The sequence below is a fragment of the Sciurus carolinensis genome, chromosome X (genome assembly GCF_902686445.1).
Source record: "Sciurus carolinensis chromosome X, mSciCar1.2, whole genome shotgun sequence".
Classification (NCBI taxonomy): domain Eukaryota; kingdom Metazoa; phylum Chordata; class Mammalia; order Rodentia; family Sciuridae; genus Sciurus; species Sciurus carolinensis.
Window position 1 is genome coordinate 91,344,915 of NC_062232.1, and position 144,179 is coordinate 91,489,093.

General features: G+C 35.6%; 1 protein-coding gene and 1 non-coding gene across 4 annotated transcripts; both read right to left on the minus strand.

The window, feature by feature from the left end:
- Positions 1–1,952: 1,952 nt before the first annotated feature.
- On the minus strand, positions 1,953–116,040 carry Ammecr1 (AMMECR nuclear protein 1). 3 transcript variants are annotated; one of them, XM_047536969.1, is made up of 7 exons: positions 115,845–115,920; positions 115,523–115,770; positions 57,319–57,429; positions 24,670–24,784; positions 10,173–10,263; positions 8,693–8,789; positions 1,953–6,406 (listed from the first exon to the last, which is right to left on the minus strand). In XM_047536969.1, exons 2-7 carry the CDS (start codon positions 115,624–115,626, stop codon positions 6,292–6,294), a joined length of 633 nt encoding a protein of 210 aa, XP_047392925.1. In that variant the 5' UTR covers positions 115,627–115,770; positions 115,845–115,920; the 3' UTR covers positions 1,953–6,291. The 3 variants fall into 3 exon arrangements, with proteins under 3 accessions (XP_047392925.1, XP_047392923.1, XP_047392924.1); XM_047536967.1 differs by having other exon boundaries at positions 115,523–116,040; XM_047536968.1 differs by lacking the exon at positions 57,319–57,429 and having other exon boundaries at positions 115,523–116,030.
- Trnav-cac (transfer RNA valine (anticodon CAC)) lies at positions 91,336–91,409 on the minus strand. The gene has a single exon. It is a non-coding gene; the product is annotated as a tRNA-Val (tRNA).
- Positions 116,041–144,179: the final 28,139 nt, after the last annotated feature.

Sequence of the window (144,179 nt, forward strand, 5' to 3'; positions counted from 1 at the left end):
AGGGCACTTAACCACTGAGCTTCATTCCCAGCCCTTTTTTAATATTTCATTTAGAGACAGGGTCTTACTGAGTTACCTAGTGCCTTACTAAGTTGCTGAGGCTGGTTTTGAACTTGTGATCCTCCTGCCTCAGCCTCCCTAGCCACTGGGCATGTGCCATCGCACAAAGTTGTAATTAAGTTTGGGGGATCAGAAGGTAAACTCGCTTCTGAACTGTGCTTGGACCTAAGGAAATTCCCTCCATTTCTTGAAAGCTTTCTTTCATCAGGCTTGGGGTCTGAACATGAGATCATGCCATGAGACTGCAAGTATCAAGGAAGCCCTTTTAATGTCGCAGCGGAAAACAAAAACGTGCAGCGCTTGCCTCAGCAGCATTCTCCCATTCAGTTTTTCCTCTTGAAGGTGAAAAGCCTCAGCCAACAGATGAGAAGCTATCAGCGTTTAACCAACCTAAACCCATACTTGTCTCAGCTCATGCAGAAAGTGGGAAGAGCCATTGGGAGTGGGCTGTCCTGGCTGGTGGCTCTGAACTAGGTGCGATTTCCCCACAGCACTTTCCCTGGCTCATGCTGATAGGATCCCATGGATATGACACTATTTTCCACCAACAGAAAGGAACTGCCTCATGCCACATGCTGTGCTTGCCCTCTGAAGCGGTAGAGCTATTTAAAAGGTGTCCAGTGAGGCATAAAATCTAAAGAGAAAATGCAGAAACTCTGGCACGAATTTAGGTAGATGAAGTGATTAATGAAGCTGAAATCTGTCTGGATCATTGAGAGAACCTCTAATACTATATCCTCGATGTGACCACTAATACATGTATTTTATTATATAAATATGTATTTTTATATAAATACATATTTATATATATAAAAGAATGTCGTGGCCTATTTCATTCCACCTGAACCTATTAATATCATCTAAATCGTTTAAAAAAATCTTATGTCCCATTAGACACAGCGATGAAAACAAATAGACCCTGAGCAGATGGCTGCCTTAGTGGAGAACTATTCAAACCCACAATAGTCCTCGAGGAGCTGAGACGGCTGATTTTAGCAACCACGATTGAGAAGTACGTCATAAAATTGACATGGTACCATGGGTTCAGGGCAATGCAACAGGAAATTTGTCTTGCCTATATTCAACTAGCAACTAACCCTGGAATGTGCACAATGAAAGTGGGACAGCAAATGATTTAGAGAGAGCCAGAGGTATTTCAACAATGTCCACAGAGAAAGACAGGGCAGCAGCTGCCTGAAGTGGCACCCCAAGAGCTTCCATTCTGGATGCAGGCTCTTCTCTGGCCCTTGAAAGCCAGTTGTGCTACCCCCGACTCAGGCATTTCCCCCAGGCGGAAGTTGGAGGTACCAATGTGGAACGTGAAAAGTAACTGGTATATTAAGTTTACGTGTGCTGTGCCCAGTGTGGGTGGCCACAAGTTGGGCATTTTCAGAGTCTGTCCTGTACTCAGAAAATGACCTGGACCTCCCTGATGGCAGAGGAAAGGGTTCCCACCTCATCAGGTGGTTTTCACGGGCAGCCCCGCCACTGTCTGCAACTAGCTCACAAAGGGCAAACGCCCAATAACCACTGACTGATTTGGAAGATATCCGGATCAGGCTTAAGCACAGCTAAGCTCCCACCGGAATTCAAGTCTTATGCTTGCCTCAGATCTGTGGCCAGGTTAGATTGTCCAAATAAAGGTTAATCTGCATCACCAAGGCAGGATTCAGGGCTAGGCAAAAGGATGACATCTGCAAATCAGACAGTAGGGAGCAGCTGCAGGCACGTAAGATGGCCCGTGCGCTATTTCAAACTTAATCAATATCAGTTCCCAACTGTATTATTTCAGGGTCTTCAGCTGTGAACCTTTGAGTGAGAAGTATTTCTGAGACCAAGATCCTATGGTGAGTCAGGTTAAATAAATAAACAACAAATGACAGCTTGGTTTTAACATTTTATTGGGTAAATGATTTTAAAGGTAATAACAATAGTGTCAAAATTACTACAATATCTTTCCACAGCCATACCTTACAGACCCACGTAAACCTTCTTGTATTTTTTCCTTTTGCTCATTTTTGATATTTTAAAGCCATACTTGTCATATAAAATGCCCATTTCCAATAGTTTCTTCAAACTATTAAGCAATTAAATGTGGAAGGAAGGAGGACCTAGTTATACTGGAAGGGGTTTCAGGTAATCTGTGATGTCTTACTGTAATCCAAAAACAGGTTACTAAGAAAGAAGGAAAAGAAGAGCTACTCCAGGTAGCTTTTTGCTCATTACAAGTCTCACCATTGCATCACCAAGAACTCTTTATGCTGGTGACCGATTCAAAGTAATTTGGGGGAACATATAAAACACTAAAATAACTTAGAAACTAGATCCAAATATTTCAAAAGTAATCAACTTTGATATACAAAAGCAGTCAGAGGTGGTTACAAAAGTTTATTTTCTCAGTGCGTCTATGTACCAGCGCAGTTACTGGGTCCAGAGCAAAATAAAAGGTTCATTTTCTTCTGAAACAGTAATAAAAAAACAAGGAAAACATATCTTTGTATATAAAGGATCAATGCTGGTCTTAAGAATAATGTAATCAGAAACCCTTAAAATTGAGAGGCACACAAAGGGTTTCTGCTTTTAAAAAATAAAAGGAAAGTCACCAGTTTATTTAAATGGAGGAGGTGCTCACACCCCTCAAATAAACTTAATTCAGTTTAACATCACTAGCAAAAATCACTTAGAAACTGTACAAAAATAAAAAAGTTAACACATTTAATCCTGCAAGGTTTTTGTAAGGACTGGAAGGCAGGCTTTTGGAGCAGCATTTGGGCATGGCTGGGGGCTTCTTTGGTTTGATCTAACACACATAAGAGATGGAACCTATTCCAGATGACAGTTTCAAATTTCCTGCACAAGACAAGAAAAGAGGCCAGTATACAAACTTCCGGTGTGCCGGGCATTGGGACTGTATGCACTGGACCGAAAATCGTAAAACTGCTTCAAAGTGGGGTGGGGGACAGAGAGCAAGCCTTGCACTTCCTCCATCAACTTCACCGACCTCTCACAGTAGGGGCGCCTAGAGAGGGGAGTAGCACGTTCTTGTGCAGTCAGAAGGCCACTTGAGGGGTGGGGGGACAAGTGTTCTTTACGAATCTGGTACCTGGCTGACCCTGTTTAAGAACAAGAAAACCCTTCCAGAAATGGAAGCCTTTTGCTACATACCAAAGTAAAATACATACTGTTTTTCCAAGAGGAACCCCCCCATGTGTTTGAAAACAGAAAACTGAAATTGAACTAATTAACATTTAAAAGGGGCTATGTAAACTTTGTGCTACTCAAATGAAGTTCAAGTATTACTTCAGAGCTGTTTAAAGATCACTGAACTTGTACAATATTCTGGTGATAAGAGTGCAGTTCACATTTGTGTTTCTGAACAAATAAACCACAACTGGCTAGAACACAACCTGTGCAATTAGAATCTTCGTCTGAGTTAAACACATGCTACATATTTCGACAAGTTCAAAGTTAATTCAAACCACATATTTAACAGCTTGGTAATATTAACGACAAAGGTGAAAGGGTCTAGCGTTTGTTTCTTCGAAGCACACCATTAAAGTTTGTATAACACCCTTTATACTACAAAATCTTTTAGTCAACACCTACTTAGGAGACAAAAATGCACTGTTCATCAACTTGAATACAAAAGGAGACAAAACTATCCTTTTCCCCCAAGCCATGGTGGGAAATATTGCTGACCTCGTCCTTTGAAGCCTGCAGGATGGTTATTTCTTCAGTATAACATTATTACACTGGTAAGAAAATCTGTATAACATCTGCATATATCAAGGATTTTAAAAAATCTGATATGATTTTAGAGTCCGCATGACCAGTCACGTGACCTGCTCAAGATTGATTAGCACCGTTAAATACATAAACACACATATGTATGCATGTATGTGTCAGTATATGTATACACACACACATATATGTATGTAATAGATCTTTTCTTTAAAAAAACTTCTAACCATAAGCTCCACCCAGGACGAGAAGCCTGTTGAACTGATGAGATGATGGATAAGGATGGATTTCACAACAATATTGGTCTATTCTGTCTCTCTTCAGTTTGTTTCATTTACCTTTTTTTTTTTTTTTTTTTGCAGCAGACAATATCATTCAACTTGTGCTCAGTTTCCCTATAAGGGTAAGAAAGTTTCCATCAGGTAGCCACGTGTTTTTATAATGAAAGACTAATCTACTCCAAAATGCTTCCAAGTACAAATGACAGGATTCCAAATCCCTTTCTACAGCCCAACAGCTAACTTTTTCTGACTAATCTCTGAGTTCTATACAACTGGCTACCAAGATTGCATTTCAGGCTAACAATTGGCTTCTGAGTTTAAGGCATCACAACTGAAAATGGTTATTTCAACAATGGATGCTGTGGATGAAGGAATACCAACAAATTTCTAAGAACTCTCATTAAACCTAAAGCGGTGTGCTTTGCCCCAGTGGCAAGCAGAAGGAATTCAGCCAATTACACAATTTTCACGAACTAGAAAAGAATTTTAGAATTCAGAACTAGCAGTCCGTCACTTGTCACAAGCAAGTACATGTATAAGCTATATCCTTTTGATATTCAGTGACATTTCTTAGTTTTAGAATATATATTCTGCAGCATACTTTTATTCATCACTTGATATATTGATTTCCTGTTTGAAAAAACTATATATTTTCCCCAATATATATACTTATATATATATCTATATATACTACCATCAAATGAAGGTCATCTTTCTCCAGAATCATGTGTAATTTTTCCTGGGGATATATGTATGGACCTCCTATTGACATCCGTAAGTTCTCTTTGTATGAATCAGGGGAAGTCTGGCCCTGCAAATGAGCCAGGCTCTAACTACAGCCTATCTGAATGCCAACTCCATCTTTGTATGTATAACATAGCATCTTAGCAACATATTAAAAGTGTTTCTATCAAAAGTATGTAGTGCAGAAAGAGATTCAAGCTATTTTATAGTATCTTCAGTATTGTCTCCATGACAGACACACCATATGTGAAATGGCATATATGAACTTTTCTTTCACTAGATTATCTTTACCATATCTTCAGATGGTAGCTAAAATTGTCTCTGGCCAATTATGACTTATTGAAACCTAAAGCTAACAAATTTAAATTAATACAAAATAGACAAATGTCTTTTTGGTTATTTGCTCAAAATAAATTTTTTTTCAGCTAAAAAAATACTCCAGAGTAAGGAATTTGTCTAATCTGTTGTTTCACATATAGAAACAATAAAATTTTACAAGAATATTTCTCTAAATTGCCTTTTTTCTAACCCCTCTTGATACCACTTAATTATATTCTTCTCAAAGGCACTAAATTCTGCATCTGTTCTCTTCCTAATATTTGCTGCTCTTCAAAATGATTTCTGTAGCCTATTTGAAAGATAGTTTGCACTTTCTTAAAACAGTGTTTTAATTTGTAAATTGGTTCTATAAAAAGTGATGAGGCAGTCTCTCCTAAGTATGATAACCAGCACAGTAGGCAGAAATGGTTTGTCTTTGTGACAAGCCCTATCATGGACCCGTGAATGTTCACTATTAGAACTAAAGTTTTTTCTATTTTAACCATGGGAAAAACATATTCTAGTGAAGACTCAAATACTAAGCTCTCATAGCAAAGTGAAATTTAGGCAAATCCAACAGTAATATATGAATACCTGAATTTGACATGAATTACTTCCAAACTCAGCTATCAGAAATAACTATCTTATTGAGGAAAATTAAAGACAAGTCTAAATAAAACCCTTACAAACTGCACAATTTCTTCCATCCACAGTTGAAAGAAGGAAGGAAGGAAGGAAGATAGGAAGGGAGGGAGGGAGGGAGGGAGGAAGGAAGGAAGGAAGGAAGGAAGGAAGGAAGGAAGGAAGGAAGGAAAGGAAGAAGCAGAGAACACAGGAAGGACAGAAACCTGATTGAGGAAGCAAAGCGAAGTTCTATCTAATATTGTAAGAAAAGAAAACCCCAAAAGTTATATATGCTGCAAAAAAATCAATGATCTAAAATAACAAAACAGGATCTTCTTAACAAATGCCACTTTCCTACCCGTTACCATGATGATCTTAATTGACGATGTCGAAGCTTCACCATGGCAACGGAAACTATCATCATAAAATGGTACAGTAAAAGAGATAGCTAGACCAAGAAGGCGCAGGGTCTCCTGGGAAGAGCTCTGCAGAGAGGCCCAGTGACTGGCTGTGCGGCTCAGTGTCAGGAATAATGGTTGTATGGTGGAAGGGGATGCCCAATGCCATTTTGGAAGTGATGATGCTGGCGATGAGCAAGGTATTCAGCGTAACTCAAGGTCATCTTTTCACTACGGTACCTGAAAGAAAGTCAGGGAAGAGAAAAGTTAACATGAAGTGATATGCCATTGCCAGAGAGAGGAAGGTCCTAAGATAACTTTAGAAATCAGGAACCAGAGGTCTAGAGAGAACAAGTGACTTGTACAAGGACATGCGGCTAGTAAGCAAAGCTGAGATCAGAACACAGGAATTTTCAAAGTCTGAGTCTAGTGCTCTTTCCACTCCACTCCTCCTTGCTTAAATTTTTCAAGAAATTTTATTGCCCCTTGAGCTTTTATTGCCCCCTGGTTTGCTAACAGGAAGGAATAAGGAAAGGCCAACCTTTTACTATTTTATATGGATCACATTCACTTGACGGCTTTCCTTCAGAGATCTTCCATCGCTCCTTCTTTTACCATTCCTTTCTCTGTCTACACATCTACTTAGGTCTTGCCATTAACTGACAGTTTTTCCTAATGCTGGTACCAGAACCTTCTCTTTCCCATGCCGAGCTTCTACAAAAGAGACATGTGGTTTCTGCCTTCAGTCCCTTTCTCCATTAGTCCACAGCCCAGTGCTCCCTGGCTTCTCTTCCATGGAAACAACTGTCTGAAGGTTATCCTTAGTTCTGTTTGACCATTCCAATGCGACACCCCTTGCCCTCTCCTTCCGAAGCTCTCCAGTCCCACTGGTTCTATACCTCCACATGCCCCTGGTTCTCCCTCTGCTTCTTATTTCTGAGCATTCCTCCTACCTGCGCCTTGTAGGATTTTCTAGTTTCTATCCTTAGTTCTTTTGACTCTATATTTTGCCCCCCTCAGTGAATCCAATCCTTAGAGCTTCAACCATGACCTTTTGCGCAGATGATCATAAAGTATCAGCCCTAGTCTTGAGCTCTACACATGTACATTTTCAGTGACCTACTAGAGGTTTCAGGATAGATATCACAGGAAGTACTTCAAATTCAGAACTGACACAAAAACCTAACTGTCTTCCTGTGGTCCCTATGCTCCACAGGATGACTTTGGTCCCTTTTATGTAGATTGAAGTTTGACTTCTTTACTTCTAAATGGTGACTAAACCCTTTCGTTTCTTGCACTATATATTCATATTTGTCCCTGTCTTTCTTCCCATACCACTGCCATGGCTCTAGTTAAAGGGCCCCCACTGCACTTCTACAGATTCTTAGATTCTAGCAGTGCTTCCTAGCTCATTTTCCTGTTTCTAATTCCAATCTTACACTTCCCCAAGGCCATCTGTTTGAAACCCTACAAGGGCTAATTGCCTCTAGAATCAGATCCAAACTTCTTAGTCTAGAATGTTAGATCCTCCATCATCTGACTTAACTTACCTTCTGGGCCATATTTTCCCCTAATGACTACCTTCTTTATGTGCACTGAAAGACCAGTCAAATCCAACAGTCACATTCCTCAGAACTTACTTTGCACTTTGCCTCCTATGTGCCTTGACTTAAAAAGTCTTCAGGGGATCCCTTTCCTCTCTTATTTTCTACCTGTCAAATATTCTACCCATTCCTTAAGCCCAGCCCTAAATTTACCTCCTCTTTGAAACCTTCTATTCCCTCCCCATCCCCTCCTGGAATTCCTCTTTCCTTACTTTATGATCTCTCATTCATCCATCATATTCTGCTTTATAGTAATTACTTCTGTACATGCCTTACTAGTCTCAATTGTGAATGCAGGGAGAGCAGAGATGGAGGCATTTTCAAATTTGTAACTGCTTACAGCTGAGAATGGTCCATTTTTAGACTAGAGGCATTCAATACAGTTCTCTGGCATTAAAATAAATGGAAACAGCAACCCATTTTCCTAAAATGTTTGATATTTTCCTTTTAAAATAAGTATCCCTGTTATTCCATGCCGAAATTCATTTAGCATTCAAGTTTAGCTCAATTGTGTTTTTCAACAAGCCTTCACGGTAGACTTTTATCATTGCCAAAATTCTAAGGTTAAATTCAAATTTGAGGACTGCTTATCAGAATCCTGGGGTTCTGCTAGGCAATGTCAAAAGCTAGCCAATATCTAATTCTGACACTTTCTCCAATAAAGTCTCAGAGGGCTTACTCATACACAGCCAGGGTAATCAGAGAGAGCTAAAGGTGGGAAGGATGGGCTCATACATCACACAGGCTCTACTGCCAAGCAGAGTTCCATTGTATTCACCCTCAGTATAGCCCTGCCATTCATTTCCACTGTTTCAGAAAAGAGAAGCAAGTATAAGTTAGAGAGACCAAGGAAATCAAAGGGTTATAGGCTTATGCATCAAAATGTACTGGTTAGCCTTGTGCTAGAAAATGCCTTCTGTACCTGGTCAGTTTTATGGTTTTCCTGAATTCGTTAGTAATCGGAGCTTTGTATCCTCCTTTCCTCAGTAAGGAGTCTATGGTCTGAATGTGGTCCCATCCTGTGAAGAGTTGACCAGATAAAATACTGGTTAAGTACATGTAATAAGCACCTTTGGTTAAATACAAAACGACTTTGTTGATGTTAGCTATCACTGTCACCAAAAGTCATCAACTCCTTTGGTTCTAAAAACAATCATACAGAAGAGCTAAGATTTCACCCTATACAAAGGCAGGTTCATCACCACACACCTTAAATTCTAGCTGTCCATGACTAACAACATTGGCTTCATTATCTCAACTATATTCGAAGGCATGGAGTCTAAGAGACTGGGAGAATCTGATCAGTTAGTTTCTGTTACAAACCATATCCATTGTATTCTCCAACAATGACATCTTCAAAAGAGAGGGAAAAGCCTACATTTCATTGTGCCAACTCAATAGTATGTAGGATTCCCATACTACCTCATGGTAGCTGTTGGTGTGAATGGTATCTCTAGAATCGATTATTTGTGTGCAGTATCCCAGGGAATATTTTTTGGTTCTGACATGGATGGTATGCTAATACCTGAGGCCCCGTCTCTATTTTGTAGCTTTACAGAGTCAATAATCCTGCAGGATGAAGACATTTTCTAAAGCAACCCAAATGAATCTTTAGAAAACTGCCTTAAAGACTAACTTTCTCGTTTGGTGGTTTAACTTCATTACATTTTGCTGTTATGTGTCTTACATTTATATGATCAAACCAAATTTAAATGCTTTCTGATTAAAAGAAAAGCTCAATAAGGTAAAAAGAAGAGATTAATTTCAAATAATATGAGAGTAGAATTTAGCAATGTCTAGAAAAAACAAATTACCACAAAGTTATGTTGTGTTGCAGTGCTGGTTCATAAAGATACATCCGTGAAATAAGACAATGTTGGTTAGGAAGTACAGACCCAGCATATAAAACATGAATGCTTTGTGTATTCATGATGCTTCCAATCTTAAGGGGAAACATACAATCTTAATATTAGCAGGATGAGTAATGGCAACCACCTAAGAATGAAACATTAGATTCTGGCAGTGACAATGAACTATGTGGCCATCAAACTAAAGGCTTGTTTATGCCACAAGGCTATTTACAGCACAACGGAATATAGGAAAAGAGTGTTTCAAATTAGTAGCAAAGTGTTGCCTAAATAATAACCAAATTTTATAAATCTTTGCTGTTTTGAAAAGTGTATATTTGAGTGTATGCTGTCAAACTTCAGTACAGAGATTTGGCTTAAGCGTAATTCACTGATTTGATACAGACATTGCAGTGGCAGTGATAGAAGAGTCGCTTCTTATAATTTGACACTGATCAATTATTGGGCATAACTGCAAGGTCAGATATCACATTTCAAGTTGTATATTTGTTTAAATTCTTCACCAGATTATATGAAATAAAGTACAATAATGACCTTGCTCCTTTGCAACCTCCGGTAGGTAGGTGGCGGTGCGTTTTGATCCTTTTTCATTGATGAATTCTATTCTAATGCCATGTACACCCACCTGAAAGAAATTGGCAGTTTTATTAGTACAGTCTTCTTCATAGAAACAGAAAGAAATGGTTATAATTTAATTTTCAAGAGAATGTTGTTCTTTTCTCTTTCCCTTGTTTTAAGAAGTGCATGTCAATTCTCTTTCCATAACTTTGACTTTGGATTTGAAGGCCGTTATGATGGCCATGGAGACTGAAAATATTAATTTGCACATGCCCAAAATGTAGTGGGCTATGCTATTCTTTTTGGAAAACTGGAACAACCATTCTGGGGATGTAGATAGAGTAAGAAGGTCGATGGCAATAATCCTGCTGCCATTCTCAAACTGTGACTCGTAACACTAAGGAACCAGACAAAAGGAACTGGACTTCAAGGAGATGACAAACCATCACCCTATTTTGCAGGTTCACTCACCACTTCAGGTTACATTCCCAAACTTCCTGTGTTGACTCCCTCCCAAACTGTCTAGTCCTTTTTGTGTATGTGTGGTGCTGGGGATTGAACCCAAAGCATTGCACATGCTAGGCAAGTACTCTACCACTGAACGACATTCCCCCAACCCTTTTTACTTTTATTTAACTTTGAGACAATGTCTCGCTAAGTTGCCAAGGCTGGCCTTGAACTTGTAATCCTCCCGCCTTAGCCTTGCAAGTAGCTGGGATTATAAGCATGTGCCACCATACACAGCTGTCCAGTCCTTGTGAAACCTTGATTTATATGTAGGCAAGCAAATACTGTCACAAAAGACGGAAAAAAAGTATGAAAACCAGATCATAATCACACAGTACCTTTCTGTTTAAAAGCAATAAAGATTTCAAATCATTTGTGAGCAAGGTATATTTGCCCAGTTTTTCTAGTATCCTAGCCTAACTTTTTAAAATGTCAAACAAACTTTTGGTGATGACCTAAAAAAGATAGTTTTCTAAGTAAGAGTGGGCTATTTCTTGCTAATGTTTTTTAAAAAGTAATGTGATTTTCCTTTGATTAGCATACAATCAAAAGAAAGCTGGCCTTTCCTCTCATATCTTACACAGAATAGTGTACACTAAAGAAAGAACAAAGTTCTTAACCTCTTTGTGAATATTGACAATAAAAATAAAATTTCAAAAGCGTAAACCATCCCATTTCATTCTTCCAAATCTGTGGATGAATCAAATCAATGTTTCCCAAGGTACTGGGGGAGAAGGAGACAGATGTAAAACCAGGTGAAAATTATCCCCCAGGATGGTGGTTTCTTGTCACAGCAGGTGAGTTAAGTCATAGACCTTAATCTTTCCATCTGTATGGAAGTAAAGATCTAGAAGAGGAAAAGGGGTCAATGAAAACCTCTTTTGCTGTTTCTTCCCTTAGCATGAAATTTTCTAATTTTTCAGAGAATAAAAAGTCCTCTGGGAAATGCATTTCGTTTGTTCCTCAGATCTCCACACATCTATCCATTACAACCTGTCAGATCTTCTAAGGAGTTTGTTTTTTATTAAAGCATATCTCTGTGGCTATTTCTTCTATCTATTTAATATCAACATTCTTATGAATCTCCTTCTACTAAAAATGCAACCAGGGCAGCTGTTTAAAAACTAACACAATAAGACCTCCCAGACCTTGTGGGAAATGACTGTGGACAGCTGAGAAGAAATATGAGTGCTTAGCTATCAGGCATTTCCAGGATAAAGGACATCTAGTAATCTCTCTGGTGCCTGACATAGCACAGAGGCAATGACAAATTTGCAACATTTTCTGTTTACTGACTTCCTGATCAGTGACTCTGAATTTTTTCCTTCAACAATATCAGATTCTTCATAATGTTTTTTTTTTAAAAATATACAGCATAAGTAATTTATGCTCCTTCATTCACTGAAGTGAATCTTGAATCTTTCATTCTATTTATCAAAAATCTGTCACGCTGAAATTGAAAAGAATTTTGGTGTTTATTAAGATGTCCAGTCAAAATTATGAGAGGAATGTTTATCTGTGAGATGAGTGTGTCAGACAAATTAATAATATTTAATTGGCATGGTGGGGGGGAAGAAGCTGAGAAGTTTATCAGAATATCAGGAGGTTTCATGCTTCAGCAAGTAGAGTTTGGAAAAAGAACAACTCCCCAGGTGATTTTTATCCTACTTGAATGAGGTGACCTCTAATAACCATCCTAGCTCTGACAAACTGGCTATGTGGCTATGTACTAGAGTGGGAGAAGTGATTTAGGCAAATGGGGAGTTGTGATTTGGACACATAAATCCTTTCTTCTTAGGAGTACAACCTGTGTATCAGAGATTTTTAAGCCTAGTAATTTAACAATTAAAAGAGTAATTTTTAAAAAGGAGTAATTTTGAACAATTTACTAATGGTATGCTATGTTCATTATATCTCAATAAAGGTGTTTATATGAGATTAAATCAAAATCTAAGGACATGTTGACCAAAATAAAAATTATTCTTGAGTAAGAGTGCTTTTAAAAAGTCAAAATTGATTTTAAAAAGTCAAAATTCTCCCATTTTGATTTCTTGTCACATTTACAACTTTTAGTTTTTGTTAGATTCCTATGATTTTGAACAATTGAAAGTCCCTGTAAATTGAAATGAAAATATAGTGATTTTAAAGTGACTCCTTTGTGAGAAATAACGTTTTCATAGGTCAAAAATATACTCCACAAAGCCAAAACCAGAGTGACTCATTTTTTTTTCAACCATCAGAATCAAGAGAAAAAACATTCTTAACTGGATCAAAAGCATAATAACTTTTTGTCACTTGTTGAGCAATAGCATTTTCTTTAGCCTCAGAATCACAGATGGTGCCAAATAGTCATACTGTACAATCAAAACAAGAGAGTGAAAAATGGCCTGCTGTGGAGAATGACCAACTCTGGCCAACCTCTGGAAATCGATGGTTTTTCAAATTAAGTCATCTCCACTGAAATGAGCATCAGAAATAGATTCCATATTGTTTCAGGGAGGCATCTGTCAGAGCAGCAACTACAAAATGTAATCTTCATGCATAATAATTGAATCCTTCCTTTACAGACTGGAGAATCCTACAGTCCAGCAGCAGCCCAGGAGGCAATGGCTATAGTCGGCAGTTATCAGCTGGATAAGAGATCAGCTGACTAGGGAACTGGGATTCCCAGATGCATACCTGCTATAAAATGCTATCACAGCAGCTTTCTAAGAATGGAGAAGGAGATAGCACTTGGGAAAATTATGTCACTAAACATGCCCTTAACTAATCCTACCATTGTCCAAAGTAGAGCCAGGTGGGCAAAAACTGGTTACTTGCAAATCTAAACTTATGGGAGTCTGCAGGTCATTTTCAAAATTATTAGAAAGTCTTAGGAAAAAAAATGCTTTCAAGGCCCATCAGCTGTGATAATATTCTTTTAATCAAGACTGTACTTTTGCTAAGCAGAGCTATAAATCAACTCTAATGGTAGTAAATTAAATGTAGGACTTATAGATAAGAGGATATGGAATTAAACAGAGCTGTATCTGTGTGTGCCGAGAGAACATTAAGACCAACCAGTTCAACAGATTCCTATTTCATGCTAAAAAAGAAAGCCATATTTATTCTGAAGCATTCCACAGCAAGTGATTTTTATTAATGCTATTATACAATCTTTTGTTTTTTAACATTGTTCAGAATGATTAAATATCAAGATTAATGTTAAGACCCTAAATATATCTTGATTATTCTGGAGTTGATTATCCAGTTTGGGGATTATATGTATCCCCAACTCCACCTGGCCTCAACCCATCCTCTTTCCTCTTGTCCATTTCTCTATCAGAGAGGATGTGGGAGAATAGAGATACACGCAAATTAATCAATTTTGCTACATAGTAAAAGGTTTGATAGGAGAAGAGATTATAAATAATGGCTAAAATGAAGCTTTGAGACTGTCTGCAGATTTCATTTATCCTCATTATCTGGCCTCTTGTTAGAAATGGGGCTTCACTTAAAACTATTATCCTCTAATGCAGTGACCCTCAACACAAGAACATTAAAAAAATAGCCCCCTCCCACCCCATTATAATGCCCAGTCTATATTATGTCCTTCACAATTGCATAGTCAAAGCTTAATACCTAATCTGTCTATAAGGTAAGTGTCAGTCCTGTGATCCACTGGCAGTGCTACAAATTCAGCAAGCCTATGATCTGAAGAGGGAGGAACAAGAACAATAAGAGCCATCTGGCTAAAAGCATGAATGTGTATAAACTGTACTCTAAGTTGAGTAGGCACCACAATTACCTCCACGGTCATGACCCTCAAAGCCAAACCTGCCTCTGATCACATTCTGACCAACCAACAGACCCAGTCTACTTTCTCAAGTGGCATCCTGTCTTAGTCAATGCCAAAGTCAGTCCCATTCATCCCCGTTTTCAAAACCAAATGATGGGTTTCCCTGAAAGAATAAGAATGTTGCCATGGCTCACTCTACTCATTTTTAATGAGTTCATCTTGAATAACATAAAAAATATCAGGAGGTCAAAGTACCAAAAGTTGTTTGACACACTTTTTGGACAAAATAATTTGGCAAAGCGTACTCTGTAATTAACAACACAGCCAGTTACTGGCCATTCACATAAGACTGACCTGCCAGGCTCAATGTGCCAATGCATGAATGAAAGGAGTATGCTTGGCATACACCCTAACCTGTTGAGGTTGGCATCATAGAAGATGTGCATGTGCTGTCACAAAATGATCCAGGGTACCACAGATAGAAACAAACATTGCATTGGGCAGTCTAAGCTTCTGAGCTAGAGTTTGGCATTTCATATATAGAGGAAAGAAATATACGTGCTATTGCCCTGAAAAACACAAAATTCCAGTGCAGCACATCTCCCCTTTATGCTCATCACTTCACAGTTCCTTTTGCCCCACCCTAGCTCAGCCTTGGGAAAATAGTGATTCTGCCCTTTCCTAGTGAACACAGATTCAACATGGGTAGAAAAAGCTCTTCAAACTTGGGTCTACTTCACATTTATACTCTTGAATAAAATCTTTAAGCAAGAAAATTTGAGATTTTAATCAGAGAGGCTGTTAAAGATTTGTACAGATTCTAATAAACCACTGGCCCTCCTAAACCTGACACTACCAAAAATTTTTTGGACTACAGAGTACCTAAGATCTGCCCATCAAATCATCACAGCCATGACTGCATCACTTCAATCCACCCACCAAGCTGAGAAGCTAGTCTGAAGTTCTACAGGTGCCCACCTGGTGAACATGATTCCTTCAGAACTGAACCAAGTTGTAAAATTTAAAGAGTGTTGATTCAATTCTGCTGTTTTTTGACTCAGTATCTTTGAATTCTAAACTGCAACCATGAATTATTTTTTAATCTGTTTATAAAACAGTGTGTAAGTGTTATAAGAAAAAATCTCTTCATAAAATTATAAGGGGAGAAATAAAGATGGCTTATAATCCCAGTGCTACCTAGAAAAAATTCTTAGTGACTTAAAAAATATATTTCTCCTGAACCAACTGAGATACCACCAAGAACTACATTTTAGGATTTTTTTTAATCCATTATCTGACCAGTTCCTATAGCTATCTTTGCTTTCAAATATCCTTTGAGAAGCTTTTAGAACAAATACTAGAAACAGAAATCAAAGAGGATAATTGATTGCAAAGCCATCACTTGGACACCAGTAACCTTTTAACATATTCTATTATGAAAACTCTGATTCATCATCTACCTCAGATGAAGGTTTTTTTTTTTTTCCCTCCCCTGGTTATTTTGTGAAAATAACTGCAAAGGTTTCCTTGACCAAAAAATAAATGTATGTTGTTCTCTAAAATTCCTGCAAATTAGTCACCTTTAGCTTAGAAATTAGTTCTGTCTCCATGGACAAGTTCTTGGCTTTTGCAGAGCTTACTAAAGGACTAATTAGTACCAATTTTGGTTCTTATAGGAGCTTTAGACATCTTGTCTATCAGGAACACAAGCCTGCCAATTTATTCACAATGGCTACTGAACAACAACCTGATAAGATTTATTTAACTAACAACTGACACACAGTTCTAAAATACCTGAACTACCTAATAATCACCCTCATGAACTTTAAAAGCATTAGTAAGATTTTAAATAAAGCAAGGTTAATGAAGAGGTGCTTTGAGAAGCTATGAAGCCAAACATGTTTATATATCATTTGCAATAAAAGAAACTGTTCTTACTCTAAGGTTTTGCAGAGAACAAGTGAAAACTCAGAGTATAATTAAGGGAAAAAACCAATTCTCTGTAATGATTAATTGTAATGAACATTCCATGAAAACTGAACATCCTGATGCTTCCTATGCAAAGTTCAGGCAACACAGGTGACCTTTAAATAAAAAGCCTCTTTTCATCAGAAGTTAAAAAAATACATTCCTACCATTTTATTTAAAAAAGGGAATGAGGAAGGGGGTAAATTTATATGTAAGAAAACCAAAGTTATGAAATTTTTTCAGAATCTAGAAATGTGAATTATTTTGTTCTCCAAAGGCTAGGGAGAATCATCTCTTGACAAACATACGCAATATGAAGTAATGTTTACCTGATAGAAAATTAAGAAAAATCATATTCAGGCTGGAACCATATATTGAGTATCTGACTCAAAATGATTCAGCTCAATCTACAAAAGAGTTCGTTCCTATAAAGTTATATGTGGGAGCTGGGTATGGTGGTGCACACCTCACAGTGATGCACACCTGTAATCCCAGAGACTGGAGCAGCTAAGGCAGGATGATCACAAGTTCTTGGCCAGTCTTGGCAATTTAGCAAGACCCTGACTCAAAAAAAGCGGCGGTGGGGAGTGCTGTGAGTGTAACTCAGTGGAAGAGCACCCCTTCCACTGTGCTCTTCTGGAGCACAATTCCCAGTACTACAAAAATGTTACATGTGCATTTATTACATGTGTATTTATATAAATGGATTAATCCTGAAGTTATAAGGAAGAAAATGAGACCCTAGTTAGTCCTTCTGCAAAGCAAAATATCTACTTGAAATGTGAATAATCCTTCCCTAACATATTTGCTTCATTTCAGTATATAATACTGACTTAAAACAAGGGATGATGCAGTAATAAAATAAAGGCATTAATGGCTTAGTGTAGTCTCCTTCCTTAAGAGAATTCTCTTGAAAAGAAATCTAGAATGTACAATTTTTAAAATGGATCATTTTCCACTTTTGTTGCCTATGTTTAGGTTGACGATGGCCATTTTAAAAGTTAGGGACCTCTTCTTATGACTTCTAAATGGCTACTGATGATTCAATCTCTGGATTTAAAATGAAACAGAAGCGATTTTTTAAAAAGGAGTCAGTCATAGACACATTCTGTGTCTAGAGAAACCTTTTCAGCTTCCTGGCAAAACTGAACTGAGGTTTGGAAAGGTCACAGAGCTAGGCAGTGATAGTCAGGAACAAAACCCAGGTTCCCTTATTCCCCAAATTCAGCACTTTTTATTAAATGCTGGGGTTACATACACATAGGGAAGCCCCATATGAAATAATAGATTATAATGGAACTGCTAGGGAAGGAGCAGCAAAAGAGTTTGTGTATTATAAGGAAAGAAACAGAAAAAAAATTCCCCCCACCAAAGAACACAGGAAAGCAGGAAGCGGAGGATGTTGGAAGCTACCCATTTCAAAGGGTACTAATAGCTAATGAAAACTTCTTTGCATTAAATCACCTTTTAAGAAGTTACATTATGCCAGGCACAGTGGTGCATGCCCGTTATTCCAGCAGCTCAGGAGGCTGAGGCAGGAGGATTTCAAGTTCCAGACCAGTCTCAGCAACTTATTAAGGCCCTAAGTAACTTGGAAAGACCCTGTTTCAAAATAAAATTATAAAAAAGAGGCTGGGATTTGACTCAGGGGTTAAGCACCCCTGGGTTCAATCCCTGTACCTCCCAAAAAGTTACATTAATTTTGTACAGCTTGCTTCTCCACCAGGCTTTTTATACACTCACTGGTTGATGCTCAGCAAATTCTTTCTAGTTGGCCAAGAAACATAAAGCATTCCTTTCCCAGTGCTCCAAAGCACTTGAAACAACATTTAGAGTGTCAAGATAAAGACTAAATTATCATAATGATAGTGAGATTTTACACAAAATTATCAAGGTCTCTGGGAAAATAAATGTGAAAAGCATTTTCTAGATGTATAAAAGCCCATGATTTTTAGTAAGGCGGGAATTTTAAAATAGAAGAGAAGCAAAACATGGTGTACCTCATAGTTGGGAAAATATAACCAAGGGAGGAAACAGAATGTATACAACTAGAAGTCATTTCACTTGCTGACTTTATGAGTCATGCTAACCATCTGTGTATGAATGGGAACTCTGTTTTCAGTGGTACATTAAGAGGAGCTAAAAAAAAAAAGTAAACCTTTTTGGGGAAGTGAGGGTGAATAGGAGAACATTAACTTCTAAAATATATGGGAGATAATGATGGTAGACAATTTGTTCATCTCATCTGTTTACTCTTATAAAGGCTGTTACAAAAACGTCCTATTATTTACTGCAACCAAGTACGTCAGAAATGGAGCTACAGTTGCTCAAGAGGAGTTCTTTAGAGGTCGCTTTTAAAGTGAAGTGCAGTTCTCTGAGCACCAGAAGTTCACAAGGCTCACATATAATGACACATGCTTTGGTACTTTAGGGACAGAAGACTAGGGACTCAGAGGTCTAGTTTTATAGTGCAGGGACAGATTTTGGCACCACAGAAAAATCATACTGGCCAGCCCCACCTGAATGGGTTGATTCCATGTAAATGTCACGTACTAAAGAGGAATCAACACACTACCTTAGGACAACAATGTATTGCCCAGGTGACAGCTGTGTAGACAAGTGATCCAGGCAGTTAGATACAAAAAAAATGTCTTCAGGATTGTGAAGATGTCATTAATGTATTGAAATACAATCTAATATTTACTTTAGAATACAGAAAACATTTCTTCTTCATGCCTTTCTTTAAATGATCTTGTCTCTAAAGCTCAGAAGTAAAAGATGCCTGATTACAATCTAGGAAATATTTTGACTTCTGTCAGCAAAGTGCTACATTAGCTTCCACAAAATCACTGGTAGCATACGTGCTATACAAGTTCTTCTACAAACAAAAAGCTTATTCGCTTATATCATCCTGAAAATGAGTGGCTATGAGATGACACACCTAGAATTACCCCTCAAGTCAAACTCTACCCATTGTAATGTCATTGGTTTAATAACCTTTCAGAGTTCTTAAAAGGAAACATGGTGCCCAAAGAGTTTAACTCTACAGTTCCAGGCTATTTGTTGTTTTGGAGGGCTCCAACATGCTGCATGAGCTTTTCTTTCTTTCTAAAGCACCATGTCTGCCAATCATTCTGTCATTCAGAGTTAAGATAATATTGTCAACTGAAGAGCTCAGAACAATGGTGATAAGTTTCTGTGTTCAAACATAAGGCAGAACATATTGGATTTCTCCCTAGGGGAGCAATTCTTCTCATTTCATAACCATTTTAGTCTTTCAGGTGGATATTCTAATTTATCAGTTAATGAATTCTTGCCCCAAATTACTCACTCTTCATCCTTCTCATACCTATCAGAGCAATAAGTAGATCATGATGTGGGTAATGATCAGTAATTCTTGGAAGAGTGAGGCCACTGCTCCAATTTACCTATAATTTATAGCCTTCTATGTGGAATTTTGTTTTTTTAATAACTATTCAGATTCTTTGAGAGACTATCTATAGACACTCATTTCAAATGTTATAATTATTACTTTGAGGAAATACAACATATGGAAGCATTGTTGATCATTCCAGAAAATTCAACATTGACTTGAAATTAATTATACTCATTTTTGAAACCATTTATCAAAATTTCTTACATTATAAGAGAAGGAACTAAAACAAACTCTAAGCTCTTATTTTACTACTAACTTTCTTTATAAAACTAGAGACATGTCACCAAAGGAGAGTTGAAATAGACTTCTTTAAAACCCCTGGATGAAAAAGACAGTAAGATGGTAGCCAGTCCTATGGCAGTCCATTTATTTCCTGATGATCTGGAAATTAGTTAGCTATTACCATCAGTCCCATTCCTCGTCCTCATAACCACAAGGATGTCTCTCATTAGCAAAGTTACCTACCTCTATGTTTTGGTACTTCTATACATTGCCCTTTTTGCTCTGATCTGTGCATTTTAATGAGGGATTCTACTGCTACAACACACTTCACCAATAGAGGTCAAATTTCAAACCAGAAAAGACCTATGTTAAAGGTTTCTGCTTATATAAAACATGTTCATTATCTAAATTTGACTTTAAAATTCTAAAATTTTCAAAATAATCTTTATTTCTGCCAGAGGTATAAACATACATAAAACTTTGCATTTCAGGTTAAAATTAAATACTTATGGAGAATATGATATTTTATTCTTGGAAGAAAAGTTGTACTTATTGGACAGTGTAAAATTTCTCAAAGTGAAGGTATACTTTCATAATATAGACTGACTTTTCACAAAGGAAATTCACACTATATATAATAAACATATATACAGATAAACAATAAGCAGAGATTTCCATCAATTTTCTTTTAAATGAATGAATATTAAATATGATCTCATAATCAAATATGCAGATTTACTGATACAAAGACACAGATAGAAAGAAATGTCACTGTCCCTTGGTATCTGTGGGGTTCTTGGTCTAGGACACTGCCTTCAAACCACTGTCCTAGGATGCTTAAGACCCTTATATAAAATGGTATAGCATTTCCATGTTACCAATATACATTCTCCCATTTTAAATCATCTCTAGATTACTTATAATACTTAGTACAATGCAATTAGCTGTTAAACTATATTGTCTAAGAAATAATGACAAGGAAAATATTTGATACAGATGAAATTTCTTTTCAAAATATTTTTGATCTCTGGTTGGTTGAATCCATGCATACAGAACCCACAGATATGGGGGTTCTGCCTGTATTTCAAAATATTAACAGTAGATATCACAGAATGGTATAATTGTGAATAACTTGCATTTCCTTATACTTTTTATTTTTTCTTCAATAAATTAAAATTACTATTATGGACAGTTGGTATATATATAATTTATTTTCCATGTTTTATTGTGGTAAAATATACAAAACAGAAAGCATACAATTCAGTGGCATTAACTGTATTCATAGCGTTGTGCAAAATTATCATTGTTTAATTCCAGGACTTTTTCATTACTCCAAATGGAAACCCTGTACCCATTAAGCAGTCACTTTCCATTTACCCCTCCCTCAAGCCCTGGCAACCACTAATCTGCTTTCTATCTCTTTGGATTGGCCCATTCTGGAGATTTCATATAAATGAAATCATACAGTAGGTGGTCTTTTGCATGTGGCTTCTTTCACTTAGCATAATGTTTTCAAGGTTCATTCATGCAGTAGCAGGCATTAGTATTTCTTTTTATAGTTGAGTAAGATTCAGTTGTATAGATATACCATACTCTATCTATTTGTTTATCTATTAATAAACATTTGGGTTGTTTCCACCTTCTGCCTATTGTGAACAGTGCTGCTTTGAACATTTGTGTACAGGTTTAAAGAATATATTAAATATACAAGACCTGTTTAAAGAATATATTAAATGTACAAGACCACTGGGCACCATGGCACATGCCTGTAATTCCAGTGGCTCAGGAGGCTGAGGCAGGAAGATTGAGAGTTCAAAGCCAGCCTCAGCAAAAGTGAGGTGCTAAGCAACTCAGTGAGACCCTATCTCTAAATAAAATACAAAATAGGGCTGGGGATGTGGCTCAGTGGTCGAGTGCCCCTGAGTTCAATCCCTAGTATCTAAAAAATTAAAAATAAAAGACCAAGCAGGAGCAATATAGAATCTTCTAGAAACTCAAGCTGGCAGATGGTGCCCAAAGAGGATATATTAAATATACAAAACCAAGAATATATTAAATATACAAGACCAAGCAGATTATATTAAACATACAAGACCATATATTAAATATACAACAATATATTAAATATACAAGAATATAGTAAATATATTAAATATACAAGACCAAGCAGAAGCAATATAGAATCTTCCAGAAACTCAAGCTGGCAGATAGTGCCCAAAGAGGATAAATAGTCCCTGAAAGAGCACACAGTTCTAATTCTTATGTGCTTTACTTCCTATCCTTTTAACATAAAACTGACACATCATGAACATAGAAGCCCAATATCATCAAGGTTAATCTTAGCTGTAAACAATTCTTGAAGTGGGCAAAAAATATGATGGTGTACTCTGAGCTTATCTGAACCTATTTAATAACCATTGGATTCTTCTGTTTTTTCTTCTCTTAAAACACATGCACACATTCATACAAAATACTTTCAATATGCATGCAAGAGCATGGGCCTTAACTATACTTCCAATTCAGTGGCTTCCAATAGGTACAGAAGTGTTTTTGTAGTGTGATCATCCCCTACATCATGGGCTTTTGCCTTTATGATCAGTCCCACCTCTACCACTGCATAGACTGTACCCTGCAATCTAGAAAGCAAAAATGAAATTCTGGCTATAGAAGAAGTGGCAGTCTGAAAACAGTAAAACAACCCTCTAAACTGTTAAATTAATAAAAGGGGGACACAATTTGGGACCACTTAAAAATGAACTACTAGGGCTGGGCACAGTGGTGCACACCTGTAATGCCAGAAGCTTGGGAGGCTGAGGCAGGAAGATCATGAGTTCAAAGCCAGCTTCAGCAATTTAGCAAGGTACTGAGCAACTCAGCGAGACCCTGTGTCTAAATAAAAAAAAAGGGCTGGGGATATGGCTCAGTGGTTAAGTGCCCTGGGTTGAAACCCCAGTACCCAAAATTAATAAAGGTGGGGGGCGAGGTACGGGGGGAGGAGATTGCGGGGGGAGAAGAAGAGGAGGGGAGAGAGAGAGAGTGAGTGTTATGGAGGAAGGGAAGGGCAGAGGGAGAGAGAATGAAAAGGAAAAGAGAGAGAGAACGAATGAACTGGGGAATATTTCTATATTATTGGTAAACTTCTCTTTAAGGAAAATCAAGTAGGAACAACAAACCTAAAAACACAATAAAGTAGGAAATTTTAATTATACAAAATACTTTATACATTCCAATTCTGTTAGGATTAATATTATAGAATTGTTTATTTCTTCCTTTTCCAAATTAATTTATTTCTTCCACAAAATTCTAAGATGCTTTCATATTCTGATAATGTTCCACAAAACCCAGAAGGAACTCTTCCCTCCCATTCTATGCAGAAAAGTTTTTTAAATAGGTTTGGAAAAACAACAATAATCTATATCACAGTTTGTTTTCAAATGAATAGCAAGAACTTTACATATGTCTTATCTGTACATGGAAAAAGTGAATCACGGTGAAAAAAATGGTCTGAAGTCTCACAAGAAATCAGAGTAAAGCCAGAAATAAAACTCAAGTCCAATTAACTGTGAAAACAGAGATTTGGCTACAAGGCAAAATATCACAGTTGCCATGGGGGATGGTTCTTCTAAAACAGTATTAGAATTAAAACGTGTTATATCATAATGATACAGTAATGCCATTTATGAGTGGTGTGAGAGAAAATGCTGTGTCTACTCCTGGATTTCCATTGTTTCATTCTGATAGCATTTATTCCTTCATACTTTTTATACACGTTTTCTCTCTACTGCTGGACTATAAGATGCTTTATGGTAGGGATCCAACTGTACCAATTTTGAACATGGAGCACAGTTCCTGGAACACACTAGGCATTCCATAATATGGGTGTATGTGTGTGCATGCAAAATTTCATAGACCTACACTCAATCATCTCCTCTCAACCACCAAAGCGAATTAGGGTGAGAATCTGTGAACTTCATTAACGAGTCAACCCAATGTACTGAAGAAGAATAAAAATATGATTGATACAGGGTTCTCTGATAATGCCAAAGCACAGAGATACTCTCAATATAACTGTAATATTATTTGTTGGTGTGTTTAGTGTGTGAATTGAGGTAGCCAAGAATGAATTTATATTATTTAATTCTAGTTAACCAAAGCTTTGTCACGATGAGCTGATTTCTCCAAGTGGTATCTTACCCTTAATGACTCCTGTTTTTTGCTTCTGTGACCACCTAATCACTTGGTAGCAGCTACACCAAAGTGCATTGGAATGGAAATAGAATGAGAAATAAATTCCATTCAGTCCTTCTTACTACTTATTAACAGCTTTTATGAGGTGCTCTGGTGAGGCAGAAGGACAAAAATGAAGACCAATTCAGTTTAGGGATTGTAACAACACATGGCACTTTGCCCTTTAAAAATTCCATTATTTCAAATCTCACTGTTGGATGGTGAGATTTATTTATCCATAAGAATAGGCCAAATGAAGTGTTTTCTGAGACTAATTTTTAACACTTATCAGGAGATACCTTCATTTCTCTTTTAAAAATTTCTATTAATCTTACCTCCCAGTCCAAATAATCACAGACATCTTCAAAGTTAGTGAGCAGAGACACCGAGCAGAAAAGCCGTGGCAGCTCATCCCTTGTCATTGGGGGAAAACGGCTATCTTTAAGGGCACTGTTGAAAACAAAGCAAATATTAAAGCAATCACTCAATAAGAAATCTCCTAATTTCAAATACAATCATTTGAAAAAGGTAAGAGATTAAAAAGAATCAGTGAAATATCAAAGGTACCAACAACCTTTAGAAGTCATCAATTTTTCATTAACTAGATTGTTTGTCAGCCAATCCTGTGACCACTTTCATTGTAAAGAGATGTTCAATTAAATTTCCAGTGCAGCCATTTCTTGATATCCTTTTGTGTTACTTGTAGACTCTTAGAAAGTTCTATTTTTTCTTTTGAGAAGAATAAAAACCAGACTAATGGAAGTTTGTTGGAAGACCTCCGGCTCTAGTGTTAATGCAAGTAAAAATAAATAAAAAAAAGTGTACAAAAAGTAATATGTCTGTGTGTATAATCATCATATTGTATACAATGAAATAGCTTATACTAGTTTGGTCAGATACCATAGAATTGGTCAGAGTTCAAAACATAAAATTTTCATTTTCTTTAAGCAAAAAACAAAACAAAACAAAAATAATCATGCAAGTTATAGACTAAAAACATAAAATTTCATGCCCCTTATAAAGTATAACTCAAGATATGACTCAAAAATTTTTGAAAATACAGTAAACAAGGCTAATCTGGAAAATAAAATAACAATTAGGAGACCATTAATCCTATTCAATCAATTTCTAAGTATACTGACTCTGATTGGATTCATTAATCAAGTACAGTATATTATAGTGCTAAGTTATGGAAAGATCCCACTGTAAAGAACAAAAAATTTATAAGACTATAATTCTTCCTGCATCCTACAATAGAACAGACAGATAGAGAGATAGATAGACAGACAGACATAGAGTACATAGATGGATTACACACAATGTGGGGTCCTTGTATTTTTATAAGAAACTATTTCCTGATCAAGAAAAATAAGCATACCTCTGATTGTCCATAAAATTAATGTCACTACTAGCATTCAAGCCATTCTTCTTCAAATGTCCCATATAGAAGCCAGGCTTAGAAAGTGTTTTCACAGATTAATCTTTAGAGGCCACAAACTTAGATGCTACCACCTCTTTGGGTCATAACAAAGTTCTATGGCCTCTGAAAATTATTTATTTCCCTTTTCAGCGATTTTCTCATTACTAAATTTTCCTCTTTTTTTTTCCATTTTCATCCCTTCCTTTGTATTCTGAAACTCACCCATTGTGTTTGTATTTTCAATGAATTTTGGTGCTGATTCTATCTTGTATACAAAAGAAAATGATTTTAGGAAGATATAGAGACATTATGTATTTGTAAAGTATAAATGTTTTTCCTATTCAAGAAGCCAAGATTAACCAAGAAAACCAGGAAATTGTGAAAACTCCTATTCTAAAATCAGCACTTCAATATTTTATAATTTAACAACATAGATTTCCTGAGGTTTGGCTTCTTTTATTATCCTGCTGGCAAATAAAGTTTTTAAAAATACTTTTAAGTTCTCATTCAAGGCCAAGATAAAGACATCTATGTGTATATAACCAACTCCCCTACAAACACATACTGGAGAGAAATTCTAATATATAATTTAGAAGAATCTCATGCATTGAAAAGGCCAATCACACTTTTTGTTTTCCTATTAAAAAGAAAAAAAGTCTTGTACATTAGAATAATATGAAATGTAATTTTTAGAGTTATAGATTTTTATTATGATAAAATATACATAAAATTTAACATTTTAACCATTTTGAAATATACAGTTCCAAAGATTAAGTACATTCCAACATAACTATCACCACCATCCATCTCCAGAACTTTTTAATCTTCCTCAACTGAAACTCTATCCATTAAATACTAACTCCTCTTGGGTGTGGTGGCACACAACTGTCATCCTAGCAATTCAGGAGGCTGAGACAGAAGTATCACAAGTTTGAGACCAGCCTCAGCAAATTAGTGAGGCCCTGTCTCAAAATAAAAAATAAAAAGAACTGGGGATGTAGATCAGTGGTAGAGCAATGCTGATCAATCTTGGTTCAATTCCTAATACCAACAACTAAAAATAAACACTAATTCCCCTTCCCTGCTTTCCTCAGTCCCTAGCATAAAACAATTTAAATACACTTTTATAATTTCAAATACTTACAGTGATAAATCACTAATGTTTTTATATCTAAGTCTTATTGACATGTAAGAAAATTAATGTACACAATTCAATGGCAAAATTTTTAGTGTATTCAGAGTTGTACAAGAAAAACCACTATTCATGATTAGAATATTTCATTACCTCAAAAAGAAATTCCCTTTCCCATTAGCAGCCACTGCTCATTCCCCAACCCACAGTCCTGGGAAAGAATCTACTTTGTTTTTATGGATTTGCCTACTCCAGACATTTTATATAAGTGAATCCTACAGTAATATTGCCTTGATGTCTGGCTTCTTTCATTTAGCATAATGTTTCTGAGGTTTCACCCATGTTGTAGCATGTATCACTACTTTATCCTTTGTATTTATTAATAATACTCCATTGCATGGAGATACCATATATTGTTATCCATTCACAGATGGATGGCCATTTAGACTGTTTCCACTTTTTGGCTATTATGAATAATGCTGTTGCAAACATTTGCACAGAAGTTTCAGTGAGGACATATGTTTTCATTTCTCTTGTGTAAATATCTAGGAGTGGAATTACTGGTTAAAAAGGTAATTCTATCTTTAACTTTTTGAGGAACCAACAAATAATTTCCTATAATGGCTGCATGGTGCAATATTTCCATCAGCAATGTATGAGCATTCCAATTTCTCTACATTCTCAGGAAGGTTTAGTATTGTCTGCCTTATTTATTATCATGCTAGACCTCTTAGATCTAGCTCTAACTTTTTTATTAAAACAATACTCATTACAAAGTAGCCATACAGTTAATTTTAACATTTCTTTGAGGCAAACTGCCATTTTGTTACTCTATTTCTTAAGCAAACCAATGAAAGGTTAATTTTAGATTGGTGCAAGTCAACCTATTTCTAATCAATGAAGATTTCAAGTACCTAACATGTAACAGAATCAGGGTAACAAGCTTTTCTCATGATATGGAGTCTTGTTGCTCAATCCTACGAGGCTTCAAAAAAGTATTTAGACTAACGAATAAGGGAGAAAATAATAGCATAGTTAATGGGAGAAAATGACAATGATTCTTCACTATACGAAGATTCAATATAGTGACTTCAAAGCTCAGAAACAGCAGAGGAACATTAGTTGTAATAGTCTGATTTTAGATGAACATTCAAACAAGACTTGATTCTTGGAATTTTCATCCAACTCTAAGTAACTTTTCGTTAAACTCACAATCGTAGAAAAATTCCAAGGGTAGGAAGCCCTAAGTGTCTCTAAATGCAAATTCCTAGGGAACCAAACTAGCAATGAAAGCCTAGCAAGGATTTAAGGGATTATAAAATGATGAAAATGCAGCTGGAGACTGACCTCTGAGCTGCCAGGCTTGTGTGGATAGTTGATAAACAAGAGGATTCAGCTTTCCCCAACCAAGCTCTTTTTAGTATATAGAACATGTAATGTTAAAGCTGAACCCAGGATACTGTAATTCCGAGTTAGTAGTGACTTGTTTGAGGTGACCCAGCTAAATTAATAACAGAGGTAGGGGATATATTCCAGATCTTCTAATTGAAGTTCAAAATTCTTTCAAGTATCCATACTTTAGTTTTCACCTCTGAGTGGATTATTTTTCTAAATTTTAAAATTAAATGCTTGCCTTAATTGGCAATTCAGATCTTATAACTGCAGTGTTTTTGCCTAAAGATGATAAATAATAATTCAGTGGCATTCGTTAGTAGCCAGTAGGTAAATGGAGCTTGACTTCCTGTCTATTAGAAATCTTCATGATAAAAAGGGGTTTTTAAATATTAATACTGTCCATGGAAAGCATTTTATACCAAAGTAGTATCTGCCAATTTAAATTCTAGCAGTCTAAGGAACTGTCAAGAGGATCCTGTAGTAAATTCATATGAAATTCTCTATAGTAGATAGGAAGTCATTTCCTAAATGTTTAAATTTTACAAGGAAAAAAAAAATAAAACAAAACACTTATATACAAAACTAGCTGGCTGCTCCATCACCCATATGATAGATGGGTGAAGATTTTAAACAACAATTTAGTTCACATATCAAATTCAAATATATTCAATTCAAATTGGCACCTTCCCAAGAATACACTTCACCTAATTGAGAAGCAGCAATAACATCTGTCAAAGTTAATATCTAATGTTAAATAGCACTCTAATGAAAATGAACATTTTAAGAAAAGAAATTAAGAATTTAGCCATCAAAGAATCAAAGGGTTTGTGACAGTGTGTGGAAAATACACTAAAAAGAAAAAAAACTAGCTGAAAAGGGGCCAAACCTCAGCTATTACAAGGCTCATCATAAATAATGTATGATGCAACAGAAATGATTTAAGTGAATCTGTATAGCCATTCATTCATTTGTTCAATCATTTTCTAAAACTTGATGACCTTAATCGGTTAACCAGTGGAAAGTTACCGAACTCAGAGGGACTTCATATTATATGTAATCATTTTTTTCAGGAAAAGGAAGTAATTAAAACCAAAATTAAAAATCACTGTTTAGACAGTCAAAGTAAAGCAAATGAAGCATGCCTCACTCTAAAAGTAAAGTTTCTTCATGAGGGATTTCAATCATCAGGAAATCTCATGTACTGCCATTCGCCATTAGAGCATGTGGAACAGTATAAACACATGACATGTTTGAACCTCAGAAGTTCAGAATAGTAGAATCCTGAGAAATTATAAATAAGGTTTTATTGTTTTGGGTTTTTTCTTGTTTTTTTTTTTTCTGGTATCAAGGATTAAACTGGGCACTTAAGCACTGAGCCATATCCCCAGTCCTTTTTATTTTTTGAGACAAGGTCTTACTGATTTGTTTAGGGCCTTGCTAAATTACTGTGGTTGGCCTTGAACGTGCAATCATCCTGCCTCAGCCTCCTGAGACACTGGGATTACAGGTGTGCACCACCATACCCAGCTACATAACTCTTTTACTCATTAAGTTGCAATATTGGCTTCCAAAAACTCAAGAAATAAGAGATAAAAAACAAAATGCAAAAATGTAAATAATCACCAAACTAAAGGGTAGAGAGGAACAATAAAAGACACAATTATGTTTAGAGGAAAAGGAAAATAGGATGTGAACCTTATTTTGGTGAGGACTGTGACTCCAAAGAAAATTTTCACTTACAAGCCATATGTTCAGTGTTACTTAATTGGGAGATGTTTTTCCCTTTCCAGTTATAAATACAACCCACTTGCTGCTCAACGAAAATTAATGTCTATTAATTTTAAGATATATGTATATTTAATGTGACAAGAGTAATTCATGAGGAATAGAGAAAAGAACTAAGGGATAGGACAAAGTGAAGACAAGGTAGAAAGAAAGGAAAGGAAAAATAGACAAAGAAAAAAGATGGGGATAAGACAAAAGGAAGAAGTAGAAAAAGGAAGTGGGAGGCAAAGAAAGTACAAAAAGAGAAGGACCCCTAGAAAGGGCTCAAATAGAGACAAGCACAAAGGAACAAAGAGAGAAAGCAAGGAAGGAATAATGGGAGGATAAGAGGGAGAGGGAGATAAAGGGCAATAGGTTCAGTACATTTTTCTATTATTTGCCTCCTATGAGATTCACTTAGCCTTTAAGGGTGTTATCACCTACTGCCCTCTGATTAGTCTACAGTTCTTGAATTGTTCAAGTCTTGAATTCTTAAAAGCCTCTACTCTCTATGAGACACTCATAGCTGCCCATCAGGAGGAAAAATGCCCTCTGGGCTTCAAGCTGTGATGACCAGAGTGGTATCATCAGAATCTGCCTCCTAGGCCACAAGTTCCTCCCCTCTAAATTAAAGGAATTGGCTGTGAATTTGATTTAGTGGAGCAGAACTAAAACTGGAAAATATAAGACACATAAAGAGACAGATGGCTAAATGTGTATATGGCAAATATTCCTCATTTCCTTCCACATAATGCTTTCTCTGTGGAGTTTCTGGATTTACTCTATTCTTTTTTTAGAAATGAACTACTAGAACCCATGTTTGCTTTAATTATTTTTCAGATGAAAATCCTTTAAAATATATTCTGCCAGAGTATAATGATCATAATTTAATTTTTTCTTTATGACTCAAGTTCATCTTTAAAACTCAATATGATTTTGAGTCATTCATTACTATATGTGATAAGAACAGTACTCTCATGGTGTTGGAAAGAAAAAATGTGTGGGTTTGGAAAATAGATTATAGCACGGCCACTAACAATTTCCATCTTGGGAAATCTGAAAATGTGAGATTGTTTCTACCTTCAAGAAATTATAACACAAAAATAACCTCACATATACTTTCAAGTTTTCCAGGCATTTCATCCTTGTGTTCTCTAAGTTAGAATACTATAAAACTTAATGAATTACCTCTTAAACGGAATTGAAATTGAGAAAACTCATCTACAAGTATTATTTCCCTAATGGCCATTAAAAGCATGTCTCTCAGGTATAAAAACAGCTCCCTGTGACTTAATGTCAATAATAGTACCTAAAAGTGAAAAATTAATCATTAATACATAAGCACTTTTCACAGTTCTATAGAACCTAGCACAGCAGAATGATCAAAAGCTTGGGTCAAACATATTTATAGTTGGATCCTCGCTCCATTGCATACTAGTTGTGTGACATTTGGGCAAGTCTTAACCTGTGCCAGCCTCCATTTCCTCATTTATAAAGTGGAGATAATAACAGTACCTAATCCATTGTGCTACTGTGACAATAAAAGAATAATAAGCTGCAAAAGTCAACAGGATAGAGTAAATTAAGAAACTCCACAGAGAGAGCACATTGTTTTTTTGCTATTATTATTTGGTTTTTACTTCATTACAAACTTTTTGAGCACCAATATAACATTCCAAAACTTTTGGCTTTTGGAGCATTTCAGATTTTGGATTTTAGAATAGGTATGCCCAAGTCTATGCAAAAATTTCAAAATCTGAAAATTTACAAAATTTAAAATATTTGTGGTCCTAAACATTTCAGATAAGAGATATTCAATATGTAGTAAGGTGAACACTAAATAATAAATGGATATGTATAAAACACTAAAGTCATAAATAATAGGAATGATGAGAGGAATGATTAGATTAGCTCCTGTTTTGGAAAGGAGCTATTAGCTTACTGGTAACTGACCCAGAATTGCAGGTAAATTTTACATAAATGAAATGTATACATGTTTGTTCCCAGAAACAAATCTATTTCATCAAATAAGGTGTGCCTTCATAAAGATTTTCCTTTGTTCACAGGAATACATTCGTATGTTGTTTTGAAACATTTTCTTAGTTTTCCTGAACTAGATTTTTAAAATCTCTAGGGTAGGGATTGGTTTTATACTTCTGTGCAATGAATTTTTATCAAGAAATGAAGTTTCCTAAATTCCGTTCAATTTATCTTCGATGGGTTTAAATATATTATTATCTATCATCCTATTTACAATAAACTCATTAGGCAAAATATAAAATAAATATATTTTAGAAACCAAAACAAAAAACTCTGTAAGAAACAGGCACACAATAAGAGATGAGAGACTCCAAAGGCAGCAACTGCCTTCCTCATCTAAACCAGTTGTCTCCAAACTACTTTGCGCATTCTTATCAGTAAAGAAAGTTTGAGCACACATCCCCATTTTGTGCACTTATGAAGGTCTATCATTAGCTAACATATCAAAGCTCAATGTATATATACTCAGAGGAAGCTTTGTTCTTAAATATAGCAGGTACAAACATCAAATAATGTACTTGATAATTTCTTGTTTGGGGGCTGACATCTTTTCAGGTATGATTATTTTTGGTTTTATTTTACAACTTCACCCACTAACTTACAAGGTAGGAGAAATGTCAGCTACTTCCACCATTTTCTTGCCCTTACCTTGTGCTTGCATTATTACTATTACCATGAACCCATTTTTCCTTTGCAGGAATCTTCTTAAACTACTTGTCCATTCTTCATAGGTTAGTTTATCTAACTTTAGATAACCTATTAGTAATGGTCATATGGTTTAAGAAGATTCACCCAAAGACACTACAGGGTGAACATAATACTAAGAACTATGAATCTACTTAACCAAGCAAATGTATACGGAACTACACTGCAGAATGCCGAAAGTGAATGAATGACTATTGTGCCATTCCCAAACCCCATCAATTGGTGGATCGCATGCCTTCCTCAGAGTCCCTCATTTAGAGTATGTGATAGTGATCCTCACATGGAGTAAATTAAAGTACCAGGGTCAATCCAAGTGGTAAATATTAGTAGATTTTAAATAGTTTCTTATATTTCAGATAAAACTGTCCTAAATAGAATTTCTAATATTTTCTTTGCTCCCCACAATAGCTCACCTGAGTGCCTTCCTCTTGGGAGACTGCTAATCTAAAGCTCCTAGTCAAGCTCTAGAAGTCTGGTCCTAATACACTTGGATATGACACCATGAGCAAAAACAATTTTAAATAACAAAGAGCCAGTATCTGTTGAACACTTACTGTGAACCAGGTGTTATATGTGCATCATCTTATTTAGTCCTAAAAATAATCCCATTTTGTAGATAAAGATATTGAGGTTCAATGATCTTCCGTAAGATTAAGCAATTTAACAAAGGTCAAAAATATGTAAAAGAGCTGATGTTTGAACTCAGCACTGCCTGCCTCTAAAGCCCATTCTTGTTTCACAGAATCGCTTCCAGAATGTCAGTAAAACAGCACAAGCAATCAGTTTTAAGGATCCTCTGCTACATGTTTTCTTTCATGGAGTTTAACTGAAAGCTTCAGGTACAAGTGTGAGGAGATTCCGAAACTGTCTAACATAAAAGATATTTTTTTTAGTGAAAGTGCCAGCTTGTTTTTGTTCTCCTCTTCCTTCTCCATTTCGATCTTGGTGATTCAGAGCTGCTGCCATTGAAAAAACATCTGTTTTATCTAAATTTAATAAGCTCTATTAGTGGGATACTAAGCCTTCCCCTATTCTGAAGGCTTTCCACAATTTGAAATTTAATCTGTTGGAAGTCATAATACAGTTACCAATGTACCAGAATTTGGTCATATCTAGGCTGGTGGGCCTGTTTCTGATTTTAAACTTTGCTTTTCCAACTTGAATGAATAAGTTGTCTCAGGCTCATCATAAAAGTCATGTAATTTTTTCCCTTCTCTCCTTCCATGATAAGCAAATGTATAAACTGAGCTCTTTGCAAAACATATATTGTCACTCTAACTTATATGCCATGTTAGGGTGGTTGGGCCTTACCTACTGGTTTTCTATCTTTTCTAAAACTATTGCTACTCCTAGATGGTATGTGTCTGCTGCAAGGTAGTTTGCTTCTTTGTGTGTGTTGTCCATATTTTTACAAATATCACTGACATGGGAACTAAAGGTAACTAAGGGAAAGACAGAAGTCACAATTCATGATGAGGTACAAAGTAAACTTACCAACTCTATCATATTGAGGAAGAGAGAGAAGGAACCCAACCCTCCCTATTACTTCACTGCAATGGTTTTTGACTTTTTTTTTTAATTCTTTTTCCTCACTTCCAATTCTAAATGTTGTCCTTCTTTCTTTTCTCTTTCTACCTTAGTAAGTTAAGGAAGAAAGAACAGTAAAATGTCAAAAGAAAGACATGAATGAAAAAGATTTGGGGTGCAAGAAGAGAAGACATGATCACTAAGACAAAGGCATACGGTGGTCTCCTTGCACTGTTATTCAGGACGATTCCAACAAGTCAGCCTGTGAGGCAGCTCCATGTTCTCACACTCTACCACTGGGTCAAGATGAACCTTTCCCTTTTGTACAGTTTGTCATATTTTATTTCAACCTTTGGGGAATAGAAGTGGTAATGATGACGGAGAAAAGTATTTGATCCAGAACCTATTTCTTTCTAGGGTTTTTAGGATAACTCTTCCAAGCAGAAGGGGGATTGGAAGAAAAATAGAGTGCCTCAGCCCCACAGCCTAGCTGCTTCACCAATGAATATCAAGCAAGGTTTATTCAATCAGTTCCTTGACCTGTGTACTTTTTTAAAAAAATATTTTATTTAGTTGTTGAAACAATACCTTCATTTATTTAATTTTATGTGATGCTGAGGATTCAACCCAGTGCCTCACATATGGTAGGCAAGTGCTCTGCCACTGAGCTATATAGCCCCTGCCCCAATCTTTGTACTCTTAAATGGTATATTTCACTAGAATATGTACAACTGTGCATCTGTTTTTAAGGGCTCTGTAGTTTTTATTAATATTAGGTTTTAGAGGTACTGGGTATTGAACCCAGGGGCACTCTACCACTGAGTTACATGCCCAGTCCTTTTTCATTTTTTACTTTGAGATAGGGTCTTGCCAAGGCTAGCCTTGTGATCTTCCCACCTTAGCCTTCCAGGTAACTGGTATTAAAGTGTGTGCCACTGCACCTGACTAAACCCTCTTATAATTTGACTCACATTCATTTAAAAGGAGCTATTTCAATTTTTATCCCTATACAATGTCTTTGGGGCAAAGTATCTTTTAACCACTCATATCATCTTCATTTTACCTAATACTTCACAGAGTTTCCAAAGTACTTTCACATCTTTTATCTTAGCTGAATCATAAGACAACCCAATAAAGTAAACAAATCTAACATTACATCATATTAGACACCATAATAGGTATCCTCCAAGAACAAGGCCCCTTCAGTTATGGGGTAAGTGCTTAGAGATCAACTGATCTGCACCCTTCATTTGACATTTAACATGGTATGTCCACAAAGTCACAAAAGTACTTAATCACAGTTGGGACCACATGCTACATTTCCTTATTTCCCTTGTTCCCTCATTCACTGATCTTTTCATTATTCTTTCACAAATTTCTTGAGCAGCTCCATCCTAATTCAATAACACTCCGGAGCGGAAGTTCAAGAAGCAAAGAAGAAAATGATGCCAAGGACACAAGGGAATTTCTAGAACAATAAAACAGTGAGCTGCTCAGCATAACTCAACAGTGTCAGGCACCTAGCACTTGTCAGTATGCTAAAGTCAAACAGAACCTAGAAACTGAGCAGATTAGGGTAGGGGAGAAGCAAACTACAAACACTGCATGTGGAAAATGCAGTGTTAACATTTGTCCCCCATTTTGCATTTCTCATACATGCCCTTCTTATCTCACATCATTCTTACATACTCCTAGTAGGGGGATTGCTCTCCTTTTCTTCTCATTTTCCATTTCCCTTCCTCTTCTTACTCTATAGTCCATCCATTCCATCCCATCATTCCTCCTTAGCCGTTGAACTACATAAATGATCATTCAATAGAAAAGTTACTTTTGTGTGTGTGTGTGTGCTGGGGATTGAACCCAGGGGCACTTTACGACTGAACTACATCTCTAGCCCTTTTTTTAAAATTATTTTTTATTTTGAGAGAGACTCACTAAGTTGTTTAGGGTCTTGCTGAGGCTGACCTCAAACATGCAATCCTCCTTCTTCAGCCTCCCAAGTGGCTGGGATTACAGGCATGTGCCACCAAAATTCACACGTTTTAAAAATAAGGGTATTAAATTTTTTAAATAAAACTTCAACAACTAGAAAACCTGTCCCTACTTAAAAGACATGGTGTGTTCTGGTTTTATGTACATAAATATGTCAAAACTATAAACTGGTTGGGACAAAACAACCTTAGTGCTCATTTTCAAGTCAATAACATGATGCCAGATGCCATGTGCAGATTCAGTGCAGGAGAGATATGTAGTTCTTGATGTACTGCTAAAGCTCTCAGACTTTAACCCAATCTACTTCCCAATCTCGCAGCTTGGAACAAATTTTACTTTACTTCTTTTAACAAATATGCTTAAAATAAGCCTGAGAAACAGAAAAAGACACTTACCTCTTCATCTCTTATTCACTCAAGTCTTAAGAAACCTAATTTTTAAAGGCAAAGACAATTTTGCCTGTATAGTTTCCCACTCTATTGCCATTAAAAATTACTTAATTCTCTCAATGAAAAGGTTCAAGTTTGGTTCCATTAGACCAGGACATGGGATAATAAACTATGTTGGAAAAACTTCATGATATGCTGCTGAAATAATAGCTATTGCTAATTCTGTACTATGGTACATATTAGGGAAACCACAATAGATACTGAAAAGAAACAGCATAATTTGAGGATGAAAATGATGCAAGGAATAAAAGCCATGCAATTTGCATTACAGTCATGTGACAATAGCTCTATTTCATGTAGCAGAAAAAGTAAGTGGCAGTCCTGATGATTAATAATAGAAGGGAATATCCATAGATATAAGTGAATTATTTACTGAGTGTCTGCTATTTGCCAAGCACAAGTATATATCCAGGGACATATGATGTTCGATTTGAGCTCCTCAGAACACCTTGCTTCATGGAAGTTTTACTACACCGTAATAACATAACTAATGTTCACACGAGCTACTCCAAGCACTTCATGACAAGTTCAGATCTTATAAAGTAAGTCACATTTCAAAGGTTAAAACAAAACCAAAAAAGGGCAAGATGTCTAAACTCACAAGACCTTACTTCTTAAATTTTATGGATATTAGCCTATCTATAGAAAATCTACCAGGCTAAGTAAAATCTTATAGGAACCCAAATTAAAACCTAACTTTTGATTATTTATACCCATGTACATGTTGTATGTGTAGCTCATTAGACCATAAGTCCAATGAGTATGGTGACTGCTCTCTATTGTGTACCTAACACCTAACATAAGTCAATATTTAGTAAGTATATATTTAATAAATATTCAATGAATGAAAGGACATGGGAAGGTAAGTCTCAGTCTCATGTTTAATAAACATTTATTGGTAATATAATAAGCATTTAGAGAACTTACCAGTTGTACTTTATTAAATGGTCAATGTTCCCTTATATGCTTTTATTCTTATAGTCTATGAATATCTTTCATTCATCAGCTTAAAAACTGTTCCACTAAAGTGTATCTTCCTCTGTTTATATCTATTAAATGTTGTTCATTCAGAAGGCAGTAACTGGTCTTTTTAGTTAGATTACTGTGCATTCACAGTGCAGCAGATTGACAATATTTTTCTATCTAAAACTCATAGAATTAGGTAATAAATAGATAATAGTCTTCCATGATAGAGTCTCAGAGTTGCTTTGATCTCACAAGCCTTTTTCCCCTGAGGAAAACACTGATGCTTTGCATCCTGAAGGAGCCCAATGCCTTTTTATGTTTGTACTGTTATTATTACTATTTTGTTGTATCTTAAAACATACAGGGGTTCATATTACCAGCCTATTTTTGTGATTTTCACACTTTCTTACAAAGGGACATCTTACAAGCTGGATGAATCATAAAACATCAAGAGCTGCAATAGAAAAAAGAAGTATAAGGTAACAGTTGTGCTAACTGATCATGGGCCTAAAGGAAATCAGGCATTAGTTCAGAAATAAAAAATCCTTTCAAAACATCCCATGGCTACTTCCTGTTCTCTGTGAGATTTCAGGTTAGTAAGCACCCAAGGGGGGAAGGAAACTTGTTGAAAATCAAGACTCTGAAGCCGTAAGAACTCTCTAGTGGGAGAGGCTGACTCTGACGAAGATGGGTGGGAGTGGTGCACATCTGGCAGGGCTGTCAGAATGTTTGTCAAATTATAACTTACCAGGCTGACGGGGGTTAAAGCATTAGTATACACCAGCACACATTCTCTCATTCACGTTAGACTCTAAAATTCCAAGGTCTGGTTTGCTTTTGACAAGAAATGATATTGGTTTAGAATGCTTCTCAGAGCCTGCTCCACAAATCTGAGAGACCGGGGTATAGCACTTCATTTTCCTTTACCCCTGCCATGTCCTCTCCCTCCCATCATGTAACTATAAACCACTTCTTAAACTTTGGTAAATAACATTAAGGAAACTGAGTGAATATTTTCTGTGGACTTGACTTTCCTGGAAATAATTACAGATGATGGAAAATAATTTTTTGTAACAGAATAAAACTTCACTAATTTGAGCTTCACTATTCCAAAATTTGGGCTAATTCAAACAAACCTAGAATGAAGGTTTCCCTTAGCAAGTCTGGAAAAGAAGGATCTGTTAAACAAATCAACTTTGCAATTAAGGTTTAAGAGAAGTATAGGACTTGCTTAAACACAACAAATTACTTTCTAGAATTTAGAATTATCTATCCACTATAACATCATAATTATAAATCTTTTCATGTCCATTAAGAAGCAGGTCTTTGGAGGATTTCTCCTTGATAACACTGGGTCCATTTTGAGTTATCTATGGTCATTAAACCAAGCAAAACTATTTTTAAAGAAATATTTCACTCATCCTTATTCATTATACTGGATGTCCTGCAATTTAAATTTTAAATTTGACAGCTTTTACTTTCCACTTTGGTGTTGTTGGCTACTTGTCTACAGTGACAAAAACCTCTAAATTTAAGTCTTATGGTAAGGTCACTAATAACTGCAACAGACACAGCTCAAGTCCCTTGACTAAGTTTGATTCCTTACTTACTGTATCATTTAAGGAAGTTATAATACATCTAGCCATAAAATAAGGGAAAGAGGGAAAAAGTCTTATAACCCTGAGGTTGTAGATCTACACACTGAAACAAATCAAATGAAAAACAATAGTATCAAATAAAATCCTTTGCAAGTCTATAAGTTAAGTACTAAATATCTAGTCATTATGAAATAAATATCAAATCAAAGTCCAACCAAATAGCATCATTGTCCAAAGGAAGCATTCCTGGAGGCTGTTACTCCTCACACATGCACACTGGCTCTCATTTCAATAGCACAGGGCAGTCCTCCAGCTCTCTACAACCATTCCCTCTACAAGTATGGCTCACTGCCTCCTCAGCTTAGTTATTACCTTGTCACAAAGCTAGGTCTGGTCATTCTAATTATATTGTAGACTTCTCGGTTTGTATAGGTTTCTCTTAAGCACAAGACTTACCAAACTAGCACATCATGGTGCTCTACTAATTTTGCTTGGTTTAAGATAATTAGACTCCTTTTCATATACAAAATTGTAAATCTGAGCAATAAGATAAAAAATGGTTCCAAAATTTCTTGTTTCTATGGAAACCTTGAAAATACCAGAACCACCAAATGTGTTTACTTAAGAAAACTTGGGACAGTAAAATTGATAGGTATCCTTTGGAAGGCCTATACAGGAATACTGAATAAAATAATCATAGGCCAATGTTCCAACAAAAGTGAAATGCTAGCCAGTAAATTTATTTATAGGGGAAAAAATCTTCCAAAATGGTTTTGGGCAACACAATCACAAAAAAGTCTCATCTCTTTTAAAATGTCTCTTTTATGAACTGGGTTAATCATCTGTGTCACTTCTGTATGGTGAGTGTAAACAAAGAGGAAAAAGGGCCCACAGTTCAAAAATCATCTACAATTGGATACCATAAGTATGTGACTCTTTAAATGAGAATTTTCCCTTTTAAATTATGCTTGGCTTAGGCAAATATTTAAGATAGTCAGCAAACACAGGCACAAACCAGCTGCTGGGCAGAATGAGGAAGTTCAGAGTTGTTCCAGTTAGGGAGTGTTTTTCTGTGAAATATAAAAGTCATAATCCATACTCTGTATAAAACTAAAATAAGCATCGACTACTAATTTTCTACATAAATATTAAGAAATAAATGTAGTTATAAAATGATTTGGATACTTGTCTAAAGTTGTCTATATACTCAATACTAGATCATTACAATATATTTGCATTAAAATAAGTACTTATATAATTTGTTATTTAAAATGTTTATTTTTGATCATGTAAATACAGTGGCAATTGCCATGTCATTTACACTAAATTTCAGGGTTTGTCTTTCCTTTAAAAAGTATAAATCAACATCTGTACCTAAGGAACAATCTAAATTGCGTTTATGGTACTAGCTGTTCATTTCCACTGCATTATATGAAAGTGCTCAAAACTTAGTGACCCCAGCTGATTGCTGGAAATGTAATTTTCTTTGTTAATGTAAATTACTACAATGGGGGCTGGATTCTTTGACTCCAGGAAATCCTCCCATATCTATCCCCAGCAGCTTTGAGAGTCTAGGCAAGTCAAAAAAATCAAGGTGTCACAGGGCATTTCTCCACACACTACCAGAGGACACTTCAGAGAGAATTACACCCAGTCTGAGTTTCATAGTTAGGACACCACTCAGCTACAATATAAAAACAACTCTTGTAAATTGAAATAATATTCACAAAACATCTGGAAAGTTCCCCAAAGAGAACAAATTACCCAAAAGTATTGCTAAATAGATGGAACAGAAGACACTGACTTTTATCATAATCAAAATTTAGTCCATTTCCATTGTACTGGACAAACCAACAGATGTGTTATTTACCTTTAAGGAGGTCTGGAATCTATTTTAATTCAGCCTTGAAACCCAGACATGCTTAGGTAATAAGTGTAGATATTTAAATTCCATAACAACCACCCAATGTTTACAAACATTTATTTCTTTATAGATATCTCATCCACCAAATGTATTTTTGGTTACAAAGAGGAATTTTGAGGGTTCTGCTGTACTTTAACAAATGTCCCAACATCAATGTTCTTGCAAGCAGGTGGTATCTTATGAAAATTAACTTTTATTTTATAAATTTGCTTGTAGAATGGGCTAAGAGAAACTAACAACATCAAGGGTCTCTTCTCCTTTTTTCTGGGGTGGGTACCGGGGATTGAACTCAGGGACACTCGAACGCTGAGCCACACCCCCAGTCCTATTTTGTATTTTATTTAGAGACAGGGTCTCACTGAGTTGCTTAGCACCTCACTTTGCTGAGACTGACTTTGAACTCTCGATCCTCCTACCTCAGCCTCCCAAACTGCTGGGATTACAGGCATGCACGCCTGGCTTCAAAATTACTTTTGAAAGTAAAAATAAGTCTTTTACAATGTATGCAGTGTAATCCTCTTCCTGTGCTATCTATCAGTTTTAATGGTATCATACTCCCCACTTCACGTAAGAAGGAACTTTTGGAGCCATCTTCAACTCCTCCCTTCACCTTACTTCCCACATATAGTCTCATCTAATCTGATTACTATCTTGTCTCTGCCACATGTCTCTTTACATCCCTCCTACTAACCTAATTCAAGCCTATGCCATTCATTTGAAATACTTAAAATTAACCTCCTCTTTTGTCTCCAATCTCTAGCCTTTCCATTCAATCCTATATATATAAAAGCAGCCTGCATCATCCCTGATAACATTATTCCTCTGCTGACAATCTTTCAATGGCTACTCATTGCCTCCAAGGAAAAATATCTAGTCCTCAGGTCTTTTTTATTCTCCCATTGTCCCCACTTGAGACCAAACCATGCAAGGTTCCAGTTTCCCCTGAACAACATATATTTCTGTCTCCTTATATTGGACTCAGGGTATTTTTTTGGAGATATAATGCATACCCTCTCCATTTCCCCACTTTTGAATGTTGAAATTGATTCTTAATTTTAAATGAACAGGAGTTCAACTTAAATTTCAGTTCTTCTATAAAGCCTTCCCAAACGTATCCAACCATAGTTAATTTCTCCCACTTCCACTTGTATTGTTTCTTCATCTACTGTAGCACTTACTATATTATACTTCCTTATAATCCTTTTGTGTATATGCCAATCTCCCTTATAAGACTACAAGTTCCTTGAAGGTAGCTACCCTGTATTGTTCAACTTTGTAGTGCCACAGAACCTAGTACAATAACTTGCTGAGTTAAGTGCCCAATAAATGTGGGAGTGAAATGAATAAACCTTATTTCAGCCCAATGTAATTGAGAAGCAAGACTGTCAGGATTCTATCTTTAACTACATCTGTGTTGTTATAATTGTTTCATTGAGAAAATCTGAATTCATCTCTCAATCAAGCTTTGGAACTATAGTAACTATTCTAAGTTTGAATTACCTTATTAAGAAAATAAGTAGAACAGCAAGAACATTGAAATCTGTGGTAACATAATGCCAATGGAAAAAAAAAGGACCTTTTACAGTAGATTCAGCTGTACAAGTTCAACCAATAAGCCACAAAGGCCTTCTTTTTGTTTTAACCCAGAATATAAGAGGGTAATATTAAGCATATTAATGAAAACTAGATAGGAGACACTGGACAGAGTACATTAATTCTAAATCACCCACTGCTTCTTGCAGCAGCTGGATTTGGATCTTCTCCCACAGAAGGGCTGAGTAGATCTGATTCCACTTAATTTCCAAGTCTGACAAAATCAAAACTTGGAAGTGGCCTGACTACTGGCAATTGTTAAGTACAGTAAATCCCTTCTCCTTCTATAACCCCCTCAAATGTCCTGCATTCACAACTTTTTTGTACCAGATGTTTTGTTGAAATTTATACATTATATCAAAAGAACTTTTTTCCACTGCAACCCAGTTTTATTATATTAAGTATTCCATTTAACCTCCAAACTGTTTGTTACACAGACACTTATTGTGTGGTATTTATTGCATGGGGAATAAGGAGGAAAGTAAAGCTCAGAATAGGGTAGGATCCATTTGGGAATGAATATTCCCACATTATATGACTGTCAACAGGAACCCTTAGAGGCTGCTTCTCAAAAGAACTTTTTGGAACTTGTTCAATTTAATGATAATAATGTCCCAATCCTTAGCCCAACACTCTTCCTTGGGAAAAAGACATGGCATACTGTTTTGTTTACTGAATTCATTTTATTTCTGCATTAACATAGCCTCTCTATGTGATTTCATCCATTAACAGAATCAAGCATAATTAACTGGATGTTAATCAATGGCACAACATGAAGCCATAACCTAGGATTGCACACCTGAAACTTTGGTCCTCTCAAAGTGTTCAGCTGTCACAGAAAGATCATTTCTGAAAAGCCATCACCACTCATCCTAACCTCTGTAGGGTTAGAAAGTATAAACAAAGCTTTACAGAGATGACTCTCTCTCTTTCTGTCTCTTATAGGAACTTAAAAATATATAGACAGCAGAGCTACTATGAATAAAATGTCCTCCGTGAAATAATTCTAATAAGTAACCTTATGGCATCTTGTCTTATAAATGCATGTAAGTTGCAATTATGTGCCAAATTCAATACATAGGATGATAAATAACATCATTAATTCTTTTCTTTAGGCTATTTCTTTTTCTCATGCATCTTATTTGCAAAATTAGTGTATATACCACAGTGAATCTCAACATTGTGTACATCCATAAGAAATTAATTTTAAAAAATAACTATGGGTAAGTGGCAGAAAGATTGATAGAGGGAAGGGATCCCAGAGTCAGGGAGAAAGGAGGAAGGAGAGGTACTAAGGAGAGGTACTGGGGTCTGAGTTAGGACAAGATATACTCCATGCTTATGCAATTATGTCAAAATGGATTCTACTGTCATGCATAACTAAAAAGAACCAATAAAAATTAGTGTACATATATTTAGGTTTCTTCATGGGAGCAAATTTTAAATGCATATTCCAATTGTTTAATTTTTATAATAGCACAACTTAAAAGCTGTAACTAGAATATATTAGAATATATAAACAATTTGTCTACTTAAAACCTCCCATAAGAATTGAGTATTCCAGTCATTTCTTAAATGACAGCTGATTTGGTTACAAACTAAGCAATGAATAAAAATTTCCTTCATTTAAAATTATAAATAGATGACAAAATACAAATATTTCTCACCTTAGAAGTAATTCACTAAAATGATACTAAATCATTTTTTCAAATTGTTTTATTTTCCTGACTTATATTTTCAAAGATGCTTTATTCTTCATTTCTTGCTTCCTTTATATAGGCTGTGGTTCCAATCACTTTCTTTACTTAGTTTACCTACCTTGTAAACAAATACTTTATATACTAAAGGAAATGACTTGCTTATCCAAACACTATTTTCGTCTATGCCTAAACTCCCACAGTTACTTAAGGGCTGCAAAGACGTGAAAAATTCAGCATTTATCCTCAAGAGACTACCAACCTAAATAGGAAAGACAATCATTTCAGAAACTAACTAGGCAAGATAAAGCAAGGGCTATAGCAGAAGGACCAGCAGTGTTTTATGAACATACAAAGAAAAAGAAGCAATAACTCTGGGGAGTGTGAGGAAATTCCTCGGCAAGTCTTTTAGGAAACAGAAGAAGAAATCTGCAGTGTAGAAGTGTAAAGCCATGAACATTTTACTAATTGATTTACTCTGGAAAGTTTTAGTTTTTCTCTGGAAGGTTTCCTTAGTCTTGAACTTAAAGTGGGAGAAACATTATATAAGAAACAGAACAGCAGTAATCAATTCTGATACTCAAATACTCTTTTGGCTCTTCTGTGCCCTATCCTTCTTTTCTTATGCCTCTTCAGCCTACCAATGACACTTAAATACATTGTTTAGTCTCCCTCAAAAGACTAAAGGTGGTATCAATTTCTAGGTTATATCTCCAGCTATTTGCTAGTTTTTCTTCCTTTGCACCATTAATTTGCCATGATCAGGTATATGAGAATCAAATATATGAATGACAACTTTTTACACTGGCAAAATTCTTCAAAATTCTTTTAAGAAAGGTGTAACATTGACAATGTCCCAACCAACACTGCTATTAATTTTATTCTAATTAACAGGCAATACATGAATTAAAAAATTGAAAGGTGTTTTCACTGCCAAATTTAAAAATATCTATCCTAACAACAGCTTCCAAAGAGTATGTTATTTGTTTCAGACAACAAAGTTTTAAAATGGGTCAGGGGTATAAGCAGGAGATATTCAACAATGCCTATGTTTCTAATTCTAACAGTTTTTTTTTACTGTTTATTTCAGTTTAAAAAGACAATGCATCCATAAAATATTTGTGTACATTTAAAAAAATCTTCCTTGCCTTTCTAATATTCAGATTCCCAAATCTCAGCTATAGTAAGAAAAAGACACAATCTGAATTAATTTTTTAATTGAACTACTATAAGAAATCTGTGTATGTAAAACAGAAATAGCCTATGACCACATATATGCAATTCCTTCCTGAAATTCCTTTTTTATTTCTATGAGAAAAATGTCAGTCATAGATATATTTGTTCTCTTATTTATATAACAATTTCTTATTTTATGGGAAGTTGCCCCAAGGACCTGAAATTGTAAAAATGAAAACCAAGGCAGTATATTTGGTGTACATTGCTTATAAATTAGGGAAATGAGAAATTTGGAATTCATTTCCCTAATTTCTAAGGATGGACTAACTTCTTATGTCCCAAATGATGACTCCCTTTTGACCAGCTGTAGAGAAGAGCAGAGCCAGGACTTTTATCCACAGTCCCCGTAAGGTAAAATTTCCCCAAGTCTTGCATTTCAGAGATTTGTGCCTGTCTAGAACCTGAAGGCCAAACTAGTATCCATTTAAATTTGCTGATGTTAAATGCAAATGTTGTACTGAAAGAAATCAGTTTGGGATATGTGCACGGTAGAGGTGATAAATTATGATGAACTAAGACAGATGTGAAGAAAACAGGCACATTCAAGGACACAGTGCCTCAGGAGTCTAAAAGGAAAGAGAACCAAGAATAATTTGAGTGAACTAGAATTAATGGGCCAGGGTAGGTGTAAGGATAATTTTGGAAAACTGAGTTAAGAAACATAGTCCCCAAATGATGAGAAAGCTTACTTAATGTTTTTTTTCCTTTGAGCCAACACTAAGGGATATCAGTTGAGTTAATGAAGCAAACATCTATAAGAAGCTTCATAGTGAGTGGGGGTGGGGTGATATTGCTAGAGAGAAGCAGTATAGCAGAGTGATTGGTACCACAGATTTTAGAGTTAGGTAGAATCCAGTTCAAATTCAAGTGCTATATTGTATTAGTTGTCATTGAGCAAAATTACTTAACCTCTCTAAGTCCTGGTTTTCCTAATGATAATACAAATGAAATGTTCATGTGGTTGTTGGAAAGATTAAATGAGCTAACATAAAGTATTTATGGCAGGTCAAGAACACACAAAAACAGAAGTTATTATGATTAGGAAATATAACTAGTAGTATATTGGAGGTATGTTTGAAAACAGGGAAATACAAGAATAAACTTAAGGTTTTGCTTTGCGTTTCTATAATACATCCTGTCACTCCTATAGCTTTGATTGAAAAGCTCTAAGGGCAGTCTTCATTTTATGGAAATATGCCATCTTGATTCAAGGTATCTTGAGTTATTCTACGTGGTATGAAATAATTTTATCAGAGGGTTCCTTGAAACCATATGCTTCTTAACATATAACTAAAATAATTTTATGGATATTTTCTATTTTGGAAATTTTAGTGACAGGAGACCTATGTTCTAACTGTACTCTTCCACTTCTTCTGTGTCATAAAATGTTGAGGCAACTAAAAAATCTGGTACCAGGTCTATCTTGAAATCTCTAGGCTCGATGGCCCAGTCAACTCCAAAAGTCCATTGTAGGCAGGAAGAGAAGTTGTGGTGGCAGAAGCTTCAAAGGTTTCACTAATAAGGACTCAGTTAAAATTGTTATGGGTGGGTGGATGGAAGTTAATTTTAAAGCTGTGTATCTTACCACTCTTAAACTTCTAAAGACTCAGATATTACTCAGAGGGTAAGTTTAACCACTCCTAGTTAATGAGGTTTTCTATAAAGAATGAAGCACTGAATATGGACAATCCTTAACTTCTGGCATTTCAACTACCACTGTGTAGTAACTTGAGCTGTGGTATTAAGTTTTCAAGTCAATGGAGAGGTTCTGATAGAAACTAGATGATCATTTCTTGGGAGATTTTAATACAGATTAAAATATCTGATAGGGGTTGGACTGGATGACTTCTAAGGATCTCTTCCAATCCCATAGTTTTATGGCAAGCATCAATTCACATTGTGCTTCTTTAATAACATATAGCTCCTATAACAAGAGATCAATGTTATGTTAATCTGCTTTATAAAGTGCTCTGTGTAAGAATCCCCTGTCCCCTGGCTCAGTCTAAATCCAACTGGCCTTAAACCACCCCTCTAACTATTAATCAACATCAGCCATTCTTATTGGCTCAAGTATACCTGCAGCAAGGAAAGGTGACAAAACTAACAGAAGCAGACAGAAAGGAAAAAGAACAGAAATGCTACCAGGATCAAGTAAAGTTGCTATGAAACAATGAGACTAGTTTTTGTTTATTTGCTTTGAAGTGGCTTGGTAAACTATTGCTGAGGGCAAATTCAAAAGTGAGAAAAACATATAAAGTTAATAATTATAATACAGTGTGTTATGTATTATAATAGAGGCCCGTACAAAGTCCTGTGGGAACACAGAGACTGAGCAGTTTTGCTGGGGAGGGTCAAGAAAATTTCATAGAGGAAGTAAAAAGCAAGCTGAGTCTTGAAGGATGAGTAGGAGTTGACTGGGTAGAAATGGGGTGAGGCATGGTTGGCAGAAAAAAAGTCCTCAAAGTCAGAGAGACATGAAAGAATATATTTAGGAAGTGGTGAGTAATTGTGCATGGTTGGGCTGTGAGGTTAGGGGCTCATATGCCATGCTTAAGAATGATGGGCTTTCCTCTGTATCAATGGGGCATAATAATAACTGCTTTAAGCAGGAGAGTGACACAGATTCTTGTCAACAAAGAAAACTCTGGTGACTGGTATAAAATGGTTTTGAGGGGAAGCAGGTAAATTGGAAAGCCAGAATAAGAACCCAGACTAAGATAGTGACAGTGAGGCTGGAGAAGAAAGGATGGATTCAAAAGATATCTGAAAGACAGGACCAACAGAAAATATTGACTGACAGCATTATACTCAATGGTCAGTTTTACGTATGTGTGCATTTTTCAAAGGATTACATAAACAGAAAAGATATGGTGACAGACTGTGGGGTCACTGATTTATTTCTTGATGATGCTTGTTTGTTTTCATATTATGAAAATCCCTGCTAACCTACATATGTCCAAGAAAAAAAGAACAACTGAAATTGCTAGAAATTTATTTCAAATGTCATTTATTGGCTACGTTCACTACTTAATTCCTTTCTAAAGTAGAAATGTAATAAGCATGTGTCTCTTAATCCTCACAACAAACCTACCATGTTGATATTATATTCATTTTACAGATGAGAAAACCAATCATTTGCAGAAATTCATTTGCTTTTCTAAGTAGCAAAGCTAAGAATTAAAGAAATCAGTACTTTAACCCAGGTATGGGTGATGTTAAAGCCCATGCTCTTTCAGCAACCTCACACTGCCCTCTGTACTTAAAAAGAAAATTGAAAAAGGTTTTAAGCGAAACTAAAAATCAAATATTACTATTACAAGAATGACTACATCATTATAATATTCTAATATATTTGAATAAAAACCTGAAGGGAGGTTGGAAGTCAAGGTACATTTGTTCTAGGTAGAAAAGATTGTTCTAGGTGGAGAAAATAGTGTGTGCAAAGGCCCTGAGGATGGACCCTGCTTGAGGTGTTAAAAGAAAAACAAAGAATCAGTCAAGTATAAGGCCAAGTGAGTGAAGGGGAATGGGAGTGGGAGGTTAAGAAGCAGAGCAAGCAGAATATAGTGGCAATGTAGAATATTAACTTTACTCCAAGTGAAATGCAAGTTTTGTAATGGCTTTGACATTTAATTTAGGCAAGAAAGGCAGATATACAGAAGGGCTTCTTGTGTTAGCTACAAGGTTTAACACCAACTGAGGAAGAGTTTAATCATGCCAATGGGTATGTTTATGCCCAGGTTGACTAATGGGGTAAGTTTTTGCTCTGAGCAAAAATGAAACCTATGAAATGGAAGATGCAACAGCATGGGAGGGTGCCTACACTTTGACAATAGATACACACCTTAGTGAGCCGATATGTGAGGTACAGGAAACACCTCAATGCATAATAGATGAGAACTTGAAAATGAAGTCTTTTAAAAATGTACTTTCAAAAAGATCAATTACATTTTATAACATGTATTTACAAATCTGTGAATTTAACATAGTCATCCTTTTACCACTGAAATATTTAAGAATTGCTTAAGCTAAAATCTACTATTATCTGAGATGACTCCCATTCTTCCATTATAAGAGGTAGAAGCTCAGGAAGAGGGAGTAATGAATTATTTTTTTCAAGTTGCTTGAGGCCAGGTTTCCAAAATTATTTTTGTCCACAGCATTTTCAGGACTGCTGAAGTCCCACCTGTATTCTCAGTTCTACTGCCAATCCAAAGAGATTTATCCCCCTCAGTATTGCATTGTCTCTCTTCAGAGGGCTCTTGAAAATAAATTAAAATTTTTAAATATTCTTGTTTTTCTTGTAGATTCAAAGCAATTGTTATTATAACTATTATTAACTATTCATGAGCTAGCTAAGTTTGGGGCACTCCAAATGCAGCATGTTTCATATGCTGAGTTGATGCTGAAGCTTGTGTTTGGTACTGAATCATCCACTTATTCTGTCTGAGCCCTGCTGTATAAATTGCCTGGGGTCTAGGGTGAAGTCTATGATGTGGACCAAAACAAAGTGAATTGGTCCAAAAGGGGACTGAACTCATGACCTCATTAGCAATATAAGTCTAACCAGCAGTATATAGTTGTTTACTGCTTTTCATATGCAACACTCATTTCAAAGGCTTAGACTACTTCTCCAGACCTAGGTAGACAAATCAGTCCCCCTTAGCAGGGGCAACAAAAGGTCATGTTAGAACTGCTTAGGTTAAAAGTGACCTGAAGAACTTAAAAAGAGATCGTCTTTCCTGACAACCCCAGTGAAGTGGCTACAGTTGGAACCTTTTAAATCACCTTTGTGGAACATAGAAAGAAGTCCTGAAGATAGCTGTGCCTAGCAGCAGGAAGTTGAGTTCTGGGCAATCCATTTAATTAAAGCTTCTGAAGAATTTATTTTATGGCCTTTTCTAATTTTCTCTTTTAACACTAGAAAGGACACAAGCTAGCATTTCAATGTAGAAATTTAAAAAACAAGGATTAAAAATGGGGTCAATAATATGGTAATCTAATTAGTATGATGAGCCTATAGTTTTAATATGTATATTTTTAGGATAATGTTTTGAGCTCAAATAAAATTGTAAGATTCATAAAAGTCAGTTTTATGAACATAAAACCAATTGTAACTATTTGAATCTAAATATATTTTCTCCACTTTTAGATTATAAACATACTAAAAAGTTCACCACTGACTTGATATCGATAATAACAGCTTTGTTCTCAACAGAATGGATTAGTTTTCTATCTTTAAAAATTCCTAGCACCTATAAAATCTTTATTCTAATTGAAAATATTAAAAATCTACCATTTGTCCATGTTTATTTTATTTGTTAATCTGTGTGTGTGGTGTGTGAGTATATGTGTGTAAGGTTTCTTTCATTAACAATGAGCAGCTCAGATAATGCAGCAATTTAGGACAAGATTTTTATACTGAATATTTGTTCTTTATTTAAAAAGTGAGAGAGTGTAAAATAAACCTGGAAGTTGTTCCTATGAAAAATGTATTTATGATGGAAGGTAAAGAGCTAATGGAATACCAAATTATTATCAGTAATGAAAAGAAATTTTTTTCCACAGAGTACTACTCTGAATATACACATGAGGCAATTTAAAGTTTGAGAGAAGGGCAAAGATCACTGAGAAAGACTTTGTTTCTTTTACCCTTTAAGGAAATCTTTTCAAAAGTATTTTCTCATGCTCATAAAACCATAACTAAAAATTTAATATTAAATTGCTGCACAAAAATCTCAACATTCAATTATTCCAAAATACTCAAATTACTAGTAACATTGTCCCCTCGAAGTAGTAAAAGCATATTATTTGTGTGATATTCTAGACAGGAATAATCGCGTTGAGTCACATTGGTATAACCACTTTATTTTTCCAGAACACTGAGATACAAATCTGTTCTCTTGTTCATTCACGTCCCAAGGACTCAAACACTTTGGACACTTATGAATAGACACAATGTTTATCATGCAGATTCCAGACAAAAATAAATGTATTTTAATGCCTACAATATAACTTTAGGCCACATATAATAACTCAATATATTATTTGTGTTCTAATTTAGCTTTACCATTTCAGTGTTACATCTGAATAAACAAAGACTATCTGAAATAATGATTCTCAGGAAAGGAGGTAGAGACCAATTTATTCTACTGAAACAAAATGTGAATTTGCTTTAAAGAGATAGGAGGAAAGTAGAATCTAAACTATTAAATTTTAATTTTCTTCATTCTTCAAGCATCAGGGCTACAATCCAGCTTGGTTCTAGGTACTATCTGGTGGACTGTGTGTGTGTGTGTGTGTGTGTGTGTGTGTGTGTGTGTGCACATGCATACATGCTTTCCAGAGTCTTATTTTGGAGGACTTTTTCCATAATAAGTTCACTTTATTCTCTCAAAATATCCAACTTCTTGTAATGATTACTTCTGATAATAATTTAAACATACTCTTATATTTTGAGCTTTTTTTTTTTAACCTTGCAGGATAAAAACAAATCAAATAGTATAGCGTTTTGGATTTTACATGCAGTGAACTATGGATGGATTGATGAAATAAATTCATAAATTGCTTTAAATACATTCCAGCTTTTGGGCTGGGGAGATATCTCAGTTGGTAGAGTGCTTGCCTTGCAAGCGCAAAGCCCTGGGTTCAATCCCCAGCACCGCAAAAAAAAAAAAAAAAAAAAATTCCAGCTTTTATTATAGAAAAAGAGTATTTGAATTCATGCAGTATCATCTCCTTTGCCTTTGAGGCAAAAATCATATTCTACCTAAGACTATAATTATTTATATAACTTCTTTTCTCTTACTATATTATTAACTCCTAAGGCAAAATATAGACAAGATTTGCAGGATGCACTGTTTAAACATGATTAAAAGGGGGAAATAGCAGACTCCTCAGAGCAAAGAGTTTTGTGAAGTTCATAAACATATGTAAGAATAGTCAATTTCTTGTACATTCCCCTCTCCTTATGGAATTCAAGAATCAATAGCCCTCACACTGAAAAAAAAAAAAAAAACATTTTCAGCTTCCCTCACACCTTTGTACAGATGATCTTTTCTACTTTTCTGCCCAAGGGCATTGTGCCTGTGGCTCTTAATCAAAGCAGCAGGGGGATTCCAACTAGAGACTCTGAAGATCTGGAAGATGTGATAAGGAATAAGAATCTGATACACTTACTACACTTAATTTTTGTGGCAGGATGTGCTATATGAATTCAGACAATTCTCTATAATTCAAGTGCCACTGCCCAAACTAGAAATAGTTCTGGCTTTTTAGTTTCCCTTTCTACATTCTGTTGGCCATTTTTTGGCTATGGCTTGACAAATTTACACAGCCTTGGGATAATGAAGGAGTGCAATAACCTGGCAGCTAAAATGAAGACTCCAGATTTCTTCAAATAGAGATCTTCATCACACTTTCCCTATGGATAATGTTAAGTAAAGAGCATACAACAATCTAGGTTCTAAATTATACCTTAAATTAAATGCTTACAGAATCTGACATACATTTAATTAGTTATTTGGTAATCAATAAACAAACTATCAAATTAGATATAAATTTTAGGACTCAGGCCATCCTTCTTTTTGTAAAAAGACAACAAAATGTAGGTTGAAGACTAAGCTAATTAATTTTGCATTGTGTTTTTGATATATCCAATTTACTTCCCCTAAAAGTATACTTTAGCCAGAAGTCCTACCACAGACAATTGCCAAAAATAGTCTGTCCCTAACATCTCTGAATGAGCTTCCATGACAATAATGTACAGTCAGAAGTGACTCATGTACAACTTTTCTTTTCTTAAGAAAAATCAATCTGGGTGATGCTACCATAAGCACTAATATTACATGGGGGGGGTACTTGTTTAATATAATTACTCACAATGAGCCAATTGTAGTTACCTAAAAGAATTAAGAATAAGAATTATCATATTAATAGTCTACTCCAATGGGAGAAATATAATTATGCTGCTTACAATGGTTTTAAACACATACTGCTCAAGAAAATGGTCACAGTACAACACCAAAATATAAAAGCCATTGTGGTTTATAATACTTCTAGTCACCCAGAAGTGCCCAGGTTACCCAAGACCTTTAGCTATTTTCAGTATCTCAAACAACCCGGTAGAAGTTAACATTTGTAAAGTACAACACATTCAAACACCCCACTCACTTTTCCGCTCATACAGAACAAAACAAAGCAAACACATCAGCCTTTATATGATTACCCTGTTCCGTAGAAAGGACTAAACCTCCATTGCTAATTTCTCAGAATTAAGCAGTGCAAAAGTAGCATAGCTCAGAATCAAGCTCCAGAAACTGCTAGCACCTGCAAAATTATTTCACTGCCAAGAGGTCTAAATATGACAAAGTAAATGAGAAGTCAGGAAAGAGCCTTTTAAGTATGATGACAGACCACATTCCTGTTTTCACTAAATAAGAACACATTTATTAATCACTGCTGCATTCTAGAAAACTTACTACCAACTTGAATTTACATGAAGAAACAAACCTGTACTCTGTGGGATAACTTATGAGCCAGATGTTTAAGGAATCTTCCTTGAATGAGATGTTTGTATTCATCTATATTAATCATAATTCTCTTCTGTATATGTTTTCTAAGCACTAAAACAAGAAAAAATATCTCTTCTTTCTAACATGCAAAAGTCATAAATGTAAGTTAAATATGAGAAAGTATTGATAAATAATATATTCTTAACTGGGACAAAGACTATTTGCACTGTGAAGTCTTGAGATCTGACAAATATATTAATTTGTGTACTCTGTCATCAACTTTTATGGGCAAATTATTTAAATTACTTAATCTCAGTTTCTCCATTTTAAAACTGTGGCTATAAATATCTAAGAGTTGTAAGGACTATGCATATATCTCAGCAATATCTAATATGTAATAAATTCTTAAATGGTAGCCACTAATAATAGGCATAACAATAATATAACATGTAGAAATAAGCACACTATTAGACCAAAAAAACATGAAATTGAAAATTCTTAAATTAATTCTATAGTTTGTTATTCTAAAATGAACCCAGTGCAAAAAGATTAATTGTATTTTGTAAGACTTATTTTCTTTTGTTCATCTCTTGCAAATAACTTGATTCTTAATGTTAATCAAATAACATCATGCCAAAGAAAAATGAGAAGTTAAACCAGGAATGTGTATGTACACACACACACACACACACACACACACACACATATATATGTATGGATATATATATATATATATATATATATATATCTCCCTCTTTAATGTGCTATATATGATTTGAGGAAGTTGTACAGAAACGTGAGAAAAAAGTTGTAAAGTAAACAGGAAGAGCCACAGACTAAAATAAGGATAACAAGGTATACAAATATAGGTAAATATCCAAGTTTACCATCTGAACAATTCATTCAGATCAAATTATAGTTAGAAAAATACGTTACAATTCTTCTGGTAATACCCTTGGTGATAAATCTAAAAATGCAGAAAAGTTGGATATTCTCATCTCTTCTTATCAATGTAGACAAAATAATTTCTTATTTTCCTTAAAATCAAGTTGCTACCAGCTACTAGTACTAAATATATCAAAAGTGGATAATATTTAGGGCTGGGGATGGGGTTCAGTGGCTAAGAGACCCTGGGTTCCTCAATTCCCCAGTACCAATAAGTAGGTATTATTTGATAAAGAATTTCTGCCACGATTTTACTAGAAAACACAAAGGGTTTCTAACACCATATATATATACAAACATATACACACGCACACAGATACACACACACACATATATATATATACACACACACACATACACGCATATATGCATATACATTTTTTACTTCCTAGATATAAACTGAAATTTGAGTTTTATAACAGATTTGTGTTTCCAAAAATGTGTTCCTCTGAACATTAATGGCACAAGCCATTGGAATGAGAGGATAAGAAGGGTTCTTTAGTCAAATAAGCTGCAGTCTAGAAAATGCTTCATTCTATATCTATTAGAAACTCATAACACAAGTAATATAAAAGATTTTGGGAAGTCCTACCATGAGCAGAACTGTTTATGTTTTTAAACTAGTGTTTCTCACACTTACTTGGCCACAGAATTCTCTTTTTCAGGCAACACCAAGGAACCAGTGTGCCTCATTACAACTGATTTTGAGAAATATGCAATAAATTGCCTGTGATTATTAAACATGTCATTTCATATGCACCTGTCCCAAAAAGGGGGACACTGGCAAATTTGCTTAAGTTCCAAAATTAGTCTACAGTATTTCATGTAAAAAATGAAAACTAACATACCTAGGCTAACATTTATACTCTAACAAGTTGTAGTTATTTTGTATTTTGAAGCCTTATATCCTACATGCTATTTAATCAAATCCAAACACTCAATTTCTAATACCTACGAAAAGCTAAAACTGAATATGACCCTCTAAGCCATTACTTTTTTCCCTGAGCTTCACTGTAAGCTGAGAAAATCTTTCAGCTGTGAGCTACTGCACACCTTAAAATATAAGAATATTAAAAGTTAAAGTGCTTGTTGTGAGAAGCTTGCATTTATGAAATTCTACAGTAAAATAATGAATGTTCCACATTAATTCTGCAGCAAAGTTGTAATTATTTCATTCCTCTAAGATCCCCCTAATTCCCTTACTAAGTATGTACAACAAAATTCTATAATTATTACTTTAATTATGGAGGTTAAGCAACTTGCCCCAAGTACCAATAGTTAGCAAGGACCAATTTTTTTTGTTGGACAGACATTGTGCATATTACAACTATAGAAATGGTGCCATATAATGGTCCTAAAATACGAACAAAAACAGGAAATTCCTTTACTAATAGCTTATTATTTAAGGAATTTTCTTCTTTTGAAATAATTTTGGAACACAATTTGCTAGAAATCTAAACTTGAACAAAATAAATCAGATGGCATCCTAGATAGCTTTTTGTGAATTCAGAAATTAAAAACAAAGTTTTAACAAGTGTTTTGAGGCACTCATTACTTTGTCCTTGGGTTAGAAGAAACAAAATAAGCAAGCTACAATTAATTCAGGGTACAGTGTGAATATGAAAGATTATCTGCCAGGCTAGGGCATCACATTCTTCCTAGGTTTTCCGTTCAAAGTAAAAAATATACAGAAGTGTATAAAATGTGTAAGATGAGAGACATTAACTATTTTTCAAAGGTTTAACAGGAAAGAAACAATGATTTAGTATTGAAATAATATTTTCAGCAACCCATGGACACTTGGTCATTGATTTTCAAGTTATACAACATAAGCTGGCCATGGGAGGGGTTTCAAAATATCTATGGTATAATACATGTAACCATGGTATTTTATATTATGATAATATATATCAATTACATTTTATAAGAGAGAAGATAACTAGTCAAAGAGAAGGAAAAACCTGACATGAAAGGAGTCAAGAATGTTGGCAATTCAGTAAAAGAAAAGGAGTTAAAATATCAGGCTCAAGTTTCATAAAGTTTTTTTTTTTTGATGTAGAAGCAGAGGTAACAAAAATTGGTCTTCACCTGGTAAGTGTGTACTCCCTGAGTCCTGAATGCAAATTCATGGCAGAAAAAGTACCTATGCATCCACGCAATCTTTTGTCTCGACCAATCTTCCATGTTACAAACAGTGGGCTGTAATGGAAGATAAAAATAGGGTAAATCAATCAATTCAACTCAAGCAAGTATTTACTGAGTATTCAGCATACACTAGATTAGGTGCCCAAAAGAGAGGCCCTCAAGGAGCTCCATAGGACTATATTTAGCAAAAACTATACATTTTATTGAGTGTGTCCTATATGATAGGTACCATAATAAATGTTTTAGCAAACTATTTATGTTAATCCTAATCAACTACTCTAGGAGACTGATACATCCCTATTTACAGATGATGTATTCCCACAGCTGATATATAATGAAGTAGGTATTCAAACCTGGGCAACATCAATTACAGAGTATTAACCATGATGGATGACTGACTGATTTCTCATTTAAACCTCAAATTACTGACTGATACATACATCCAACTTGGAAAATCAGGGGGTAAAACAACATCTTCAATAAACATTTTCTGACAACACAGGGACTATGTATGTACTATGAAAGAGGCTATGAAAGATACATGGATGCCTATAAGTCAGTCTTTGCTCTCCAGGAGCCAGTACAGGAGGCAAGCATGTTCAGAGTTAACTAATAATATAAGGCAAAAGAAAATAATTACTATAAACCATATCTAAAATTCCACAAGTCAAGCTACCAGTGTAGAAAAAACTCATTAAATTTGATAATTGTTTGGCCTAGAAAAATGAGTACAGTTCAGAGAGGCAAAGGACAATAGCAAACATTAACGAACTAATACTCATAAATCAGAAATTTTGCTTTAATTTTTATATGATCCTATTGCCTATAAGTACAATCCATCAAGTGTCAAAGAGCAAAGTGGGAATTATAATAAAATGGCATCAAGAATAATGTGGTTTCAAATGAAATTTAACACAGTGGATGTTTGGATTCTGCAGCAAACCATGACAGACTCAATTAATGATCAAGTCCAAAAACAATTGTGTTCTAATTAGAAGCCACTTTATATGTCAATTTTTATGAAATAAATTAATTTACACATTTTAGAACATTTCATAAAAGATAAATATCCCAAGATAGGGATGGTCTGTACTAATAGAAGTATTCACAGTAAAACTGGTATAATTTACTATATTGCTGTTTTCTAAGAATTTAAATTTTAGGGGGACATCCCATATCATGTTTCTTCTAATACACTGGTGAGTTAGAGAACATTATCTCTTTAAAATACTTCAGTCAGTCATCAGCAGATAGATAAAAAGGTATCCTATTCAAGCATTTCAATCGCCATCCTCAAACACTTAAATCATGTCATGTTCTGGTAGATAGGTTCCCAAATAAGTAAGTACATAAACATGGGAGCAAGACTAAGAGTTACCTTCTACCAAGAGCCAAAAGTCCAATAGCATGGAAAAAGATGACTAAAGTATAACATCAAAGTTAGCATTTAAATGGTGGAGAACCTATGCTAAAGGTATGAAAATAAAAAGCAAAAGATAAATGCCAGGTTTTGTGCTTTCTAAATTATAAGTACTAAATATAATTTGAGACAAGTGTCTAATTAATGCTCCTGGAAATTTTTCTCTAGTGTTGACTAACAGTTAACCAGAAGACAAGCATTAGATAGCATTACTTTCTCATCAATTCTTTTATATACCAGTATCCTGATATGTATACATAATCTTTAAAGTTGAATTTTACCTCTTCATTTTTTACTTTCTAACTTGGTAGAGTCAACATCAGAAATAATTTTATGGATACTAAGATATCAAGCCGTGCACATCACAATGACTATACACAGTATTTCTACGTAAGACAGGTCCTTTAGCACTTTTGCAGCCTCAGAATGAAGTGAATCAGACTGTAATATGTATAATGATGTGTCTTTAAAATACCATGATGGCTTTCTTGATAACACAGAACTATGTTTTACAGTCTCTTCCTCAGTGACTTGAGTGAGAAACCTCTAAAAAATGCGAATATATTTCCTACCCAAACCACTAGAAATCAAAACCTTTTAAAAGTACTTTATCTTTCATTCTATCATGTATCCCACTAAAATATATATAAATATCATTCTTACCATAATACATGTTCAGTAATATCCAAAATGCAAAGTATAAGCAGAAAAAGTACACAAGTTAAATAGTATTTTATACTATGAAATATGAAAGAGGATGTTCAAACATATAATAGGGGGAATAATATCACCACTGATAAGGAAAGATTAACTTAGGGCTTAGGGTGCTAGAGGGTGAATTGCATTTTTGCAAGGCAGCCTGGGGAGCAAAGGCATTCCACAGTAAGCAAGTGCTTGGGGATGTAAAAGTGCACGATATATTCACAGAACAAAAAGTAGTCTGACAGTCTTGCTAACTTGCTATACTATCTTCCATATTTAATACTTTTTGAATTTTAGGAACTGTTGAGTATGTGTTCTCAAGGATCCTCTAAGTAGATGTAGAATCATCTATACCCTACTGTTCCTTGTCTGTTCCAGGCAACATCCACTTTTATAGTTGCAATTATGGGGAAATATCTGTGTCAAAGATAGATGGAGTACTACTGGACAACCCTACTATGTCTAGAACAGATATCTGAAGAGGAAAGAAATCGGACTTTCAATAGACAGAATAAAACTATTCCTCAAAAATCTGGAACTCTGATTTCTCATTTACAAATGTTTATCCAACATCTTTCTATAAAAACACATACTTGGAACTAAAAATAACCAAAATATTTAAAAACAACATTTAATGGGTAAAAGAACCCAGGAAGTTAAGCATTTTAAAGTAGACTGAAACAGAATAAACATCACTGAGTACAAGAGATTGCATCTTGTGTGTGATAACTACTTTGTACAGGGATTTGACTACAGGAACATTAAATACGTATTATCTAAAAATAGCAACAAATTTTTTTCTTCACCCAACACACAGAGGAAGAAGAATAGGTAATTTCATTCTTAAATGTGCTATTAAACATGTATGAGTTCCTAAAAGGACGTAAGACATCAGCATAATCAGAAAAAGATCAAAGTAGAAAAAGGGTTTTAAGCCTGTTGAGAGGAACTGTTCAAAGACTGGGAAATGAGGAAAATAGTTCATAGTAAAGTAAAGATCCAATGTTTGGGGAAAATGCTTTTGCCATATGGTTTAAGGCCACCTACAGACAATGAAAAATGTGGCATACTAGAAAGGAGCCCAAAATGAGATGGAAATGTTTATCTGAGGGTAGCCAGACATAGATTTATAAGGAATTATCCTACTTCTGAACATTTTGTGCAATTATGTTCGGAGAAACCTTTGAAGGAAAGTGAAATCCATTTTACCAAGTCTATAGAAAGGAACAGGAAGTAACCACCTAATCTAGGTGAATCTTGTCTGCCAACTGGCAGCCAATATTGTCAGGTCAACAGTGGCTCTCAGGGAAATGCAGTTGCACATAATCAGTGAAAGTACAAAAGGCAACATAAATCTGTACAGGACACTCCCCAGTCCAACACATGCCACTTCCAATGCTCCTCTTCTAAGACTGTACTAGTGATACAAACCAAAACACATCAGAAATATGTTTGTGGGAGTGGGGTACAATTGAAAAAGACCATGAAAAAGGTATATTTACCTAACAATATTGTACTTTAAATCCTTTCTCTCCTGCCATACCAAGGCAAAATTGGAAGTTAAAAAAAGTCTTAGACTACTGTAAGCTCCCACTCTAGCAATTTGCTCATGTTTACAGTTAGATTCTTAGAATGAGATTTTATAAGTAACAACATTAACAAAATAATATTGGAACCCACCAATATAATAATAATTTATTAAAATAGGAATGCTTAATTAGGTTATTTATATTGAAGGTAAATACCGGAAAAGAAGCCCTACAGCTTAGTTCTTTCCTTCTAGCATCAAATAACAGTTGTTTCTCAATTGTACTTGGGTTACTTAGCAAATTAGCACAAAAATCTAGCTATGTACTACTCATAACTTCCAACAACACTCAGTATCATAATTCTCCATGATTTAGAAACTTCAATAAAAACAGAAATGATAGTGTATTCTTTTTACCACCAGGTTTAAACCTTTCACTTCCTATTTCAATAAAAATAAACAATATATTTAATTTCCACCCCATATAATCTATAGGTTCAATTCATAAAAACATACCAAATATGGTTAAATCTTGGAGCAGTCAGTGAGAAGCTGTATATTTCATTTCTCAACCATATCAGTTGCAAATTCAATTCAAAAAAATATACCTAATACGGTAAAATCTTGTATTAGTCAGCTCAGTCTGGTATAACAAAACACCATAGACCTGGTGGTTTAAATACCAGTAACTTATTTTCTCATAATTCTGGAGGATATAAAGTCTAAGACCAATGTTATAGCAGGGTTTGGATCCTGGTGAGGGCTCTCTTCCTAGCTTGTAAGAAAGACTGTCCTCACATGGCTTTTCCTGTGAGCATGTAGCATGAGGGGGTATGGAGTGGTAAGGATGCTCTTCAGTGTCTCTTCTTATACGGACAGTAATATCAGATCAGGGTTCCACTTTTATGATTATATAACCTTACTTACTTCTTTATGGGCCCCTATCTTCAAATACAGTCACATGGGGGATTAGTACTTGAATTAGAATTTGAAGTGTGGGACAAATTCCCAACTACTACAAATTCCTAATAGAAATTTCAGTACATAAAGTTTACATGACAACATGTGTAACAAAGTCATTTGCTGAAAGAGCCTTTAAGAGGGGATTCATTTCCTTTCCATTTTACATGTGGGGGGAAAAAAGTGACCCAGGAAGACCAAGTAGAGTAACCAAGCTAGTTAGTGTTAGAATCTGACAAGTTCTACAAAGTTTACTACACATTCAATATGCACCCCCTCAGTTACAGGAAAAAAAATTGTATTAAGCCTAACCATTATCTAAAAGACCAGATAATAGGAAAATCCTACAAATGTTACACAGTTACCATACAGATGAGCATAATAAACTCACCTCCTACTACTCCTCCTCTTAGGAGAGCAGAGGGAACAAAGATTTGCTGAAGATACCAAGGAAAAACCAGAAATTCCAGATCTGTCTGGAAATGCTAGCCCAATTTATAATTTACAAGCTCCTACACTATTCCCATTAGAAGCATGGAGCAAAGCCTACCATTTTATCTTTGATGACTTGCCAACACCCTTTCTGACTCCCTCTCAGCCTTTTTGCTTCATTTTTCCTGTTACTTAGCCAGCCTTCATCAAATCCAGTTTCTATTATCTACAAATGTCCTCTGAATCAAACTTTCCACTTAACATTGGTTATCATCTACTCAGCCAGGTATAGGATCTGATGGTTTGATTAAGTAATTCATATTAGGGAATGAATGAAGCTTAACTCTTCCCAGATAACTTGAAATCCAAATCAATAAGAAAAGAGAAAAATGGAAAGGGCTAATCTTGGGGAATCAGGGTGGAGAAGGTAAGGTTCAGATGCATTTGATGCTTTCTCATCAGCACCATTCTTTTACTATCGATGAAGAAAATACACTCAATAACCACTATGGCCTTATCCCACACTTCTTCCAATCTTTGTAAATATCCTATATCCCATGGGGCTCAGGAAACTAAGGAGACACTACTTAGATGGCATGGATTAGAATAGAAGACCATAAATATCTCAAAGTGGGAATTAAGAATTGCCATCTTTCAATACTTTTCTTTGCCTGTGTTCCCAGAAATTCAATCATAGTGGTATTATATTCTTTTTCCCCCATTACTATAATTCTAATTTAACTGGTAAATGCCAGAGGAAGAGAAGCAGACTAAAGTCTGACAGATGATTGGGAAGGCTGAATTTTTTTTTCTGGTAAATCAAGGGTAATCACCACTGACATACAATCACCCAAATCACAAGCATACTTCATGGGATTAGTGTGATTCTGCCAATTTTTTAACTGAAGTACCACTGCTCCCCCTTAGCAAGAATAAAGCAACAGTTTCAGCAGAATTTAAAAAAAAATCAGTCACAAACTCTATATACAAAGATAATCTGTCTTGTAATTTTGTTTTTTTAGATCCCTAAACAGATAAAACCTATCTGGAATGAAAAAAATATATTTGCACATGTTTTCCTAACATATACTTTAGTGAGTGCTTAATTTAATATATGGTAACATTTTAGTGATTAAATAGTTGTGGTTTTTTCCTGATAACACAAACACACCACAAATATTTATTATTTAAAAAATCTAGCAAATTTTAAGTAACAATTTGCCATAGATTTCAAAACAAATAATTTCTGTTTGGAATTCTTATTCTGAGACTATTTGTTCAAAGAGCTTTAAGGCTTCAGACTCAGCTTTTACTTTGAGAAGAATTAATTATTTTAATATAAGATTAAGTCTAAAAAGACTTGTTATTGAAGTGTTAAGATGCCTAAACACAATATAAATAAAACTAAGAAAAACAGAAGTAGGTTTAGAATGAATATTATTGATAGAGTTGAACCTTAGGTTTCTATGTAATTAAAGACTTTTATGGAACTTAATTTTTGGTACTTCCATTTGATTATACAGGAGGGTCAGGAGAGTCAGAAAATTCATAACACTTTAAACAAATCAGTGAAAAGAACTGAGTTTTGTTTTATTGTTTTGTATCTATACCTTACCGCTTCAGCTAATGACCTATCTTCTACCATCTTGTCTTCCCACAGAGCCCAATTAATTAGCAGAAAAAGAGTAGATGGGAAATAAATGTGCTGGTTGATTGAAATACTAATGTAAAAAGAGTTATAAAAGTAATATTCAGCTTCTTCATTCTAGATTTTTAAGTCTTTTTCCCATTCCAAGGAGATCTCATGCAATGTGCCAGCTTAGGTAAGACCTGCAAAAAAACTATGATACATTTATTTTTCACATGTTTTCTAGGTTTAGAAAGGCAACTGTTTTGATGTTAAGGACCTTGTATTGTGTTACTTGCTTCCATGGAAGAAAAAAGCTAGACAGATCCAGCATTACAGTAGGAATTCAGCAAGCCCTTCTTATTTTAGGAGGAAAAAGAATGACAGAATCTAGGGACAAAGAAGTCAACTGAGACTGTATTAAGGATGTTTGTAGTACCTGTGCTTTTTTCCTCTTCCTTTTTTTTAACCTTTTGGAAAACAGTTCAAGCTCTCAAAAACCTCTACTATGAAATATCCAAGAGGTTGAAGGATTTTAACTTTTAAATTTTTATTATTTTGTGGTCTGGGGACCAAACCCAGGGCCTCACATATGCTAGGAAAGTATTCTACTGAGCTACACCACCAGTCCAAGGTATTTTTAGATGGACTTGACACCCCTTATCACCAAAATGCTGCTATTGCTTCTAAAAAACCAATTTTATTAAGGTAACACTTATACACAATAAAAGCAACCATTTTAAGTGTTAGTCAGTGAACTTTGAGAAATATACACATATATGTAACCTAACTGAGGATCAAGATATAGAACACTTCTGTTCCTCCAAGAGTTCCCTCATGCCTTTTTCTATCAACCCACCCCCTCTCCAGAGTCCTGCAACCTGACAAACACTATTCTGCTTTCTGTCACTATAGTTTTGCCTTTTCTAGAATTTCACATAAATGGCATTACCCAATATGAAGTCTCTTGCTTCAGTCTTCTTTCACGCAGCACGGTGCTTTTGATGTTCTTTCATGTTGTGTGGTCCTGTTATTGCTGAGTAGTATTTCATTGAATGGATATATCACAATATTTTATCCACTGAACTGTTGATGGATGTTTGGTTCCTTTCAGTGTGAGGCTGTTTGCATTATGATAACATTTGTGCTGAAGTTTCTTAATAGCTTTATTAAGGTATAGTTGATATACAAAGAAATGCTCATATTTAATGTGTACAATTTAATGAGTTTGGATATATGCAATTGTGATGCTATCAAGGTACAGACATGTCCAATACCTCCCAAAAGTTGTGTCTCTCTTTTTATTCCTTTGGTTTTTGTTTATTTGTGGTAAGAACACTTAACATGATATCTACCCTCTTAAATTTTGAAGTATACAATACCATATGGTTAACTATAGATAATATGTTATATAGCAATCTTTAGAAATTATTAATCAAACATAAATAAAACTTTGTATCTATTGAACAATTCTCCAGGGGCCCCTGCAAGCCCTTGGTAACCACTATTGAATTATCTGTTTCTGGTGCTTCAACTATTACAGATGCCTCATATAAGTGGAATCCTGCAGTGTTTGTCTTGTTACTACTTATTTAACAGTGTTCTACAGGTTCATCCATGTTTTCATAAATAGCAGGATTTCCTCCTTTTTAAAGGTTGGATAATATTTCACTGTGGGTGTATATCACATTTTTATTTATTTATCTGCTGATGGACACTTGGGTTTTTCCAAATCTTGGCTTCATGAAAAATGCTGCAATGAACACTGGACTAGAGATATCTCCCCAAGATCCTGCTTTCATTTCTTTTAGGCATAGACTCAAAAGTGGGATTGCTGAATCATATGGCAGTTTTATTTTAATTTTTTAAGGGATCTCCATACTGTTTTCCATAGTTGCTGAACCATTTCATATTCTCACCAACAGAGTTCAAGGATTCCAGTTTTGCTGGTATCATGGAATGAGATGGGAAGAATTCTATCCTCCTCTATTTTCTATGAATTTGGTATATTTGTTTCTTAAATATTTGACAGAATTCAACACTGAATTCTGTGTAGGCTAGACTTTTAATTGTGGGATGGCTTGTAATCACAAATTGGATTTCTTTAATAGATATAAAGCTATTCAGATTCTCTAGTCCTTTTTGAGTCCATTTTCATAGTTTTTTTCAATAAATTTCTCATTATATCTGAGTTGTAGAATATATTGGCAAGTCTTCCAGAATATTCCCTTATTATCCTTAAGAATTTAACTTTTATTTTATTTGTTTTTTATGTGGTGCTGAGGATCTAACTCAGTGCCTCACCTGTGCTAGGCAAGCACTCTACCACAGAGCTACAACCCCAATCCTCTCTTATTATCCTTTTAATGTCTGTAGGATCTGTGGTAATACCTATTCTTTCATTCCTGATGTTGGAAATTCACAGTAACTGTCTTTTCTTATTTTCTTTATCAGTGTAGCAATAGGTTTATCATTTTTATTGACTTATTCTATAAGCTGATTTTTTTTTATTGATTTATCTACTGTTTTCTCTTTTACTGATTTCTACTCTTCTATTATTTCTCTTACTTACCTGGAGCAATCTGCTCTTCTTTTTCCAGCTTCATAAAGTGGAACCTTATTGAATTTAGTTCTTCCTTGTTTTAAAGCTATGTTTCCCTTTAAACACTACGTTGGTTTCATCTCACAAATTTTCACATTTTATTATCATTCATTTAAAATATTTTCTAATTTCTCTTATGAATTCTGCTTGAACCCATGATTTATTTAGAAGATATATTGTATAATTTCCTAAAATTTGGGAATTTTCCAGGTATTCTTTTGTTATTCACTTCTACTTTAATTCTATTTTGTTCAGAGAATATATTTTATATGATTTCAATCATTCTAAATATATTGAAGACTTATTTTATGGCCCATAATATCATCTATTACAGTGAATATAACACATTAATTGAAAGGGAAAATGTATCCTGCTAGTGTTAGCTCCAGTGTTTGTGTCAGTTAGGTCAAGTTAGTAGTGTTGATCACTGATTTTTCCTGCTTGTTCTATTTCCTCACTGATTTTTTTCCTGCTTGTTCTATCAACTGCTGAGGTAAGAGTATTGGCATGTCCAAATCTAATTGTGGTTTTGTCTATTTATCCTGTCATATATATCTTTTTTCATGCATTTTGAGGCTCTGTTAAATATAGGATATCGCCTTCTTGATGAATTAATTACTTTATTATTATGAAAATGTCCTTATTCCTGGTAATATTTCTTGTTCTGAAGACTAATTCATCTTATAGTAACATAGCCACTTTTGCTTCCTCATGATTAGCATTTGCATAATATATTTCCATCCTTTTACTTTTAACCCATCTGTGCCTATCATTAAAGTCAGTTTCTTATCTATGATGTATGGTTATGTCTTGCACTTTTATGTAGCCTTCTAATAAGAGTGGTTGGATTACTTATATTTAATTTAGTTATTGGTATGATTAATTTTAAGTCTACCATCTTTGGTATTTGTTCTCGATGTTTCCCATCTATTCTCTACTTCTTTTTTCCATCTTATTTGGGATTATATATTTTAGTATTTTATCTTATTACCACTATTCACTAATATGCCCTTTTTATTGGTTGCTTTGGAGTTTATAGGATTCATTGTTAACTTACTGCAATCTAACTTCAAGTAATACTACAGCACTACACATATAATTTAAGAACCTTAACAGTATCCTTCCAATTCACCCCTCTGTTCCTTGGGATTTTACACCCTTTACTTATACATACCTTATAAATCCCATGACAGAGTATTAATTTTGCTTTAAACAATAACTTTCAAAGAAATTTTCAAATGAGGAAAAGCCTTTTATATTTACCCTCCACTTTTCATATTTATCTGGCACTCTTCATTACTTTCTAGAGAGCCAAGTTTATACCTGGTATCATTTCTTTCAGCCTGAAGAGCTACCTTTAATTTTCTTGTGGTTCAGGTACACTGGTAACAATTTTGATTTTGTCTGAAAAATATATTTGAACCTCACTTTTTAACCTTCATTTTAAAAATATTGTTTTTTGTAGATGGACAAATATCTTTATTTATTTTTATATGGTGCTCTGGATTGAACGCAGTGCCTCACACATGCTATTCAAGTACTCTACCACTGAACTACAACCCCAGCCCTTCACCTTCATTTTTAAAAGATATTTTCATTGCTTTAGAATTTGAAATTGGCAGTATTATTCCTCTTTTTACTTTCAGCACTTTAAAGATATAATGCCATTGTCTTCTTTCAGTGTTTCTGCTGAGAAATATATAGTTCTCGTGCAATGTATCCTTATTTCTCTCCCTAGCAGTTTTTGTTGTTATTGTTGTGTTTTGTTTTTTGGTTCTGGGGATCAAATTCAGGGCCTCATGCACGTTAGGCAAGCACTATACCTCTGTGCCACATCCCCAGTCCCCAAGTAGCTTTCTAAAATGCTCTATTCCTGGTTTTCAGCAATTTGATTATACTGTTAGTGCAGTTTCCTTTGTAGTTTTCTTGTTTGGGGTTCATTGATATTTTTTGATCTTTTGGTTCATGGTTTTCATATTTGGAAAATTCTAGTCATTATTTCTTCATCTATTTTCCTGCTTTTTCTTATCTCTCCTTATGGGACTCCAATTGCACATATGTATGTAAATCTGCTTGGTACTGTATCATGATTCACTGAGAGTCCTTTTTTCTTTCAATTTTATGTCCATTCTGTTTCTGATTGAATAATTTTTTTTGCTTGTAGAAGTTCTTTTTCTTTTTTAAAATTGTTCTTTTTAGATATACATGACAGTATATTTTGACATTTTATACATATATGGAGTATAAATTATTCTAATTAGGATCCCATTCTTGTGGTTGTAGTTTATATTCTTTTAAAAATATTTTTTAGTTGTAGATGGACATAATACCTTTATTTTTTCATTTTTATGTGCTGCTGAGGATAGAACCCAGTGCCTCATGCATACCAGGCATGCACTCTACCATTGAGCCACAACCCCAGCTCAATTTATATTTTTAAGTATTCCAATTTATTGATTTTTTTTTAATTCTGTAGGGTCTAATTTGCTATTTGTCTTGTCCACTGAATTTCCATTTTGTATAGCATATTGTTCAGTTGCAGAAGTTCCATTTGGTTCTTTATAGGCCTTCCATTTCTTTACTCATTATATTTTTGTCTTCCTTTTAATCCTTCAACATATTTTCATAGTTGCTTCAAAGTCCTTGTCTGCTTATTCTATAACCACCATTTCTGGTTCTGTTTCTACTGATTGGCTTCCTCCTGGTTACAGGTCACATTTTAGTACTTCTTGGAATGTTTGGTAATTTTATGCATGCAGATATTATAATAATTACATTGTAGAGTGTCCATTTTGCTGTCTTCCTTCAAAGAGTATTTAAGTTTCATCATGAAGTTAAATTTTTTGTGGATGATTATTTTTCAAGATGTAGCTTTAAGTTTTGTTAATTTTGATTTTGAATAGGGCTCACTCTAGGACTAGTTTAGCCCTACTACTCTAAGCCATGACCCTTCTAAGGTCTCCATTGTATGCACTGTGTGTTCAATAAGGTCTCACAACTCTTGCTGTAGGAACTCAAATGTCTCCTAGCTCCATATAAGCATGTGGTTTGACAAATGCAGAGATTCATATTCAGCCAAAGAGGGACATCTACGCAGCTTTCAGCTTACAGATCCTTAATAGGTAAGGGGTCTTTATGTTTTTGGGTTTTTTTGCCAGCCTGATGACTTGACATGTGCAAATATTCATATTCAGGCAAAGGTAAGAGGAACATCTATGCAGATTTCTGGAGCTATTTTTCCAAGACCAGTAAGCTACTCCACTAATTCCTTCCACTTAGGCCTCCCTGAGTTCCTATCTCTGTCTCATCAATTTAGCAAAGTTGTACCTATGCTTTGGTTCCCTCTCACAAGGCTGTGGTCTAGAAACTACCTACAGTAAAAAATCCAGGATGAATATAGAGCTCACTTCATTTGTTCCTTTTCTCTCAGAAATCACAGGCCTGAGCTGCCTGCTGCCTGATGCCTTAAGTGTTTCATGCATTTTGTCCAGTTTCTAGCTGTTTGTGGGGGATATGAGTTGGAAAGGAGAAAACAAGTGTCTTGAACCAGTTACTCTTTCATGGACTGAAGTGTAAGTCTCAAAGCCTATTTTAACCCTGAGTCTGTGGTAGGTTTCACATCCTAAATGTGGAAAAACCTGCCACAAATAATAGAAGACTACTGCCAGCAAGAAAATGGTTCAGGAAGCAGAAGGCAAAAGGGACAGATCTCTTCAGCTTTGACAGGTGGTGAACTCTTACAAGAATATGAAGTGACTCAACCAATTTCAGGGGCAACACACTACTCAAACCCAAAGGTTAAAGATGTCACTCTTAAGAAATTTCATATCAAGAACTCTAACGTCCAAAGTAATGAAATAAAAAAAAATCAAAGCAGTCAGGTAGAAACTGAACTTGACAAAAGTGTCAGTTAACAGTCACACTGATATTTCCTTCTTTAAGTCCATGCCAAAAATAGCTCACTCCTCTAATTCTCCCTCCATGAGTTAAAAAAAAAAAAAGTAAATGCAATCTGAACCAACCTTTTTGCCAACACCCAAAAAGTCTTGAGGAATTTCTTAATAATCATGAACTATGTCTGAGGTATGTGTTTTGTTACTGCTATTTTTAAAGGGCTGTTGTTTTTTTTTAGCTATGACGATTTAAACACTCTTACAGCAGAGCTATTTACCTCGCTACTGTCCTAAACAACACTAAATTTAACAGTCTTACTAGTACACATCTTCCAATAACAATGCCATATCCACCGAAGAGCAGTCACTTAAGGACAGAACTGTACATTAATGAGAGCAGATATGCAAAGTCCTTTTATAGGAATAGAAAAAATGTGGTATCAACCATTAAATTATTATATACAAAACTTCATTTTTAAACAACTCCCCACTAACACATCAGGCAACAAATACTATGATAGTGCAATATGCAGAAAGTAAACTAAGTTGGCTTCTAATCTGGGAAACAAAGAACAAAGTATATTTCCACAGAAAATTGGGATAGCAATAAGTAAGTAAATGCAGAGCCTATGAGAGAACAGCAAAATCCGTGAATGACACTGAGAAATTAAGGTAATAAGATGTAGAATGAGGATAACTGCTAACCTATAAAGCAGCCTCCTCACTTTACCCTTCTCTTTAGGTATTCTATATATTGCCTACTTCAAAACCTATAACTTTGTAAGCAAACAGAAGTTAAACAAAGGGGCCAAACTCCCAAGGGAAGAGAAGGAACATAGCAGCCCTACCAACAAGCACCAGTACAACTTCCTGTGTATATTTAAACGCTTAGTTTTAAAAAGCTTCCAGCTGAACAGTAGGTACAAGGTAGAAGTCAAATTTGCCAAAGGTGTGTATGGTCTAGAAATGAGGGTGACACACTCAGCTTCATCACATCAATGCAAACAAAAAGCACAATTTGCCAACTATGCTATTAAATATGTTGTTGCCTAAAAATTAATTTCCCCCTACAGTTCCACCTAGGCCTCTTCTTTAAAACCAGGAAGAGTGATACCCCAAACTATTGCTTTTCAGATAAAACCCACAAATAACAATATATATTTTAAACAAGAGCTTTCTCTCTACCTTTAGATCAGAAATGCACATAAGGAACTTCATACTCTACCTAGGATCTTTATATAGCTGTAGAATCAAAGACCAGGGGAAGCGTAATTTCTTGTAGGTACCACCTCTCCACCCCTTATTGGCATTAAATATTAACCAGATTTCCAATCAAAGATGCAGATTTATGGACTACGCGTCTCAGTTAAATATTGCTAAGAGTGATGAAAAAAATCTTTGTAATAGGTTTCGAAGTGGCCCAGTGTCTTATTCTGCCAACACAAATATACCACAAAAGCACCTCTTCAATGCAGTAAAGCTGAGCAATGGCAAAAGTATTGTAATTGGCTAAAAAGAAGACATAATAAGTTAAATTCAAAGTTTTTAATAGGAACACATTTGTAATTTTTAAATGTAAGATGGTAAAATCCTCAAATGATTGTTTTACTTAAAACTGTTCTCATATTAGGCAATAAAATTTTATAATACATTTAAGTGTCTAGCCCAATGCCTGATTCAATATAGGATAGCTCTTTTTTCACCCCAAATCTGTCTATGAAGATTGGTTTGAATTAGCTAAATCTGGATTCTGGAGTTTAAAAAGAAAGAAATGTAGCTTTATCATTTTTAGGTACACTGACAATTATCTTCCCAATCCCTCTTTCTCTACTAAAGTGGTACTTTCTTAAAATAAATAGGTGAAAATAAAAATATCAACTGTTTGTATTTAAATATAAATTTTTTTTATACCTTGAATGAAGCCAGTCTTTAGTCTATTCATTCCACATGAGTGATCATCAATTACAATACAGGAAAGGAAAATATGATTAGAAAACAAATCAACAATGTTTCTACTGCTGAAAATATGGAAATTTTTAAAAATACTTTAAAGCATGAAGGGAAAATTAACTGAGAATGAAATAAAAACTTTTATTTTAAAATTACAATTGTGGGGGCTGGGTTTGTGGCTCAGTGGTAGAGCACTTGCCTAGCATGTGTGGGGCACTGAGTTCAATCTTCAGCACCACATAAAAATTAATTAGTTAATTAATTAATTAAAAGGCATTATGTCCATCTACAAATAAAAAATATTTTTTAAAAAAATTACAATTGTGGGGCTGAGGGTACATCTAACATGTACAAGGTTTGAAAAATAAAAATTATAATTATATAAAAGATAAAGACAGATATAAAGGAGAATTTTGCAAATGATGACAATGTGTGTATGTGTATAAACACAGACTAAACATAGTTAAATTTTACTGACCATTTACTATGTACCAGGCCTTTTTATAACAATGTTTACATGTACTACCTCTTTTAAATCCTCATAAAACCCCAATGACGTAGATACTATTATTATATTCCATTTTAAAGACAGGGAAACTAAGGATCAGGAAGAACAGTTAATTTGTTAGTGGTCACATAGCTACTAAGATATTGGACACTGTGGCTCCAGAGCCAACTCTCTTTATCACATATTATGAATATTTGTGTGTGTTTAATATAACACCTGAAAAATAGTATTCCAATGTGGAACTGAAATATTGGCTTTAGGGGCTAGGGTTTTGGTTCAGTGGTAGAATATTTGCCTAACATATGTGAGGCACTGGGTTCCATCCTCAGCACTACATTAAAATAAGTAAACTGAAGGTATTGTGTCCATCTACAACTAAATATGTGCATTTAAAATAAATACTGGCTTTTAAGAACACTTAGAAATTAGTGGCAGCATATATTAAACTGTTGACACTGTGTGTATCAAAAATTAAACATTATAAGATTAAAATATGAAAATTCACTAGAAAGAAAAAATATCCTAAAGTTAAAATCTGGAAAAAAAATAAGTCATAATAAATGGACTGGGTATTAATAAAAAGCACCTCACTGAAAGGATCAAAACATTTACAGAACATTTTTAATCACTATGAATTTAATACATGCCCACTATAAATACTTTGGAAAATACAGAAAAGTAGAAAGAAAATAAACCACAACCCAAAGAAAATTAAATTTCACAATGAGTCTTTTTCTATAGAATATTTTCACATAGTTAAGATCACACTATATGGTTTTGTATTGTTTTTACAGTTGAATTGTATAAATATTTTCCTATTTGGTTAATATATTATGGCATTTGCAGGCAAATGGATGAAATTGGAGAATATCATGCTAAGTGAGATAAGCCAATCTCAAAAAACCAAAGGACTAATGATCTCGCTGATAAGCAAATGATGACACATAATTGGGGGTGGGAGGGGTGTTAGGTTTAGGGTTAGGGCTAGGGAGGGGGGCAAGAATGGAGGAAGGAAGGACTATATAGAGGGAAAAGAGGGGTGGGAGGGGTGTGGGGGAAGGGAAAAATAACAGAATGAATCAAACAACATTACCCTATGTAAATTTATGATTACACAAATGGTATGCCTTTACTCCATGTACAAATAGAGAAACAACATGTATCCCATTTGTTTACAATAAAAATATTTTAATGACTCCATGATATTTCATCATATGGGTGTACCAAAATTTAGATAATCATTTCCTTCTTGTTAAACGGTTGGGAACATCTCTGTGTATTATGGCTTATCCAGATCTCAATTTATTTTGTAAGGATGTATTTTTAAGAAACAGAACGACCATACCAAAGTGTATGAAAAAATTTTAAAGCTCTTGATGAATTTTACCAAATTGCTTTCCAGAAAGACAGTGCCACTAAAAAGATTGAGTTAAAACTTCAAGAATATTTATTTACAACCAACATTTATGAATTATTTTAATTGGTGACAGCTGCTTTAAATGTTCTCATTGTTCAATCAGTAAAATACCACAATGGAAACAGACTGTCTTAATTTAAGGTCAAATGGCAGTTATAGTTTAAAAAATAAGTTCAAGCATATTTGCCTCATGGTAAGAATGGCTTCTTTCCAACTTGCAGACTCCCTGTTCTTCAAAACTTATAAAACGCTTATGTCAAAAAGAACTTACTCTGTGGTACTAACACCATAAAACTAGAAACACCCGAGGAGGCTGCTTTTTATATCGTGTTTTGTTAAACACAGCATAAGTCGATATTTTAAAATACATCTATTTTCAGTGTTCTTGGTATAACATATTATAAGAAAGGACATTACATTTAAAAGAATAAAAGATAAACACAATTCTAAAAGGATTAGTTGTGAGACTGTTACTCCAAAGGTGTTTTATTCATAACAGCCTTCCTTTGCAAATCTGTCTTTGGCCATTCCTTTACACTCCCACCTGATCAAGGTTATCACAACCATACAAGGAACCAAGGGCTTAACCCAAATAATGGAAAAGAAGGTAGGAACTGCAGAGTGATAGCAAAGACAATATTCCTTTTCTAAGGCCATCTTCCCAATAGCTAATATTTTAAAAGGGTCTATCAGGGGTCACTGATACCTATTACAATTTAGTAATCTTATAGCTTGGACAAAAATGTAAATGTGTTTTATTTTTCTTCAAAGCACCTCTCACTACCAATTTGGATCTCCAGCCCCTGGCACATAATAAGGGCTAAATATATGATTGTTGAATGAAAGAATAAAAACTAATTTAGTCTAAAAGATCCAACCAGAATGTGTTACACTAAAAAAAAAGAGTTTTGTTCTAAGTGTAAGCCCAAGAAAACTGCTTTTGAATTGTAGTGTTCATAGGAACACAGAATTTATATCAAAGGGATAAAGAGTTGTTTCTGGCCCTTTCCTAGAGTTCAAAACTTCCACATTTTAGAGCTATCTCTTAGGGAGATATACAGTGATAAGATTAGGGGAAACCTAAGAAATACTTTGCTCATAAAAGTCTAATAATTAGATAAATAATCATGTAACAACCTCAGCATTCAAACCATGTGTCCTGGTAGGATAAAAGGGTTGGAAAAGGGTAGGGTAGGGAGTTGAGGGGTGTCAAAAGACACAGGTCCAAGGTACAACTCCACCATTCAGTTAGAATGGCTGTGATGGAATCAATTACCTTCATCCTCAGACAAGCAAGATGAGAACTATATGCTCAATGGCTCGCTATTGGAATCTAAAGACACTATCCATTAAAATGGTCCTGGAAACTGCCAAGAATTAGAATAACTATCAATAAGAATGTAACTATTAATGTTATCACTATTTTTGGCCAATGAGATCTCTACTAGGCAGCCTCTCAATAACTGTTAATTTCCTTTCTTGGATACCCGGGAGAAGTAGGAATATTCTTCATATTATAATTTATCAAAGAAAGTACAATATTTTAATAGGTGGTTCTTGAAAGGATTACACATCTAGGAAATGCAAAATTCTGGTACTGACGGGATATACCATGAGAGATTTTGCCTTGCTCACTGTTCCAGAAGTTAAGGACATCAAGGAGGAAAGTGAGAGCTAACAGCCAGTGCGATTACACTGAGTCAAATACTTTTGGATGCTTTCACATGGAATTCAATTTTAGCAGCAAGATTGGTTTACTTATATCTACAATTTTTATGATTTAAAATAAATTTAAATTTTAAAAAGACTGGTTTACTTGCCCAAGATACTGCTAGTATGGGACAAACATGATATTTACTACTAACCAGGGCTATCTGACTCCAAAGCTACAGAAAAAGTATAATTTCTAGATATGAATAAGCTTGCACATCATTTCCTTTTTTGTTATCCATATGAGTTATATGGATTGACAAAATATGCTGGTCCACTCAATACCACCAGGAACCGAATTATCAAGAAGAAAATTCTGAATCTACAAAGGAATGTGCTTCCCAATCTGGATAAAGTAGCTAAATCTGGCTTCTAGGTGCAGATGGGTAGGAGATATCATATCCTGTTAAGCATGTACTGGGTGACTGTTTAAAACATTTCTCAAAGAAACTCTAGACATCTTTGCGAACCAGAAAAATTGATTTCCATTATTCCCCATCTGACAAACATCCTTTGATTCTGAAAGTTATAGTAAGTGACTAAGGGACTCTTATCCAAAAAAAGTACCTAAGCCAAAGAAAATGCACACCTGAAAATACCTAGAGAAATACATGGTGTTGTAGTCTGTTCAGGCTGCTACAATAGAATACTATAAACTGGGTATTTTATGAACAACAGAATTTTATTTCTCATAGTTCTGGAGACTGGAAAGTCCAAGATAAAGACATCAGCAGATTTGGTATCTGGTAAGGTCCTGTTCCTTAGAGACAGCAACTTCTCACCGTATCCTCACATGGTAGAAGGTGTGAATGAGCTCCCTTGGGTTTGGGTGTGTGCATGTGCGTGTGCATATGCAGTGGGAGAGAGGAGAGAGGAAGAGAGAGGAAGAGAGAGGGAGAGAGAGGGAGAGAGAGGGAGAGAGAGGGAGAGAGAGGGAGAGAGAGGGAGAGAGAGGGAGAGAGAGGGAGAGAGAGGGAGAGAGAGGGAGTACATGCACATGCGTGCGCAAACCTACACAAGAAAGAGAGAGAGAAGATACTAGAGATCACACTTAGGACCTCACACAAGCTAGACAAGTGCTCTTCCACTGAGCTATATCCCCAAATTTTGAGACAGGGTCTCACTAAGTTGCCCCGGCTGGCCTTGAACTTATAAAACTCCTGTCTCAGCTGGGATTACAGGCATGCATCAACATTTCCAGTCCTTTGGCCCCTTTTATATGGGTACTAATCCTATTCATGAGGGCTCTGCCTTCATGATCTGATTACCTTCCAAAGATCTACCTCATAATATTATCACACTGGGGACTAGGATTCATTATTTGAAATTTGAGGGGACACTAACATTCACTAACTAGTAAAGGACTCTTTTCCTCCAAAGGATCAGAATACCAAAGAAAATGTTGAATGAAATCAATGTAAAATAGAACAGGAAGAAAATGGTTCCCGATGCAGGGAGGTTCTAAGCAAAAGCTACAGTAAAATTAAAGGCAGGTAAGGTACAGAGTGAAAGAGTAAGTCATCAAACCACAGGACTAAGAATCTGAAAGCAAAAGATAAGGACAACTCAACAGAAAGTCTCTTTGAATTGTATCATTATGGCATGAAATTGAAAACCAATAACAGGATAAATCTTGAAAAATACACAAATATGTGGAAATTAAAAAAATGCTCTTAAACAACCAATGGGTCACAGAAAGAAAATTTTAAAAGACATTTAAAAATACATTGAGACAAAAAAAAAATGGAAACACCACATACCACACTTAACAGGACACATTAAAAGCAGTCCTAAGAGGGAAATTAATAGCAATAAATACCCATATTAAAAGAATAAAGACCACTAGTAAACATTAAAATCTAACATTACACTTCAAGGAACTAGAAAAAGAACAAATCAAGCCAAAACTTAGCAGAAGGAAAGAAATAGCAAAGATAAGAGCAGAAATAAATTAAATAGACACTCAAAAAACAATAAAGAAAAAAGCTTATTAAAACATAAACCCTGAGCTAGACTAACTAGGAAAAAAGAGAGACTGCTTAAATAATTAAGATCAGAAATGAAAGTGGAGACATTAAAACTGAAGCCACCAAAAAACAAAGGACCATAAGAAACTACTGCAACAATTATATGCTTACAAACTGAATAGCCTAGAAATGAATAAATTCCTAGACACATACAACCTATGAGAAGAAACTGAAAAATTAGAATCGATCAGTAATGAATTCATAAAGTTACACAATATAAAAGCAATCTGTAGTATTTCTATAGATTTACAATTAATTATCTGAAGAGGAAATTAAGAAAACAATCCCACTGACAATATCAACAAAAATTAAATAATTATTGTAGATTTAACTGAGGAGGTAACAGACATGTCCACTGAAATTTTTAAATGCTGATACCAGAAGTTGAAGAAAACACAAATAAATGAAAACTATCTTATGCTCATGGATTGGAAGAATTCATATGCAGATCTTCATACTACTGAAAGCAATCTATAGATTCAATTCAATCTCTGCCAAAATAACAACGTCATTTTTTCACAGAAATGAAAAAAAATCCTTAAATTTGTATGGCATTACACGTGCACGTACGCACATGCACACGCGCGCACACACACACACACACGCACACAAACCTGAATATCAAAGAGCAACCTTGAGCCTAGCATGTGTGAGGCACTGGGTTTGATTCTCAGCACCACATATAAATAAATAAAATAAAATGTCCATCTAAAAAAATTTCAAAAAATAAAAAAGAACAAAGTTAGAGACACCATGTTCCCTGAATTCAAAACATGTTATAAAGCAAAGATGATCAATACAGTATGATACTGGCATAAAGATTGACACATGAACCAAAGGAAGAGACATAAACCCACATATTTATGGTCAACTGACTATGACAAAGGTGCAAAGAACACAGAACAGGTAAAGGATAGTCTCTTTAATAAATGGTTTTAAGAAAACTGGATATCCACATGCAGAAAAAAATGAAATTAGACCTTTTTCTTATAACATATACAAAAAATAAATTCAAAATTAAACATGAGAACCAAAACTATAAAACTATGAGAAGAAAACACAGGGCAAAATCTCCATGACATTGGTATGGGCAAAAAAAAAAAAAATCGGATATGACCCTTGAAAGCACAGGCAACAAAGGTAAAAATAGACAATAAGATGTCAAACCAAAAATCATCTGTACAGCAAACAATTAACAAATTGAGGAGACAACCCATAGAATGGGAGAAAAGATTTGCAAACTATACATCTGATAAGGGGTTAATATCTGAAATATATAAGCACCTCAACTCAATAGCAAGAAAACAATTTTAAAATGAGCAAAGGACCTAAACAGACATTTCTCAAAAGACAAATTGCCAAGAGATACATGAAAAAATGATTAGTATCACTAATCATTAGGGAAGTACATCAAAAATGACAGTGAGATATTACTTCACACTTGTTAGAGTGGCTTTTGTCAAAAAGAGGAAAGATAATTGTTGGAGAAGATGCAAAGAAATGGGAACTCTTGTTAATGGGAATATAAATTAGTATAGCCATTATGGAAAACAGTATGGAGGTGCCTCAAAAAACTAAAAATAAAACTACCATAGAGAGCTGAATTTTATAGCTCAGTGGCAAAGTGCTTGCTAAGCATGAAGGAGAGCCTAGGTTCCATCTCCAGTACCAGGAGGGGAAAAAAACAAGAACAACTACAATTCGACCCTGTTATCCCACTTCTGCATATATTTACCCAAAGGAAATGAAATTGGTATGTTGAAGGGATATCTGAACTCTTATTTTCATTATAGAACCAGAGCCACAATATGGAGACACCCTAAGTGCCCATCAATGGATAAGTGGTAAAGAAAATGTGGTACATATATATAACAATATTATTTTAGCCTTAAAAAGGTGGAAGGGGAAATCCTGTCATTTGCAACAACATGAATAAATCTGAAGGACATTATCCTAAGTGAAATAAGCCAGGCATAGAAAGACAAATACTGCATGATCTCACTCATACGTGAAATTTAATAAGGTTGAACTCATAAAAGTAAACAATAGAACAATGATGGTTAGCAGAGGATAGAAGAGGGGGAAGGGAGAGAATAGAGACTTCTTGATCAAAAGGTACAAAGTTGGCGCTGGGGTTGTGGCTCAGTGGTAGAGCACTTGCCTCAAATGTGTGAGGCACTGGGTTTGATTCTCAGTACCACATAAATGAATGAATAAAATCAAGGTCCATCAACAACTAAAAAAATTGTTTTTAAAATGGTACAAAATTTGGACAGAAGGTATAGTTTCTGAGATCTACTGCACATCAGGGTGATTAGTCAATAATAATGTATTATGCTTGGCATGATGGTACACACCTATAATCCCAGCAACTCAGGAGGCTTTAAGGCAGGAGGATCCCAAGTTCAAGGCCGGTCTGAGCAAAGTAGTGAGACCCTGTCTCCAAATAATAAATAAAAAGGGGCTGGAGATGTACTTCAGTGGTACAGCACCTCTGGGTTCAATCCCCAGCAGAATAATAATATGTAATACATTATATATTTCCAAGTAACCAAGCGAGTAAATTTCAAATGTCTTACCATCAAAAATGATAGGTAAATGAGGTGATAATTAGCTTTATTTAATCATGATGCAATGTATAAATATAACAAATCATTGTGTTCTACCCCATAATGTACACAATCATGATTTGACAATCAAAAATAATAGTAATAATAAATTTTTAAAATTAAAAGAAAAACCTAAAGGATTGCCTCAGGGTATGTATGACAAATCAAAGGAAAAAAGTAATTACAAGGAAATATGTGTTAATTTATTATTTTTTAAATGCCTGGAATTGTTAAACCAGCTTTAGTCAACGCAACTAAAAGCAAGGTCAGTTTTCTGTTGGCTCTGCTAACAGAAAGCATCAACAGACTGCAAGAATTTGGGGATCTTTCTTGGGGAAACCCAACATTAGGATGACTAGGGATTTGTGTGGATTCCCACACCCAGATACCCCTTTCTGGGCAAATTTTCTACCTGACAATTAAGACAAGATCTTTAGGTATCACTGATAAATAGTTATAAGGTAAGGGTGGTGACCATCAAAGGCAGGTTCATGAGCTCAGTTCCTCAGTGTATATTTTTCTCAATCCATCAGTACCTTGATTACTTGTCCCAAATAAATTAGTTCAGTCATCTATCTGCCCCCAAGACTATAAGCCTTATGAGAACAAAGATCCTGACTAGACTTTAGTGCCTAGAATGGCTTAAATACTGAGTAATGATTTGCAAAATGAAAAAATGATTACTGTGCAGCGATGATTCTAAAAGTGTTGCCCTGGACCAGCAGCATTGGCACCACTGGGAACTCACTAGAAATTGAAAGTCTCAGCCCCACCCCAGGTCTATGGAATCAGAAATTCTGGCTATGAGGTCAGCAATATGTGTTTTAGAAAGTCCTCCAGGTGATTTTCACACATGGTCAATTTTGAATAGCAGTGGTATATAAGGATGTACAAAAATTCACCTACCAAGAGTGCAGAAACATGTATTTCCTGGTGGTGGGAAGTATAAAGGTAAAATTTCTATTATGGGGTTAGAATTAGACAGAATTTTGGATGACCTGACCAAGTATTCCAGTGGTCATGTCATCCATAATTCTAAGTCTGGTATGTGCACAACTAATATTTTATCTTCAACAATTCAACCTCTCTAAGTTTGTTTCCTATCTGTAAGAGGGGTAGTTAGGATTAAGTGAGAGTTAAAAAAAAACATTTTACCCAAGTTCTCATACATAGTATACACTCAGTACGTGATAGTGGTGGTGCTGCTTCTTACTGAATCTGTTTCTGTAGACCTCTGAAGATGACTACCTCACAGGAACAGTTTTCAAATCCCAAGGGTACCCTGGGAAAAAGGAAGTGTGCTGATTTTCAAAAGGCAATATCTTAATGCTAGGATTCAAGCAGCTTTGTGAGAGTGTAAGGATACACAATTTACTGGACTTCAGAAGCAAAGAGATGCCAAAGAAGAGATTAGTTAACTCATGAAGAGTTAAGGAAACAAGATGGGAGCAAAATGAGAGAATGCTGACAGTGGGTGGGAATTGCTAGCAGTGCGAATGGCAGGGTTTACCAAGCAAAGTCATAGACTGTGATGGACTCTTCTTCTCAATTGGAAAGAAGGAAGTATATACAGTTGGTGTCCATATTTCCCAAATCAAAAGCTGCCATAAAGTCTTGTGAATGTGAGATACTTATGGACACAATGGAACATGTGAATCCCGGGTCATCTTGGAAAATCCAGAATATATAGTTGCCATCTGGAAATGGTCTATTTTTAAAAGAAGCCAACACCAGCATGGCTAAAAACTTTAACAATATCCTCATACAGTCTCTTGCTATGACTCACCCTGAGTGATGAAGACTGTATGGGCACATAACCCTTAAAAATTTAGAGCATATATGAAAATTTTCTGAGTATCATCTCTTTTCTCCCATTTCACCAGGTCCTTCTGGTTTCACAAATCCACTGGCCATAATCTGGAGACCTTTTTTTAAAATACCCAGTTTCCATTCTGCAGGAGAAATTAGTAGGTATACTGCTGCTCAGAACTCCGACTTCATTTATGTCTTGTACTTCCATTTTTCAAGTTACTAACCTGAATGGCACTGTCCAATACAGGGTGGATTTGTGAACACTATACCATTGGAGGACTGTTACCTCGAAGCCAGTCAGAGCATAGAGTTGAATAGATTAAGAGAGACCACAAAGAAGGCTAAAAGCTTTTCCTTGCCCCCTTCATTCTCAACAGACAGAATGGGCTAGAGTATGCACAAGGCTATCCCCTAAGATAAACAAGATGAGAATCCAGATTGCAATTAATTGGGTCAATTTAGTTTAAGACGCCATTATTAAGCACCTTCTCTACTATGTGCCATATACTGGAGATCAGAAATGAGAGATATCATCCCTATCTCTTTAGGAATTTTATAGTCTCTCTTAAGGGGAGAAACACATGAAGAGAATTTAATACAAAGCAAAACATGATAAGAAAATAGCTATGAATGAAGAATATGAGGAGAGTCACTTACCCAATTTGGGAGTTCTGGAGAACAAGAAAAAAGGCCCATGACTGGAAAATTACATTATGTCAATGTACTACATTATGTCATTTTAGTATAAGTAAAAATGCAATAAAAGGAAGGGGAAAGGCTAGAAAGCTCCTCGTCAAAGAGCCAAAGGAGAACTGTGGCTTCTGGTCTTTTTTAGGTGACAAAGGCTTTGACAGGGTGGAGAGATTTCTCTCAGCACAGTGCCCATTCACCCACCCACTGGTATATACAGAAGAACTGATTTGGTAGGGAAAAAGAAGAAAAGCAAGTATGAAAAACAATAGGGTGCATGACACATAATAGGTTCTCAGCAAACTGATCTTTCTGGATTTCTCCCCACAAGCTCTACCACAATTCCAGGAGTCAGATTGTACACTCTCAGGAACTGTCGGAAAACTGGAGATCGCCAATATTTACCTGGAGGCAAAAGCACAGACCTCATTCTGCAGTTTCATCAGTATGTGGATGACCAAGCTCTCCAAACTCTAGTTGGTAATGCACAGTCCTCTTTTGATGAATAGTGCTAGCCTAACAGGAACCTTTAGATCGCCGCTCACATTATTCAGTCAAATGCCAAACCATACCATGTTTTTCCTGTACTACTATTGGTACTTATTCTTTCCTTTCCAATCTAATTTTATAGTTACTCCTTATGAAGATCAGAGACCTTTCTGGGCTAAACTGTTCCTATGGCCTCTTCAATAATGAGTCTGCTTTAAATATGACCATTTCTTGCTGTGATTCAACCATATAAACTTTTATAGTGTTCCCCAATAAGTGAGAAAATCAAGTCAAAATGAGCTGATGTTTTAATTTCAAACCACTCCAGTCTTCCCTCTCCTGATTCAAAAGAATTCTCAAATATCCATTACAGTTCCTCAAACAAAACCAGTCATCCAGCTGTTTATGATCTGCACTAACTGGAGTCTAGACCTTTTCCTCAAAACCAAATTCTAATTCCTTATGATTTGAAACATAATTCAAAATGAATCCTTTATCAAAAATAAGTATTAACTTAAAAATGATTACTATGGCTGGGCATGGTGGCACACACCTGTAATTCCAGCAGCTCAGGAGGCTGAGGTAGGAGGATCCCAAGTTCAAAGCCAGCCTTAGTAACAGTGAGGCACAAAGCAACTCAATGAGACCCTGTCTATAAATAAAATACAAAATAGAGCTGGGGATGTCACTCAGTGGTTGAGTGCTCCTGAGTTCAATCCCTAGTACAAAAACAAAAAAGAGATTACTGTGCCTTCTCCATTCCCATGTATTATCTATCACAAATACCCAACTCCCATCCACATATAGCACTTCCCCTCTTTCAGTTACCCACTTATGGTATGGTCACTCCAGAGAAGCAAATGGAGCAAAGTAGAGAAGGTATATACAGCCAGTTCATGGAATAAGGGGAAAAGTGAAAAAAAGGAGGTAAGGATATTTCTAATTTGTACCATTTGCATTAGGGTCCCTCACAGAAGCAGGGATTATGTCAGGGGTGTGTGTGTGTGTGTGTGCTTGTGTGTGTGTGTGTGTGTGTGTGTGTGTCTGCACATGTGCACATTTGAGAGAAATTAAGATTTGTGTGTGTGTGTATATATATATAGTATACATACACATATGTATATATATATAAAACCCCACAATTTATATTAAAAATTGAAATATACCTCATAGTCATAAAAATAGCTACTTGCTTAAAATGAAAAGAAAACTAGCTTACTTCCATATGTTCCAGTGGAAGAGTAAGTAGGAAATTATTCTACATATATTGGAAGTCCATAGTCCAAGATTAATATAAAATATATGTATATGTAAACACACAAATGCACAAGATAATAGTGTCCATTCTATTTAACCCTGTGAGAAAGCATGCCAAATCAAAGAGGCACTGTTCTACTACTCTTCAAAATTCTCTTAGTCTCTAGTAAACTGTTAAATACATAGATGGCACTCAAGTGATAGCTGATAGTAACCTTCAATACTAGCAGAATGAAAACATAACCAGTTCAATTCAGAAGGCAATTAATTTTAATCATAAAACCTCTCAAGAAAAGCACCCACATTTTATAACATTCTTATAATTGTACTGGAAGACATACTGTAATTTACCTAGTATAGCCAAGAATTTATAGAACTATGATTCAGAGCTGTACACAATCTGATTTTAGCAGTAACACTGAAAAATAAAAGCTATCAGAATCAACTCAACTTGCTTTATTTCCTGGAATACACATAAAAACACGTTGTAGTTAACATTAGAATAACAGAACTTCTATAAAGCAATGCTGTCTCATAGTGAATCCACAGTACTTTTGTTGATTTTGTTAAGAAAATATTTACAGCAAATAATCAAGTAATAAAATTGTTTTTTCCAATTCTTTTCAATTAACAGTCATTCCTTATAATGAAGAAATGCTTGTGGCCTGCTAGCAAAGGATTCTCACTTGGTAATTCACTGTGAATATTAGAACTGAAGAACATTTTCTTCCAGTTTTATTCAGCTCAACTTTCCCAGTACTTCCTTAAATTCTGTACACAAGCAAACATAACTACCCAATATGGATGTCAAGCAAGTCACTGCCTCATCATAGGTTTAATCTACAGATCAAGCTCTTTTTATAACTACCACTATCTAACTTTAACTTATCAGTTGTATAAGGTTTATACTGATCAGATTGTATGGTTAGCCTGTCAATATTATTTAGTTACATTGCTAATAGAAATTCTACACAATAAAAGATGCATTAAAAAACAGGAAATTTTCATTGTTCTTTGGATGTGTATAGCAGTTCTGATATGTACCACATATGGTTCCAATGATTTAAGTTTTAATGAAATATTTAATAAAATTAAAAATTCATAAAACATTTCTAGTGCTTAACAGTAATAAAAAGGCCAGTGTTAAAAAAGGACAATTTCCCTCCTAAATCAATGGCATACAGAAGCTAAGACCTGATGAAATTAGGTATTTTTAGGGTACAAGGTTTATGCAACTCCTCAGAATTGTATTTGCTGAACAAAAGCATATAATACATATAAAATACTTTAGGTTCATTCTGAATTGAGTTTTAAAATGCTTTCTTTTATCCAAAACGGTGTACATTTCTTTTGCACATTCTAAGTCCTTAAAACACCTTTAAAGGATTATTCTTATTCCCATATTTAAAAATTCAGTGGAACCAAGTCCAATAACCTGCTTACAATGTCACAAGGAGTTCGGCTACTCTATTTTCTTCTTCTCAATACTATAATGCTTAATATTTTTGAAATTGTAGTACCCCATCGTTAGCTAGTTAACTTCATAACACACCCTTTTTCTCTCCTACAAGTGTGATATGTGTGGGCATTTTAATTCAAAATAATTTGAGTTTGAAATTTTCAAGACACCTTCTTAAAGTACTGAGAGGCAGATTTCTAAATTCATTGCTCTTAACTTCTTTGCCTTAAGAAAACAATTTTAGCAAAAATTCACTCTGCACCTTTTATACAAAACAAAATTTTAGATAACAGTGGAGCAGGGAAGAAAAGAAAGACAAATACAAAGATGAAGGCCTGAGGTCTCTGCTATCAAAGCAGCTGACATTCCAAAGTAATATACAAATACAAATAGAAAATATACAATGCATGAATTACTGAGGAGGGGTCTTCAGGACTACGAGTGGGGAAGGGATGTGTCAGTCAGAAAGGGACAGATTCAATGTTTCAAAATGGAACAATGGTGTCATGCTACAGAATTCAAAGTACACTCCACTATCCTGCATATGGATTCCCACAGAGGCCCAAACAGATATACACATAGAGGTGCTAAATAGTTATCCAGGTTGTATTCTGCTTTCTAAGTCATGTGCCTATGGGGCTACATTCACCCAAAGAGAGTTATCTTTTTTCTGATTCACACAAAGGCAATGTATATGCTAGCAGTGGCCCCTCAGCACAGATTTGCATTGTTTCTTGCCCTTCTCTACCAGCAATGCTACAATATAAATGCCCTTTAATAAAGGACAGGTTAAAAAAAAAACTGTGGTACACCTAGGCAATGAAATATCTTGTAGGCACTAAAAAGAAAGAAATACTGTAATCCAGTAGTTTATTATACTCTGGTAATCAATTGATTGGTATTGATAATATACTATAAGATATCACAAGTAGGGGAAACTGGGAGACAGGTATATAAGATCTCTCTGTACTATTTTTACAACTTCTTGTGAGCCTGCAATTATTTCAAAATAAAAAGTTAAAAGAAAAAATAGAAGAACTAGATATTTGCAGGTGTACTGATATTGAAGTATCTCTACAGATATGGAGCAACAGAAACTCTTATTGTTGACAGAAACGGAAATGGTAGTCATTTCAGACAGTTTGTGGTTTCTTATAAAACTAAACATGCTTACTGTATGATCCAGAAATTACACCTCCTTGATATTTACACAAATGACTTAAAAACTTATATCTGAACAAAAACCTGCACATGGATGTTTATGGAAGCTTTACTCAAAACTGCCAAAACTGGAAAGAGCCAAGATGTCCTTCAGTAGGTAAATGGATAAACAATCTCTGGTCTATCCAAATAAATGGAGTAGTATTCAGCACTAAAAAGAAATGTGCTATCAAGCCAAGGAAAAACATAGAGGAATCTTAAATACAAATTACTAACTGAAAGAAGTCAATCTGAAAAGGTTAAATACTGTATGGTTCCAACTATATGACATTCTTGAAAAAGTAAAATGATAGAAAAAGTAAAAAGATCACTGGAGGGTTGGGGAGGTAGCTCAGTGGCAGAGCACTTGCCAATCATTCTTAAATCCCTGGGTTCAATCCTCAATATCATGAAAAAAATAATTTATTTAAAAAAACTGTGGTTGCTAGAGATTTGGGAGAATGGAAGAATGAATAGGAATCACAATGGATTTTTAATACAGTGAAACTACTCTGATACTACATGATGAATACATAACATCATATATCTGTTCAATCCTATACAATGTACAATGCCAAGAGCCCCAATGCTGACTAATAGTTTTGGGTGGTAATGATGTGTCAATGCAGGGTCATCAGTTGAACATACAAACCAATGTGGTGAGAGACACTGATAGTGGGGGAGACCATGCATCTATGGGGACAAGGAATGTGTTATATTTCTGTACCTTCCTCTCACTTTTGCTGTGAACAAGTACTCAAAATATACATATAAAACATTATAAAAGTAATTCCAGGGTTGACTGTTTACTACAAAAAAAGATGTAGAAATGTATGTATAGAAAAGGGGAGGCCAGGGGAAAAATAGAGGTATTTTAGATTAGGTAGAGGGGAGTGAAGGGAGGTGAGGGGGTATGGGGGTAGGAATGATAGAAGAATGAATCAAATATTACCCTCTGTGCATATATGATTACACGACCCGTATAACTCTACATCATGTACAACCAGAAGAATGAGAAGTTATACTCCATTTATGTATGATGTGTCAAAATACACTCTACTGTCATGTATAACTAATTAGAACAAATTTTAAAAAAGAAATGTATGTATAGGATGCTACCTTTTGTGTAAAACCAAAAGGTATGTATGTGTACTTCAAAGCTAGTATATGCCCAGACACTGTAAAGATATGCAAGAAACTGGTGGCAGCATTGGTTGCCCCTGGGGAAGGAAACTAGGTAGCTGGGATTTATATCTCATTGTCCTCTTGTGCTTTTTGAACAGACCATATTTTACATCACAGGCTTATATTAACTCTTCAAAATATAAGTCCATTCCAGGCATATAGTGTTCCTGCCAAAAAGTTTTTAAGTATTCCCTCCATGTTTTTCACCAAGTTTATAAGGTTCAGGAAGCATGGGATGGGATTTAGAGATAGGTTCTTAAACTGATTCAGCATTCTGAGTTTACTGTTAAGACTGTGTACTAATCAAGGGCAAGGGACCACTGTATTAGCCCTACCAGTCAAAATGATAGACTTGGTTATGAACACAGATTTTCTTGAATTAATTTGACCTATTATCCTGGTCATTCCTTTTGACCTACTCTTACAACTCCAGACCTAGAAAGATTCTTTACCATTCGCTGCCCATGAAATGATGTTCAAAATATTAACTTATTAGCAAAACTCATTCTCAGATCAACAATTGCGTATTCCCAAACATTAATGCTGAAAAGATGTGGGCTTATTCTTATGAAGGCAGAATTTTTGTGGAAATGTGAGTGATTTATCAATCTTCTTTTTATGTTAATGTGTCTGAATGAGATGACTCATCAATCATCTTAGCTAAAATTTCCCATACAGTCATCACCCCCTAACTTCACCAGGTTTTGTACCTCTACAAGGCACTTATTTGTATTAGAATTATCTGAGTGCATAACGTAGCTCTCTTACTAGAGTATAAACCTCTTAAGGACAGGGAAGTCTTACATATCACATTATTCTTCACAGAATAGGTCAATCATGTTTGAAGTTATTTCATTTAATTAACATTTCACAATTTAAAAATTAAATAACTTTATAATTTAATTTTAAACTGAATTTGCTTAAAATAGTACAGGTTTATTGTAAAGGTAAAGAAATATTTTTACAAGCACATTGTAGAAAGAAATGATGCTATCATAACTAACGAGCTTCATATCTTGAGGATGTTGCTCTGATTTTATGGAGGTAAGACCAGCATTTAATCTATTTACTAACACTGGTTCCTTTCTCCCTCTTTCAACCACATACAGCCTGCCTCTAAGCTGAAATATTACTACGAAATTGCTAAGCTACTCTCTCCCCAAACTTGGTAAACAAATGCTAAATATGGAGACCAAGATCCCAAGGGGGTGAGGAAAGAAGATGGTAGTCCCTTCTGAGAGCACCAGTTCAATAGTTGCCTACTCACAAGAAATTGTGCTTTGTCTGGTGGACATCCCTGGTCCTGACATTCAGCACTAGAAGCATTGGGGTCCTTGTTTGGTGCTACCTGCACAGAGTTTAAGATATACTCGAAACTGTTCAGAGCTTTGATTCATTTTGTCTTGTCACAGTTCTTCCTCAGATAAACAAAACAGAAAGCAAATCAAAGGAAAGCTGATTTACTCCTCATAGGAATAATTCTACAATGTTATAATGTAAAATTATAAGAGAATTTATGACACAGATCTTTGTTAGTCTATTTTGTAGTTCATTAAGGGAGTTATGTTATAAGTCCAAAAAGGTTAGGTTATACTAAAACTCCATTATAATTCTTAACTTTTAAAATAAGCATTAATATAAAACAATTCCTTTTCATCATATTATAACCCTCACAGTTATCTCAATTTTTTGGTAGTATTACGGATTGAACCCAGGGACTCACACATAGGTAAATATGCTACCACTGAACTACATTCCCAGCCTTTTTTTTTTTTTAACCTTGAGACAGCGTCTCACTGAGTTGCTGAGGCTGGTCTCAAACTTGAGATCCTCCTGCGTCAGCTTGAGTTGCCAGAATTTCATGCATGTGCCACTGTACCTGGCCATTACTTGTCTTTAATAATAAGTCTTAACAAGGGCAGTAACCACATCTTAACTATCTTTGAATCTCTCATACTGCCTAGGACATAATAAATTCTTTGAAATATTTGTTCAAATTAACTATTCCACAGATACATTTACCTGTTCATCGACAGATAACTCACTTCTAAAATTCAGATATCTGTGTTAAAAATACTTATCATTGGGACTGGGGGTGTAGCTGAATGGTAAAGCATTTTCCCAGCACTTCTGAGGCCCTAATTACAGCCTAAGCACTGGAAAAAACACCTTGATAATGTCGTATGGATGTGACATACTTATTTCAGAAAAATACATTTCCAGTGTTTCTTTAAAGGTTCCACCTGATCTAAAACAACTTTCTGGGCCTTAGATGTACAAAATTTGTGACAGATACTTCACATAAAACTGAAAGTCTCTTGAAATTCTTCTGAAAAAAGAGGAAGCTCAGAGAAAGATTTTTTTAACAGTCATAAGCATTTTTAGGGATATCATGAAATTCTTAAATGTGAATTTCAATATCAGATAACAAATATATGCCATTAAGCACTTTCTTTCTTTATTTTATTTTATTTTACTTTTTTTGGTGCAGTGCTGGGGATTGAACCCAGGGCCTCGTGCTTGTGAGGCAAGCACTCTACCAATTGAGCTATATTCCCAGCCCCCCATTAAGCACTTTTAGGAGAGAAAATGTATATGTTACTAAACCAATGCTTGAGTACTGCAACTTCCATAATATTAAAAATCATACTAAGAAGAAGGCAAAGCTTTATATACTCTTTGGTGGTCTTATCATCTTAAAATTGGAACAAGAATAAACTCATATTCATTTGAATGTTCTAAGAATTGATGACTATGAATTGTTTTAAAGTATTTTTAGAGAGTAGAATATTTTATTTCAGCAATATACTCATACCTGTTTACAACAAATTTAAAAATTATTAAATAAAGCTTAGCTTTGGAAATAACCTATAACCTCACTCTCATAATCTAACCTGAGATTCTGAGTACATGCCAAAGCACTGAGATTTCTAAAGCTATCAATTATTTATTTACTTTGAGTCATTATCTTTTTTAAAACAATATTTTTTTAGTTGTCAGTGGATCCTCATTTTATTTATTTATATGTGGTGCTAAGAATTGAACCCAGTGCTTCACACATGCTAGGCAAGTGCTCCACCGCTGAGCCCCAGCCCCAGTCCTGTGACTTAAAGTTAACATCTTAACTTTTAAAAAAATCTACTTCAGGGCTGGGGCTGTAGCTCAGTGGTCGAGAGTTTGCCTCACATGTGTGAGGAACTGGGTTCAATCCTCAGTACCACATAAAAATAAATAGGCATAAATAAAGATATTGTATCCATCTACAACTAAAAAATGTTTTTAAAAATCTATTTCAGATTAATACCAACCAATGTTAGTAGTATACAAAAACTCTTCCAAGACAGCTGTTACCTCTCCTCTCTGCTATTGTTGTCAAATTACATATTTATAAGTGATAAAACTATCAACAGTTTTATAATTAGTGCTTTATGAGGCTGATTTTTAAATCAGGAAACAAAAATAACTTTATATTGTCTTTTATGTTTATATACATAGTTATCTTTACCAGTGCTCTTTATTTCTTCATGTGCATTTAATATCTACAGATCCCCAACTTATGATGGGGTTATATCCCAATAAATTCATAATAAATTAAAAATATAACTTGAAATGCATTGAAGACACCTAAACTACCAAACATCATAGCTTAGCAACATGGTGCACTGTAGACAGAGACTCAGTTGTTTACCCTCATGATTATGTGGTTGACAGGGAACTGTGGCTCATTGCCAGTGCTCAGCATCATGCGAGGACATCATACTGCATATCACTAGTTGGGAAAAGACTCATGTTCAAAATTCGAAGTATGGTTTCCACTAAATTTTTATCACTTTGGTACCATCATAACATCAAAAAATCATAAGCTGAACCATCATATGCTGGAGATCATGTGTAGTTTCATTTCAACCTGAAGGACTGATTCCCTTTAGTATTTCTTATATAAGAGGTGAATAGCAACCAATTCTATTTTTATATAACTGGGAATATCCTAATTCTTTCATTTACACAAGATAGTTTTGCTAGATATAAAATTCTTGGTTGAAAGTTCATTCCTTTCAAGCACTTTAAATATTTCAACCCACTGCCCTTCTTCTGGTCCCCATAGTTTCTGATTGAAAGTCATTCATGTTGAGTCTCTTCTCTCTTGCTGTTTTCAAACTCTGTCTTTCAACAATTTGACTATCATGTGTCCAGATGTAGATCCTTTTGAGTCTGTCCTATTTTGAGTTCACTAAGCTTGGATGTTGGAGATTTATTCAACAAATTTGAGGAGTTTTTAGCTGGTATTCCTTCAAATAGTCTTTCTGTCCTTGTCCCCAAATCTGGGATACTATTTGTATGTTGGTACTCTTTTTTTTTTCAATTTATTTTTATTTTAAACAAATGGGATACATCTTGTTTCTCTGTACATGAAGTAGAGGCATACCATTTGTGTAATCATACATTTACATAGGGTAATAGTTTTTAATTCATTCTGTTATTTTTAACTTCCACCCACCCCTCCCACCCCTCTTTTCCCTCTATATAATCCCTCCTTCCTACATTCTTGCCCTCCTCCCAACCCCCCTCATACCCAAAGGACTTAAAATCAGCATACTACAGAGATGCAGCCACATCAGTGTTCATAGCTGCTCAATTCACAATAGCCAGAGTGTGGAACCAACCTAGATGCCCTTCAATTGATGAATGGATAAAGAAACTGTGGTATATATATATACAATGGAATATTACTCGGCCATAAAGAATAATAAAATTATGGCATTTGCAGGCAAATGGATGAAATTGGAGAATATCATGCTAAGTGATATAAGCCAATCTCAAAAAAACCAAAAGACAATGATCTCACTGATAAGCGGATTTTGGTACTCTTGATGTTATTCCACAAGTTTCTTAAGTTTTGCTCATTTTTCATTTATTTTTTCAATAAATACAATCATCTCAGCTAACATATCTTCAAATTTCTTGATTTTTACTTCTGGAAGCTCAAATCTACTGCCAAATTTTAGTATTTTTTTTTCATTTCAGTAATTGTAACTGTCAACTCCAGATTTTCTATTTGGTTCTTTATAATTTTTGTCTCTTGATATTTGGTGAGACATCATTATTATACTTTCCCTGAATTCTTTGGACATGGTCTCCTTTAGTTCTTTGAGTTTATAATATCTGAGTTAAAGTTTTGTCTACTAATTACAATGTCAGCTTCCTCAGAGACAGCTTCTACTATTACTACCCTAAGTATGTGCCATACTTTCATATTTTTTCTATTCAGTTGTATGTTGATTTTCTGTTGAAAATACACATTTTATATAATATAATGTAGCAAGTTTGAAAATCAGACTTCCTCACCCCAAGTTTTTTTGTTGGTGCTGTTTAGTGACTCTCCTGAACTAACTCTCTAAAATTCATATTCCATGTCATGTATGGCTGCTGAAAACTCTCTTCCCTAAACTTAGTTATCAGCTAATGATTGGACAGGTTTCTGAAAAATTTTTGAATCAAGACCTTTCACCCTTTGCCAAGGGGCCCTGGTGTTGGCAGGGCTCTATAAAGGCTCTGGAAGGTTATAATTCTGCCTTGTCCTTCACTTCCTGCTTGCACAGGATCTCAAAATCAGACACCTCAGGACACAGGGTTAAACAATTATCCCTGATGGGTTTCAACAAATGTCCTGAGGCTTTCCACTGAGTGAGGATGAGTAAGATCAAATAGACAAGTCTTGTGAATAGAACCTTTCCAGAGAGCTTCCAGATAGTTCAGATAGTGACAATTATATGGGATAAGGACATTTGGGGAGATTTCCCCCTCCAGTATCTGCATATTTTCATAGCTACCATAGTGGTCAGTTTGATGACTTTTGAAGCTAAGGTGGAAATGAGGAAAGGGATGTAGGATTAATGTAATAGAATTGGATTAACACACAACAAAGCTCACTGTTCTTACCAAAAATCAGCTACCTCATTGAATAAATGCTTCTTGGATTGTTGGAATCCTTTGGTTAATTTTTATAATTATAAAAGAGGTAGGTTTTGACATTTTTGCTAGTTTCACATTGTATTTATAAATAAATTTTCTAAAGTCTTTACTCCACTATTCCAGAAACTCCCTAGAGTTTGAAAATAATTCTTGCATTGGTGTCTTCTTAAAACAACTGACGATAACCTTCAGCTTTTAAAATATGTGGGATCTCTTATACCTCCACATAACTCTTTTAAGGTATTCAAGAAACCTAAGATTAGAAGAAAATATGATCAGCTTTGATTTGCATTTCTTTTTACCACTGGTGGTCACAAGGAAATAATGTGTCTTTTTATAACAGATGCAATAAAAATGCATTTATTGTTATCAAAACTTGGCTGCATTTCAAATGTTTTAAAAATAACTGCTTATTTTTAAAGATTCATATTTTAAATTTTAAATAAAAGAAGATGAGAAACAATTACTAATCCTAGTCATGGTAGGATTGATGGCATAGCATCTAGTTCAATGCCTAGAGTCATAACTAAACAAATAAAAGGTTGTCAAGAAGAGGTTCCAATGTATTTCTTTGAAGAAATGAGGAAAATGGTAATTATAAGCTTGATGTCTTGACTTGTATAAAGAATCACAACCATTTTAACCCATTTCAGTATTTGCTAGTTTATCATGAGTCGTTATTTACCATGTTACCAAGTCAAATTAAATTATGAAAAAGTCTAACAAACAATAGTAGCATTTTCCTAATACTAAATTAAGAGGTGTCAAACCTAGTATAAGTCACTTGCCACTTGGAGAGTTCTGGGGGTCATGAATGATTTTGGTTACAGATATTAAAATGATAAACTGTGGTTGTATGGGAGATAGAGAGAGATAAAGAGAGGCAGAGAAGAGACAGAAAGAAGAGAGAAAGAGAAAGGGAGGGAGAACAGGAAAACACACACTTGCTCTGCCACTCTTAACGTAGTACCTAGAATTGTAATGAGGTCTGAGTTTGGGATTTATAATGCAGCGTGCAGAATCCTGTTGCAGGAAAAAAAATGTTGACAATCAATGACAATGTATAAAACACTGTAAGAGTGATGACAAAGTCATTAAGATTTTTCTGGGAACCCAATTTAAATAGAGCAGATATTTAATAGAGAGCATATCACTCATAAACAACACTAACAGTAGTCTCAGTGATATTTATGATGCTGTCATTTATTCACATCTTCACTGTTCTATTCCATCACATGTATTTTATAAAAACAATATAAGCATTATAATAAAGGTATATAACACAGTATTTTTTATTACTATAGATCTTCAGAATCTATGGACTTGAAATCTGCAATTTCAAGAACTTATGACCAACCATTAAGGTCCTTGATTAAATAATTTTTCATTTTACTAAGACATTAAAGAATTTGAATCTTGTGTACTTTAAGGCTAACATGTATGAATAAGCTACTAGGTTAGTGAGACTATCTTATCATCTGACTAAGCTTGGATATTTTCTTTACATTGCAAACTATGTATTAACTCAGGAAATGAAAAAAATTTTGTTTTTAAAAGAAGGCCCCTCCAAATAAAGCAAATTTCTAGTGCTGGTGATTAACATACGGAAATGATTTAAGAATTGTAAAGCAGTGTTGGTTCTCAGCCAAAAGATATGAATTTTGGACAAGTTAAAGAGTAATGTGTTGAATTCAGCTTTGACTCAGACCTATGAAATACAAGTCTGCCATAAAACATTTTATGAAGGAAATTACATACTAAAACATTATTTGTGTTTTCAGAGATACCTTATAATCCCCTGGGGTCAGACTTCTTCAAATCTATTTTCCTTCATCTAAATTATATTAATGTGAGAACAGACACATCAAGAATTTCCATAAAAACAAAGAATGGTAATTTCCTCTTAAAATATTTAATTGAAAAATAAAGACTAAATATTCAAGGCATAGAATTAGATGATATCATATATGTATATATTGTATAATCATTATCATGGTGAAAATAGCATATCCATCACCACCCATGTATATTAGATTCCCAAATTTGTTCACATATAACTGAACCTTTGTATCCTTTGATCAATATTTCCTCATTTCCCTCGCTCTCCCCCAGGCCCTGGCAACTACCATTCTACTTTTTCTATCAGTTTGACTTAATTTTAAGACACCAAATATAAATGAGATCATGCAGTATTTATCTTTTTGTCTCTGGCTTATTTCACTTAGTATAATGTTCTCCAGGTCATCCACACTGTTGCAAAAAAAATGGCGGGATTTCCTACTTTTATCATTAAATTATATCCCTGTTGAGGGTATGTATGTGTGTATGTGTGCATGTGTTAATCACAATTTTTTTTATCTACTTTTCTGTAAGTGGATGCTTGGGTAATCATCTTCACTGCTCTGAATAATGTTGTAATAAACATGGGACTGCAGATATCTTTTCATCATACTATTTGCTTTTGACATATACCCAGTTGTGGGATTGCTGGATGGTAGTCCCATTTTTAATTTTCTGAGGAACCTCAATACTGTTTTCCATAATGGTTGTACCAATTTACTTTCTACCCAGTAGGGTACTAGGGTTCCTTTTTCTCCACATCCTTGGAAACACTTATCATCACTTGTCTTTCTGATAACAGCCATCTTCACATGTATGAGGTGATTTTTTTCACTGTGGTTTGCTTTGCATTTTCCTGATGATTAGTGTTATTGATCACCTTTTTTCATGTACCTATTGGCCATTTGTTATGTCTTATTTGGAGAGACGTCTATTGAGGTAAAGAGGTACTTTATTTGGAGAGATGTCTATTGAGGTGAAGAGGTACTCCTTTTTTTTCCACCACACAGGATATTGCAAGTATGTCAAAAACATAATAGTGAATTAATGAGTACACCATGGAAATCAGTTTTCCATTATGGTTATTTTTATCTGGGAAATGCTGATTTGTTTCTAACATAGGATTGATCCCCAGTGGTCCACAGTCACTAAGCCAACAGATTCATTAGACTTATATTCAGGTACCATGTAGGAAAAGATTAAAAGTACAAATGGGTAGGAATTGAGGAGATTTGTCATCAGAGATTGTGAAAAGTCTAGTTTTTCATTACTGTACCAAAATACCTCAGATATTCAATTTAAAAGGAGGAAAATTTTATTGTGGCTTATGGTTTTCAAGGTTTTAGTCCATGGCTACTTGGCCCTATTGCTTTGGCCCTGTGGTAGCATGGTATATTATGGCAGGGAGCATGTGGTAGACAGTAAAGTTGCTCCCCTCATGGCAAGCCAAGAAAAAGAGAAAAGGGTGAGGATCTTAGTATCCCCTTGATGGGGATCTAACTTCCTCCTACTAAGCCATGCCTCCTAAAGGTTCCAATATTTCCTAATAGTGCCAAGTGGAGGATCAAGCATTTAATACATGGGCTTTGGGGAACCATCAAGTTCCAAACAACAGCAGTCACTCATCACAAATGGCAATTTTTTTTTTGCCTTTTCATGCTTTATTTTTGTTAATTTTATATTTTATGCTATAGTGTATTTATGTTTGTTTTAATATCAAATTCATGTTTTAAGCTTTATTTCTGGAAAACTTGGTACTCCAAGGAAAGCTACCATATTTACCCTGTATTTTCATTTATCTTCTAGCACACCATCATGTATCTATAGGTACCCCCAATATGTTTAGACAAATGCTTCTTTCTTTCCTAGGATTTCCATAGTCAGAAACTTCTCGTCTGGCGTCCAAGGGCAGATTTCAGGGGTTTGCAGTAATGCCCCAGATTGAGAAGCAGACCTTGATTTTCCCAGGCAACGTCAGCTGATAATCTTTGAATATCCTTAACCCATTTTGTTCCATTGTCCCAGATGTGAAACGCCTATAAAAACTCAAATTGAACATCATATATACCACTTACAGAACTTTGAAACAATGTTGGAATATTTATTATGCTTTCAGAATTCAAAACTTGGGACTTAATGTGTTAAGAAGTTAGCACTTCTGAAAACTCCTATGAAACCTTGATGAAAGATAAAAAACTTCAAATCAGAAAAATGCTCTTAAGCTCAAAATTTTGCATAAAATGTCATTATGTTTGCCAAACCCCTAAAATCTATTATTAGACTCAAAAGATAAAGACATATTAGGAAAGAAAGAAGCATTTATCACCAGGTGCCTGTAATCCCAGTGGCTTGGGAGGCTGAGGCAGGAGGATAGTGAGTTCCAAGTCAGTCTCTGCAATAGTGAGGTCCTAAGCAACCCAGTGAGACTCTGTCTCTAAATAAAATACAAAATAGGGCTGGGGATATGGTTCAGTGGTTGAGTGCCCCTGAGTTCAATCCACAGTACCCAAAAAAGGCATTTATCTAAACATATGGGAACATATAGTTTAAAACAAACAATAAAATGCAGAATAGTATCAATAATTTTCCAAGCATTCCAATTTTCTTTAGAAATGGAATCAGAGTTAAAAATAAGCATATGATTAAAGCCTATCCCATATCTCACTGAGGTCCATAAACACATACCCTTACTCTCTGTGCATGCAGCTTCATATAGCCAAGTCAGTATCCAAATATCCAATAAATTTAAAAAGATCTTATGGTTTCAGTTAAACACACAGAAAGAGATAATCACTTTCAAGTAAGGTACAGGAAGAAAGAAAGTGGAATATCTCACTCACTTTCTACTTTAAAACCCTCCTAGAAAAAATTCTAGAAATTTTTCAGATTTTTTTCCCTGAATTCAAAATAGATCCAAGTAAGCAATGTATATACTCCTATAGATAATCAAATGCATTGTTTGAAAAAACTTGGAAATCATAAATTTACAACCCCCTACCCACGTTATTCCACAACCTCCCCCAAATGGAAAACAAGCAGAATCAGTAAATAACTTGCAAGATACTATAATATGGTAAACACTGCTAGAATTTAAGTGGTAAAAATTCTATAATGCAGGGTTGCAAACTGGTACAACCACTCTGGAAAACAGTATGAACATTCCTTAGAAAACTTGGAATGAAACCACCATTTGACCCAGCTGTCTCACTCCTTGGCCTATATTCAAAGGACTTAAAATCAGCATACTACAGTGATGCAGCCACATCAATGTTTATAGCACCTCAATTCACAACAGTTAGATTGTGGAACCAACCAGATGCCCTTCAATAGATGAATGGAAAAAAAAACTGTGGTGTATTTACACAATGGAATATTATTCAGCCATAAAGAAGAATAAATTATGGCATTTGCAGGTAAATGGATGGAGTTGGAGAATATAATGCTAAGTGAAATAAGCCAATCCCAAAAAACCAAAGGCCAAATGATCTCTCTATAAGTGGTTGATGATACATAACGGGGGCGGGGGGGAGGTGAGGGAAGAATGGAAGAAGGGTGGATTGTGCAGATGGAAATGAGGGGTGGGGAGGGGGCAAGGGAAGGAAAGATAATAGAATGAGACAAACATCATTACCCTATGTACATGTATGATTACACAAATGGTCTGACTCTACTTCAAGTACAACCAGAGAAACAATAGTTATACTCCATTCGTGTACAATGAATCAAAATTTTTAGGAAATTCTATAATGCAGGTACTAACAGGCCTTCAGACACTCAATACTATTGCTCTTGAAAATGGCAAAGCTAAAGAGAGAAATTGTGTTGAGAAAGGGGGAAGAGAGGCTCTTTCTACATTTATACCTCAAACGTGAGGTGGAAAGATTGGGAGAGAAAAGTATTCAAATAAATATACCAATTCTGAGAAAATTAAAGCACCACAAGGCCATACTAGGCTAGTGGAAATGATTTGTTAGCAAAGGGTTAATGAGGGCTTATTATGAGATGGTTAATAATTATAACTTCATGAAAGTGAAAGAAAGCTTCAAGACTAAACCATTCCTCTTTTAAGAACTGATTGGAATTTTTCCAGACTGAACTGAAATAAACACAAACTATGGTTCTAATAGTTGCAGCTTGATAGAGGCAGGAACCAGAACCCATTGGACCCACACACATTTTTTTCACTTTAAAACAAGATTTACTTGTTCTCTTACCACAGCCAAAATGGAAAGTCACTGACTTTTTTCAACAATTGTGTTGTACTCCATGGAGGTCACTGCCAAATTAAAATGCACTTTGCTTGAAGCCTGAGAAAAATGAAGTTGACATCTAAATGGTTCAACTCTCTATAAACAAAGTTACCTCCCTCTTCCCTGATGAGGGCAACCACCTCTGTTAATAAAGATTTCAGCATATTAAGAGTTATCAGGAACGTTTTTATGGTCTGTACTGAGAACTGCAAGATTCCATTTGGTCTCCTATCCTATTACATAGCAAGAGTCTAGAACCACTACATAGGTCAATATCCATATCTTCATCAACTTCTATTAAAAAGTATTTTATTTTTCTCAATACATAACACTTCTTCACATCATTATTAAACATTTTTAAATTATATTGAACAATGATTATTCTTTAAGGAGAAAAGGAACAAAATTAAGAGTCCATTAGCTAGCTAATGATACATCTTTTTTATGATATATCTTTAATTATATTGAGACATAAGGTTAAAACCTAAAAAATTTCAGTTATCACTGTAAAATATTATTTTAGTAGCCCCTTTTTATTCCCTGGAATGTGATTCAGAATATAATTCATATTATATTCATAATTCTAACCTATGACATGAGGAAGTATTCATTTACTAATTTTTTTTACAATTTATTTATTTTGACTCATTGTAAACAAATGGGGTACAACTTGTTTCTCTGTACATGAAGTAGAGTCGTACCATTTGCGTAATCATACATGTACATAGAGTAATGATGTTTGTCATTTACTTATAAACACAAATGGACTATACTATAGAGAACACTGTTAAGTATGCTGACATAATGTTAATGCTTATGTGGTTAGAACCTGTAGTAAGTTCTATAATTTCCTTATATTCTGAATCACATTCCAGGGAATAAAAAGGGGCTACTAAAATAATATTTTACAGTGATAACTGAAATTTTTTAGGCTTAACCTTATGTCTCAATATAATTAAAGATATATCATAAAAAAGATGTATCATTAGCTAGCTAATGAACTCTTAATTTTGTTCCTTTTCTCCTTAAAGAATAATCATTGTTCAATATAATTTAAAAATGTTGTTCTAATTTAAGACACTATTTTAGAATTTTGTTCCTAAATAATAGTATAAAACCTTTACACATTTTGCTTATTTATATATAGTTTGTGTCAGACAGGAAGATCCAAGTTCAAAGCCAGCCTCGGCAATTTAGTGAGGTCTTAAGAAACTTAATGAGACCCTGTCTCAAAAAATAAAAAGGGGGACTGGGGCTGGGGCTGAGTGGCAGAGCACTTGTGAGGCACTGGTTTTGATCCTCAGCACCACATAAATATAAACATATAAAAAACAAAGGCATTGGGTCAATCTACAAGCAAAAATAAATTTTTTTAAATACAAGGGGCTTGGTATGTAGTTCAGTGGTTAAATATCCTTGGGTTCAATCCCCTGGTACCAAAGAGAGAGAGAGAGAGAGAGAGAGAGTGAGTTAGTTGTAGCAATCATAAATAGGGCATGCTAAGAACCATGAGGAACATACCCATTAGACTAATCAATGTTTCAACTAATTTCATAGATTGTATTATTCAATAATTAGTACACAATCTTAATATAATTATTACAATTCCCAGTACCTACATTGCTAAATTTTCAATATCCAAGTAAAATTTCTTCATTAATTTGGGGAGAAAAAAGTAGTTGAAACCATTTTATTCTATAATAACTAGAGTATTTTTTTAAATTACATAATCTTTGTAGCTAGTCAATTTTTCCAACTTCACATTTGAGACACTGAGTTTAGAAGAAAAAAAGAACACTGAACACAGAAGGCACTCAGGCAAGTGTGATATAACCAACGTTACTCTAACTGACTTGTCCTGAATGTGTATTGATGAATGAAAGCACTTTGTCTATACAGCAGACGCCTGCTTGTGTTATTTCCCAGTCTCTTGTCCAGCCTTCACGACATTCGTGACATTAAAGGAACTGCTGAAGCATAATTAACTGAACAAAAAGGAAACTTTACCAAGAAAGAGGCAATTTACAGGCCATTACTAGTTGAAAATTGTCAACTGGTAGATCTTCATTTCCCAGTGCCTGAATTACAGCTAACTCCTGACAGGTGCCCTTTCTTGCTAGGTTCTCCATCATTTCAATCTACCTTTGATTGGTACCCACTGACCATTGTAAAATGCTCATTCTGACCTCTGTTGTTTCCTTGCCTAGAATGCCTTTTCCATCTATGAAAGTTCTATCCAGCCTGAATCCTACTTTGTCTTTGAAGCCCTTCTATGTAATCCCCAGCCTATGTTCATCTGTTCAAACTCCCTAAAGACCTCTTGCCTCTATCACTCTCATTTAGCCTTGAATCATATGTGATTTCATTATTTGTTTCATGAATATTGTCTCCTCAACATATCTGCAAGCTTTTTAGGGACAGGAAGTATGGTTTATGCTTCTTTTACAGGCCTCTAACCTATAACCAAAAGGGAGCCTAGCAGAGTGTTCTGCCCATTACAACTATATTACTTGAACTGAAATATTAGAATTAGCCATAATATGAAGAAAATATTAGCTTAGAATAAGAGGTAAGTATTGATGTAAAACAAACCATCTTAAGATAACACTGGCAAATAAATCTTTTGTTTGAACAAATGTCCATTTTAAAAGTCTCTAAGCAAAGGAATAATTGTGGTGGAAATTCTACTTTCTTATTTAGAACTGTAAAGACATCCCTAAAAGGAATTAGTTTAAAAATGTTCCAAAATCACAATTGACACATTACAATTTACTGGTAAAATTTAAAATATGTGCAACCCTGCTAATAATAAAGAACTTTATAGTGGTTATATAGACAAAAGAACCAAAAACAATTTCAAGATCCATGACTTGACCACGTCTATTTTTTCGCAGATGCCACTGCCACATACAGATGAGATCATTTCATTAGAAACAAGTATGTACACTATAAGCAGCAATTTCAAGAATTGCTTAACTTAAAGTGGTTTATGTACACACATAGGGATTTAAAGGCCTTACCTATTATATCCATTATGCAATTTATCCTCCAATTTTCCATCTCTTTAGAAAGTACATTTGCTCAGAAATATTCCTCAGAAACTGTCAAAAATAATGTTCTCCTTTAATGCCTTAGTCCTTCCACCTTTGAAAGTAGGTGAACAAAGGCAAAAGCTTCTATCTGTCAAAGATGTTTCCTTACATTATTATTAGCAAATTCGTCAGAAAGCCCTAAAGAACAGTGGATGAGTAGAATAAAAGGAAAGATAGAAAAGTTCCTCTCAAATAAAAGCAGCTGGTATTAAGTATGCTAATAAAGTAAATGATAAATGTGAGGTTAAATACTAACTGAAATGCTAGTAGTTTGAAACACATTCAAAAATGGCCATTTCTGATTCTAATGCCTTTAATCTAATTTATTCATAATTTTTAATAAGTTTGGAAAAATACCTCAAAGGCTAAATTAGGTTTTCTTGTAAGCAGGCTCTATGCATCTCTAGTACATGTTTGTAAGACTAATTTTTAAAGAAGTCCCAAAATTCCTATGAAAAATTAGTTGCATTGGGTAGAGCCACTATTATGCACCTTTAAAAAGTAAGCTAAGCTTTGTGCTTATAATTAACAACTCTGTAAACTTTAAATTTGTTAAGAGGGCAGATCTCATATTTTACCACAGTAAAACAAAACTCAGCATACATGCATATAAACTGCTTAATCCAAAATGATTGAAATTCTAATTTTTCATAAGAATGTAGTGGGCAATGTAATGTGTAAAGGCAAGTACTGTTAAGAGGCACTAGAGAGGCTGTGGCTGTGGCTGTGGCTCAGTGGTAGAGTGCTCGCCTAGCACATGTGAAGCACTGGGTTCGATCCTCAGCACCACCACATAAAGATAAATAAGTAAAATAAAGGTATTGTGTCCACTGACAACTAAAAAAAAATTTTTTTAAAAGACACACTAGAGACAAAATACAGAAGATATAGGTATGTGCCTTTGTATAAATATATTCCATAGGCAATCAGAAATTACAGGTGAGAGCTGGGGCTATAGCTCAGTGGTAGATGTGTGACTAACATTTGGGCGGCCCTGGGTTTAATCCCCAGTACAACCCCAACCAAAAAAAAAAAAAAAGAAAGAAAGAAAGAAAGAAAGAAGAAGAAATTGTAAGCGGAGCTATCCTTTAATATTATCTGTCCTATAATTCTGGCTTTTACAAATAAATGGGAGCAAATTATATAAAATAAGCTTACTAAATAAATACACAGGTCATGCACTGCAGCACACAACTATACTCCCAATGACTCAGGAGGCTGAGGCAAGAGGGATGTAAGTTCTAAGCCAGGCTCAGCAAATTAGTGAGGCTGAAGCAACTCCATGAGACTGTCTCAAAATAAAAAATAGAAAGGGCTGAGAATGTAGCTCAGGGGTAAAGCATCCCTGGGTTTAATCCCCAGTATGAAAAAATAAATAAATAAATACAACAGCCTAAAATTAGCTATATCTGAATACCTGAGGATTTGTAACTATGTTCATAGACAAGTTAAGAAAAATGATAGTAATGACCAGAAACACTTATGCTGTTTGAGGTATTCTAAAGCGATTTGTCTCATAACTCCCAAACTTGTGTACAGGCCTCATATACATATGAAAACCATATAAATAGTTTTCAATGTGGTCTGTTGGAAGTACCATACCTTTGTTATTAAACTTCAGCCTGTACATTCGTTTCTGCTATAATTTTTTAACAGGTGTGCCATGGCCACTGACCCTAAAGAAGGGACATCTAAGTGTATATAATATAAAACATGCTTCTTAAAGCACTCCTCTCCAGGTCATGTGTTCAGTCTCCCTTTTCTGCCCTGAATCCGGGTTTCACCTCATTTAACTACAATTCATTTTTCTCCCTCCCTGATTCCCAGGTGCCCTCTATTCCTGCCTCCAGTCCTATGTGACTCCCTTTCTCTACATAGCCAACACATTTTGTGTAGAAGAGCAGATTTCTGCAAAACAATTCACCAGACAGGGTAGTAGTTGGAGGAGTTTGTGGATTAAAACACCACAAACCACATATCACCTCATTAGTGTCAGAGAAATAGAAGCCATATCGTTCCCATTTGTTCTTGTGAGGGATTTTTGAACTGACAAGTAGAAAAGTGTGGGAGTAGACGGATCCTTGAACTGAACAAAAAATGTTAACTACTGACTGCCCCACATCTAGTCCTAACTACAAAGAGCTATTCCACAAAATCAAGTACCTGGTCAAGCTAGTAGCAAGTTTTTTTGCTTGTTTTAATGCAAAAGAAGTCAGGACAAGGTTTTTTATTTTGTTTTTATCATGGGGCTATTTATGAAATGTGCTAAGAGCACTACTCTAACATGGAGAAAGGTAAGAAGTTTTCATGAGATTTTTTCTTTGGTGAATAAGTCACTAAATCACTAATACCATCTTCCACTTACCACATAAAAAAGAATGTAAAAGAGCAACCCTCATCTGAACACTTACCTCAACATTGTTCAAAATCAGCACACACAGGATATTTGCATTTTGTTAATGAGATGTGTACTGAGGTCCAACTTTTACCAGCTACCTAACTTAATTTGCATCTCAAACCACCTATAATTGCCTGTGTAAGAAAGAAGTAATGATGTCACAAAAAAGAAACACACTAATATGACTAGCACATGAGCATTTCTTTGACCAGATACAGTGCTGTGAGATCCCCCCAGGACAACAGCACCAAAATGAAGTTTTCAGAGTCCATTCTGCAAGAATGACACAAAGATCCACTAACACTAGAAGTAAAGCAGAGTATTTGATGTTACCACCTTACAGTAATCCAAAATCCCAAGAGAAGATATGTATCTAGAATTGCATGTCATATGCTTACAAATCACATTAAAATATATGGAATGGCAAGGCAAACTATATAGGCTGTTAAGTCAATCTCACTACTTTCCATTACTAGAGAGCTGGTCAGCATCTTCTGGCAGGATATTGCATAAAACAGTCAACTGTGCTCTCCCAGCACTGCATGTGGCTTTGGGTCACATTGTGGATTATCTGTAAAATGAAACAGATAGGGGAAAGGCAAGAATCATCAAGACTATCACAGACCTTATTGAAAAAAACTAATATTAGTAGGCCTGGACTCACGCAGAACTCACATTTGCCCATCCACTGATGATTGCAAAGATCATAAAGTAATATGGCTAATCCTGTCTATCGATAACAACCATCCTTCATTATTGAGCAAAGCTGCAAAACAGATAAAGTTTGATTCAATCTATCTTCATTTATAAACTTGAGGACTACAGAACCTAGAATCTAGTACCAGACAACACTCCTAGTCCTTCAAAAATTTCCTTTAATTGCAGGTCTGAAACTACAAGTTCCTAAGATAGTCCTCCACAAGGCTCTATTTTTCTGAAGGTTATTTTATGATACACACATAAGAAAATGTAAGAATCACTGACTGCTTTACAAATTGATAAACCAGTTATTTTTACTAGCAGTAATAAGCTGAAAACTATCTCTACCCTTCTGAGCAGTTCAATCATAATGTTGGTTGCAGAGAGAGAGGAACTGGGGTGATCCCAAAAGACCAACCAAAACACCACAATAGCTCTGTTACTGCTCCCAGGTTCTGCTAATTCAAAAAGAAATGACATTTAGTATCTGCCAACACTTGGAACTGCTCATATTAAGAATTCCAATTTCACCTGCCCAACCATTTGTTTCTTTCCATTTTCCTTCAGTGACACCACCACCCTCCTGGTTCCCCAGCCTTATAAATTCTCAATCATGTTCAAAGCCTCTTTCTCTTTCACTTCCCCCTGAGCAATGGGAATTTGGTAAACTGGGATTTTTTTTTTGCTTGTTTTCCTGCAATGCCTCTTACATGTATGTAGGCCCTCATCTAAAAGCTATCCCCACTATCTTTACACTTGATACAAATTCTAAGCCAACATGTCTTCTCCTCTCTCCCAAATTAGATGCAGTTGGGAATAGGTGAAGAGGGGGAGAGGAAGGTTCTCATACTGCTGATCAAATTTCATAGCCATTCCAATGGAGTTGTTTAACAAACTTTTCCTGAGCACAAGAATAGCTAGGCACAGAGCCAAGAAAAGAAGAGGCAATGATGGAAGCCAAAAAACAGGTGAGGTGCAATCTTTCCACTCCTACACAAAACCTGGCTCTGGAGTAGGAGTCCCTGCACATGCTGATAACTTCTTCCAATTCTTAATTTTTGCAACATTTCTATATTCACAAACTGTCCCAGGACAGCTTTCCAACTTTCCAATGCCGGTTTTCATACTGCCCTCATAACCTGAGACCGAGCTGTTCTTCCCCCATCTTAAAATTCTTCCAATCTACCTGACATTCTAGAGGACTCTTCTGCAACTGCCATTCCCTTCCTAATACAAGAAACGATAATCAGATGCACAATCTCCCATCCAGCCTTCTCTGAGTGTTCCCAATACAAAGGCCATGTTTAATTCCCTTGAAGTTTTACAATCCTAGAGACCAAAGCAAAAGGGAGTGGGGTGAAGACTGCTGTAAGCGCAAGTTGCTGACTGAAGACAGCTGCTGGGAATCCCCAAGTACTGTGGCAAGGGGTGTGGTGGTGACAACCAGTTTGAGAACAACCATGTGAGACTTCAAGATCTACTGGTCACTGAATCTTGGCCAGTAATCTCTGTACCTTTTCCATTTAAAAATTTGCCTCAAGTAATCCCATACCAAATGCCTTCTCCCTTAACACTTATATTCCATGTCATGTCTATACTTATGCAGTTTATCTACATCTTATTAATCTACAATTGTGTATATATTGCATCATAGTTATTTTAAGCAACTTTTGCTATTGGTACCTTATCTTAGCTCTGTGAGAATAGGACCATTTCTTATATTTCTCTGGTTTCCAACCACAGAACTCAGCATAATGTATATGTTAAAAAAACAACAGGCTTTTTTTGCAGTGACATATAATTTCCACTTAGCTATTCAACACTAACATTTTTTAAGGTTGGGCAATCTTGAAAGTATGATACATTAAGAGCTGTAGAAAACACACCCACACATCAGACAAAAGATGCCACTTATAGTTGGACCAAACATAAAGCATGCTCCACCCAACCTACTATACTATTATACCATACTTCTTCCTTTGGTTTTTTTTTTTTCTTTATACTACTTAAGCTTGTAGGTCATTTTTTTTCTTTTAGTAACACTAACTACAGAAGTTCAAGTCTAAATAAGTTTACTGTTAGGAATCTACTTTTCCCACCTACACAACCACTGGCTTCCCACACTGTCTCCAATGTCCTGTGAGCAACTACCCAATTACTGATTGTGGAAAGACAGCTTACACATTGAAGGTCCATTCTTGGCAATTACTGGGTCTTATTGCTGGTCCTCACTTTGCTTAATTGATTCAGAACAGTATCAAAAAGAGACATTATTACACAAGTTTGAAAAAGAGACTATTTAAGAAAATTTAAATGTAAAAGCCTGGTCATTGTGCCGCTTTAAAACAGGCAAGCATGGGTGACATGGAGAGAAAAGCATAATGCCCATTGAAATCAGAAAACTTGGGAACTTTGACTAATCTTGTAACATAAGTTTTAGGGTTTCATACATATAGATTCTTAAAAAGTAAAATTATCTATAAATGGGAAGTACAACTTACTTCAAAAACAATCTATTGCAGCAAAAGGTTTGTGTTTATAACAAATTCAGTTTCAAAAAGTGTACATGTTCTAAAAGATATCAATGTGAAAGTGACTATGTTTCTGAGAAACACACACTTAGAAAAACAACTCATGCCTGAATTAACAAAACATTTTTCACTTTTTCAGTAGTGGTCTTTCTTCCCACTGGACTGGGAGATCCCAGCAGATTCCTTCTTGACTGCCACTCATTAATTGGAACCTCAACACAGCACAAACACAGTTCATAAGCAGGAAAAATTATGCACTAGATTATCATTCCCTTTGGCCATAATGGGGGAGAAGGTAAAATAAGCAGTGAGTTTTTCTTTTTAACTAAATATATTTTGTTCTACATACGCCTTTATGCATGAATATAAAAATTTTTTTTTTTTTGGCAGTACTGGGGATCGAACTCAGGGCCTTGTGCTTGCAAGGCAAGCACTCTACCAGCTGAGCTATCTCTCCAGCCCTAAAAATAATTTTTATAATTTGTATTTATTCATCCTTCCAAGTCATTCAGTTTTTATGACATAAATGACAATTGGGGACATACCTATCTTCTTCTGTATCAGTAAAAGAAAGGATATCAAATTGTCTTCCAACATAAGTCACCATAGCTAAAAACACCTTTATTATACCTTTGAAAATGTTCAATGATTTTTCAGAAAAAAAATTTAAGAGAAACTATACATTATGGCCAGAGAATAAAAGTCAGTACCATTATGTTAGTGTGGATAAGTCTTGTAGCATCATCTGCAATTGACAGGTATATTTTCTAGCTATTCTGGTCAGTCTTCATCAAAAAAAAAAAAGACATAATAGGAATATAATAGCTTTTGTTTAAGATGCTGATTTAATATCACTTTAACCTGAGCTGCATTATCAAATCATCTTTTGATAGTGCAATAGGATGGCTACTGTTCTGGTGAAAGAAAGTGCCTATTCCCCTAACAACCCAACTCCTCCCAAACACACTGAAAAACAGTAATTTGAGCTTGTAGTGTAGAGCGCCCACCCGACTAGCATGTGAAAGGTTCGAATCCCGGGCCCCTGGGTTGGGGGGCAGTAATTTGACTACTGTGGCAAGACAAGAAAGAGTTAACTATTCAAACACCTGATCTGAATCTCTCAAAATCTGCATGTCCCTAAGTTTATTTTTTAAAAATGCTTTATTCATTGCAATAGAAAACCACACTTCCTTGTATTTAACAGTAAAGCACCATCTATGTGCTATGATCTAATGAAATGGTGTACTGCATTAATTTCAAAGGAGGTAAGAGGATTAAAATGAAAAGTTCATGGGACACGTGACACACAACACAGCATCAAAAATATAACACTGAAGGCACATGGTGTCACCCTCAAGACGGTTCTTGCTCTCACTGAGCAATGGGGACACCGTCAAATCTCCAGAGTGCTTCTCTAATGGTGGAATTTTGGTAGATACTATTTTTATGTTTTTATGCATAAATGTTAAATTAATACATTTATGGTCCATCTATGGACTGAAAGAGGCTTACTTTAAAGGACACATTCAGAAGTACTTTAAAAATAAACCATAAGACAGGGAAATGTGTGTGTGTGTGTGCGCGCGCGTGTGCGCGCACGTGTGCACACCACGTGCATATGTGACTGAACAATCCCAGAACCTTAAGCAGGATTCTTTTATATTTCTTCGCTAATGAGGGAAATTCTTAAAATGAAAAAGTTTATAGGAACAGGAGGGGGTTTTACTTATCAAAATCAACACAACTCACTTGAAGATATCCTATTTTACGTTGCTTTTAACTCCTGAAATGTACCCCTCACATATAACAATTTCTGGAAAAGGACCTAAAATCATACCATGGGTTCCCAAGAGTCATTTTGTCCTCCATCTCCAAACCAAAACCATCCCCAGAATCTCAGACTCTTAGACTTTTGGCAGCACTCAATTTCCCAGATGATATATGAGAATGAACATGGTAAAGGATAGAGAAGCAGTAAGTTTTTATACTGGAAACTGGCAGCCTAAACTGCCATTCCCAATCACTCAAACACTTACTCAGGCCCTCACTTCTCTGTAGCCCAGTGGTTCTTGCCATGTGGCCCTGGGAACAGTAGCATCAGCATCACCAGGGAGCTAGTTAGAAATGCAAATTCAAGCCCCACCCCAGACCAACTGAATCTGAAACTCTGGGAAGCGGGCCCAGCAATTTGTGTTTTAACAGGCACTACAGGAGATTACTATGTATGCTAAAGTTTGAAATTCATTCCTCCTAAAACTTTAATGTGCTTAAGAGTCACCTGGGGAACCTGTTAAAATGCAGATTCTAATTCATCAGGTCAGAGGTGAGGCCTGAAAGCCTACATTTCTAACAAGCTCCCAGGTGACATCTTTGCAGACCACATTACAAGGGTTACCCAAATCAGTTCTTCAGCAAAATTACCCAGGATGCTCATAAAGCTCACAGCTTCCAGGATACTACCCTAGGCCAAATTAATTTGAATCTCAAGAGAAAGATGTAGAAGATAACCAGAGGTTCTGGGCCCTGGCTACACAATGAAATCACCTGGGGAGCTTTTAGTAATCCTGATTCCCAGGACCCATCCACAAGATAATTAAATCAGAATCTCTGCAGTTGGAACCCAGGCATCCGTATTTATATTAACTTCCTAGCGATTCCAATGTGTAGCCAAGGCTGAGAATGACTGCTGTGGAGTCTAACTGGCTCAACACCTGGCACAGTGGATTCCTTTATAGTAGCAAACAGGTTCCTATAAAATGACTATCCAGTCAGGCGTGGTGGCACAAGCTTGTAATCCCAGCGACTTGGGAGGCTAGGGCATGAGGATCACAAGTTCAAGGCCACCCTTAGCAATTTAGCGAGATCCTGTCTCAAAATTTAAAAAGAAAAAATGAAAGGGCTGGGAATGTAGCTCAGTGGTAAAGCAGCCCTAGGTTCAATGCCCAGTACCACTCTCTAAATGGCTAACTGAGCTCATTCACAAATAAATCCAAGAGTTCTGGTTTTTGAGTAGTAAAATGCACTTAAAGATATGTTTTGCTCATTCTGAAACCTTATTTCTGTAGTCCAATGTGTTCTCTGTAGTAGGTTAGGCATTCGAAAACAGCTACAGTGAAGAATTTGAATCTACACATCCTGTTCATATACTGACATCTCCTTCAACCCTGAAAAACCTAGATCACTTGAAATTTCTAATAACCTTTCAGAGTGGAAGGTTAACTGGTGGATCTACATCTTTGAAACCTATAAAAGTCAGATTTCACCATTACAGATATTCTGACCAAAAGGTCCTGGGAAGGAATGAAAACAGTGTGCTTTTTACATATGAGAATTGAAAGTTGCCCAAAACATATATTCTGGTGGAAAACAGAGACAGGACCTGAAACACACTACTCATGACGTGATACTAGTCACTCTAAGAAATAAGCCTAAAATGTCTCTTTATGCCTTATAGCACCTAGCACAATGCCACACTAATAAGCATACAATACTATTAAGTATGTAAAACAGAAAAATGTGTGGTGGCTTCTAAGACATTGACAAATGATTAGTACACTTCGAAAATGATTTTAAGATAAATGAAATTAAGACACAGTCCTCTTTCCACATAAGTGAACTTTCATTCTCTGCTTGGTCATGTTCAGGGTCCACTCTAAACTGGCCGTTCTGTAAAATACACTACATACTCAAGGTCTACTGATAATAGTTATTATTCTTCCACCACCATTTCAACATATATACAGTGGTCAAAAGTGTTTTATTTATCTGCTTAATTCCTTGAAAAATAAATTCACCAGCTGGGGTCTTAAAAAAAAAAAAAAAAGCAAATACTTGAATATGTGTACAAAGTGGCCACTGTTAAAATGATATTTTCAAAAAGAATTTTCTGTATGAAGTGGTCAAGCTCACTTTCCTCTTAAAATTCTTGTTATAGTCATTCAGTTAACCCAAACTCACTTTAAAATGTGTGAAAATTGCACCTCCTGAAAGTGTGTTCTCATATGCTTTGAAGCAATGGAGCATGAATACTAAAACAGCCTTTGCCAAACTCATGTAACAGCTCAAGAACTAAAGAGGAGTGAAATTTTACAGTCCCATGACTTTGCATAGTCAACCCAAGTTATCACCCCACAACTAGTCTTGCTACATCACAGACATCCAAGAGAAGACAGAAAAGTCACAAATAAGTGACTCAAGCTAATAAAGATTTTATAGATTCTTTTGCATGGCAGTCTTTTCAAAATGAATTATGCTTCTCAACCAAAAAATAAATTGGTTAAGGTGTGGAATTAGCATTTAAGTTCCTAGAATTAACACTATGAAATTTATAACTATACTTTATTTATTTGACAAAGTATCTGCCTGGATGTCTTTTCATATATTTCTCATGAACAATGCCCCAAGATGAACCAAGTCTAAAAGAAAATGCAAGATCACAGAGGAGTCATACAAAATTAAAGACATTTAAAATATCAAAGCCAAAGAAAACAAAATACAAATGCACAATTTCCAGGACATTTTATTGCAATTTCCACTTTACATATTAATTTAAGATTTTTAGTCTAGGCACAAGTGTTTATACTTATCAGTAGTTGTTCAATTCTCTAATCTCACAAAATTTAAAAAAGCAGTTTAAAAAGAACACGAATTCAGGTATTTATGATATGGGAAACAAGGGGCACTTGTCTTAACTAGGAAAAGGGTTGATGCTTTTCAGTATGAGTTCCATTAAAATTTTCCTTTTATTTTTCTTGTTGATGCTAAGTGCTCATAATAAAAACAATCGTCCTTTTCCCCATCCTGTCCTCTCTTAGTCTTTACATTCTGTCTAGCATTTAACTCAAAAAGTCAGTTTACACTCAGTTTACACATTTAAAAAAAAAAAGCATATGCCCCATCTCCCACACATCCAAATGGACAGGGATTAGAATTAACCTGGCTTTTAGCTGTAACAGTGCTATTTTAAACAATTCTAACCACACACTTGAAGGGTAAAACAAAAGTACCCTAAAAATGCCTACACATTCACTGTTGGATTGTTTAACTCTTTCTCGTATCATTAAGTATAACAGATTTCTCAAAAGTGAAATCGACACAAAAGCGAATACACGCTTAATGTACAAACTGACAGTGGCTCTGTGGGGACAGCTCTCTTTGAATGAGCTATTACCCAGACAGTGGAATGAAGGGGGAAAAAAAAGGTCTCACTCTTCAAATGTGAGGAAGCCAGTGGTGCGCTCGCTTCACTAGAAACACATTTTAATGGTTATGTTCGGATAAAAATAGGTAGTAAGGGAAAATTTGTTTAAAAAAAAAAAAAAAAAAACCTCCCTGCTCCCAGGGCACAAGGGAACCGGGAGGAAAAGAAGGGTAACCCTCTCAAGCTCCGGAGCCAAGTTCCATCACTAGCAGAATGGAAGTTGGATAGTTGCTGTTTTTCACGCTGCAATGGGATAGTAGCTCTCCATGTGCAAGGTACGCGGCGTGGGAAGGCTGGCGAGGCTTTCACATGAGGTAAAGGAAACCAAAGTAAGGGGTCAGCACCTTGAGTAATCCAGATCTCCAAAAACTGGGCAGAGTGGGGAATGAGGGGTGGCAAGGAGAGAAGGAAGGGGTCAAAACTCCTCGAAGTTCTCGCAAAGAGAAAGCGTACACCTCTGGAAGCCAGAGGGCCATCTCTTGTAGCAGCAACCTGCTCCAAGTGTGGGGTGTTTGCCTCGTGGGGAAGAAAGCGCGGGGTGCCCATACTTAGGACGAGGGGCTCTGGGGACCCGGGCAACTAGAGGGGTAGGGGCAGCCGCCAGCGGGGAGGCGGACTCGCACTTTGCCTCAACTCTGAGCCCCATCCCGAGCGCGCGAGAGAGGGTGGCGGAGGGCACGGTACTCACTAGGGCTCGTTGGTGAATCGGGGGGTCCGGGGCTGCTGGTATCCATACAGGTGACAGTAGAGCACATCGAAGCAAAAGCAGCACATCTCCGCTGACACCACCATCTTCCGGGAGCCCGGCGATGAGGACGAGGCGGCGGACGATGAGGAGGGCGAGGAAGCGGTGGCGGCGGCCGGGGTAGAAAGTAGGGTCCCTACTCCGCAGCTCAGAGGTGGCGACAGTGAGATCCCCCCGCCGCCGCCGCAGCTCTGGGGGGGAGAGAGGGTACAGCCGCTGCCGCTACCTCCTCCGGTTAGACCTCCCAGCCCGTTGAGCCGCGTACCGGCGCCTCCTAGTCCCAGCTCCCCAGCTCGACACTGGCTCTCTCCGCTGCAGTGGGAGGAGGAGGAGGCGCCACCACCGCCACCCGAGCCAGAGGGGGGCGAACTGGACAGTTTCTGCTTCTTCACCCCACAGCAACCCGCCGCCATCTTGGAACAGTCTCCCCCACGCAGCGCTTCCGACCCATAAGTGAGGCGAGCTGGCGGCGGGGGCGAGCACGCTGCGGCCCCGGCCGCCGGGGGCGCGCTGGGGGCTCGCGGGGTGCGCGCGCGCCGCTCCCAGGCCTGACTACCGAGCCACGCGGCTGCTCGCGCGCGCCCCCATTTCGGCGCGCGCCACGCACTTTCGTGGCTCGGCGCCTCGCGCCTGTCCCGCCCGACTTGTGCCTCCTCAGAGCCCAAGCCGTAGGGCGGACAGAGGATGGAAGACAGGAAATCGAATAGAAAGGAAGGTGAAGGAAACGAGAACGAGACAGTGGAGAGTGGGAGCAAAGGGAAGAGGTGGGCACGCCGGCGGAGGAAAGAGGGAAAGGGAAACTAGTGGTGGAGGGGGAGGGAGAAGAAAAGAGAAAGTCCGAAGTAAGCATCCAAGTCCCAAAGCACAGCTCTGTGACCCTGCTGCACGTAGTGTTAGTGACACTTGAGCCCAGTTACGTGGAACCTGAGCCACCTGGCCTCAAATACGCTGGTTTCTGACCTGTTGGGGTGTGAGCAAGCAGGTGCTCCTGGCAGCTCCACACCTGAGACCGCCCCCGTAGAGTATACACAAAGCAATCCGGGGGGGAAAAAGTCACACTGCGGTGTCTTTAATACCAACCTAAAAGTACACCAGGGGGGCTTCCGAGATTGTGGTTAAAAAAAAAAAAAAAGGAATACTCTTTCCAAATTGACAAATATTAAAACCCACTGAGTCTATATATCTTGTTCTTTTTCTCCCAAGTTCTGCTCCTAGCCCCGTGAAAACGTTCAAAAGTAAAAGATAAATTCCTAACCAACACCTCACTGGTTCAAAGATGTTAATGGTGCTTTGAGACTTACATCAGTGAGCTTTCCAGGTTTGGGGGGGTGGGCTTGGGAGCAAAACAATTCAACAAACATCTGTAATGCACACATCTAAGAGGTAAATAGATCAGGTAGTGTATTTAGTCACCAATTGGAAGATTTTGTTCAGGTATGTAATTAGATACATCTTAATATTCATTTTTTTAATTCTCAATTAAAAAATGCTTGGATGAATGAGAAGGCATATGAGTCAGTCCCATTCAGGGCACCTCAGATGCAGCTTTAAAGTGACAATAATCAGGGCTGTGGTTGTAGCTCAGTGGTACAGTGCTTGCCTAGCATGTGTGAGGCACTGGGTTCAATCCTCAGCACCACATAAAAAAATAAATAAAGGTATTGTGTCCATCTACAACTAAAAAAAATTTTAAATGACAATAATCAGACGTGAAAATTCATAGAAATAAACCTGATAGAAAGTACATTTGCATTGTGTCTATCCACACCATGCCAAAACATCTCCACAAAGTCAGTTATCTGCATATTTGTAAAGAGCAGAAGACTGATTGACTCTGACACCTTTGATCTAAGTGTGTGGGATCTTGCAAATAACTGGGGACTGTTCTTTCCGCTCTGAAAAAAAAGTGTATTCATTGAGTAAATATTGAGCCTCTGCACCATACTATGCTCACAACACTGCATTTTTGTTGAAATCCAGGGCATACACAGGAAGTATGCTTCCCACTCTCAAGGAGTTTATAAATTGTCAGATTGGAGCACATAATCAGAAAAATAGCAACTATTTATCGAGTGCTTTCTAGTTGCCCAGTACCATTCTTTTGTCTTATCCCATGGTCCTTCAAAATAATATCTCATTTGCTGTTCACAGCAAGGCTCTGAGGTTGCTCATTTAAACCTCAGAAGTAAGTTGTCCAGTGTTACATGCAGAGAAATTGACAGACCCGGGATTTGAATGCAGGCATGTCTGATTCTAAAAACTATGCTATTATGCCACACTACCTCTCAATAGGAATATGTAATTACAAGGTTAGTGATGGACAAAGGATAGTGACATTAAACTATAGTAGGTGGAACTGAGGTTAAACAAAAATAAGAACTTAGTTTTTAAGAAAAGATTGAGAGACACTAAAATATGTTACTAAGCCAAGATGAACCATCTCCTTCCAAAATATTTTATAATATTTTATAAAATAGATCAACTGTCTGGAATGGTTAGATGTAATACAAAGACAAATAAAGATGGTTTAACTGGTTTGTGCAATGTGATTTCATCTCCTCAAACCTTGTCATCACTGTTAAAATTAGCCTTATGTTTGAGGCAAATAACAATTCATTGTCAAGTACTATTGGAGTAATCAAATGCATTATTTTCTCGTTTATGTTGCAGAAAATAAAGCAAATTGGTTTCAAAAATTAAAAGTACCACAATAACTGATATGCCGTTAGAGTATTTTGTAACTTACCCTTAATTATCACATCCTACTTTTTAAATTTGTTTGAAACTGAATCAACATTACACACTGTATACATGTATCAAAATATAATACCACACTCCTTAAATAAGTGCAAATATTATACGTCAATTAAAAATAAAAATAAATTTTTGAAAGAAATAAAAAATGTTAACTATGTGAGGTAATGAGTACCTTAATCAGGGTGGTTATGGTGATCATTTCACAATGTATACATACATAAATTAAAACATCAACTCATACACATGAAACATACAACTTTACTTGGCAATTGCACCTCAATAAAACTAGAAAAAAGAAACTGAATCAAATACAATATTAGATAATAGGAACTGATTTACTCCCCACCCCACTAAAAAGTGATCACTTGTAGACCAGAAAACCAGAGCCATTTAATGACTTCACACTGCAGTTTAGCACAGGAAGCAAAGTAGGATACCATGGATGGCTGCTTTTGCAAGGGGAATTTAAGAAAGCAGAATGTAATCTCCCAATTTAGAATTTGGCCAGTAGACAAGAGTCTAACGCCCCTACTCTTGTGAAAATAGCAAGGAATCTTTAATAAGCACCAGAAGTCATGTCCTTAGTTCTGCATTTAATCTAAAAGACAAAACACTATTATGGCTATCGTACCAGGCTCAGGGACTGATGCAATGGGAAACCCAAAGACAAGGACATTCCAGCTGAATTTACAAAAATAGCTTTTCTCCCAAGGATTTTTAATTCCAATCTCAAACCTCACTAACATAAATAAAATTGACAAACCAAATGTAATGATTGCAGAAAAGACATCATTACCTGACCGCTAGGGGTTACTCATCTGAAGTGCCTTGTTGCACAGGTTGGCTAAAAGGCAGGGGGTGGGGACAAGTAACCTTTTTCTCTATGTTAACTTCTCCTAAGCTTGGCTTATCTCCCATTCTAACCTTGAGTTTCAAGATACTTTTTAAATCCCCTGGCAAGAAGTGGCAGTGGTGGTGGTGGTGGTGGTAATATCTCCTTTTAGCCTTTGAGGAAATGCCTCTCCTGGCCTTGTTTTCTTGCAGTGTCTCCAGTATAGAAACAAACATTCATTTAAACATAAATGAAATCCACAGAACAAATTCTGTGAAAATGATTTTTTAACAACTATACAACGTGCATACTACATAGGAAAACTGACCTTGTCAGGATACTCTTGAAGTATAAAGGTCAAAGTATGATAGAGCACATGTGTTTCTACCCTCTACTGATACTGGAGTGCAGAGATAATACCCTCCAGAGGAAACATTAAGGTGCCTTCTGCTCTTTGTAACTGACTGTCAAACTGGCAGCTAAAGATTCCACATTTCTTTTTTTTAATTGGTTCTTTTTAGTTATACATGACAGTACAATCCACATTTCTTTTAAATAAAAACATAAATAGGCCATAGTCTCTTTGTCAACAAAGCACACTCATTGTAAACATTTCTGCTTTTTCGTCTACCTCCAAATTGCTATTAACTCTTGTCAAACGCTTTGTTTATTCAACTGTGGAAACACTAATTGATCAGAGGTTATGCACATTATTTACTATGTGTTAAAACTGGAAATTGAATTTTAGAAAACAATAATTATAATTTGATGAAATAGTAAATTTATTAATGTTGTAAAATCAGTTTCTTAGATTTCTGGGGGTATAGGTGAGATGAGAAATGTTCACATAGATAAATATAAAAAAATCTGCCATTTATGCTCAAACAAGTGTTATTTTTATCTTCTGTCATCAAACTTACTCAATTGTCATCCTTGAACAACTGCAGAATGTAATGTTCTTAGCTACTACTTTGATCTAACCTTGTACACATATGACCCGTAGTCGCGATGGTGGAGGTAGTGATTAGCTCACTTTTATGTTTAATGAATATGGGAGTAAATTCTGAAACTCTTTACCTACTTTTCAATTCAAATTGATGCATCAGTTTTTGTTTCCCTCGTACAAAGCTGTTCTTCCCTTTCTAAATCCCTGCTTTATCTAATGAACACGTTTATGAGCCAATGCACCAAGATCTGCCTTGGATGGTTTTCTAGTTGTTTCATTTATATCTTCTATCATCAACTTGAATACAAGCTAATTGAATGTTGTTTTGCTGTCTGTTTCCTTGAGACAAAGTTTTATAAACTCTTTAATGAGGTTTACATAAGCCAATATCTGCACTGAATGTGGAAGATATAATAGAGCTAGCTAGTTGTAGGTTAGAAAGGAAAGCTTTTCAGGGAGGAGATGATTGAAAGGAATATTATGTGGGGCAGTTAGGGGAGTTGTGAGCAACAAAAACATAAAGGTGTCAACTATAGTTTGGAAAATCTTTACTTGTTTTTGTCTTGTCTCTTTTCATTAAAGAATTCATCTACTATCTCCTACACATCTATTGGGGTGTATATACTATTATACCCCACCTCTAAGTTTAATTATAAAAATATAGTTGTTTTCCTACAACTAATCTCATCATGTTCTGGAACACCTACCTATTCCAGTTGATTGGAGGCACAGGTTGGGCAGGGTGAGGATTAACACTGTTAATTAAAATGTAAAAGTCTGCTCTGAATTAAAAGTCTCTTTTGTGCAAACATTCAATTTAAGTTTCCAACTCACTCATTGTGCTGAGGAGCAAAATCTGAGCCCCATAACCTCCGCTCTATATTGGCTGAAGTGTAGCTCTTTTCGTCTCACACTCTCCACTACTTAAATGTCCACCATTTATGGCTCATTCTCTCAGTATGAGCAATGCACAATGACTGTTAGGAAGTTTTGCTGTCTCTTCATACTGACTGTCCAGCATTCCTACCTCAACTCCCAGTGGTGCTGCTAATCCTCTGAACTTCAGTCATGTCCTCCATCCAGGTCCTGACTTTGACTATCCACCGCACAGATGAATCTTCTTTGGGGCTGTTTCCTTATGCCACAGCAACTGCCTAGTGGGTAGGCTGCCACTTAATCCTCAGCTGCCTTCTGCATCCTCCACAGAATTCTACAAGGAATTTTAGATTTCTTTCATGCATCTTTCTAACTAAAACCCACAAGCTGCCATTTCTACCTCAAATGTTTCATGGTAATATATGACTTTTTAAGGGGCTATGCCCTGCTCTGTGGATCCCCAAAGTTTCTGGTTATTTCTTATTGAGATATAACTCACAAAGCATATAATCCACCCATTTAGATTTTATAATTCATTGGTTTTTATAATATTTATGCAGATGTGCAACCATAAATATAATTAAATTTGGAACATTTTCATCACCGCAAAATGAAACTCTGTACCCATTACCAGTTACTGTTCATTCCTTCCCACTGCCCTCAAACCCAGGCAACCACCAATCTACTATAGATTTACCTATTCTGGACATTTCATATAAATGGAAACTTTAGGTATTATTTCACTTAATGAGTGTTTTCAAGTTCACTATAGCATCTTCCTACCAGTACTTATTTCCTTTTTTTTTTTTTTTTTTGGGTGCTGGGAACTTATTTCCTTTTTATGGATGATTTGTATTCCATTATATGAATATGCCACATTTGTTTATCCACTCCTCAATTGATTGATACTTAAGTGTTTGCACATTTTGGTTATCATGAATAATGCTGCATCAAACATTTGCGTACCAGTTTTTGTATACATGTATACTTTATTTCTCTTGATTATATGCCTTGTAAATGACTGGGTTATATGGTTTCTCCATGTTTGACCTTTTTAGGAACTGCCAAACTGTTTTCCAAACTGGTTGATGCTTTTTTACCTTTCATAAATATCGTCGTTATCATTACAGCCATCCTAAGGATACAAAGTGGTATCTTATTCTGGTTTTGTTTGCATTTTCCTGAACATTAACAATGTTGACTGTCTTTTCATGTACTTATAGCTATTAGTATATCTTTTCTGGAGAAATTTCTCTTCAAGTTCTTTCCCCATTTTTATATTGAGTTGTCTTCATCTTATTAAATGTGTTCTTTATGTATTTTGGATAATAGTCCTAAATTAGGCATATCATTTTCAAATATTTTCCTCCATTTTCTCAGTTTCCTTTTCACTTTTATAATGATGTTCTTTGAAACAAAGTTTTTATTTATTACATGGTCCAATTTCCAATGGTTTCATTTGTTGTTTATAATTTTGCCACTATATGTAAGAAACTACATTCAAATACAAGGTCATGAAGATTTATACCTCTGTTTCCTGGTGCTTACATTTGTATAATTGATCCATTTTTAGTTATTTTTGCATCGTGTGATAAAGGTGCCCAAACTCATTTTTTGGTATGCAAATATCCAGTTGTCCCAGCATCATTTGTTAAGGACTCTCCATTCTGCTCTATTGATCTATTTGTCTATCCTCTTGCTAGCACTATACTGTCTTAATTACTATAGTTTTGCAGCAAACTTCAAAATTGGGAAGTTGGCAGTCTGAAAAACTCATTCATCTCTTTCAAGATTGTTTTTGGCTGTTTTGGGACCTTTGCATTTCCATATGAATTTCAGGATCATCTTGTCAATTTCTGCAAATCAGCCAGCAGGGATTTTGATAGAAGTTGTATTGAATGTAGATCAATTCGAGGGACCACAGATCTAACCCACTTTCTAAGGTCTTCTTTCATTTCTTTCAACAATTCTTTACAGTTTTCAGAATGAGAGTACAATCCCACTCCAGGTTTTGTTTGTTTGTTTGTTTTTTTGCAGTACTGATGATTGAACCCAGGGCCTTCTACTTGCTAGGCAAGTGCTTTACCAGTGAGCTACATCTCCAGCATTTAAAGTTTTATCTTGGGACAGGGTCTCACTAAATTTGCCCAGGCTAGCCATGAACTTGCAATTCTCCCACCTCAGCCTCCCAAGTAGCTGGGATTACATGTGTGTACCTGTGTGCTGTCTTCTTTTGTTACTTGTTCTTAAGTGTATTTTTATTTTTGATGCTATCATAGGTGGAATTATTTCATTAATTTCATTTGGGGATGGTTCATTGTATAGAGACACAACTGATTTTTTTATATTGATCTTGTATCTTTCAACCTAGCCGAAGTCATCATTTATTAGTTCTAAAATTTTTAAAAATGGGATCCTTTAGGATTTCCTGTATGTAAAATCATGTCATCTGAAAATAGTTGTACAATCCTGTCCAGTCTGGATACATTTTGTTTATTTTTCTTGCATAATTGCTTACAATAAAACTGCCAATAAAATGTTGGATAGATTTAGTGAGAGAAGACACCCCTATCTTTATCCTGATCTTTTTCTAGTGGGAGGTACTAGGGATTGAACCCAGGGGTACTTTACCACTGAGCTACATCCCTAGCCCTTTTTATTTTTTTATTTTAAGGCAGTATCTCACTAAGTTGCTTAGGGCCTCTCCAAATGACTGAGATTGCCCCTCAAACTTGCAATCCTCTTTCCTCAGCCTCCTGAGTTACTGGGATTGCATGTGTGCTCCACCATGCCCAACTGTCCTGATCTTAAAAGGGGAAGGCTAAAGTTAAAAAGTCACCATTAACTATGATGCTAGTTGTTGGTTTGTCATGAATGCCCTTTGTTAGGTTAAAGAAGCTCCCTTTGTAATCCTCATTCATTGAGTGTTTTTCGATATTAATCATGACAGATTTGTTTTTGTTATTGTTGTTTTGGCAAATGTTTGTTTTTTTTTGTTTTTGTTTTTTTTTTTTTTTTTTTTTTTTTGCGGTGCTGGGAATCCAACCCAGGGCCCTGTGCTTGTAAGACAAGCACTTTACCAACTGAGCTATCTCCCCAGCCCTAGGCAAATGCTTTTTATGTATCTATTGAGAGAATTGTGTGATATGATATATTGCATTAATTGATTTTGGGATAGTAAACTAACCTCCTAATCAGGGAGTGAATCCTACTTGGTCATGGTGTATAATCATTTTTTACATGTTGCTGAATCCATTTACTAGAATTTTTGATGACTTTTACATCTACATTCCTAGGAGATAATGGTCTGAGTTTTCTTGTGGGTTTTTTGTCTGGTTTTGGTATCAGGATAATTCTTGCCTCGTAAATTAGTTGGGAAGTTGTTTCTTTTCTGTTTTTAGAAGGGCTTGAGAAGGATTTGTTGTTAATTCTTCTTTAAATGTGTAGTACACTTGGTGAAACCATCTGGTTCTGGGCTTTTATTTCTTGGGAGGTTTTTAGAAAATTACTGATTCAATTTCATTGCTGTTCAGTCTCTTAAAATTTCTATTTCTTCCAGAGTCAGTTTTAGTAGTTTGTGTGCTTCTAGGAATTTGTCCATTTCATCTGAGCTATCTTGTTTGTTGCTATACAAACAAGATATAGTACTCATTTATAATGCTTTTTATTTCTGTAAAGTCTATAGTAATGTCCTAGTTCATTTCTGATTTTAGTCATTTCATCCTTCATTCTCTTTCTTTTTCTTTTTTTTTTTGGGGGGGGGTGCTGGGGATCGAACCCAGGGCCTTGTGCTTGCAAGGCAAGCACTCTACCAACTGAGCTATCTCCCCAGCCCTCTTTTTCTTTTTTGAGCAGTCTAACTAAAGGCTTGCCAATTTTACTAATCTTTTCAAAGAGTCAACTTTTGGTTTTGTTACTTTTTCCTATTGTTTTTCTATTCCATATTTAATTCATCTCTGTTTTAGCCTTTATCATTTCTTTCCATCTTTTTGTTTGTGTTTGGTTTGCTCTTGTGTTCTAGTTTCTTTAGATGGCAAGCAAGGTCATTGATTTGAATTATTTATTTTTAATATAGACGTTCCACCTAAGTGCTGCTTTAACTGTGCCCCATAAATTTTGGTATATTGTGGTTCTGTTTCCATTCATCTCAAATAATTTTCTAATTCCCCTGTGATTTTTTGACACAACAATTATTTAGGAGTGTGTATAATTTCCACATATTCAAAAATTAAATTTTCTTCTGTTATTTCTAATTTCATTCCAATGTTGTAGATAATATATTTTATATGGCTTTAATCCTTTTAAATGTTTTAAGGTTTATTTTGTGGCTTAGCTTATGGTCTTATCCTGGTGAATGTTTCATGTGTTCTTGAGAAAATTATAAATTCTGCTGTATTTGAGTGGAATGCTCCATAGGTATATATTAGGTCTAGTTGGTGTACAGCGTTTTTCATGTCTTTTCTTATTGAGGAGCCAAGAGTGAATCAGGAATAGTCATGGCAAGGAATTTGGCCTTTATACAAAGAGCAATGAGAAGACACTGGTGCATTTCTAAGATCAATTTTGCTACTATGTATAGAATGTAATGCTGGAGATCATAGAAGAAGTAAGGGGACAATTCAGGAGACTTTCATAATCCAGTAGAGGCCTGGGTCTTGGTGGTAGTAGTGAATATGAAAAGAAGTGAGAGATTCTGTGTAAGTTTTGGATAGAATCAACAGTACTTACTGATAGATATATTGTTGAGGTGGGAAAAAAGTGAGGAATTAACACTCATGGCTAGATTTCTGGTTTAAGTAACTGAATGAGTAGTAATGACATATAAAGACAGAAACATAAGTATAGGAGCATTTAGGGGGAATATTAAGAATTCTTCACATAATAAGTGTAAGGTGTCTATTAGATAAGCAACTGGACATATCAAGAAGATAGTATGCACGTCATGAGCTCAGATTCAAGTCTTTGACTACAGAAATAAATTCAGAAGTTATTATAATATAGGTAATCTTAGAAGGTCTAGTCTGAATAGATGACATAGAGAGGGACTACAAAGAAAAAAGAGAAGACCAGGATGGGATCCCCAAGTTACCATAATAACATTAAAACAAATCTGCCAAGAAGACTGAACAAAAGTAGGCAGTCAGTTAAGAGGAAAGTCAGCAAAGCATTGTGTTACAAAATCCAAAAGAGAAAATGTATTAAGGAGTAAATGGTTAATAATGAAAAAGGCAGCAGGGTGTTCAAATAAAATGAAGATAGAAAAGTATCTTTGGCAACATGGATTTTGCTACTTGCAATAATATGAGTAGTTTCTTTGGAGTGGTGGAACCAAAAGCCAGGCTGGAGTGGGTTGAAAAGTGGATGGGGAATTGAGGAACTGCAAATAGTGTATATAGGTAATTCTGTTGAAACATTTGTCTCCAAAGAGGAACAGAGAAAAAGGATCATAGTTGGAGAGGAACATTGGATCAAAGAAAGGCTGTGATGGTTTCTAGAGCTATTTTACCTAGTTGTTATTATTATTTCTTTGATGGTCATCATTAAAATCTTCATGAATCAACAAGAAAAGCATAAATACTGAGATCTCAAATCATCTATCTTTTCTAATCTCAAAAATGGGGAGATCAATAAGATAGGACCAGTCAGGAAAGGAGACCTGACCTAGGTGGAAATAATGAGCACAGAAGAAGACAGGCAATAAAATGCTTTGGTTTGGTGCGGTTTCTACAGTGTTTGGGTCAGAGAGGTAGACAATTGAAAGGCAAAGAATATGTATATGAATTTTATCAAGTGGCCTTGGGGTTCCTATGAAAATTTTGATGTCATGATTTTTTTACTGCTTCTGCAAATTTTTGCTCTCCAGAATCACAACAGGGTCTAGTGACTGCTTTGAACATAGCTTGGCTGGATTTTTAGCAGACACCTATTCTTCGGCCTTGATCATACCATCCAAACATCTGTTGCTCAACTTCAAGCAAGTTACTTTCCTTGTCTGTTAAATTGCATATCAGTATGTGCCTCATAAGATGGTTGTAAGAATTTAATAAAAGAATGTGTTTAAAGTGTTTAGCATGGTGTTTGTATTAGTTAGGTAGACTAATTGCTCAAACAAGTAGATCCAAAGACGTAAGGCCTCAATGAAGGGAAAGTCTATTTCATACTCACCTAACAAATCTCAGTGGGTATTCCTCTCAGCCAGGTGGCTCTCTCGATGGGGTAATTCAAAGACCCATTTTGTGACTTTGTCATCCTGTGGGCCCTATTGCCATCCAGCCAGCAGAAGGGAATGCATAATATGGAGCTATACTCTTTTAAAAGCACTAGTTGAGGTGGTACATATAATTTTTGTCCATTTCAATTGCTCAAAAAATTAGTCCTATGGCTACATGTTAACTGCAAAGAAGACTAGGAAATGTAATCCACTCTTTGCCTAGTCAAAGAAAGGGAGAAAAGTATGGGGGTGAAGGGAGGTCATATAGCAATCTGTGCTGTGTACCTCAGTTTCCTTACCTACTAAATGGAAATAATGATACTTTCCTCATAGGGTTATCCTAAGGATTGAACAAGGTCATATGTATAGAATCTTTATCATAGTGTCTGTCACAGAGTAGGTATTCAATAAGTATTAGCCATTATTACTATTGAAACCTTTAAGTCTGGACAAATTTCCCAACCAATGGAACCTTTCTTAGGTGACTTTTTAAAATTCAAAGCTAACCTTTATGGAGTGCTTAATATACACCAGGAAGGCAGTGTGCTAAGGATTTTAGTGTAGTATATTATTTTATTCTCATTATAGCTCTCTGATATTGTTATTCTTATCATCATTGCAGTTTTACAGATGTGAAAACCAAGGCTCAGATAGTCTAAATAATTGTCCAAGACCATACAGATAATAAGTACAGAGGTGGTTATGCCTGTTTTTTCAAAGATGTTTGTTTCTAACTACATTCAATATTGTCTTGATAAAATCTCATTTTACCTTGACAAGTCTACTTCTCTCAAGCTTCTCTAAGTAGAGGCTTTTTACAATCACATTATCCCTGCATCTTACCATGAGGAGGTAGGAGTCAAATTATTATGTCATCCTCAACAGTGTTCTGAAGCTTCCTTTTTAATATTTTTTATTTTTTATTAGTGCATTGTAGTTATACATAATATTGGGGTTCATTTTGATATAATTGTACAAGCATGGAAAATGATTTGCTCTAATTCAATCCTCAGTACTTCCTCTTTCCTTCTCCTCCTCCCTCCCCCTGACCCCTTTCCTCTAATCTACTGATTTTTCTTCTGTTCATTTATAGTTTTTAAAATTAGTGCTTTATATATATATATACACACATAATTGTGAAATTCACTGAGGTATATTCGTATATGTACACAGGATAGTTTGGTCGATTTCATTCTACTGTTCCTTTTTTGGAAATCCCTCCTGCTTTGGAGTGCACACCATAGAGTCTTGCCACCGTTTTCTGATTTCTTACTGTCTTCTCCTGACCTCTAGATTAGTTGTCCCCATTCATGAGGGATTCTTGCACCTAGTTTAGTGTCTGACTCTTATAACCCTGAAAATCTTGAACATTCATGTGGATGACTCTTCTGCATCTTGACAGAGTTCCTTGACTTATTGTAATATCTCTAGCTCATACAATTCAACTAGCGTTTGCTTACCATCCACTGTGTACCAGACCCCATAATTGGGATGTGGAGATAAGTAAGGTGGTTCCCTGTCCCGTAAGGTCTTACATACTAGTATAGAGTAAGAGGATGACTTACAAACAGCTAATTAAGAGGACTCCACCCATTTCAGCAACCTACTTACATGGTCACACCCCAAATGTGTTCATTTAAAACTGTTTAAACTCTTCAGCTGAAAAATTCCATGTTGATCAAAGACTTCTATCTACCTCTGATACCCTCAAAACCATTAAACTGCTTTTTGACCTCAAGTCCCTAGACACATTGCTGTCTCCAATCTTCTTGATATTCCCTCCTTGCCAAACCTCCACTTCACTCCCCTCACTCCCCTTTCCTGCTCAGCTTGATCCCCATCACCAATCTTTTTGAACACACTTTCACTAGATTCTTCAATTCCTTATAGTCATTAGTTTTGACCATATCTCCCCAACCAACCCCTACACTTGGATCAACTTTCCCATGTATTTTCTTTGGATTTTTCTATTGTTCTTTTTATAGCTCCTTAATATGCATGCCAAGCTCTTTCATTTCCATCCTTTAATTATAAAATATAAACATTTCGAGATATAGCTTTTATTCTAAGTACCTGTTTAGTTACATCACACGTGTTTTGATAGGTGGCATTTTCATATTAGTTCAATTCAAATTATTTTATATTTTCAATAATTTCTTCTTTGACCCATTGTTTATTTAGAAGTATATATTTTAAATATTCAAAGATATGTGGTTTATCTAGTTATTATTTTGTTGTCTTCTGGTTTTGTTGCATTGTGATCATAGACTGTCATTTGTGCTATTTGTGTTGTGCTTTTTCAGTGTTGTGCTTTATGGTCCCATCTATGGTCCTGTAATTGTTTGGTTCCATGTTCTATACCCTATGATCAATTTTGCAAATTGTGTTCTTCAAATCTTTTATATACTTATTGATTCTGGGGTGTCTACTTGTTGTATCTTATCTGAGAGAGATGTATTAAAATCTCTCATGATTACGAACTTGTGGATTTCTCCTTGTAAAATTTGTTGATTTTCACTTTATTCTGAGGTTGTTATTAGGTTCATTCAACTTATTTTAGTATCTTTTATTGGGTTGGATTTTTACAAAAAGGAACATCATTTTATATCTTTAGTGGTGCTTTTTTTGCCTCAAAATCTATTGTGAATTAACATAACAGTATCAGCTTTCTCCTGTTTAGTATTTTTGTGATGCCTATTTTCATTGTTTTACTGTCAATCTTTCCATATCTTTATGTTTCAAATGTAAGTATTTTAAAGAATATAAGGATGGATTTTTTTGTGCGTACCAGAAATTGCACCTAGGGGCGCTTAACCACTGAGCCACATCCCCAGCCCTTTTAAAAAAATATTTTATTAGAAACAGGCCTCACTGTGTTGCTTAGGGCCTCGCTAAGTTACTGAAGCTGACTTTGAACTCGAAATCCTTCTGCTCAGCCTCCCAAGTCACTGGGATTACAGGTGTTCATCACCATGCCCAGCCTATATGGTTGGATTTTTAAAATTTAGTCTGACAATTGCTTATATGTTTGCATTTTAGTTTACCTTATGTTGACCTTTCTGTTTGTCTTATATGTGGTGCCTTGTTTCATTGCATGCTCAGTGATTTTTAATTAGATCTCCTTATTTCTTTGGAAATGTATTTGAATTGTCACATGAGGATAAGTACCAGCAGTGAGGACTTACATTCTTCCAGGTATCTAGTAACACCGCCAATCTGAGTCTACTTTAAACTACATTCAGAGCTTGAGGTACTTGGGAGCACATAGGTAATATAAATTCAGGCTACAGATATTTATTAGATGAGACTCTGTTTGCAAATTCTCAGGGCAGGTACCTCCTCCCACCCATCTAGAACCAAGGCTACTTTCCTCAAGGACCCCATGTATATATGAGTGTGTAGGGGGTTATATCTGATTCATCAGTGTGCTGATGGTTTAGCTCTTAGTCATTCTAGTTTTTTCTGGGGAGGAATTTTATTAGACTTCCCACCTTGGATAGACACTTGGCTATGTGTCCCTTATGGCTTGTTCCCTGAAGCTTAAAATAGGTTCAGTGAATGTTCTAAGAGAAGTAATTTCATATCTCTGCCTTCACTTAGATCTGGGCTTATGATTTCTTACTATCTTTCCAGCCCTTAAATACCTTTAAGAAGATGCTTGTTGCACTTTATCCAGCATTTTTAGTTGTTTTCCGTGGGAGGGTAAGTTTGCATACCTAGCCCACTACTTTACTAGAACCCCACCATCTGTTTTCTCCACCCCCTGCTCTGAGGCTGCAAAACTGCTAGGGAAAATCACAAAATTGAACTGATTGGCTCCATAACAAGTTTATGCTTTCCAGCTTCGGCTGAGCCTTCTATATTGTTTTACAACTCTTTTATTCCTCTTTATTTAGTTCCATTTCCCATTTCCCACAGCAGCTGTTTCAACGTTTTACTACACACTTCCAAGCCTTCTACCCCAACCCCTTCATTCTTACTCATTTCAGAAAATCAAGCTCCCTATTGCACTATCAAAAATTACTTTCAGGTAGGAATCCCTTCATCCACTCTAAGGATCTTTCTCTATTCTTCAAACCCTTCCTTCTTCCCCCCTTCTTAGCAGTAGGAACATTCTTTCCTTCTTTCCAGGGTCCTCTACCTATGGACCTGAAAAGTGCCACTCCAAGTATGGTCTTGGATCCTTTCCAAACCTCAAACTGTTCGATTCTGATCCATAACAACATAAGCACTGAAATCGAGAGAAAGAATTTAGAAACTTCTATAGCAATTTGATGAAGTAATTTTATGTTCACTGGATTTTATAATGAAAAATTGAGGCTTATATTTTGAATGTCTTTGTTTTTGCACTGCATTTTTTTCTAGCAATTAATTCTATTTACAGAAGTATCAGTCTGTGAGAGATTAGAAATTTAAAAAGCTGATCCTTCACTACAGATAATTTGAGAAGTAGTGGACTAAAACCCATCCTTCGCTAACTTATCTGAGACTAGACTCCACACACATATTAACCTCTCCCCTCAATCCATATAGGCATTCTCCCATATTAACCAATCTTTATTTTAACTCTGCCTTTTGTGCTGCCATCTTGTGTGTGCTGGGGCGGTACTGTGGATTGAACCCAGGGGCACTTAACAACTGAGCTACATCCCCAGTCATTTTTATTTATAATTTTGAGATATGGTCTTGCTAAGTTGCTGAGGTTGGACTCAGACTTGCAATTCTCCTGCCTCAGCCTTCCAAGTTGCTGGAATTACAAGTATGCACCACAGTGCCAGGCTATGCTGCCATCTTATGTTTTACTTTCTGTTTTGTGCCAAACTTTTTGAAAGAATTCTCATATATTGTTTCCCCTTTCTCATCTCCTGTTTAGCCCTCAAACCACAGCAGTCTGCCTTCTGCATTACTACTGCTCCAAAAAGCCATAAATGATGTCCAAATTCACAGTGACCCTTCTAGTCCTTATTCTATCTGATCTCCACTCTGAATTTGTTATTCAGATAAATTTTTGAAGACCTCTATTCTCCTGTATTTCTCTTCTAATCCTCATCTGATGACTGCTTCTCTATCCTTTAGGGTCTTCTCTTACTCCAATGACATGTCCTTTAGTCCTCTATCCTCAACCTTTTCTTTCTGATCTACATGTATTGTTATCAGATTACTTAACACCTGTATGATGACTCACGAATATCTTAATTCTAACCTTGACTTCTATAGCTAAGTTGCAGACTGATTTTTAAGTTATCTTTTTACATAATTTCACCAGGATATCTCAGTTTCACCTGAAATCAACATATCTGAAACATAATTTCATATTACACAACCTTGGCTCTCTTTGGGTATTCTCTATTTTGTTTAATGTCATCTCCATCTACCTGATTAACTAGAACTGGGAATCATTTTTAACTCTTAATCTGTCACTTCTTATACTTACTCTTATCAATATTACCTCAAATGCATTCCACTTTCATGACTTTATTTCATCAACTCCCACCAAGAGCCACGTCTTACTCTCTGTATGCTGTCTCACCTTCCTCTAGTCCACCGCCTGGCACTTCTATCAAAAGTAACACTCAAAATTATTGTTCAGAAATTGTCATTTTTTTGCTTGAAACCTTTGGTTATTCTCCCATTACCTATAGGAATCCCAAACTCTATATAGCATTGCATATAGGAACATTTACAATCACACCCCAGACTAAAATATCTATCCGTGTCTCTCACCATTGCCCCCACACATACCTTGTACTACAGTCAGATTTTTGACAGTTTCTTGAGCAGCTATGTGCACTTATTTCCCTATTTTTATTTTAGATTTATTTCATTCCTTTCCTTGCCCATGCTATTTCCTTTATCTGGAATGTTCCTCCCCACTTCTTTTTAAGTAAACTACAATTCATGCTTTAAGTCCTAAGTTAAATCTTAACTCCCTTAAAAGATCACTCTGATATTATACATCTGTTCTCTTCCTCCACCTAGTTTCTATTTCTCTTCTCTTTTTTCTTTCTTTTTTTCCTGGTGCTCTGCCAACTGAACTACATCCCCAGCCCTAGTTTCCATTTCTTGAAAGCAAGACCAGTATTATCCATCTTTATATTCTTGGCACCATGACTAGCATATGTTTTTTGAGTGAATGCAAGGAGAAAAGAAAAACAGAAGATATCCTCCATAAAAGGAATGGCATGCTCTAAAGAAAACAATTCTAGCCAGGTGTGGTGGTGCACACCTATAATCCCAGTGGCTCAGGAGACTGAGGCAGGAGGATCTTCAGCTCAAAGTCACCTCAGCAACTTAGTGAGGACCTAAGCAACTTAGTGAGATCCTGTCTCTAAATAAAATACGAAAGGGCTGGGTAGTGTTACTCAGTGGTTAAGCACCTCTGGATTGAATCCTTGGTACCAAAAAAAGAATTAATTTCTTTAATATTTAAAAAAGAAAGAAAATCCTAGCCCCTTAGCCCCTTAAGTAGAGGTATATGAAAGTTAGCACCAACAGATTGTCAAAGAACATTGTATGGATCATTTCTTTACATTTTACACAAAAAAACATATATTTTTCTTCTTACATGTACCATACAATACATTATATAGTAGTAGCAACATTGCATATGTTTATTAAATACATACATGCAGAATTGAAATCATGTATGAAAATGTAGATACATGGTTACTGCAGACTTATGAGTAGCATTCTGAAAATTAAAAAGAGCCAGTAAAAATTGTGACAAGATATGTGGCAGGATTATATATTCCAATATTAATTTTAGGGGGGTACCAGGGATTGAACTCAGGGGCACTCAACCACTGAGCCATAGCCCCAGCCCTATTTTGTATTTTATTTAGACACAGGATCTTGCTAAGTTGCTTAACATCTCGCTTTTGCTGAGGCTGACTTTGAACTTGCCATTCTCCTGCCTCAGCCTCCCAAGTCACTGGGATTACAGGTGTGCACCACCACTCCTGGCCTGCAATATTAATTTTTAATAATTTGTTCTCACTGTAGTTTTTTTTTATCTCTCAAATCAAAATATAGCCATGCATTTCTGTCTCATTTTATTGGGAGCCTTTGTTTTGTAATGCCAGAAGCAGGAATTGCCAGGCACCTAGAAGAGCATCTGAACCCAGAGCTTTTGGTTTCAAAATTCTAGGTTTATTGAAGGAGATTATACTGACTTGTCCCAGAGAATTAATAGGTGAGCACTTTTGAGTAGAAATGGCAGAGGGTGTCTGCCATAGAAGTTGAACCTCTCCAGAAACAGAGAGGAAATGGGAGTAATGGAAGATTCCATGAAAATCAAGGACTTACCCTTGATGTCTTTTAATGCCCAAAGAGACAAGAGCTCAAAGGAGAATGGAGGTATGGCACATGTAAAAGGCTAGATACTAGGTCATGAGGCTGCCAACCTCAGCAAAAAGCTCCACAATTACTACCAATTTACAAGCATGGACAAAAGCAGCTGATTCATCTACCTTCAAGGGGATTTGCATGACAAACAGATCAGCAATGACATGTATAGACAAAAGGGCAGAAGGCCTAGCCCAAAATTTCCGGTCCTGGTCTGATTTTCCTAGGGCCTTCAGATAATCTTGGCAGAGGGAGGGCTTCTAATAACTGTGAGTGAGATTGAATTTTTAGTCAGCTGGGAAGGTGAAAGACACAGAGCAGATTGAATTTGCTGTAAGGATATAAAGAAAAATGACATTTTTGCACCCTGGTGGTGTGGGCAAGTTTCACTGCTATAGTTCTAATTTGGTGTTCTTGGCAACTTACTTGCTCACTTTGTACCTTAAATTATACTTTTGTAAAACAAAGATAATACCTTCCTTCCTCTACCTTACAAGATTTTTATGAGACAAAAATGAAATAAGTTAAGACAAATTGCTTTGAAAAGGCACTAAACAAATAAATACATTCAGTAAAATGCAGAACTAGTATAAGAACAACACATATTTTGTAATTTTGAGTTCTATATTGAACCTAAAGGATAAATTATGATAAAACTGATAGAAAAATATATTTATTATCTTACTCTGAGTTTCCTGTATTGAGATATGTTTTTAATATTTCTCTACAAATGCAGAAGTTGTTTTCCTCAGGTTTTCTTTAATTGCTTTGTGTTTAATCATTGTCAAATGAAAGAAGTGAAAATATATACTGTTTTGTCTTAAACTGTATCTTGAATATAGTTGTCCCCCTTAACCAAGTTTTCTCTTTCCATGATTTCAGTTTCTTGAGGTCAACTGAAGTCTGAAAATATTAAATGGAAAACCCCAAAGATAAGCAATTCATAAGTTTTGAATTGCTTACTGTTCTAGCAGCATGATTAAATCTCTTGCTATCCTAACCAGGACATGAATCATCCCTTGTTCCAATGTATCCATGCTGTGTACACTACCCATCCATTAGTCACTTAGTAGCTATCTTGGTTATCAGAATGATAGTCAAAATATCACAGTGCTTGTGTTCACATAATCCTTATTTTACTCAATATGGTACTTGTTCTATTTTATTTTTTATAACTTTATTTTTATGTGGTGCTGGGGATGGAACCCAGTGCAAGACAAGAGTTCCACCACTGAGCTACAACCCCAGCCCCTGTTCTATTTTATTCAAAGTTTGTCAACCTCTTATTGTGATTAATTTATAAATTAAGCATTATTAGGTGTGTATGTATAGGAAAAAATATATAGTAGAATTTGATACTATGCACAGTTTCAGGCATGCATTAGGGTATCTGCTATAGATAACAGGGACTACTGTAATTTGAACTTTACTGAGGACAGTGTTATTTCTAGGGTTTAATGAACTATATCAACTGCTCCATGTTTTCAACCACACAGGGTCACACCTTGGAACATTTGGCCTACCTCATTGCCTTTTTCTAGAAAACCCTATAACTTGAAAATGTCTGGGCTACCAGAGTCTGCAAAGTTTCATTTCCTCAGTGAAGGGAGAATGTATGTAATAGATAAGAGGTACTATTGCACACTCATGATTAAGGACAATGACTCTGGGTAGTTATTCCATTACACAAATCTAGGGGCATCTGTACCAACTTTGAATCCATACTACCATGGCAATTACATGATATTAGGCAAATCATTTGATCTAAGTGAGCTTTGGTTTCCTCCTCTGGAAAAAATGGGTGTGATAATAATATCTTCTTCATGGAGTTAATGGGAAGATTCATTATATAATGCATGTGAAGTGTCAGCACAGTGCCCGACATAATGCATATTCATAAATGGTAGCTATCATCAACATAAGAGAAATGCAAATCAAAACTATTTTAAGATTTCATCTTACTCCAGTCAGAATGGCAATTACCAAGAATACAAACGACAATAAATGTTGGCCAGGATGGGGGAGGGGGAAAGGTACACTCATACATTGCTGGTGGGACAACCACCATGGAAAGCAGTATGGAAATTGGTGCAACCACTATGGAAAGCAGTATGGAAATTCCTCAGAAAACTTGGAATAAAACTGCCATTTGACCCAACTATCCCACTTCTCGGTTTATACCCAAAGAACTTAATATCAGCATACTACATTGATGCAGCCACATCAGTGTTTGTTGCAGCTCAATTCACAATACCTAAACTATGGAACCAACCTAGTTGCCCTTCAACAGATGAATGAATTTAAAAATGTGGTACATATGTACAATGGAATATTACTCAGTCTTAAAGAAGAATGAAATTATTGCATTTGCCAGTAAATGGATGAATCTGAAGAATATTATGGTAAGTGAAACAAGCAATCCCAAAAAATCAAAAGCTGAATATTTTTCTCTGATATGTGAATGCTTATTCACAATGGGGGGGCTATAGAAGAATAGAGTTATTTTAGATTAAGTAGAGGGAAAAAAAAGGAAGGGAGAGGTATGAGTAGGAAGGATAGTAGAATGAATCAGATATTATTACCCCATGTACATGTATAACTATATGACTGGTGGTATTCTACATCATGTATAACCAGAAGAATGAGAAATTATACTCCAATATGATGTATTAAAGTACATTCTACTGTCATGTATAACTAATTAAAACAAATTAAAAAAATTAAAAATAGAACATTGGGGGAGATAATTAGAAGACAACCTTCAGAACAAAGATCTGATTTTGCCAGAAAGTCAAAGGATCACTAGAACATGCCATATGTGAAAAAAAGGATGTAAAATTACATGCCTAGTCTTGATTTGACCCTCAGTAGAGGGCAGGAACTTTGTCCTGATTATTGCTTATCTCAGTGTAGAATAGTGCTTGACATATGGTAACCATCAGTATACGTATGTTAAATAAATCAAATTGGAGATTATCAATGGCATAAGCTACAGGACTCAATGAAGCCAGTCTACCAGTCTACAATGCACAACTAAACACAATGTCCTGAACACAGTAAATGCCTAATTAATGATGCAAGTGTTTCAGACAATTTTACACCTTCCCAGGTCAGCACCCATTTTACCTTAGTTGGTTTACCTTAGTTCACATTTCCTTGTGTTGCCTCTGTTTTATATCCTATGCCCCTACTCCAACTTTAGAATCCCTAGTTCATGCTGTGTATTCACTTGACAAATACTCTAATAATTTACTACATTTTAGGCATTATGGTATGCTAGCTCCCAGAAACCAGAAACCTCCTGCAGCTTATTTAGTCAGGAGACAGGCAGAATACAAGTTAACAGACAAGAGGATTTCAAATAGTGATAAGTGAGTGCTACAAGAAAAATAAAACAGGATAACATTATGGGGGGCCACTTTAGATTGAGGGGTCATAAAAAGCTTCCCTAAGGATATGACACCTGAGCCAGAGTTTGAAGATCAGTACCTGTGGAAATAGAAATAACTTGTTGTCTTGCAAGTGCCCAGTTTCTTCTGAAAAACTGTGAATAAACACCTCCCAGAAAATGGAGAACAGTGAAAACAGACTAGAGACTGCAGGAAGGGAAAATGAGCAAGGATTGGCAAATTACCATCCTGCCCAAACCAGCCTCCAACTTTCTGAATTATTTTAGAGGTTGTTTCATTAAATGTCAAGGTTAGAAAGTCACTTAGAGATCATCCATATCAGTACTTTCCTATAGGTGGTATATGTACTCCTGGTGGTACATGAGACGAACTTAGGTGCTCAGAGATGAACAATATTTATTTTAATATGTATTTAAAATGTATCTAATATCCAACCCATGATTTCATAACTATTATTGCTTGAAATGAGGTTAGAGTAGGGCTATTGGGGTTCATGTTCCAGAGACCAACTTCACTAGCTAAGAATGGATACTGGGTAGGTTAATAGGGATGAGTCCAAAGTGGGAAGGTTGCCACCCCAGCTCTAGGGAATGACAGACAACATGCCCATTGACAGTTTGTATTTGGATATGGCAACGTTTGTGTAGTTTGTACACAAATGGAAATATTGATTTGACTCCTGCCTTTGAATCCCTTCTTCAAAGAAACTATTTAGAGCCCATAAACATCTAAAGGAACATCAGAACCCTTAGGTGGTTAAGAGAAAGCCCTTCAAAGTTAGTCAGACCTGTATTTGAATCCCAATTCTGCCATGTAATTGCTATGTGATGTGGGGCAAGTAGTTTCAACCTGGCTTCGCTTTAGTTTTCTCATCTTTAGGAATAGGGATTCTAGGACTTCTTAGGGTTCTTGAAAGAATTAAATGAGATAGTATACATGGAAAGTATTTTTCCCAATGCCTGTCACATAGTAAGTACTCAAAATACATTATAGCTATAATTATCCAAGTTTTCTGGGGCAGTCATGATTTGAAATATTCTGTGCCATTTTCAGACTATTCTCATTTGAAATTCCAAAATGTGATCATTGTGCATTTCTCTTCAGTATTTGAAGAAGACTATGTTTTTTAAGTGTCAAGACATAAAACTGCTTTAACTCCCTAAATATGGTTTGACAACCTCAATCCTACTCAGAGACATTTTATGAAGACCCAAAGCAGAGGGTGACTATATCAATAAACAGAAAATAACAAGTGTTGTCAAGGATATAGAGAATTTGGAACACTTATACTGTGGCAGTGGGAATATAAAATGTTACCGTTGCTGTGGAAAATAGTATGGCAGGCTGGCGTTGTAGCTCAGTGGTAGAGCACTTGTCTCGCATGTGTGAGGCACTGGGTTTGATTCCCAGTACCACATAAAAATGAATAAAATAAAGGTCCATCGACAACTAAAAAATATTTTTAAAAAACCGTATGGTGATTCCTCAAAAAGTTTTAAGTAGAATTACCATGTGATCCCAGCAGTTCTACTTCTGGGTATATATCCAAAAGAATAGAAATCGGGATCTTTAATTGATAATCTACACTCCCATATACCTTCCTGCATTACTCACAATAGTGTAAATGTAGAAGCAACCCAAGTTTTTATAGACAGATAAAGAAAATGTGGCATATTATTCAATCTTTAAAAAGAAAGAAATCTTGCAGTATGCTACAACATGGATGAATCCCGAGGACATTATGCTAAGTGAAATAAGCCTGTCCCCAAAAGGCAACTACTATATGATTCCACTTATATGAAGCACTTAGAGTAGTAAAATTCATAAAGACAGAGAGTAGAATGGTGGTTGCCAGGGGCTTGGGAAAGGGACAGAGTGAGGAATGGGAGTTATTGTCAAATGGGTACACAGTTTTAGTTTTACAAGATGAAAGAGTTCTAGAGATGAATGGCTTGGTAATTATACAGCAGTATCAATGTTCTTAAATATCACTGAACTGTACATTTAAAATGGTTAAGATGGTAAATTTTAGTTGTGCGTTAGACTATCTCGAAGACCTAAAGATTTGCACATATTAAGAATGGAGAGAGGAAGAGGGTTGACGTTGATTCCAGAAGTACTTAGTAAAGTTTTGAGTGAGTTTTCCAAAGGAGTACATATGCGTGGACAGATTAGAAGTCAGTGTGTGGGAGTTCTTTCACTGGGTGTAACCTTTCATTTCCAGTTTGGTTGAAAAGTTCTACTTTAACACAAAGGTGAAGCTCAGATTGTAGATGGTTGACCTTGTTCACAACCCTTTTTCTAAATTATCCAAACTTCATTATAAATATATGTATAAAATATTCTGCAGTAAAGTTGCATTGTAATTACATTATCGATAATATCAGTATTTAAAGTGCAGACTACAGCTGCCCTCTGACATTCATTATAATCGGGTTTCACTGGTTTACAAATGGCAGCACAGGGAAACCCACCCAGTGAGTTTTGTCCTGGAATCTATTTGCCCACTAGGGTCAACCAAAATGCACAGAAAATTGTCTTTTAGTATTATGCATGTATCCAGAGTATACTCTCAATTCTTCATCAACTCATGTGTCCTGCACACAATTGTGAAAGCTATGAGACCCATCAACTCCTCCACAGCCTTTCTGAGACAAAGAGGATTAAGCAATGGGTCAGCCACGGAATTGCCTGGGGATGCCAATTTAAAATGGGTGTTTAAAAAATCTCTGGAATAAATCATAAATATGGTGCCAACTTATTTGGGTTTCTGTCATTGCTTACTGAAATAATTGGTGAGGTGGAAATTGGCCTTCTCTCTCACTAAAGACGTTACAGCCCTTGAGTAAAACATTAAAACCAAACACAAGGCAGTTCTCACTGATGCCAACAACACCATTTTTGTGATGAACACGTGCATGTCAGAGGGTGTGCCAAGAATGGTGAGATTAGCAAGCTAGGGAGTTGCTTAAAGTAAGCAACTCTACAATCAGCTAAGATTAGGAAATAAAATATTGTGTGCCACATTGCTGTTTATCAGGAACAAGGGGTTTCTAATCTAAATTTTAAATTTACTGATACACCTCCCTACAAGTCCCTGGTTTGGAAAATTACAAAAAGAAACTAAAGATTGAACAATGACTACAGAAAAGTGAAAAATGGTGTTTTTTTGTTTTGTTTTGTTTTGCCAATAAAATTTAATCAAAAAAGGTAGGAATTCTAAAACCTTATAAATATGGATTTATAAACTCCTTTAAACTTAACTGATTTTATATTTATACTCCTCTAAGTTACCACCATCATATTTAGTTTCGAGTGACAAAACAAAACGAATAAAAATAAGAAATCAGTAGGTTAACATGCCAATTTAGGATTTTTCTGTAATTGAAGGCAATAAAATATAGTGTTTAAGCCCGTACACTCAGGTGTCAGCCTACCTGAGCTTAATGCTGGTTCTGCCACTAACTAATTATATGATAGTGGCTAAGTCACTTAACCTTTTGGACTTCACATATAAAATGGGTACCATGATGATAACACTGTCACCTTCCCAGGATTGCATGACAGGATGAAGGTAAAAACGGTTAGCACAGCTCCTGACCCATGGTAAGAACTCAATAAAGGGTAGCTGTCTGTTATTATAACTGTATGTGGTGAATTCTCTATTTTTAATGTAAAAAATGGTATGCATTTTTATTAATAGAACCAGTCTTTCCTTACTCTCATTAAATAAATGTTTATAAAATAATGTAGATATGTTAAATTGAAGAGGCACCAAAACACAAGTGTCTACTTGGAACATCCAGGTGTCTCATCCAGTGTGGCTCAGGAGGACAGTCCTGGCATAATCAAAAGAACAGTAAACTTTTAGAGTTGGAAAAGCTGTCTTCAAGTCCCATCTCTCCCTCTTAATAGCTACTAGTGTGACCATTTACAAATCACATAACTTCTTTAAGTTACAATTTCCTCCTATGGAAATGTGGATACCTATGTCATAGGTCAGTGGTAAGGTCTGGAAGAAAGATTATATGTTACAGAATCTGGCACATGTTAGGCATTCACCAAATGTTTATTGACTCTGAATCACAGAGAGAAAATAATTTTATGGAGATTTTAATACTTTATCTATCATTGAATGAGAATGAGGGCGGAAGGCGTTGAGCTGCACTGGTATTGCCTCAAATTAGCTTCTGCCATTTCTTGTGAAAAGGTCAGTATTGCTGTCATATCCACAAAGCTCTAGGACCTAATTGTGTATGCCTGCTAAGATTTTTGTAAAGCAGAGTGCTAAAGTTTGGCTTAGATGCCAGTGCAGACCTTTCTAATTATATATAGTACTGAAAAAAATGCTGAAATCCCAAAGATGCTACTATTAATATCAACTTCAAGAATGATGGAGAAGTTGATGGTGGCAACTATAGTAATATCTTTTAGTTTTTTATTATATTTTGTTTTGTTTTGAATAATTGGCAAGGTTATAGTCCAATTCGTTCTATGTTGATTTTCAAACAATATTGCTTGTTGAACACTCCCAGAATTTGTTTGTCTATATCATAACCTAGTTTGGTATACATAAAAGTAGATTTAATGCATTAACAGAACATATTAACAGCATCAAAATAATTCCAGTGTATTCATAGATCTTACAAAATATTTAAGAGTAACTGACTTCCATTCTGACAGTTACAGAAGAAACTTATCTGTCTCTAGAAGATCCTACTTGAATATAGTATTTTCAGATAGGCAACATAGTAATATATAAAGAGCTGTTGCAAATCAATAATAGAATGACCAGTAGGAAAGTGCTCATAAAGTGAGCAGATTTTTCGAAATGCAATTGTAAACCATCATATAGTCAATAAGCATATGCAAAATATTCAATCTTACTAGCATCCAAATAAAATAATATATCATAGTAAGATACTATTTTCACTAATATTAGATTGCTAAAGATATTTTAAAATATTCTCTTAAAAAGGATCAGGAAAACTATACAAAATTGATACAAATTTTCCAGCAGGAAAGTGTATGTCAGTATCTGGTATATAGTACGTTATCAATAAATATTTCTTCAATGAATAAATATTTTTGCTGGCATTGGAATACATTTTTAGACATTCAGAAAAGTCTTAACTACAAAACATGTCCAAAACTTGAAGACAGAATTCATGGATTGCTATTTTTGTGAATGCCCACTTGGAAAAACTCATGCAATTCATTATAACCATATTGATGATATGCCTTGGTACAATGCTCTGAATTCATAGAAACTACCACTGAATCCATATAATGTACCAGTCCTTCTATCATTGGCTCCCAACCTTCTGGGAGTTTAAAACACCCTGCTATTATTAGCTCACTTTTATGCCATCTCTCCCTTCTCTTCAAAATGCTTGGATGGCATATATTTTTTTAAATTAAAGTGCCTTATATTTAATTTTGTTTTGAGACATTTTCAAAAAGCTCATGATGATCCTCAGGATAATTGTAGCTACCCTAGAGGGTGACAAATTTAGGGCTGGAAATCATTGCTTTATAGCCATCTGTATGATACTTTTCGATAGCTTTTCACTAGTTCTATAATGTATTATTCTCACAATGTGAACGGATCTTTTCTATCAATAAGGGAAGCATAATTTTGTTAATGATAGGTAAGCACCTTATTATCTGTATTTGGCAGGTTTAAACATATTGCTGTCTTTTGGAGAAAAATAGCTGTTTCCAGATGTCATTAAAGCAGGCATTACCACTGACAAAGCTTTCTCACAAAGTATCTTACAACAGTTCTGTGTGCTGTCAGCTGCTTGTACCAAAAATTCTGTGGGAGTTAGGGCCCTGTGCTTTCTAATTGCTAACTGCTTTGATTACAACCTCCTGCTCAGATATTATAGTGAGTGACATTTCCATCTATATCACATTCCATTGATACATTTTCTTCCCTTAGAACCACAATGCTTCAGTGTTAGGACACTTTTGAACTTTGTGAATACTTGCCCAGAATTCTGACACCTTTATCAGTAGCATGTAGACAGTTTGAGCCTGTTGAAAACTGACATAGTATATTTTGTTTATTCTAGAAAGCATTAGATTTAATTTCCATTTATAGATTTATATATGTAAATATAATAATTTTGAATACATAGATACCATTTTTGAATTTCTCATTTATTTGAGTCAATTTCTCATCCAAAAAGAGTAATTTTGTAGTAACTTCTCAGTATAAA

Coding starts and splice junctions, on each gene's coding strand:
- Ammecr1 (XM_047536967.1), bottom strand. CDS start 115,992: ATGGCGGCGGGTTGCTGTGGGGTGAAGAAGCAGAAACTGTCCAGTTCG. Junction 57,430..115,522: donor CGATTCACCAACGAGCCCTA/GTGAGTACCGTG, acceptor CTTCCATTACAG/CCCACTGTTTGTAACATGGA. Junction 6,407..8,692: donor AAAACCATAAAACTGACCAG/GTACAGAAGGCA, acceptor ACTTTCTTTCAG/GTACCGTAGTGAAAAGATGA.